The sequence below is a fragment of the Coregonus clupeaformis genome, unplaced genomic scaffold (genome assembly GCF_020615455.1).
Source record: "Coregonus clupeaformis isolate EN_2021a unplaced genomic scaffold, ASM2061545v1 scaf0012, whole genome shotgun sequence".
Taxonomy (NCBI): Eukaryota; Metazoa; Chordata; class Actinopteri; order Salmoniformes; family Salmonidae; genus Coregonus; species Coregonus clupeaformis.
The window spans coordinates 1,324,656-1,439,777 of NW_025533467.1; the positions used below are offsets into that span (position 1 = coordinate 1,324,656).

The 115,122-nt window shown below is 42.9% G+C and overlaps 5 protein-coding genes and 1 long non-coding RNA gene across 11 annotated transcripts; 3 read left to right on the forward strand and 3 right to left on the reverse strand.

Moving 5' to 3' along the window:
* Window positions 1–4,899: 4,899 nt before the first annotated feature.
* On the forward strand, window positions 4,900–36,141 carry LOC121545449 (collagen alpha-1(II) chain). Its single transcript, XM_041855985.2, has 53 exons — window positions 4,900–5,210; window positions 11,340–11,359; window positions 11,627–11,659; window positions 12,593–12,625; window positions 12,841–12,894; window positions 13,469–13,570; window positions 14,051–14,128; window positions 14,779–14,823; window positions 15,155–15,208; window positions 17,540–17,593; window positions 18,363–18,416; window positions 18,662–18,715; window positions 18,910–18,963; window positions 19,099–19,143; window positions 19,261–19,314; window positions 19,883–19,927; window positions 20,286–20,339; window positions 20,729–20,827; window positions 20,947–20,991; window positions 21,139–21,237; window positions 21,423–21,476; window positions 21,599–21,706; window positions 21,845–21,898; window positions 22,205–22,303; window positions 22,455–22,508; window positions 22,726–22,824; window positions 23,023–23,076; window positions 23,275–23,328; window positions 23,634–23,687; window positions 23,806–23,859; window positions 24,093–24,137; window positions 24,294–24,392; window positions 24,572–24,679; window positions 24,805–24,858; window positions 25,009–25,062; window positions 25,175–25,228; window positions 25,720–25,773; window positions 25,880–25,987; window positions 26,184–26,237; window positions 26,344–26,397; window positions 26,516–26,677; window positions 26,927–27,034; window positions 30,084–30,191; window positions 30,734–30,787; window positions 31,408–31,515; window positions 31,602–31,655; window positions 31,775–31,882; window positions 32,049–32,102; window positions 32,725–32,832; window positions 32,940–33,228; window positions 33,439–33,626; window positions 33,920–34,156; window positions 34,337–36,141. Exons 1-53 carry the CDS (start codon window positions 5,117–5,119, stop codon window positions 34,481–34,483), a joined length of 4,263 nt encoding a protein of 1,420 aa, XP_041711919.1. The 5' UTR covers window positions 4,900–5,116; the 3' UTR covers window positions 34,484–36,141.
* A 574-nt stretch (window positions 36,142–36,715) lies between these two features.
* On the reverse strand, window positions 36,716–46,504 carry LOC121545450 (aladin). The gene is made up of 17 exons (XM_041855986.2): window positions 46,396–46,504; window positions 46,066–46,180; window positions 45,634–45,761; window positions 45,484–45,539; window positions 45,266–45,357; window positions 45,125–45,171; window positions 39,827–39,925; window positions 39,075–39,218; window positions 38,842–38,962; window positions 38,585–38,709; window positions 38,256–38,316; window positions 38,079–38,169; window positions 37,853–37,946; window positions 37,701–37,768; window positions 37,522–37,600; window positions 37,322–37,406; window positions 36,716–36,987 (listed from the first exon to the last, which is right to left on the reverse strand). Exons 2-17 carry the CDS (start codon window positions 46,165–46,167, stop codon window positions 36,832–36,834), a joined length of 1,548 nt encoding a protein of 515 aa, XP_041711920.1. The 5' UTR covers window positions 46,168–46,180; window positions 46,396–46,504; the 3' UTR covers window positions 36,716–36,831.
* A 459-nt stretch (window positions 46,505–46,963) lies between these two features.
* Window positions 46,964–71,713, forward strand: LOC121545451 (mitogen-activated protein kinase kinase kinase 12-like). 2 transcript variants are annotated; one of them, XM_041855987.2, is made up of 14 exons: window positions 46,964–47,180; window positions 48,738–49,300; window positions 50,221–50,404; window positions 50,590–50,781; window positions 50,928–51,086; window positions 51,187–51,345; window positions 51,557–51,665; window positions 51,794–51,903; window positions 52,249–52,365; window positions 52,633–52,767; window positions 52,941–53,643; window positions 53,749–53,816; window positions 54,100–54,397; window positions 71,199–71,713. In XM_041855987.2, the coding sequence occupies exons 2-14, from the start codon at window positions 48,799–48,801 to the stop codon at window positions 71,364–71,366; spliced, it is 2,904 nt and encodes a 967-aa protein (XP_041711921.1). In that variant the 5' UTR covers window positions 46,964–47,180; window positions 48,738–48,798; the 3' UTR covers window positions 71,367–71,713. The 2 variants fall into 2 exon arrangements, with proteins under 2 accessions (XP_041711921.1, XP_041711922.1); XM_041855988.2 differs by having other exon boundaries at window positions 48,738–49,291.
* Window positions 71,714–72,622: 909 nt separating this feature from the next.
* Window positions 72,623–94,496, reverse strand: LOC121545454 (poly(rC)-binding protein 2-like). 5 transcript variants are annotated; one of them, XM_041855994.2, is made up of 13 exons: window positions 94,341–94,496; window positions 93,203–93,336; window positions 92,911–92,934; window positions 92,470–92,502; window positions 92,104–92,220; window positions 91,713–91,844; window positions 91,180–91,311; window positions 90,926–91,000; window positions 86,069–86,110; window positions 75,941–76,013; window positions 75,781–75,836; window positions 73,948–74,117; window positions 72,623–73,801 (listed from the first exon to the last, which is right to left on the reverse strand). In XM_041855994.2, exons 2-13 carry the CDS (start codon window positions 93,269–93,271, stop codon window positions 73,765–73,767), a joined length of 960 nt encoding a protein of 319 aa, XP_041711928.1. In that variant the 5' UTR covers window positions 93,272–93,336; window positions 94,341–94,496; the 3' UTR covers window positions 72,623–73,764. The 5 variants fall into 5 exon arrangements, with proteins under 5 accessions (XP_041711928.1, XP_041711924.1, XP_041711929.1 ...); XM_041855990.2 differs by having other exon boundaries at window positions 86,051–86,110; XM_041855995.2 differs by having other exon boundaries at window positions 91,183–91,311; window positions 94,341–94,495.
* A 125-nt stretch (window positions 94,497–94,621) lies between these two features.
* On the forward strand, window positions 94,622–104,798 carry LOC121545453 (protein FAM186A). Its single transcript, XM_041855989.2, has 7 exons — window positions 94,622–95,408; window positions 99,205–99,436; window positions 99,655–101,689; window positions 101,825–102,017; window positions 102,549–102,745; window positions 102,917–103,084; window positions 103,461–104,798. The coding sequence occupies exons 1-7, from the start codon at window positions 95,280–95,282 to the stop codon at window positions 103,501–103,503; spliced, it is 2,997 nt and encodes a 998-aa protein (XP_041711923.1). The 5' UTR covers window positions 94,622–95,279; the 3' UTR covers window positions 103,504–104,798.
* A 6,560-nt stretch (window positions 104,799–111,358) lies between these two features.
* On the reverse strand, window positions 111,359–112,441 carry LOC121545455. Its single transcript, XR_005996273.1, has 2 exons — window positions 112,265–112,441; window positions 111,359–111,548 (listed from the first exon to the last, which is right to left on the reverse strand). It is a non-coding gene; the product is annotated as an uncharacterized LOC121545455 (long non-coding RNA).
* Window positions 112,442–115,122: the final 2,681 nt, after the last annotated feature.

Here is a 115,122-nt window from a genome sequence, read left to right on the forward strand (position 1 = left end):
ACCTTGCGGGCGCTGCAGGATTTCAGTCCTTCACGGCGTAGTGTGTTACCAATTGTTTTCTTGGTGACCATGGTCCTAGCTGCCTTGAGATCATTGACAAGATCCTCCCGTGTAGTTCTGGGCTGATTCCTCACCGTTCTCATGATCATTGCAACTCCACGAGGTGAGATCTTGCATGGAGCCCCAGGCAGAGGGAGATTGACAGTTCTTTTGTGTTTCTTCCATTTGCGAATAATCGCACCAACTGTTGTCACCTTCTCACCAAGCTGCTTGGCGATGGTCTTGTAGCCCATTCCAGCCTTGTGTAGGTCTACAATCTTGTCCCTGACATCCTTGGAGAGCTCTTTGGTCTTGGCCATGGTGGAGAGTTTGGAATCTGATTGATTGATTGCTTCTGTGGACAGGTGTCTTTTATACAGGTAACAAGCTGAGATTAGGAGCACTCCCTTTAAGAGTGTGCTCCTAATCTCAGCTCGTTACCTGTATAAAAGACACCTGGGAGCCAGAAATCTTTCTGATTGAGAGGGGGTCAAATACTTATTTCCCTCATTAAAATGCAAATCAATTTATAACATTTTTGACATGCGTTTTTCTGGATTTTGTTGTTGTTATTCTGTCTCTCACTGTTCAAATAAACCTACCATTAAAATTATAGACTGATCATTTCTTTGTCAGTGGGCAAACATACAAAATCAGCAGGGGATCAAATACTTTTTTCCCTCACTGTACATATTACCTCGACTATATTTTACATAACAAATTTTTTCTTAAAACTGCATTGTTGGTTAAGGGCTTGTAAGTAAGCATTTCACTGTAAGGTCTACACCTGTTGTATTCGGCGCATGTGGCAAATAAAATTTGATTTGATTTGATTTCATATAATGAGATATATTGCAAGCAAAGGGAAATCCCATTATCTATTCAAGTAGAATAAATGTGCTTTGGGGCTATACACCTTTTTTTCTCTAAAGATTGGCCCTTAAATCAAGACACCTTCCCCTTAAACCAATGCTGACCCTCCATCTTCATTCATGTAACCAGGCCTTTGACCTGACTTGACCTGGTAAACTGGGAATGTGTTATGGAGAAGGAGAGTGTGCTGTGGTCTATTGTCTCAATAGAACATATTGTAGCAACCTTAACCCAACACCTAGTGACCTCGTCAAGATGTTCGGACCTCTTGGCGTAACGATTAAAGTGTTGGCTTGACAGTCACTGGACCCGGATTTGAGTCCCGGTTGGGACTACCCCCCAAATTCACTACAATATTATTGGTTCAGCTGGGACAGGCACTTTAAATTCCAGAGAGATTAATGTGAACTGGACTTTGCTGGGGTCATCGGCAAATTGGGCATCCTTGATGGTCATTTAAAACAAAGCTAATCTCTCTGACAGACATTCAGAGCTAGCTGCTCGCTATAGTTGCTTCAAGAATAGACAATAGCATGGTCAGAAATGAGGATGGTATTGGACAATATGCTTCCTATGCTCTTACATAACAACTGATTTCCGATCAACTCTCCCTTCCCCAATCCTAACCTTAACCAATATTCACTAAACAATAAAACTGTCCCTGGATCAGTTGTTACAGTAAGAGCAGAAAGTGACCCAGGGTGAGATGGATGGAGGGTTCAGGCTCTTTCTTCCCTGTATGAGTAATGAGGGGGCTCTCTATTAGGTCATGATCCTGGAAGGACTGTGCCTTTCGACTCAACAAAGACCCGCTTTCAGGCTCTCTCACCTGGCCCTATCTGCCACAGAGAGGTACATGATAAAGATCATACATACAGACATTTCATCCCCTTTCATCTCCATCCACCACTGCAGGGCTTCACAATGAAGAGAGTCTGACGTGTTATCTTGTCTCTATCAGGAATGTTATGGTTCTGGCGAAGAAGCGAACACTGCCATGGCCCATTCTGTTTGCCTGGAGGGGCTGTTGGGCATCTGAACACATTGTGGCAGGTTAGCACTACTATATCAGCAACAAGCTCCATGTATTAGTGGACATTACTGTCATGAAGGGCAATGTGGTCACAGGGCAATGACGCTGCCACCACCATGCTTCATTGTGGGGATGGTGTTCTAGGGTGATGAGAGGTGTTGGGTTTGCGCCAGACATAGCGTTTTCCTTGATGGCCAAAAAGCTCAATTTTAGTCTCATTTGACCAGAGTACCTTCTTCCATATGTTTGGGGAGTCTCCCACATGGCTTTTGGCGAACACCAAACGTGTTAGATTATTTTTCTCTTTAAGCAATGGCTTTTTTCTGGCCACTCTTCCATAAAGCCCAGCTCTGTGGAGTGTACGGCTTAAAGTGGTCCTATGGACAGATACTCCAATCTCCGCTGTGGAGCTTTGCATCTCCTTCAGGGTTATCTTTGGTCTCTTTGTTGCCTCTCTGATTAATGCCGTCCTTGTCTGTTCCGTGAGTTTTGGTGGGTGGCCCTCTCTTGGCAGGTTTGTTGTGGTGCCATATTCTTTCCATTTTTTAATAATGGATTTAATGGTGCTCTGTGGGATGTTCAAGGTTTCGGATATTTTTTTATAACCCAACCCTGATCTGTACTTCTCCACAACTTTGTCCCTGACCTGTTTGGAGAGCTCCTTGGTCTTCATGGTGCCGCTTGCTTGGTGGTGCCCCTTGCTTAGTGGTGTTGCAGACTCTGGGGCCTTTCAGAACAGGTGTATATATACTGAGATCATGTGACAGATCATGTGACACTTAGATTGCACACAAGTGGACTTTATTTAACTAATTATATGACTTCTGAAGGTTGCACCAGATCTTATTTAGGGGCTTCATAACAAAGAGGGTGAATACATATGCACGCACCACTTTTCCGTTATTAATTTATTTGTTATTTTTTTCATTCCACTTCACCAATTTGGACTATTTTGTGTATGTCCATTACATGAAATCCAAATAAAAATCCATTTAAATTACAGGTTGTAATGCAACAAAATAGGAAAAACGCCAAGGGGGATGAATACTTTTGCAAGGCACTGTACATGTAGTTCAACTAGTAATTTAACTACATTTTGCAGTAGCTTGGTGGTGGTTGAACTAAATAAAAATCTACATACTACTTTTTTTGCTAAAATAAAATATGGGTGACGTAGGCAATCATTTACTTTCTCAGCATCAGACCTGCCTGATTATCACTTGAAACATTGTTTGTTGTGTTTAATAGGATAAATTACACATTCTGTTTTACATGTGACCCCAAAGTGATCTATTCTTGCAATTTATAGTCTATGACATTTCAAATGTACATATGATAATTTTTCACGAAGTAGTTTGGATGAAGTGAACTACTTTTTCAAAGTAACTTTAGTAAAGTAAACTATTTTTCCTTGGGTAGCTTTAGTGTAGCTTAACTTCTTCCAGTGTGAAGTAATTGGTAGCTTGGTAAACAATATTTTCAGAGTAGATTCCCAACACTGTTGATGACTAGCTACAGCTCGTTATAGTTGGTTTATATATTTTGTTCACTGTTTAATTGTATTCAAGCCAACAGTATTACTGGATATTAACAACATTTACTGGAAATGCCGTCAACACGCCTACATTTTTCAGCCCTTAATATCCATTGCAAACAGTGGTGGAAGACATCTTCTTTTAACTGGTTCTCACAGCCTCATGTTAACTGGTCTTTGCCCAAAGAGGCCTCTTGTCGAAACTCTGACTGACCCTTAGTACATGGTCATTGACTGGAGTGCTCTACACACCCAGAGATTGCTTCAGGTCGTGCAATAATTAGATACCCATAAAGCCATAATCCAAGAATCTTTCTAGAATCTGACAGGTTAGATTTAGTTAATCCTCAGAGACACGCTGGCCGGTTCCAATGCCTTCAGCGCTCCCTACAGTAGTTCACACCATGGTCCACTTAATCTACCCTCAACTCCTATTGTTAGCAAAGTTTTTTTTTGTTTTTTTTACACATGTAGGTTTGTTTCAGGGCCAGAGGATGAACACCATGTTTAGTAACAAAGGTGTGTAAACAATTTTTATAATTCTTAGAGAAAGAGGCAGAGACAATTCTCTGTTCAAATGTTGAAATTTTAGGCCTACAACATTTGCCATGCACAACCAATGCTGAGTGTGAGGGCCTGTATAGGCAGACAGCTCAGCAGTTTAATTCACTTTCAGGTGTGAGTGACATGATTGACAGTCGGCTAGGCAAACCAAGTGAGGAGATCTGATTCCAACCTTCCTCTTGGGAGAATCCATGGACTTTCAAGCACTATTTCAGAGATGTGTGGGATTTAACCAGCTAACTTCAGCACAGGAGCTGATCTGTTTCTCACCTGTATGGGTCCTAGGGAGTTGACATAAATTGCAACTGTATGTGACATAATCAGAGCTACACTACCATTACCACATCAATAGTAAGTTATTCAGATCACATATTAGGTTATTGAGTTACAAATGTGTATTAATAGACCCATAAAATAGAGTTGGCTATTTTACATGCCAATAAAATGAAGCCAATGAATGAGTGTAGACCTACTCTTATCCAGTGAAGGCCTCAATGCACCTCGCCACCTGCAAACGGTAAAATCATAATTATGTTGTTGACGACTTTCTTAATAGGTCTAGGCCTACCTCAAATATTCTAATCTCCATATTGTGAAGCTGTCTATCGATATGAGTTTGGCAGGTGAGTGGCCATACACTCCATGCTATTGTAATGGGGTGTTGGGAGAGAACCAAAAAGTGTGACTTACAGGTAGCCTACCTCATCTCCACATGTCACAGGAGGAATGGGAGAGAGAGGTCCCTGGGAGAATAGAAGCTGATAGAGTGGAGGGGAGGGAGATGTGGGTTGAGTTTCAGCTCCACTGGGGGTCGGGGGGAGGACTGGTATTTTGGAATATACGAAGATTCGTAGAAGGCACAGTGGACATAAAACTGCGGTTCTTGCTCTGACGCGGTGGGTGTAAAGTGCCGTCTGGGGCCCCGCGTTGGATTCCACTTCGATTTTGGAAGGTTGACTGCATGGTTCCCTTGTAGTCTCTGGGAACACACAATTACACACCACTGAGAGAGCTGCGTCTGCTCTGTCCCATCTTTTTTCTCACCCAAGGTCCTGCATGTCTAATATTTAGACATGTTCAGCTTTGTGGATTCACGGACTGTTCTGCTACTCGTAGCATCCCAAGTTGTTTTACTATCCATTGTCAGATGTCAGGAAGAGGATGACCGTAAGTTGCATCTTTCTGTTGAATCTTCTTTTGCAAAAGTTTGGATTCTTCTGATGATCGCATTTTATCAACTCATCTTTTTCTTTTTGTACGTCTGTGGCACTACCTTGGCATTTCAACTTTACAGTTTCTGCACAATTCTCGCCTGCAAAATGAATAGGCAGAGTGTTGAATGTAAAACTGCTGCAAACAAGATATGATATACAAGATATATCAACATTGACATTGATGGAGGGGCACAAACTCAGAAAAGTATCTGTCTGTCATTGGTGGAATTGTACAATTATGAATTACAATTCTTGCAGATACAATTCAGAGATTAAATATGATTTATCTGGACTGTTATACAGTCCATGATATCAAATTAAGAAATTACTATTTAAATAATGGTATTGAATTGAACAGTATATCCTAATACTGGTTTGATTTTGACATAGTTAATAACAATATTTTAATTACATTGTAAGTGTCTGCAGATATACAGGGCCTATGCATTGAAAGAGTTGACATTCCTTTTGGGAGGATAGGTGAGGCTATCAAGGCACATCTGTGCGGGATGGAGGACTAGGTGAACAAGTGTCAGTTTGTTTCACTACTGGATATTCACTGTGGAACCCGTCGCTGCACAAGCGCTCTCTCTAGTTGTGGTGCCAGTATTTAACAGCACAAATCTATTTACATCAGACAGACACAGTGGCTCTCTTGAGATGCTTTGGCAGTTCCAGAGATTTTTATGCAATTTAGATAACTTTTACTGTTGTCCAGAGTGGCATTTACCCTCCTGAGAAAACAACATGATCAGTTCTGATTTCAAATGAATAGTTATATTGTTTAAGGTGACTATTTGTTAGAATAGAGTGATTGAAATTGCTTGAGTTTCTGGGTGGTGGCTGAAATACAGTAGATGACATAGTTCATAATTTAAAGAGACAGGGTCAGACACAGCTTGACCCCAGACTAGTAGGCTCAAAGGGTAGCAGGAAGTGAAAGGCAGTTGGTCACTTAATGAGAGAGGAGTGGGTGTTTTATGAAGAAACTATGGAACAGGATACTCTCTGTATGTTGCTAGAGAGATGGGCTATACTACATCATGCAATGTGTAATATATAATGTGCTGCTTTACAATCAACATATTCATGGCCCTGTGTTACATAGCCTCTCATTTTTCATCCATTTAGTACTTCAAATAACAGCATGTAGGGGCCACATGCCCAGTGTGCTGGTAGTTTTAAGCATTTAGTAATGAATTAGGGATCGTGTGTCCATATATATATATATCTCACCACAACTCAAAGAAAAGTTGTGGAACAACATGCCACCAACCAACCCCATCTTATGTGGGGAAAGCTTAAATGGACTACTCATGTTATATAGTATAGTTTGGTAGCAGGTACGTGCTAAGAACCACTTTCACACTAATGCAAGAAAAACAAATAGTTGTATTTAGCCTAGCAGGCCAATCCTTAGACCTTTTGCATGAAAGCTCCCCATTCTCAATTCTCCAATGTGTTTGAACTGGTGCTTGACCCAGCTATGAGATCCAGATGGAGAATTTTAGAAGGACCCCCTGTTTACTTAAGGCAGCAGCTTGTCAATTGGGCACAGTCTCCCAATGTGAGGGACTCATGCAGGTCCATTGGTCACCAGAGAGTGCAGCAGGCCTACAGGTTAAATATACTTACTCCACTGCGCGAAATACCTACTACTGGCTTTAAATGGCACTGCTAAATGTACTCTTTGTTGGTTGCATTGAAGCTGCTTCCTGCATATGATTACTGTAATCTGAATGGATGTTTTTGGTGCTTTGGCTTCTTTCTAAATCTAGCAGTTTGGGTGTAGGATAAATAAACCTGGGGGAGGCTTCCTGAGATGTGCTGCTTTATGAAAATAAACCACAGGCTGGTGGTTAGATCTTGTGAGACTGAGGCCCCCAGGTAAAACCAATGTCCCGAATCAGCACCCATCCAGACCAGTGCCTTGAAAGATCCTGTCTGCTCATGCTGCCAATCCATGTTGTAGCATTTTGAGATTAGTCTATTAGTGCTAATACCTGGATATGATGGACATATTGATGCCATACGTTTTTGATTAATTATGCTGATATGCTTCTGTCTTTAATGTGGTTGATAATTAATGATTTTGTGTGATGCTGGACATTGATGTGTGAAAACTGTTGATAGTCCCCCATTGGGGGTGGAGACTCCCTCAAGCGTTGTGTGAAGTCATGTGTGTGAGAGTGTTGTGATGCTGTGCATGTGGTGTGAATGAGGCCTCATGTTAAGCTGATAACTTGTGTCTCTCTCCCTCCTCCTCCCAACTGCCACCACTCACCTCCACCCCCGTCTCTCTGTGACCCCCACCCCTCTCCTCCACCCCATCTTGCCCGCAATGCCCATCCTGCTCGCCCTCTACCTTATCCTGCCAAAAAAAAGACCCATGGCCCCCCTCATGCTCCCTCCTCCTCACCTATCTACTATGATCACTGTTGTGCCCCCCCATCCTACCACCCACACATCCCTGTTTACCCCTTTCTTGACACTTCCCCCATCCACCACTACCCTCCACCCCATCTCTGCCCCATGCCCTCTGTACCACTCCCTGGTGATGGCCACAGAGGGGGCAGGGAGCTGCATCCAGGAAGAACATCGCTATAATGATAAGGATGTGTGGAAGTCAGAGTCCTGTCGTATCTGTGTGTGCGACAGCGGGTCAATGCTGTGTGATGAGATAATCTGCGTGGAGATAAAAGAGTGTGCCAACCCCATCATCCAACCCGGAGAGTGCTGCCCTATCTGCCCTGCTGACACCAGCGCCCCCACTGGTTGGAATTTATTTGGATTCATCAGACCAAAGGACAGATTTCCACCAGTCTAATGTGCATTGCTCATGTTTCTTGGCCCAAGCAAGTCTCTTCTTATTATTGGTGTCCTTTAGTAGTGGTTGCTTTGCAGCAATTCGACCAAGAAGGCCTGATTCACGCAATCTCCTCTGAACAGTTGATGATGAGATGTGTCTGTTACTTGAACTCTGTGAAGCATTTATTTGGGCTGCAATCTGAGATGCAGTTAACACTAATGAATGTATCCTCTGCAGCAGCGGTAACTCTGGGTCTTCCTTTCCTGTGGCAGTCCTCATGAGAGCCAGTTTCATGTAGCTCTGTAGCTCAGCTGGTAGAGCGCGGCGCTTGTAACGCCAAGGTAGTGGGTTCGATCCCCGGGACCACCCATACACAAAAAAAAAATGTATGCACGCATGACTGTAAGTCGCTTTGGATAAAAGCGTCTGCTAAATGGCTTATTATTATCATAGCGCTTGGTGATTTTTGCGACTGCACTTGAAGACAGTTCTTGACATTTTCCGGATTGACTGACCTTCATGTCTTAAAGTGATGATGGACTGTCATTTCTCTTTGCTTATTTGAGCTGTTCTTGCCATAATATGGACTTGGTCTTTTACCAAATAGGGCTATCTTCTGTATAGCACCCCTACCTTGTCACAACACAACTGATTCGCTCAAACACATTAAGAAGGAAAGAAATTCCACGAATTAACTTTTAACAAGGCACACCTGTTAATAGAAACGGATTCCAGGTGACTACCTCATGAAGCTGGTTGAGAGAATGCCAAGAGTGTGCAAAGGGTGGCTACTTTGAAGAATCTCAAATGTGCAGTATCTCACAAAAGTGAGTACACCCCTCACCTTTTTGTAAATATTTGAGTATATCTATAACCCTGAAGAAATGACACTTTGCTACAATGTAAAGTAGTGAGTGTACAGCTTGTATAACAGTGTAAATGTGCTGTCCCCTCAAAATAACTCAACACACAGCCATTAATGTCTAAACCGCTGGCAACAAAAGTGAGTACACCCCTAAGTGAAAATGTCCAAATTGGGCCCAATTAGCAATTTTTCCTCCCCGGTGTCATGTGACTCGTTAGTGTTACAAGGTCTCAGGTGTGAATGGGGAGCAGGTGTGTTAAATTTGGTGTCATCGCTCTCACACTCCCTCATACTGGTCACTGGAAGTTCAACATGGCACCTCATGGCAAAGAACTCTCTAAGGATCTGAAAAAAAGAATTGTTGCTCTACATAAAGATGGCCTGGGCTATAAGAAGATTGCCAAGACCCTGAAACTGAGCTGCAGCACGGTGGCCAAGACCATGCAGCGGTTTAACAGGACAGGTTCCACTCAGAACAGGCCTCGCCATGGTCGACCAAAGAAGTTGAGTGCACGTGCTCAGCGTCATATTCAGAGGTTATCTTTGGGAAATAGACGTATGAGTGCTGCCAGCATTGCTGCAGAGGTTGAAGGGGTGGGGGGTCAGCCTGTCAGTGCTCAGACCATACGCCGCACACTGCATCAAATTGGTCTGCATGACTGTCGTCCTAGAAGGAAGCCTCTTCTAAAGATGATGCACAAGAAAGCCCGCAAACAGTTTGCTGAAGACAAGCAGACTAAGGACATGGATTACTGGAACCATGTCCTGTGGTCTGATGAGACCAAGATAAACTTATTTGGTTCAGATGGTGTCAAGTGTGTGTGGCGGCAACCAGGTGAGGAGTACAAAGACAAGTGTGTCTTGCCTACAGTCAAGCATGGTGGTGGGAGTGTCATGGTCTGGGGCTGCATGAGTGCTGCCGGCACTGGGGAGCTACAGTTCATTGAGGGAACCATGAATGCCAACATGTACTGTGACATACTGAAGCAGAGCATGATCCCCTCCCTTCGGAAACTGGGCCACAGGGCAGTATTCCAACATGATAACGACCCCAAACACACCTCCAAGACGACCACTGCCTTGCTAAAGAAGCTGAGGGTAAAGGTTATGGACTGGCCAAGCATGTCTCCAGACCTAAACCCTATTGAGCATCTGTGGGGCATCCTCAAACGGAAGGTGGAGGAGAGCAAGGTCTCTAACATCCACCAGCTCTGTGATGTCATCATGGAGGAGTGGAAGAGGACTCCAGTGGCAACCTGTGAAGCTCTGGTGAACTCCATGCATGGGTTAAAGCAGTGCTGGAAAATGATGGTGGCCACACAAAATATTGACACTTTGGGCCCAATTTGGACATTTTCACTTAGGGGTGTACTCACTTTTGTTGCCAGCGGTTTAGACATTAATGGCTGTGTGTTGTGGTATTTTGAGGGGACAGCAAGCTGTACACTCACTACTTTACATTGTAGCAAAGTGTCATTTCTTCAGTGTTGTCACATGAAAAGATATACTCAAATATTTACAAAAATGTGAGGGGTGTACTCACTTTTGTGAGATACTGTAAATATATTATTTGTTTAACACTTTTTTGGTTACTACATGATTCCATATGTGTCATTTCATAGTTTTGATGTCTTCACTATTATTCTACAATGTAGAAAATAGTCAAAATAAAGAAAAACCCTGGAATGAGTAGGTGTGTCCAAACTTTTGACTGGTACTGTACATGTGAGAGTCATTATTGTACTTCACTTTACCAGACTTGACCCAACCTACTCCCAGGCTCAACACACAATATATAACATTAACAAAGAGAAGAAATGCAAAGATAATATTGAGTGCGAATGTACTTTTACTATTAAGATTCAAAGATTTATTCACTTTGAATGTAGAATAGTCATATTTGCTCATCAAACACCACAACTAAGCCAAAGCTGTTTTCACATTTCAGTCATTGTCTATGTGTTATGTCTTTCTTCTCTGAAACAATAATTTTCATGCATTTTGAAAGATTTAGAAGTCTCTTTAAAAACTAAACTGTAATGACTTTAAGTGCTTGAAGATATTTATCATCAGTCTATCATAATAACCATGTAATGTGCCATTTCATAACAGGATACTTTCCTCCTAAGGCCATTTATGCTTTTAACTTCATAGGCTGTGTCAATGTACTCAGTTGTAGGCTCCAAAATATGCTATAGAGACAAATATTTTTGGTATCCAATACACTCTGAGGATTTGATCCAAACATCTGTCCCACCCCTTGGCTTTGCTTGCTTCTGCACCATCTCCCTCAACATGGAACTACAGCTTACCCTCCAACACACTCTACAGCTATTGGCAGTCTCAAGTTCACCCTTTTTTAATGTTGTTTTCTCTCTCTTCCTCATCCCACCCATCTGCAACATCAGACGTGGCGATTGGTGCTAAGGTGAGACCATGGGCAACGATGATATGATAGCTACTCTGAAAGCTGTTATGGACAAATCACAATACAAGGGTATTTTCTGTTGTTGGATCAGCAATGTGTTATTTTAGACCGTGTTATCAGACTGTATCATATTACGTGATCATCTAAACACTGCATCCACACACTCAAACTAAACAACACTTTAGACGTACATGATTTTAGTATTTGTCTTAATACAGGTACGTTTAAATGATGACCACTGACTTTCTTGTTAATGTACTCTATTAGGGCCAGAAAGGGGAACCCGGCGAGATTGCAGATGTAAGTATGCACCCTCAGCCTTACAGTGTAGTAAAATGATTTAGCTGCTATTCTTGACACAGGGAACCTCTTGATTTTTATTATCTCACGCACTGATTTCTTCTCAGTATTGTTCATGTATACAGTAGCTTATGGGCTGCTGTATACAAGGTCATGCACTATAGCTCATGCTTACTCAGAAAGACATCCGAATATTTTTTTGTCAATCAAATCAAAGTGATAAAGGGATGTTTGGTAAGTGAAGGCACTGAAGGTTTGTTTTAAGTACCCATGCATGCCATTGCCAAGCATTCGCGAACAATGGCATATAACGTTTTTCAAGACTATGTGACTATGTTACAATAGCCTCACTTACAACTCACATACATGCAGTAAAGCTATCCAAGTCAGTTTTAAATCAGTATCTGGGTTGACTCTCCTCAGCATCTTGGATGGACAGTCAACATTCCATTGAGTGTTACAGATTACCAATTTGCCATTGGTTCTTCTTTTTTTTGGGAATCATGTGATTCCAAGAGAGCCAAAGCCTCCAGTTGATAAGTGATTAGCTACCATGCTTTGAACCTGGTGGTTTTAGACAAATATTTTTTTAGGGCCTTTTAAGCTTACATTCCTAGGACATAATGGATCCAAACCAATCATCATACGTCCATTTAGTTACTGGTATGCAAGGATTCTTAGAAAACGAACCCTGACAAGCAGAAGATGTTTTCAGCTAAACTAACTTGTCTGTCAACAGACTTCCTGGTAAAGTCTATTTTGTGTTATTTGGCCATGGCCACAGTGTCCTGGAATGTTCTTTCCCAACATCTTAGCTATTCAAATCAGTGCAACCCCACACTGTATCAAAAACATCAGGCCTTTGACAAGACTACTTTCATCCCAACAAGTATTGATATCTGAACAAGCTATCCTTTCTGTTCCTTTATCCAGGTTGTAGGAGCAAATGGACCAGCAGGCCCTATGGTAAACATACTCTCAAATATGTATTTGCTCATTTGTTTTATGAATTATAATGACGATTGTTTGAATATAATCCATGAAATATTATATGTGTTGTATCTTGCCTTGCAGAATATCTTTGATGAGTTCTGATGTGCATCTTGCCCCAGAACATTATCATTGATGAAGTACTCTGTGTGTTGAGCATATTGCCCATCCTAATATGTTTGTTTGCGCAGGGCCCCCCAGGCGAGCAGGGACCACGTGGAGCAGCCGGAGATAAGGGTGATAAGGTAAGACAGAATCCCTGTAACTTTAAGGGATCCGTCTGTGGTATGGACTGAAATCAGGGCTAACCATTCAACATCTGTAATTGCTGTGAGAGATCACTGCATAGTTTATTATGTATGAGACTTTGAATTTAGCTCCATGATAGTAAGATATATATGCTGCCTTATTTTGGAAAACCTCCCCAAATGGAGAAGATTCCCCTTTATAACGGCTAAAATAATACAATAAGATTCAAACAACATAGTGGCATGCATCCCTAAAGCACCTCAATATGTTCTCTGCAGTTATTCCACCACTGGCCAGGCTAGTAATGCAGCAAATTGAAAGGTTAATTTATGCATTACAGTTGATTGACTGGTTGATTGGTTGATTGGTTGGTTGGTTGATTGAGTGATTTGTTGATTGATTCCGAACAGAATAACATTCAGTAACAGTCTCCTAAGGCAGCCTCAACACCATCAAAGCCATGCAACAATATCGATCACTCACTTTTCCCAATTAAAGGTCATAATACTGAACATGTTTAGGTATTGAACCCATTGTTGATTGTGTTTGTCCCTCTCTCCTTTTCCCTAGGGAAATGTTGGCCCCAGAGGTAGAGATGGCGAGCCTGGCACCCCCGGGAACCCCGGACCCCCTGGCCCACCCGGACCTAACGGACCCCCAGGCCTTGGCGGGGTAAGTGGCATAAGACAGAGGAGAGGACAGTAGATCAGATGAGAGAGGACGTCACAGCCACAAATCTCTGTGCCTATGTCTTTGTCTGTGTGGTGCAGAGAAGCACTCTGCACTCCCTGTTGACAGACTGTAGCAGTAGAGTATCGGGAAAATTCTGCGTGTGTGTGTGTGTATGTGTGTGGGTGAAAGAGACTAAGCTCTATTTGTTAGTAGAATAAGGATAGAGAAAGAAAGATGGATGGATGACACATTACTAAGCTACTGTACCACAGTAAATCTCACCAATATTATCCCTCCTGGCAACTACTAAGTAAATCTGCCACCATATTTTTTGTTGCGCCAGAGAAGTGGTGAGGTCAAATATCATGTATGGCAAAAATACAGCCTGTGAAAGCTTTGGTAGATACCAGGGGGCAGTGAATCTACTGTAGACACTCAATTCAGTAACAATGTCTCTTTACCTTTGTTGTGTTTCTGCAGAACTTTGCTGCTCAGATGGCTGGTGGATTCGATGAGAAAGCTGGAGGCGCACAGATGGGAGTGATGCAAGGACCTATGGTAAGGGGACAGGAGACGTTACTCTACATGAATTTAACAGAATCCAGAGGGATTAAAAATACTTTAAAATTCATGAATGAAACACGTAAAATAATAGTGTTAAGCTAAAGAGATAGGTAGGCATATGATGAATGTAGGGTGGTAGTAGCATGCTGTATTACAGACTTGAAGACCGTATTGAAGCCAGACTGCCACCTTGTGGTAAAATTGAACTACTGTATGGAACATACTGTAGTATAGAGTGTGCTGTCCTATTGGTATAGAATATTCTATAGTGACAGCCAGTAATGAATATACAGAAATGATCATGAAGTATATCTTATTTATATTATCTATGGACTATGAATTTACGTATCTATGGATACGTACTGCAGCATTTGGAAGCATATGGCACCCCCCATCCCCCATAAGAGTCAACCTACAGTATATTATGCCATCCATCGACCCATTGACATATACTGTATAACCATAGCCTAAGAACTAACTAATTGTGCAACATCATAAGACACATACACCATGCTATTCGAATACAATGGCTTGCCTGACAATTCAAAGGGTTTTGTCATAAGACATGACTAATTAGCAAATATCCCAATAGTCTTTGAGCTATAAATTGTTATAAATATTATGTATTTCCTCTCCCTCTGTAGGGCCCTATGGGTCCCCGTGGTCCACCAGGCCCTTCTGGAGCCCCTGTAAGTATACACACCATCATTACTGTGGGCTGGACACCTCTCTAAGCCCTAGTAATAACCATAACAGAAGGAGAATGTTGTTTAATTGCTACAGTAAATTAATAGCTAATAGCTACAGACATTGTGTTAGATGTCTATGTACATACGACTCAGTGCTGTAGAATATTGCTTGACCCTTTAGAATTCTGTATTGAATGGTTAAGACATTATTTTATGGACTATCTGTATTCTAATATGCGGTATTGATCCCTATTGTGGACACCCTAAGCTAATAGCAATATGCAGACTATCAGGATGTCTTTGACTAAATGTTCCTTCTAATCAATTCCAGGGCCCACAAGGTTTCCAAGGTAACCCCGGAGAGACTGGAGAGCCAGGCCCAGCTGTGAGTATCCAAAACTATCCCAGGGTGCACCACAAATCTCTGTGTCACGATGCCAATATAGAAATAGAATGCGTAGATCTTGGCAGCAGCACCACCACATTCTAGTATTAGCTATCTAGGGAGCCATTTTCTATTTTACGCTATATGATTGCATACTTACCACATGAAACAGAGAAATGAGGGTTTATAGTGAAAGTGTCTAATAAACCCACTCAGATGGGCAATATAATGAATCAATTCTCACCCTCAGCACTGATAGTTGTTTTATGCATGTAGTTTCTATAAATGGCCCTTATCCGACCCAGTTTGACCTACAGTGGGGAAAAAAAGCATTTAGTCAGCCACCAATTGTGCAAGTTCTCCCACTTAAAAAGATGAGAGAGGCCTGTAATTTTCATCATAGGTACATGTCAACTATGACAGACAAATTGAGAAAAAAAATTCCAGAAAATCACATTGTAGGATTTTTAATGAATTTATTTGCAAATGATGGTGGAAAATAAGTATTTGGTCACCTACAAACAAGCAAGATTTCTGGCTCTCACAGACCTGTAACTTCTTTTTAAGAGGCTTCTCTGTCCTCCAATCGTTACCTGTATTAATGGCACCTGTTTGAACTTGTTATCAGTATAAAAGACACCTGTCCACAACCTCAAACAGTCACACTCCAAACTCCACTATGGCCAAGACGAAAGAGCTGTCAAAGGACACCAGAAACTAAATTGTAGACCTGCACCAGGCTGGGAAGACTGAATCTGCAATAGGTAAGCAGCTTGGTTTGAAGAAATCAACTGTGGGAGCAATTATTAGGAAATGGAAGACATACAAGACCACTGATAATCTCCCTCGATCTGGGGCTCCACGCAAGATCTCACCCCGTGGGGTCAAAATGATCACAAGAACGGTGAGCAAAAATCCCAGAACCACACGGGGGACCTAGTGAATGACCTGCAGAGAGCTGGGACCAAAGTAACAAAGCCTACCATCAGTAACACACTACGCCGCCAGGGACTCAAATCATGCAGTGCCAGACGTGTTCCCCTGCTTAAGCCAGTACATGTCCAGGCCCGTCTGAAGTTTGCTAGAGTGCATTTGGATGATCCAAAAGAGGATTGGGAGAATGTCATATGGTCAGATGAAACCAAAATATAACTTTTTGGTAAAAACCCAACTCGTCGTGTTTGGAGGGCAAAGAATGCTGAGTTGCATCCAAAGAACACCATACCTACTGTGAAGCATGGGGGTGGAAACATCATGCTTTGGGACTGTTTTTCTGCAAAGGGACCATGACGACTGATCCGTGTAAAGGAAAGAATGAATGGGGCCATGTATCGTGAGATTTTGAGTGAAAACCTCCTTCCAACAGCAAGGGCATTGAAGATGAAATGTGGCTGGGTCTTTCAGCATGACAATGATCCCAAACACACCGCCCAGGCAACGAAGGAGTGGCTTTGTAAGAAGCATTTCAAGGTCCTGGAGTGGCCTAGCCAGTCTCCAGATCTCAACCCCATAGAAAATCATTGGAGGGAGTTGAAAGTCCGTGTTGCCCAGCGACAGCCCCAAAACATCACTGCTCTAGAGGAGATCTGCATGGAGGAATGGGCCATAATACCAGCAACAGTGTGTGAAAACCTTGTGAAGACTTACAGAAAACGTTTGACCTGTGTCATTGCCAACAAAGGGTATATAACAAAGTATTGAGAAACTTTCGTTATTGACCAAATACTTATTTTCCACCATAATTTGCAAATAAATTCATAAAAAATCCTACAATGTGATTTTCTGGATTTTTTTCCCTCATTTTGTCTGTCATAGTTGACGTGTACCTATGATGAAAATTACAGGCCTCTCTCATCTTTTTAAGTGGGAGAACTTGCAGAATTGGTGGCTGACTAAATACTTTTTTTCCCCACTGTATAATCCCTGACCTGTAGAAGTGGATGGAATGTCTGCCCATGTGAGGATCACATGGACCTCCATCCCCAACAGAGCTCAAGTGAAAATCACCAACATCATTACCCTTCATTAAAATCAAACCACCAGCAACAAGAAAATGCCACCGTCCTGTACATGCTGTGAATGTCAGAAATAGACAGGGTTCCCTTTTTAACATAACTGCCTGCTACATAACAGTTTCATTAGAGTTGGCATTAAGACTTCGAAGTCAAGGTTGAAGGCACTTAAGTTATGATGTAAATGTGGAATGGCATTGTTTCATTTTAGTTAACTATAGGAAGGTAGCTTCTTACAGTAGTTTGTTCTTAGTCACAACAATTAAGCCTACAACCTCCAGCCTAAACAATAACAACCACCTCTCTCTCCTTATACTAGGGCCCACTGGGACCCCACGGACCCCCTGGACCTTCTGGCAAACCAGGAAGTGATGTAAGTATTGTCATCTACATCAACAAAACCAGAACCATGCCAGGCTTAAACCAGATCCATGGCTCAGGTCTGAGTTCTGTTGTCAAAGCCATGCTCAAGTAGAGCACAAGCACAGACCATGTTATTTTCACTCTGAGGACAACGAGGACAAAAAGCTTCACTATCAGATGTAGAGCTCTAAATATGCTGTGTTACTTCAACTTCCTCATATGTACATAGAGCACATTATCCTTTGGAAAACAAAGCTCTTACCACCTGCCCAAACTATCATAAACGTATTGACTTGCCATACTCCAGTAGCCTGAGTGACAGTCTGTTTCTGCTCTCTTGCCAACTTCTTATGGAATTGTCATGCTTGACAATGAGAATGGAGAAGGCAAAAGGACAAACAGATCTGGGACAGGCCATACTCCAGTGTCCCTTGTTCCATCATGAAGAGTGGACCTTGTTTCTTCCCCACTGTTTAAAACCACAAGCATGATTCTCTTTGACACAGTATCATGAAGCAGTTCACAAAGCACCACACTTGCCTACCATTGTCCCCCATTGAATATCTATAGTGCAAATAATCTTCTGCTCTATGTCCACAATCTGCAGTCCCATATTTACCTCCCCCCACCCCCATCACGTACACCTGTGCATTATCTTCCTCTAGCTGAATGAATCCGCTTGAAATATAAAATGTAAAAAGTTAAATTAGACATTTATTATTCAGTTGATAAACTCCTGATAATCATAATCAATCATTTCTCCCTCTCTTTATTTCTAGGGTGAGGCTGGCAAACCTGGAAAGGATGGTGAGCGTGGACCTGCAGGACCTCAGGTAAACAGAGAGACAGAGGATAGTCCCAAAAAGTATACAAATCCATATCCAAAACATTAGAGCACATTACCATGGATCATCGCTCTCTAGTTTTTTATCATCAATTGCCTTTGTTACATCTTAATATTTACAGATCAATTCAATTAAAAATTGAATATCTTAAGAAAGATAGAAGTTCCTTTAACAGATGAATCCCACACAGAATCCTTTAGTATCCAATTTCCTAATTTATCTCTTTATTTCAGGGAGCTCGTGGATTCCCCGGAACTCCTGGTCTTCCTGGAATCAAAGGACACAGAGTGGGTGTTTCATTATGCTTCATTTATAATCACTACTCCATCAGAAATGATATTATGATGTTACACGTCCAACATGATTAGCAAGATAATATATTAGCTAATTAGTGTTAATTAATCAGTCTAATGAGGCTGATGTAGATGATGTGACTCTTTGCTGTGTCTGTCTGTCTGTCTGTCTGTCTGTCTGTGTGTAGGGTCACCCTGGTCTGGATGGAGCTAAGGGAGAGGGCGGTGCTGCTGGAGCCAAGGTAAGACTGCTGCCTAGTCTTCTACTCATCAAATTGTTGAATTTCTATTCCTGTGTCTATTTGTGTCTGACTATCTGACTGACTGTCTGATTAGCAGTCTGATTGGCTGACAGATTGACTGTCTCGTCTCCATAGGGTGAGGGTGGTGCTCCCGGAGAGAACGGCGCACCTGGACCAATGGTAAGAGAGCGTTACACCTGTGCATTACCTGAAGTATGAGTAAAAGCTCTTATTCGCCTACTGTATCTCTTAACGTGACCAAGCTGAGTGTTCATCTCGTGTCTCTGTCTCCTGTAGGGACCACGTGGTCTGCCTGGCGAGAGAGGCCGTCCCGGACCTTCTGGAGCTGCTGTGAGTAACACAGACGTGACTTTAACTCTCTCTGATTTAAATACATTTACATTTTACATTTTAGTCATTTAGCAGACGCTCTTATCCAGAGCGACTTACAGTTAGTGAGTGCATACATTTTTTCATACTGGCCCCCCGTGGGAAACGAACCCACAACCCTGGCATTGCAAGCGCCATGCTCTACCAACTGAGCTACACGGGGCTAAAACACTCTTGAATAATACATGAACTCAACAATCCAGGTAATAATACACCAAATGATCCAAATCCCTGAATGATATGCCTAATAGCTTCGAGCATTTATGTCCCCAATCCCAATCAATCCTAACCAGACCCAGTGACATTCTGTACACTAGCCTACCAGACAATCCCAGCCCAGTGTTTAGGACTTTCTCTTTGGTTAATGTTGACACCTGATGACCTACTCAATATGTGCTGTGTAGCAAATCAATTAATCAAAATTACAATTATGTTTAGGTAAGCGTGCTCAATGGTGTAAATGTGTCCATCGATTATCACCCACAGTACTGTACCATCATAATGTCTCCCATGTCTGCTCTCTCCTCAGGGTGCCCGTGGTAATGATGGCTTGCCTGGCCCTGCTGGTCCTCCCGTACGTATGGCACTCTTCATGTTGCTTCCTCACTGTTTCAAAGACATATAGGTTTTATTATTATTGTACAACAGTGGTTTCCATCCAGGGGTACTCCGGGTAGAGCAAAATTAAGTTGGTGGTACAGTAACCGAAAAAGGTTGGGAACCACTGGTTGTACAAGATACCATCAATGCAATGCAGAAATCAATTATGCACTTCACGTATTACAACACAATCACAATTGTACCCATTTTCAAATACTTTTGAATAGATTTAGAATTGGTTGACTGTTTCTTCCAGTCAATGTTGTATTTTTGTGAAATAATAGCAAAACCAGGATGTAGTACGTTTGTGAACTGACCTCTGATCCCTACAGGGGCCTGTTGGACCTTCTGGAGCACCCGGTTTCCCTGGATCCCCAGGAGCAAAGGTTTGTACTATTTACAATTATGTGTCTATAGTGCATCATGTCAGTCATAACCTGATTGAACCCAATGGAAGCCTATTGATGTGACAAACGGTGTGTCTGTTGATTTCCCAATCATCATGGAGGTCAGACATTTAATTTCACTACAACGCTAGTGAAAGCTCTGATAAGATGATCAATAATGATAAGCTGCAATGAGATGAGATTCTCACAGAGTCACTCTACCTCAAGGACATATTGAACAGTCACTGTATATCTATCGATCACATCTCTGGGAGACAAACTCCAATCACCATACCATTTGACTTCATCACTGAGTACAGTTTGAATAACAGTTACACAGTAAAGCAACAGCAGTCCTAATGGTCATCTGAATCTCTTCCATCCTACAGGGAGAATCTGGCCCCACTGGTGCCCGTGGAGCTGAGGGCGCACAGGGACCCCGCGGAGAGGCTGGCACACCCGGATCTCCTGGACCCGCTGGCGCCTCTGTACGTAACATCCAGGCCATCTGTGATAGAGTCTGAAGTGGATAATCTCATACTGATGATCTCTCATCATTTAACTGATGCATTGTTTTCATCTCGTAACCTTGTCTCTGTTCCTTTAGGGCAACCCTGGTACTGATGGTATCCCCGGAGCTAAAGGATCTGCTGTAAGCATATTCTTACACTATATGGGTTTAGAATGTACTCTCTACACGCTTTATATACTCAGCATGAAATAAACACTGCTCTTAGTTCATTATCAGTCTACTACTCAGTCAGTAATACTCAATTACTTTCTCTCTCTCTTTCTGTAGGGCGCTTCTGGAATTGCTGGTGCACCTGGTTTCCCAGGACCCCGTGGCCCCCCCGGACCTCAGGGAGCAACAGGACCTCTTGGGCCCAAGGGACAGTCTGTAAGTTCCCTATATTCACTCCAAAACCTGGACACACCAATTATATGTTGGTGGTGCTGTAGGTTGGTTTACATTGGTTACTCTTGGAGGGTGTATGGGGAGGTGGGGTCATGACAGATAATGTGCTGTGGATCACATTGCTCCTATTTCAGCTGTTTTTGACTTTGCCCCTGTTTATGTTGTAGGGAGACCCCGGTATTCCTGGCTTCAAAGGAGAGGCTGGTCCCAAGGGAGAGCTTGTGAGTTCTGTTTTGATGGAACATATATCATTCATATCAAATCTGCACTTTTTCATTCTACTGAGATGGACCTGGAAGTATGTTTGGAATTAATCTGGTATCTTCTTGGTCACCCCCTGTAGGGCCCTGCTGGTCCCCAAGGTGCCCCTGGCCCTGCTGGAGAGGAGGGCAAGAGAGGAGCAAGAGGAGAGCCCGGTGCTGCTGGACCACTTGGACCTCCTGGCGAGAGAGTAAGGATCTGAACCATCACAGATCTCACCACAGATTTTGTTTTGTTTTTGTTCTTAGTCATTGGGTCATATCAGTTCTTCCCATATCCTATTCCTCATCTTGGAAATCTTCTCTCTTCTCTCTGTCCTTGTTTCTAGGGAGCTCCCGGTAACCGTGGTTTCCCAGGTCAGGATGGTCTTGCTGGTTCTAAGGTAGGTCTTACAATGCTGATTTGACACTTTTACAGTTCTCAATGCCACGTCTCACCTGATATGCAGGAATGGACTGGAGTAGTTGCAAAATCACAATAACAACAAATTCTAATTAATGAGTCCCTAACTGTAAGATGTTGTTGTAGACTGCTGAGTAGTTTCAAAACAACCAAACCTGTTATATTGTACTACTGTTATCCTGTTGTAGCAGCTATGATTAATACAATAGCCAGTCAGTTTATAAACCATGTAGTTTAAGCTTGAGTGATAAATGCATATAATACTAATACCTCTCTTCCTCCCCAGGGAGCCCCTGGTGACCGTGGTGTTCCCGGCGTGGGTGGGCCTAAGGGAGGCACTGGTGACCCTGGCCGCACAGGAGAGCCTGGTCTTCCTGGAGCCAGAGTGAGTAGTAGTACCCCTGGTCCCCACCACCGCCATCATCACAATCAGCCAGAACAGTCATACACAAGAGCTGTGGCTCATCATGGCTTTAAATTGGTGTCCGTCTTCATGTATTAGGTTGACACTCTCTCATTATGTGTGATGCTCACAGGGTCTCACTGGTCGCCCTGGAGATGCTGGTCCTCAAGGCAAAGTTGGTCCTGGTGTAAGTATGCATCTTTTACCGTCTAGACCACATACTGTATTCCACTCAAACCTTTTGCCATACAATTAACCAAGATTTGGTGCAGTAATACAGAGTTTTCCTTTCTAAACCCATGAGATGTACAAGATATCACTGGAGATCTTGTACATGTAATACCATGTACGAGATCTCGAGTGATGTTGACATGCTCCTCTCTCCTCGGTATGTGGTACTGTAGGGTGCTGCTGGTGAGGACGGTCGCCCCGGCCCACCTGGTCCTCAGGGAGCACGTGGCCAGCCTGGTGTGATGGGATTCCCCGGACCAAAGGGAGCCAATGTAAGTGTCACAGGGGTTTCCAATAAAGTTTTGATACCCAGAGGGAAGAAATTGCCTGTAGATCTGCCTCCAGCACCAGATACAGACAGTATCTGACAGTACAGGCACAGAACTATGTAAACGTCCCCTTTAAGTCCCCTTGCACTTGATGTCCATGCTTCTTCTCTGTGACTGACCAGTGTTTTTTTCCTTCGACAGGGTGAGCCTGGCAAGGCAGGAGAGAAGGGTCTTGTGGGTCGTCAAGGTCTGATAGTAAGTAGATTAACGTTTTAGATTATCTTCCTGTAACCCTTGGTCTTAGCAAAGTTGAGTTCATATCTGTGCAATTTTGGTGTGTAACCCCCACAAAGTTTGAAGAAATAAAACAGTGGAGGACCGGACATCAATCCATGTCTTTCCTTTGCAGTGGTGGTTCATGAAGAACTGATAAATGTTTCTCTCTCTGAAAAGGGTCTGGCTGGTAAAGATGGTGAGACTGGTGCTGCTGGACCTCTCGGCCCTCCTGTAAGTGTTCAACCTCTGACAGACATATTGTAAAATACAACACAGCAATATGAACTCTTTTAGACAGTTCTTAAGGAGACATCTATTTTAGACATGACAACTGCACCCCATAGTAATATAATCAATTTCTTTGGTGCACCCATAACAACATAAGTGTAGCCATAGTATCTGTAATAGCTAGCATCTCTCTTTGAGCACGAGAATGCAATGGCATTCCCAAACTTACACACAGCTCCACAAGGTGCTAATGCTGTGTGAATCACCTGATCACCAGTTTTGATCACCTGAGTTTGCTTCCATCCCAGGGACCTGCTGGAGAGAGAGGAGAGCAAGGAGCTGCTGGACCTTCAGGCTTCCAGGTGAGTTCACCTTACTTTTCTGGATCGGCTAGAACATAAATGATTATATTCGGAATAACTTGATGTCAATTTTTTATGATGTCATAGGAATCACTGATTGTCTTGTGTTGTTGTGCAGGGTCTGCCCGGACCTGCTGGCCCCCCAGGAGAGGGAGGCAAGCCTGGTGATGCGGTGAGTGTCCACACTGCCACAGCAACACACCAGGCCTGTCCAGGTCCCTGATTGATTGAACACATTAGGAACATCTAACCATGTTACTCACATCACATTTGTTATCAAACACCTCAGCACTTTATCCTGATCAAGTTATACTAGCAAACACAAGCACCTGCTGTATTCTAAATGTATTATTTATCTACTGTAAAAGTACGCAGCTACAATGTCTCTCTCCTCTCTCTCTGCAGGGTGTTCCTGGAGAGGCTGGTGCTGCTGGTGCTACTGGACCTAGAGTGAGTTTTCATTTTTACAATAAGTCTGATTTAGATGTTTTTCTCTCTTACTGTCATAATCATCTACTTAGCCACCGCCATCTACTTGTCAAACCTTTAAGTCTGTAGTCCTTCCTGTTTCTGCCTCTCACCTCCTGTCTCTCTGCTCCCTTATAGGGTGAGCGTGGCTTCCCTGGTGAGAGGGGCGGTGCTGGACCCCAGGGTCTGCAGGGACCTCGTGGACTTCCTGGAACTCCCGGAAGTGATGGACCGAAGGTTAGGAGCCACTCCTTTCAGCCAACCTTGTCTTCAATAAGAGTTTCCGCTGTTATTGGGCACTTGGAGAACTTCTGAATCCCTATAGTCTGGCAATCACAATGCCACTACTGAAGAGAGAAACATCAGAAACAGTGTGATCAGCCATCTTCTAAATCCATGTTCCTCCTCTCTGACAGGGAGCAATTGGGCCAGCTGGTGGTGCTGGAGCTCAGGGACCCCCAGGTCTGCAGGGTATGCCAGGAGAGAGGGGAGCTGGTGGAATCTCTGGAGCCAAGGGTGACAGAGTGAGTAACAACCCTAAAGAAGATACTCTAATCATAGTCGTTGAAAACTAGACGGTGGATTGCAAGGTTATATCATGGTGTCTGCTAGATACATACTAAGATGTCATGGTTTTCTGTGTCTACAGGGTGACAACGGAGAGAAAGGACCTGAGGGCGCTCCTGGAAAGGACGGTTCTAGAGTGAGTACTCAGCAGAAGCAGGGAATATAGCCACACTCTCCTGTGGCAACTCTGTCAGCATATCAAAATACAATGATCCAATGACCCCATGTGAGGTCGATAATAACCCCATCTCTCTCCTCTCCATCTTTCTTCTCTCCTCCCTCTCAGGGTTTGACTGGTCCCATTGGTCCTCCTGGCCCTGCTGGTCCCAACGGCATAAAGGTGAGAATTACCATAGGAATGACGAAATACACCTGTTATAATGTTTGTAATGTAGTAAATGTACAGTATGTGTACAGTATGGGTTTGTCACTCCTCTCTCCTTCCCTCTCAGGGTGAGGGTGGACCTTCTGGCCCAACTGGTGCTGCTGGTGCCCGTGGTGCTCCTGTAAGTTGGATCTCTCCGCCTCCAGTTTCATATAGTCCGTTTTTAGATTTGTATTAAATCAATCATGTTGTCAACATGCCCAGGTTTGAAATGTACAAAGTGAAACTACCTTAACTACAGTACAGAGAGCAGGAAGAAACTAGAGAACCAGTCCCTACCATGAAACAATGTAGAGCTCTACAGATCCAAATATTTAGTCAAAGTCACCAGACATTATGATTTCAAGATACTGTTCATATTGATTCTAAGAACACTCACTATCCAAGTTTCCCGGCATATACAGTTATGATTAGTAAAGGAATTTCCAAGTACACCATCTTGAATCCCTCAGAATGCATTTCATCCCAAACATTTTTACTTCTTGAGTATAGCCTCCTTCACGTTCAATCACAGCACCTGCAACTTGATGGTCAGGACCACATACATGTACAGTTAGATTGTCTTTCTCTGTGGACCTGTTTTGAGCCCGTCTTTCTTCTCTCTTCCTGTAGGGTGACCGTGGTGAGGGTGGTCCTCCCGGGCCTGCTGGCTTCGCTGGGCCTCCTGTGAGTAGAACCACAGCAAGCACATCAGTTTCAATGTAAACAATAATCGAATCCATATAAAACGTTGGATCTTTATTGACCTGCATTTCCATCCTCCAACCTCCAGGGTGCAGATGGTCAGCCTGGAGCCAAGGGAGAGTTGGGCGAGGCTGGACAGAAGGGAGATGGTGGTGCCCCTGGACCTCAAGGACCCTCTGGGGCACCTGGACCTGTGGTAGGTACCCCTTGAAATTCACTTTGAGATACCAAATACCTGTATGTCCCAGAGACAGATGTCTTATTGCCCAAGACATTACCATTCTATAAGTCTATAAGAAATGGAGAGTATTTGAGAACACAATTGATGCACTTCTTGTTTCTTTGTTCTTGTTTCTTTGTCTAATTGTGTTTCTGGTTGATTTTTATTCCAGGGTCCCACTGGTGTTTCTGGACCTAAAGGAGCTCGGGGTGCCCAGGGGGCTGCTGTAAGTCCACAGTTCCAATGATAAGAGATTATTACCCAATAGTAAGTGACAATATAAAATGCTATGTTCTGTAATTGCTTTTACTGAAATATTGTCTTGTTGGTAGGGTGCTACTGGTTTCCCTGGTGCTGCTGGAAGAGTTGGTTCTCCCGGTCCTAATGTGAGTATCACGTCATCACAAATATCAATAGACAATAGAAAGTCACCTTTTCATTCAGATTACCTGTGTATATCTGTGTGATTGAAATATGCTGCATCTCTCCATTTCCCTCCGTCAGGGTAACCCTGGTGCTGCTGGCCCCGCTGGTCCTGCTGGTAAAGACGGTCCTAAGGGAGTTCGAGGTGACGCTGGCACCCCAGGAAGACAGGGCGACGCTGGGCTGCGTGGAGCTGCTGGAGCCCCTGGCGAGAAGGGAGACGCTGGAGAGGATGGTCCCCCTGTGAGTCTTCCCCCTCCACTCTTATATGATATCTCATGGAGGAAATGCCACCCAGCCTTTTACCCCTTGTAGGCTTAGTAACACCAACTCAGCCACCTTGGTTATCTATCACTTCATTTCAATGTGCCTGACTTTCTAGAGCTGGAGTTGTGAAAATGAGCTAGCGCTGGAGTTGTGAAGTCAATGAGCAAGAGCTGGAGTTGTGAAGTCAATGTATTAAACTGATCTATTGTCTCCTCTATCTCTAAGGGTCCCGATGGTCCTTCAGGTCCCCAGGGTCTGGGTGGGTCACGTGGTATTGTTGGTCTGCCTGGGCAGCGTGGAGAGAGGGGCTTCCCTGGCCTTCCTGGTCCTTCTGTGAGTATCTCACCCCTGATAGTACTACTACACTTGCAGTAGGCTATGAACTTGAAAGCCAGGTCATCGTTACGGAACCATTGCTCTTACTGGTCCAGTTCTATGTTAAGCTCTCTTTATAAGCTATTGATTCAAAATGTTCATGACAATTGGCTTGAGAACCTTTAAATCCAGGTTCATATAACTCCCACTAGTCCTGCACCATTGAGTAGTAACTAAGCAACATATTTACTCTAATATCATATCTGGGATGACTGGAGTGATTGTCTGTGTAATATCATGGAGTCCTGATATCAACATACACTACCAGTCAAAAGTTTGGACACACCTACTCATTCAAGGATTTTTCTTTATTTTTACATTGTAGAATAATAGTGAAGACATCTAAACTATGGAATAACACATATGGAATCATGTAGTAAACAAAAAAGTGTTAAACAAATCAAAGTATATTTTATATTTGAGAATCTTCAAATAGCCACCCTTTGCCTTGATGACAGCTTTGCACACTCTTGGCATTCTCTCAACCAGCTTCACCTGGAATGCATTTCCAACAGTCTTGAAGGAGTTCCCACATATGTTGAGCACTTGTTGGCTGCTTTTCCTTCACTCTGCGGTCCAACTCATCCCAAACCATCTCAATTGGGTTGAGGTCAGGGGTTTGTGGAGGCCAGGTCATCTGATGCAGCAATCCATCACTCTCCTTCTTGGTAAAATAGCCCTTACACAGCCTGGAGGTGTGTTGGGTCATTGTCCTGTTGAAAAACAAATGATAGTCCCACTAAGCCCAAACCAGATGGGATGGCGTATAGCTGTAGAATGCTGTGGTAGCCATGCTGGTTAAGTGTGCCTTGAATTCTAAATAAATCACAGACAGTGTCACCAGCAAAGCACCCCCACACCGTAACACTTCCTCCTCCATGCTTTACGGTGGAAAATACACATGCGGAGATCATCCGTTCACCCACACCGCGTCTCACAAAGGCACGGCTAGTTGGAACCCAAAATCTCAAATTTGGACTCCAGACCAAAGGACAAATTTCCACCGGTCTAATGTCCATTGCTCGTGTTTCTTGGCCCAAGCAGGTCTCTTCTTCTTATTGGTGTCCTTTAGTAGTGGTGTCTTTGCAGCAATTCAACCATGAAGGCCTGATTCACACAGTCCCCTCTGAACGGTTGATGTTGAGATGTGTCTGTTACTTGAACTCTGTGAAGCATTTATTTGGGCTGCAATTTCTGAGGCTGGTAACTCTAATGAACGTATCCTCTGCAGCAGAGTTAACTCTGGGTCTTCCATTCCTGTTGCAGTCCTCATGAGAGCCAGTTTCATCATAGCCACTTGAAGAAACTTTCAAAGTTCTTGAAATTTTCCGAATTGACTGACCTTCATGTCTTAAAGTAATGATGGACTGTCGTTTCTCTTTGCTTATTTGAGCTGTTCTTGCCATAATATGGACTTGGTATTTTACCAAATAGGGCTATCTTCTGTATACCCCTGCTACTTTGTCACAACACCACTGATTAGCTCAAATGCATTAAGAAGGAAAGAAATTCCACAAATTAACTTTTAAGAAGGCACACCTGTTAATTGAAATGCATTCCAGGTGACTACCTCATGAAGCTGGTTGAGAGCATGCCAAGAGTGTGCAAAGCTGTCATCAAGGCAAAGGGTGGCTATTTGAAGAATCTCAAATATAAAATATACACTACCGTTCAAAAGATTGGGGTTAGTTGCAAAGTAAAAGCCATATCTCAGACTGGCCAATAAAAATAAAAGATTAAGATGGGCAGTCTGAGATGTGGCTTTTTCTTTGCAACTCTGCCTAGAAGGTCAGCATCCCGGAGTCGCCTCTTCACTGTTGACGTTGAGACTGGTGTTTTGCGAGTACTATTTAATGAAGCTGCCAGTTGAGGACGTGTGAGGCGCCTGTTTCTCAAACTAGACACTAATGTATTTGTCCTCTTGCTCAGTTGTGCACCGGGGCCTCCCACTCCTCTTTATATTCTGGTTAGAGCCAGTTTGCGCTGTTCTGTGAAGGGAGTAGTACACAGCGTTGTACGAGATCTTCAGTTTCTTGGCAATTTCTCGCATGGAATAGCCTTCATTTCTCAGAACAAGAATAGACTGACGAGTTTCAGAAGAAAGTTATTTGTTTCTGGCCATTTTGAGCCTGTAATCGAACCCACAATTGCTGATGCTCCAGATACTCAACTAGTCTCAAGAAGGCCAGTTTTATTACTTCTTTAATCAGCACAACAGTTTTCAGCTGTGCTAACATAATTGCAAAATTGTTTTTAATGATCAATTAGCCTTTTAAAATGATAAACTTGGATTAGCAAACACAACGTGCCAATTGGAACACAGGACTGATGTTTGCTGATAATGGGCCTCTGTACGCCTATGTAGATATTCCATTAAAAATCAGCTGTTTTCAGCAACAATAGCCATTTACAACATTAACAATGTCTACACTGTATTTCTGATCAATTTGATGTTATTTTAATGGACAAAAAAAAAAATAGTGACCCCAAACTTTTGAACGGTAGTGTATTTTGATTTGTTTAACACTTTTGTGGTTACTACATGATTCCATATGTGTTATTTCATAGTTTTGATGTCTTCACTATTATTCTATAATGTAGAAAATAGTAAAAAATAAAGAAAAACCCTTGAATGAGTAGGTGTGTCCAAACTTTTGACTGGTACTGTACATTCAATATGACAGATCTACATCAAGACTTCTTTCTCCTTAAAACTGTCACAAAGAAGTCAATCACTCAGTGACCCATTGGCTGTAACGGAGATGCATTCAAAACTTTAATTTCCATCATACTACGTCCTACAACAGACTTCTAATGGGGTTTTGCTGCTTTTCTTAGCACATAGGGGCTTTTAGCCAGTTGCTGAAGTCCTACTTTGCATGCAAATTAATAGTTAAGTCCATTAATCCATTGACTAGTCAAATGTTACATCCTTGCGGTTATAGTGATGACGTCTGACACTTACTCGCTGATGTTGAGTCTGATGTCCATGTTCTGTGTGTCCCAGGGAGAGCCCGGTAAGCAGGGAGCTCCTGGTGCTGGTGGTGACCGTGGACCTCCTGGGCCTGTGGGGCCTCCTGGACTGTCTGGACCTGCTGGTGAGCCCGGAAGAGAGGTCAGAACTAAACCACAACAACACAAGCCACAACAACAATATAAACCACAACAACAAATATAGGCCACTGTAGCTGCACGCAGCAATTACCAGAGTAAAGGCCATAGCTGCACTATAGTGCCACCAGCTGGCCAATATAATTACACCTCTAGGTTGAGCTACTGCAACAACCATAGCAACGATAACAGCAATATAAACAACAACAACAATACCCACAACAACATCAATAATCACCAGAACAGCAGCAACTTTCCAAAACAAGAACCCTCCCTCCACACACATATACAATAACCACAAAACAGAAATGTAAACAATGACCACAACAGTAACAATAACAACCAAAACAAACAACAATGACACAACAGAAAACAAAAAAACACAACCACAACTACCATAGTCAATCGCAAACACCAACAGCAACCATCTGTATTTCTACAGCACCATTAACCCATGGATCCCAAACGTGTTGCTTTGGCAGCTACTTCACGACTGGAAGCCAATACATTTCATTTATTGATTAAATCTCTGTCTCTACCTCACAGGGCAATGCTGGATCTGATGGGCCCCCTGGTAGAGATGGATCCACCGGAGTCAAGGTGAGACACTCCAAATCAAATTTTATAAAATGTTATTTGTCACATGCACCGAATATAACAGGTATAGGCTACAACTGTTGTATTCGGTGCATGTGACAAATAAAACACTGTGTAGTAGACCTTAGAGTGAAATCCCAGCAAACATTCCCAGAACATTAGCTAAGTTCTGGGAGGGTTTTATCTAACATTAGGATGATAATCACAAAAACATTCAAATAATATTTTTGATAACAAAATGTTTTTGTTTTCTTATGTTTTAAATGAAATATTCAAACATTCACAAAAATGTTGTGCATAACATCTGTAACAACCACCACAGACCATTCTCCAAACGTTCTCATTAGGTTTCCAGGTAATGTAACAACACAATGTACCAGTAAAGAATAATTAAATGTGTTCTGGGAACGTTCTTGCAATATCAGGCACACAACTGGACAATTTTTGTGTTATGAGAACATTTGCCGCATCCCAACAAATGTTCCAGGAACTTTCACATAACCAATTTTGGTTTGCTGAGATGCTTACTTTCCTGCATTATACACCAATCAGTCCAATTGATGGATAAGATATCAAATGTTCTGAGATGTCCTTATATCCTATGATCTTCTCTCCACCTGTAGGGTGAGCGTGGTAACACTGGTCCTGCAGGTGCACCTGGTGCCCCTGGCGCTCCCGGTGCCCCCGGCCCTGTTGGCCCCCTTGGCAAGCAGGGAGACAGAGGAGAGGGAGTGAGTACCCCTACAAAACTATACACAATATGAATTAGAGAAATGTTGGTGTTTTGTAATTGATAGTACCTCACTCTTGTTTTTAGGGTGCCCAAGGACCTGCCGGACCTGCTGGACCAGCTGGTGCTAGAGGAATGGCTGTGAGTGTCAACGTTCCTCATTGTGAAACGCATATACCATTCTCTAATAAACTATACCTACTGTAACTGTACCCGCTTTGGCACCCTGAGTTGTGACACTCTCTGCCTCTCTACATCAGGGACCCCAAGGACCACGTGGAGACAAGGGAGAGGCTGGCGAGACAGGAGAGAGGGGACAGAAGGGACACCGTGGCTTCACCGGTCTGCAGGGTCTTCCCGGACCTCCAGTAAGTCACCCAAATCCTCTGGCCACTCTGCACCAGTTATTATACCTCTCTATCCGCATAGAACTATATTGCCTGACTTTCAATGTAATTTGCCAGTCATTCAATACACTCCATGTGGAATAAATTATGTTCCCTGACTTCCTGACGTCATTGTCTTAACTAACAGGGCTCCGCTGGAGACCAGGGAGCTGCTGGACCTGCCGGACCTAGTGGCGCTAAGGTGAGTCCAGACGAAAGAGAAGAGGTGGTGGAGAGAAGGACAGAACACTTCTCTAATCCCTCCATATCTGATAAGACAAATAGAGACTACTCCTATACAGTAGTTATCCCATGCTATGATAATGAGGGGCACAGGCTAGTCATAATCCACCAACACCAATTATAATCTAGTTATAATCCTCCAACACCATAAGGTAGAGGATGGAAATAGCCACTGTGTTTTTAATTAGCCTTTTCTATGATAACAGGGAAGGCTAATGCTTTTGTGATTACCACATGTTATGGTAGAGTGGAAGACAGACAGGAGAGGCTACTACTTTAAAAATAATCCATAAAGATTAATTATATGATAAAGAGGAGGAAAGGGCTGGCCACTACAACGTGAATCATTTTGACCCAAAGTGAGATAAATGCTACATTTGTGATGTCCGATAAGCAGGTTGTTCTTGAATTAAAGAGTGTACTCTCACTCATAATCAACAACAATTGAACAAAAACGTTATATCAGGTAAAAGTTTAAAACAATGTGAAACTAAACACTAAAGGGAGACTTCCATGCATTCATGCTATGCTAGCATCCATGTGAATGAGCCATGACTGACCCACCCTATCTATCTCCTCAGGGACCCCCTGGCCCAGTTGGTCCCGCTGGTAAGGATGGATCTAACGGTCAGCCTGGACCCCTCGGACCCCCTGGACCTCGTGGTCGTTCTGGAGAAACTGGCCCTGCTGTGAGTAACGCTTGGCAACCTTAGACTTACCTGAATATACTATATATACTGTACATGTAGCAGCAAAGTCTTCATATTTTAAACATGTAATCTCCATCCTCCTTCAGGGTCCACCTGGTAACCCCGGACCACCTGGTCCTCCTGGTCCTCCCGGCCCTGGCATCGACATGTCTGCCTTTGCTGGCCTGTCTCAGCCTGAGAAGTCTCCGGATCCCCTGAGGTACATGAGGGCTGATGAGGCGTCCAGCTCCCTGAGGCAGCACGACGTGGAGGTGGACTCCACACTCAAGTCCCTCAACAACCAGATCGAGAACCTGCGCAGCCCCGATGGTAGCCAGAAGAACCCTGCCCGCACCTGCAGAGACCTCAAACTGTGCCACCCCGAGTGGAAGAGCGGTGAGTGGGGGAACGGGCAGAGGAGAGGGAAAAGATAGTGAATGGAAAGAGAAAAGAGAGAAATGGAATTATGGAATTTTGTTTTTCATTCATTGAGGAAGATTCCCCCAAAATATACAGTGTAGAAAGGTAAGAACACGTGTATAACATGATCAGTCCAAACAGTGCTAGGGTTTGAACCATTTGTCCTCTGATCCTCTCGTTCTCCAGGCGACTACTGGGTGGATCCTAACATTGGCAGCACAGCTGACGCCATCAAGGTCTTCTGCAACATGGAGACTGGCGAGACCTGTGTGTACCCCAGCATAGCCAACGTGCCACAAAAGAACTGGTGGACAAGCAAGAGCAAGGACCGCAAACACGTCTGGTTCGGAGAGACCATGAATGGAGGATTCCACGTGAGCCTCTTCTTTATATGAATAATAATTTCACTGGCACCTTTGAGTGAAACATAGCTACTCCTTTAGTAGGATAACTTCATTTCAAGGGTTACCCTGATCATCAGTCAAACCCTTCCTCAGTGTTTCCTTTTATGAATTACAGACTGAACTTATATTTCAGCCTTGCAGATAATTGATAGACATCACATAAAGTCCTACCATCCATAAAACTATGTATGACCTCCATTTTTGTGACTGCCCTCTTCCTTACCACGTCACATTTAACCCTCCCTCTCTGGCTCCCTCTATAGTTCAGCTACGCTGAGGACAGTACCAATGCTGCCAGTATCCAGCTGACATTCCTGAGGCTGCTGTCCACGGAAGCGTCTCAGAATCTCACCTACCACTGCAAGAACAGCGTGGCCTACATGGATGCATCCACCGGCAACCTGAAGAAGGGTCTGCTGCTCCAGGGCTCCAACGAAGTTGAGATCAGAGCCGAGGGCAACAGTCGCTTCACCTACAGCGTTGTGGAGGATGGCTGCAAGGTGAGAGGGATATGCACTGTAAAGTAAGGTCAGGGAAAATATGGACATAGTAAAGTAGGACCATGGGGGAAGGCACAGTGAAGTCACGGTCTAAAAAAACAGCATTTTTCTGTTATTGTAGTCTATGGGAATATATAGTGGTTTAATGTGCTTCAACACGTCTCTGTTGTCGTCCCACAGAAACACACAGGCCAGTGGGGCAAGACTGTCTTCGAGTACAAAACACAGAAGACCTCCCGTCTGCCCATCGTGGACATTGCTCCCATGGACATTGGAGGTGCGGACCAGGAGTTCGGTGTGGACGTGGGTGCAGTCTGCTTCTTGTAAAGTGAAATCAACACAACGGCAAAAAAACTAAAACATGAAAGAAATAACTCAACTATGAAACAATACACACACTCCACAAAAAAGAAGACAGTAACTTTTAAAAAAAGAACATTGATACTTTTTCTCTGACAAAGTGCTCTCCAAGTTGTACTCCGTGGATGTTAGCACTGAAGGGCACCGGCGTTCCAGCATTCCCTGTCAACCCACTTCCTGAGATCCAGTCATGTTTCCCATGGCCCACAGTTGACGGGAATGAGTTTGCGCCAGGAGGAAGAGGTACCAAGCCAAGGGAAGAGTGATGAAGAAACAGAAACATGACTCGATGTCACTTATTTATTACATGGGCAGAGGGGAGGTACAGTAGGACTGGGGGGCTTCACCATAAGAGCAACACAAGCCCCTCCCACTACAGAATACCTAAAACATCCCACTCCACCTCCCTCCCTCGTCCGCTCCCCGACCTAGCTACAAATACGCCATTTTGAATCAATGTAGACCAACAAATATTTTCAGTAATTATAAACAAGTCCAGGTGCTCCAAATGTTCTTTACCATCAAGACAAGGAGCAAAACTTTTACTGTGTATTATAAATCATTGGTTCTATTGTTGTAAAAGTCTGTGTTTATAAAAAACCAGATGGTTTTATATATATTTCCACATTGTGTGTACATGTGTCTAGCTATATGCACACCAACACTTTTTGGAAAGTGAGGTTTCATTTGGGATGTATTTTTCCATTGTCTTTTACCCCTTGACTGCCCATTAGAGGAAAATATCTTACTCAGTTCACAAACAACCTACATTTTCTAATAAAATTGGGGAAAGTTGTAGTCATCCTGATTGTTTAAAGCTACCTCACGCTGAAAAACAAAGTGAAAACGTTGACCTTAAATCTTGAGCTGACCAAAATTTGCTTTCGGGTGGAACTGGGGCTGAACAGCCATCTTTGCTTTGGGTTGCTCCGTCTTCAGAAGGTGCTATGAGTTCTAGAATTCAGTCACTGCCATTACCCCCCCCCAATTCCCACTAGCCTCACACCACACACACACAACCCACCCTGGAGGACAGGTGCAGCCGGCAAGGCAGAACTAAGGGGCTTCTGGGTAGCATCATATAGGATCCATGCCCCACAAATAGAATCATGGGACTCCAAGGAGAGCCGCCCAAAACAACCAGGGTGGGTTGTCTCTGTGTGTGTGAGAGTGTGTATATTTTTTTGTTACTATTAATTTTATTATGATCATGATAATTTGTTTTGTTTTTGTTTATTTTGTTACACTTTTAATTGATGTAAATTGGAAATAAAAAGGAAAAACCAAGTAACAATTAAGTTGATTTTTAATTGAGTTTATTTTAAATAAGTACAGAAATGGCATGGGGGTTGAATAGCTTTTTTTGGTAACTGAACCCAAGGTCTGTGTATTTTGTTTTTGTTATAGTTGTTGAGAGGTCAGTTACCCTTTTTGAATGTTTGTGAGTGCATTGGATGTGTGTGTAAGTATGCATGTGTGAGTGTGTTTTCCTATGAGAGAATGTCATAACACAGGAATGAAAGTACTGTATTCATTCACCGGTTTCAGGGTGGGGTTGGGCATGGTTGGCTTCTTTTTGTTTGAACTAATAGGCATAAATAAAGTAAAGAAAATGATGAGCTGAATGGAATTGTGAAGTATTTTGTACATTAACAGGAATGATGCTTCAAGACATGGTCACGTAGGTGTTTGTCAGCATTTGGTGACCCGCTTGTCTGTTTCCCTTATCCTCTACACTTCCGTTCTCCTCTCTGTCCCTCTCCATATCTTTCTGCTGAGCAATAAAAATTAGACTGAAAAGACTAAACAGTGATATATTCTTCTTTAAAGGGAAATTATTTTTGTTATTACAAACCTACATTGACATTATCACAAAATTACAAATGTCACATTTTAGTTTACCTAAATCTTTTAGATTATTCTTGACCGAAAGTGAAGGGCAAATCTGGAAGGTAAAAGACGAAACGATCCTATTAATGCCAGATTGTTTTAAGATAAGTATAGATTAAGGGAAGATACAGTATACTCCCTTACCTTAGAACATGGAGATTCTTTAAGAAACGTCATTAAAGACACAATGAAGCCTCCCGATCACCTCATTCACCTATTTTGCAAGAAGGAAAGCCGGCGATGGCTTGACCTCATCCCACCAGCCCCTTTGCCATGTCTTGGACTAGGCATAAAAAAATACAATAATCGTCCATTTGCGTAACACTTTGTACACGTTTATTTACCAAGTGTTAAAAAAATTATAAATTCCACTTACAAACGTGATTTGAAATATGGTTTCTGTATTAGTTTGTGTGTGTGTGTGGTCAGGAGATGAGTTCGGTGTAGAGTGTCTGGTTGGCGTAGTCGGCTGGCCTGCCCTGGGACAGGGGGAGATGGGGGCTGCCTCCCAGGCCGGGCTGGGGATTCCCAGCACTCATAAAGTAGAAAGGCACGTGGGTAATCTTCCCATTAGACCAACACTGTGGAGAGACAACATCACTACAGTCACTGGGATGAGTTTAGCACCACCTAGCTAGACCTGGTGCTCTATTCACTACAGCACATCAACAGCCATGTAAAATGGAATGATCAGTGTGTAGACCATCTAGAATTTCTAGTTGAAGTCTCATTGCCCATCTTTCCCATTCAAATGACATTAATGCATAAATTACTTTGAGTAAAACAAAAAACAAATAAACTTTAAATTGAGAGTAAACTATAGCTTTAAGATCAGTTTAAGCAGCACTGTGGGGCAACATCTAAATGCCTGGTGGTCCCCTAAATGTAAAGAGTAGAGTTTATAGAGAGACTGACCACAGTGAGCTGGGCTCCATGCTGGTAGTTGGGGTTGAATCGCATCAGTCTGGGTTCTGTCCCGGCCTCCCCCTGGACAAAACCACTGACACACATAGACAGACAGTTATTACCACTGACATACAGAGATACACAACACTGATCACCACCGAGATACACTGAGACACCCTCCTGGCAATGTAATATACTAGAGCACATACCATGGCAGAAGCTTAAAAGCGGGGTTGATTTGAGTCTTGAACACTGCGATCATGGCAGGGCGGCCTGCTTCAGCATCTCCTGATGGAACAGGTAAGAGGGAGGAAGTGAGTGAAGGAGAGAAGATGACAAAACACACTTTCCAACTTGGAGAAAGAGGAGAGGAGGGAAAGAGCCTGACCTTTGAGAAGCACAGCTAGTCTTTCTCCTGTCGGGTCCCATGCTAGCGACTGGATCTCTCCTCCGACCCTGACACACACACAATAAGCCAATCTGTAAGGTTAATCAACAACTAGTTTAGTGAATGACTAGTTAACTCAGGCCTTTCCTTACGCCATATCTCCGTCTGGTGTATTTAAGGTGGTCTCAGACAGGTCAGCCACCACTGTTGCTGCCTTCGGCCCCCCTGACATCCCTAAGGGCATCCCTAGTGGAGAAAGAGGAAAACTTACACATCAAAACAAACAATGCAAGCACACAGCACACAGTGTAAGACAACTAAGAGGTTGGACTGCATCATATTGTACATGGAATTGTGTGTGTGTGTTTGTGTGTGTACCTGGGGTGTCAGTGAAAGTCAGGGCATAGATGACAGTCTCTCCTTGCACACTGAAGAGCAGTTGACTCCCATCAGGACTCCAACTGCCAGACTAGACAGTTACAGAGAGACAGTTAGCCAAACACACAAACACACAGACACAGACACAGACACAGACACACAGACCAGGTGTCTCACCTGACAGCGTCCCTTCAGACAAGGCCACCGCTCGCAAGTCCACATCCTGGTTTCCCAAACCCTGCAGCAACACACACATAAGACATATATAATACACATGTGGTCCTCTGTAGCTCAGCTGGTAGAGCACGGCGCTTGTAACGCCAAGGTAGTGGGTTCGATCACCGGGACCACCCATACACAAAAATGTATGCACGCATGACTGTAAGTCGCTTTGGATAAAAGCGTCTGCTAAATGGCATATTATTATTATTATTATTATTATTATTATTGCAGTAATACAGAAACATCAACACTACATTAAACTCTCCTGCACTACCGTCTCTGACCTGAAGAGGGAGGAGGGTGTAGCTGCCAGCACGCGACTGCCATCGGGGGACCAGGACAGGTACGTGACTCCTCCCCCTCCCACACGGTGGAGAGGCACACAGCTCTCAACAGCTACATCCCACACCTGACAGAGATAGACAGAAACAGAGACAAAGAGAGAGAGAGCACGAGAGTCACAAGGATGTTCCAACATCACAGTAAAACACTTTCACAGCTGAGTAGCAGTAGAGTAGAGGCTGAGGCTGCTGGTTCCTACCAGCATGGCAGTGTCCCTGGGAGAGGCCGACACCAGGAGTGATCCATTAGGTGACCATGCGATGGAAGTGACGGGGGAGTGGCCTGGGTGGGACAGGACCTGGGCACAGCCAGAAGAGGGCCTGTGGGAGGGAAGGAGAGATAGAAAGAGATTGAATGAGAAATAGGAAGGGCGGAGAAAGAAAGCTCAAGAGTATAATAATGACTAATGTACTGTACATAAAGCGTGTGTACCTGGTAGAGAGCGAGGTGGGGTCCACGTGCCAGATCAGCAGGCAGTTGTGACAGGCGACGGCCAGGGCAGACGCACACAGAGGCTTCCACTGCAGGGCTGCCACACTCCGCTGCAGACGGTGCTTTAGGGTAGGAGTAGTAGCACTGAGGGAGAGAGAGAGACAGAAGAAGTTTAACACCGCACTAGGTTGGTCTGACTGAATATGATTTTGAGGACATGGAAAGGACAGGAAACCGGCCCATAGGGAGATTCTCAATTGGTTTTGCTTGGCTCCTCGCGTCCTCTCCTCGCCTTTTGAAAAAGGTCAAAAATAAATTGAGGATAAGCGGCAAGGAGAGGAAACAATTGCGCTTATATGGAATACCAAAATAAATGTGTTAAGTAGTAAAAATGTAGTTGTGCTAGATATTTTATAGATAAAAGGATAAGTAGCATTTTGATTTTAAATATGTGCATTATTTTCTTCTCCAAGAACACAACAGCTGTTTCAAAGGGGCCGTGACTGGTTTCAAAACTTGTCCGCGATAGCCGCCCGTAGGATACTCTTGTGAATCCTCTGCCGAAGGATGTAATCGAGGAGGTGAGCATACTCCTCCGTTCGCCTACTAACGAAATGACACTCCTCGAACACTTATCAATTTTTGGGTCACAGAACCTTTTGCCCAATTGAGAATCTCCCATAGAGTTTAATAGTCAATGATACAGCACAATGGCAACAGACTGACAGCGGGGCCATGAGTCTGCTACTTACCTCTTGGGGTTGTAGATCTTGATGGAGTCGTCTAGCAGGGCCACAGCACACTTCTGTGTGTGTGGGTGCCAGGCAAAGCTCCGCACTGCACAGTCCGACCTGAAACACAGGGAGCATGAACAGGGTCTGGTTGCACCAGTTGGGCGTAAAAAACGTTGGTCTTTAATAGGGCTGTTGCGGTGACGGTATTACTGCCACACCAGCAGTCAAATTCCACGTGACCGTTGAGTAACAGTAATCTCCTCCTATGCACTCTGGACATGCGTTGGTTGTACCCAACTCTCTAATGACCGTCAGGTCACTAATGGCCTGGTCCTGAGGGCTCTATTGTCCCTCTAACAACTCTTACAACAATGCAAACGCAATCGAAAATCACATAAAAGACTTATCATCAAAATAGTATCATGCTTTTAAAACTTACTTCACTGTGATCGATCAATTTGAAGAAAGAAGTTCAACAGCAGGTTGAAACTGAATGGAAAACATGGTCATTGTGGATGTTGTTTCAAAGTCAAAAACGGAAATGGACAGCGCTTTCTAAGGTGATGATTAATTAAAAACCACCCATATGCAGAGCTTATGCATACATATAGGCCTATATATGAGCCCAAGCCAAAAAAATAAGAAATTAAAATAAAGATTGTGCCGTTATACACTGAGTGTACAAAACATTAGGAACACCTGCTCTTTCCATGACATGGACTGACCAGGTGAATCCAGGTGAAAGCTATGATCCCTTATTTATGTCACCTGTTAAATCCACTTAAATCAGCGTAGATGAAGGGGAGGAGACCAGTTAAAGAAGGATTTTTAAGCCTCGAGACAATTGAGACATGGATTGTGTGTGTGCGCCATTCGGAGGGTGAATGGGCAAGACAAAATATGAAAGTGCCTTTGAACGGGGTATGGTTCCAGGTGCCAGGCACACCGGTTTGAGTGTGTCAAGAACTGCACGCTGCTGGGTTTTTCACGGTCAACAGTTTCCTGTGTGTATCAAGAATGGTCCACCACCCAAAGGACATCCAGCCAACTTGACACAACTGTGAGAAGCATTGGAGTCAACATGGGCCAGCATCCCTGTGGAACGCGTTCGACAAAAGGGGGTGCAACTCAATATTAGGAAGGTGTTCCTAATGTTTTGTACACTAAGTGTACAATACATAGCCTAATAGCCTACTGCATTGGCCTACTACACATAGCAGAAAAACATATAAAATAAAATGTGTATTTGGAACATAATTGGTCTAGCTTATACTCCAAAAATGTAACAAATTCTAGTAATCACCTTTGAGTGTGGACTGTATTATTATGCATACTGGCTGGACTGGTTAACTTATGCGACACTCCAAACTTTCTATCCATGAGTCTGAGAGAGAATGTATAGGCCTAGGCGATGCTATTGGTTCATTGATTGTGCAGGGCGGCACAAAGGGTTTGCCTACAACTACCGTGAATTTGTATTTGATGCATCAAAACAGACCTGATCTACCTGCGAGAAATTGTAATGGATGGCAACTTTAAGCCAAGTATGATTGGTGATAGATTTAAATTATGGGCTGAAAATGGACTGACCAAGTATTATCAGATGTTTACAGACAAGGGGCTAGATACATTTTAGAATCTATCAATAATGTACAACCTCCAGAACTCTCAGTTTTACAATTATTTACAAGCAAGAAGCTACCTTACTAAAGCAGTGGGACCTAATAAAACACTTAGTGATATACATCTCTTAATTACACTGAACAAAAATATAAACACAACATGTAAAGTGTTGGTCCCATATTTCATGAGCTGAAATAAAAAAGATCCCAGAAATGTTCCATATGCACAAAAAGCATATTTCTCCCAGATTTTGTGAACAAATTTGTTTACATCTCTGTTAGTGAGCATTTCTCCTTTGCCAAGATAATCCATCCACCTGACAGGTGTGGCATACCAAGAAGCTGATTAAACAGCATGATAATTACACAGGTGCACCTTGTGCTGGGGACAATAAAAGGCCACTCTAAAATGTGAAGTTTTGTCACACAACACAATGCCACAGATGTCTCAAGTTGAGGGAGCGTGCAATTGGCATGCTGACTGCAGGAATGTCCATCAGAGCCGTTACCAGAGAATTTAATGTTAATTTCTCTACCATAAGCCGCCTCCAACGTCGTTTTAGAGAATTTGGCAGTATGTCCAACCAGCCTCACAACGTGTATAGCATCGTGTGGGTGAGCAGTTTGCTGATGTCAACGTTAGTGCCCCATGGTGGCGGTGGGATTATGGTATGGGCAGGCATAAGATACGGACAACGAACACAATTACATTTTATCGATGGCAATTTGAATGCATAGAGATACCGTGACGAGATCTTGAGGCCTACTGTCGTGCCATTCATCCGCAGCCATCAACTCATGTTTCAGCATGATAATGCACAGCCCTATGTCGCAAGGACCTGTACACAATTCCTGGAAGCTGAAAATGTCCCAGTTCTTCCATGGCCTGCATGCTCACCAGACATGTCACCCATTGAGCATGTTTGGGAGGCTCTGGATCGATGTGTACGACAGTTTGTTCCAGTTCCCGACAATATCCAGCAACTTCGCACAGTCATTGAAGAGGAGTGGGATAACGTTCCACAATCAACAGTCTGATCAACTCTATGCGAAAGAGATGTGTCGCGCTACATGAGGCAAATGGTGGTCACACCAGATACTGACTGGTTTTCTGATCCGCGCCCCTACTTTTCTTTTAAAGGTACAGTATTTGTAACCAACAGATGCATATCTGTATTCCCAGTCACGTGGAAAAACATAGATTAGGGCCTAATTTATTTATTTAAATTGACTGATTTCCTTATATGAACTTTAACTCAGTAAAATCATAGAAAATGTTGCATGTTGTGTTTATATTTTTCATCAGTACAGTAATAACCCAAGAGGACTGGGAGGACATATCTAGAAACACATCCAAGACAACCACCTCTCTACTCTGGAGGGAATACTCTTGAAAATTCAGTCAAGATTTTTTATAACTCCTATAACACAATCAAAATACAACCGTGACATCACACCAACTTACTGGCGTAACTGTGGGGAGAGCAGAGCTAACCACACTCACATATTTTATTCCTGCCCAGTCCTCAATCATTTCTGGATCGAAGTATACAAAGTATTGGATGATATGTTCAAATGTTTACTTTCTCTAAATCCAGAACACATACTCCTGGGGAGGACAACTCATGCACTGGTCCTCGACTCTGATAAGCCAGTATGAAAAAATTTAAAAATAATAATGTATGCACTCACTAACTGTAAGTCGCTCTGGATAAGAGCGTCTGCTAAATGACTAAAATGTAAATAAGTACCTCTTCAGAATTCTGAGAATAACAGCAGTTAAACAGTTAACTAGAAACTGGCTGAAACCGCTGGCACCCCAAATAAGCAATTGGAAAGAAACCGTTAACGAAATATGTAGTATGGAAATGACAAATCATAGAATAAGAAACAAAATTACTATTTGATATAAAGATAGGGAAAAAATTAAAATAGATGCTAAACGTGTTTATGTTAATTTAACGGTTAATTACCATGAGACCAGCAGTCATTTGCTTGACAATAACAGGCTGACAAAATGTCATGACCGCCACAGCCCTAGTCTTAAATGCTAGGTCGGGTGTAGCTATGTTCCGACTTAGGGATCAGAATTTACACCTTTTTCACCAACCAAAAATAAGACTAGTTGTAGCTATGTCCGGTGTAAACAATGCGCATTCCTGAGATTTGATACTTCATAATGATGGTTGCTAGGCAGCGCCCGTTACCAGGCTGTTACCATCCTCGTGGCAGTTCTAAACTTTGTGAGGCATGTCACTTCGCAAAGCCCACCACTATGCGTTCTTAACCACAACTGGTTGGATCAATAAATATTTACTGTGGGAATGAATACCAATAAATATTTACTGTGGGAATGAATACCAATAAATGTTTACTGTGGGAATGAATACCAATAAATGACAAAAATATTGGAATAAAGTAGGCTAATGTCACTGAAGGAATGTTTTAATTTGTTGCTTACTCAAACTCCCAAAGTTAACAGTTTTAAATCATTTAAAACAATAGCCAAGTGTGGTCAACTATAATTTCAGCACCGTTTTGATAGGGACAGCACCATCGTGCTGTTTTGAGACAAGCGTGGGGACTTGTCTTGATAAATCAATCAATGTCAGATTTTTGTTTTAACTGAATCGTCAGTGATCTTCTGGTCGGAAAATTGGAGCTCTAGAAAGATACCCAAGTTTGCGACTTGGAATTCCGAGTTGAATGACTGTTCAAAACCATTTTTCCCAGTCGTATCTCTTGCTTTTTTTTTTTTTAAGTTCCTAGTTGTCTTGAACACACTGAAGTCGGAAATTTCAGAGTTCCCAGTTGTTTTGAACACAGCATTAGTCTCAGCGGAGGGAGGGAGAGAGCAGCAGAGGGTCCGCCTCTCATGGTCCCTGCTCTCTCCTTTCTTTCCTCCGGTGAGACTGACCAGAGAGAGGGGACATCGTCTTCCACCTGATGGCGAAACTCGAGTTGTACCTCTGCCTCATGCACAACAAATTCATGTTGTTCCTATGACCAGAGAATGTGAAATATTCCTCATTATTAAAATAGACAACGAGCTGCTAATAATAATGAAAACACAGGGCTATCGATACACTTGGCTACTCATTCATCATTCATTGCAGTGCCAGTGGAAGCAGGGAGAAGTAAGTTTTATGTTTTGTAATAGTGTTGAATAAAAACAGTGTTGACAGTGCTGAATAAAATCTTAGACATAAACTCACTCATAAAAACAGCTGCTCTTTGCTGTATTCTTTGACAGTCTCTCTTTCTCTGGTCAAGGTTTTAAATGTTATGTATCTCAGGAAGGCTAGTATCAAATTTTGCTGTGGCCAGGGTTGTGGAAACTGTAGGCACGGTGATTTGAGCTATCCGATTGGCCAGCGCAGCAGGCACACTCGATTTAGCCAGAGATCTCCTGGTCCGCCGGGTAGGCAGAGTTTGTATTTTCAGACAAATGAAATGGTTGAAAATGGGAACCCTTTGACTACCCGCTGCACAGGGCTTCTGAATCAAGTGTACCCACCGCAAACAGCGGCGCACTAATACAAATAAAAAAAGGAGCGCAAGTTCGTGATCGACCAGTGGGTGACCACTGCCCTAAAGTTAAGAAATAACTAATATTTGACAAGGCCATACAGGACATAAGAGAGGGTATATTTAAGGATCTAATTCGGAACTGAAACTAAAGAGGTGGTCTTACCAGCCGAGCACCTGGGAGAACTCGGCGGTCATGTCCTCGCTGCTTAACTGAAGACAAAGGGCAGACAATGACAGTCAGTTAGAGAAGCCTGCAGATTTCTATGTTAGCCATGTGAACTGACTGTGAGACTAGGCCACTTACTGTGAGATGAGGAAACAGAGAGCCGTGGAAGGAGGAGACCCACCGTAGCAAAGCCAGGGCACAGCTAGAGCTAACCCCTAGCCACTTGGGCACTGTGAACACACACACATTAAAGAGTTACACAAACTATTGCATTATTGAACACTTTCTTATCAGAAGCGCAGTCTGCATGTAATACTTTCATGACCGTGAAATAATTAAGATAACATGGCACTCACCCTCTGCACTGGAGTTAGCTATTTCATTTAGGAGTCCAGAGAGGCCTGCATCACGCCTAGCATACAGACACAGAGGTGGGGATTAGTGAACAGGGCTTTAGAATTGACTGTGTGTGTCTCTGTCTGTCTATGTCTGTGTGTCACACACACCAAGCCCCTGCACTCCTTGTGTACAGTGTCTCACAGTGGTCCCGAAAGGCTGCCTTGCTGCTGCTCTCTTGGCGGCTGTGAGGCTTCAGTGACTCTCGCGGGAAGTACAGATTCAGAGCATGTGAATCCTACAGCAAAAGGAAATAGATTAGACACATATCTCTCTCTCTCTCTCTCACACACACACACACACACACACACACACACACACACACACACACACACACACACACACACACACACACACACACACACACATACACACATATACACACATATACACACATATACACACATATACACACATATACACACATATACACACACGTTCCTAATATCAGGTGATAAGAGTAAACATCTAAATATTAGTGACAGTTTTTGGTAACTAGTCCTAGGATTGGCATTGATATGATAGCCTGCCTGCCCACCCACCCCAAACCAGACTGATGCTGGATCTGTGTTGGACTCGTCGTATTGAGAAGTCTCTCCATAGTCGGGCAGCGGAGGCGGGAACAGAGCCAAGGAACACATCATAACCACATTCCTCCTGAAATATACATCACATTTAGTAGCTCAACATTCAACTATCACATGCAGATGCTAGCTAAATTAGCTAACTAGTCACAAACGTTAGCTAACTAGCTATCGTTAGCTATCTAGCAAGCTTAGCTAGCTAGATTGGATTGACACTTTAGCCTTGCTAGCTAGACTGATAATTACAAAATACAACTACTCAGTCAGTTATCCATGTAATGGTGTTACCTTTCTTTTCCTGTAAAATGTAGCTAGGTTTACAGCAGCTTCAAACCGGTCAGTCAGTAAATCCCGCTGTCCTAGATTCATAAACTACGGAGGCTGTAGAAGGCATACAATACGGAGAATTTCCACAACGCGGACATACTTAGCCCAGAGGTGCTTACGCTGCTGTCATCTATCGGATAAATAGCAGCATTACAGCCTTCTGTTCACAGTTCACATTGGTGCTGTTTGTTACAAGACATGGATGAACCCAGCAAACTGTAAAAACGCGCTGGTTGTTTGCAATTCAAATGTCGTTTTGATGAGTGCATTCATGGTGTGTAGACCTTGGTGGATAAATTATAAGCTATACTGCATTTGAACCATTAATTGTGTCTGTAACTTAGAGATTTCCAAAGACAGAACTAAGTAGTCAGTGGAACAGACATGACACGAAGACATTAAACTTTGCTGAAAAGATGGAAACAACTGTATCATTTTGTGGGGGCGATATTCACGCCCCCTTGTGGGTTTGCAACTCTGTGACGTCAATTCAGCACTGGGAAGGAGACAGCTCCCTCCCTCCCCCAATCCAGCGCGCGCCTCACGTTCCATGGGTCCCCGGTTATTGATAACACAATTTGCCCGCTGGGATTCGTTCTGATAACGTGAACTCATGGGAAGCGACTTTCATGCAATAAAACGACAGACAGTCCGGAGAGGAAAAAACGACGATTGTTCTTCATTATTTCATGTAGGAAGCTGAACCCACCCCTTACTTGACAACGCGACAGCAACCAGGCAGAAAGGTAACGGAATGTCATACTATCAATTATATTAGATCAAATATTATTATGAGATATTCAGGTGCGTTGCCTTTGCTTCATGCAGTGTACTCTGTTCACATTAGCATAGGCTACCACCAGGTCAATCTGGCAGAAAATGCATAATCGTCGATTAATATGAGAAATCATATTTCTGCAGCAGCATGATAGTCTATTACGAAATATTTTGTGTTGGTGCCAACATTCAGTAAATCTACAGACGCTGCTGCAGTTAGACTTGGCATGGACTCGTATGGTCGGGCATTAATTCACGCACGTCGACTGTGATGCTAGTGAGTGTCATCATCACATCCTTGGTTATTTAAAGATTGATCTTCCTGCACTTGTGTGCGAAAGTGCTCTTTCCCACAGGCCCAGTATTTATCCCATTTCACGCTCTCTATTCGCTCGAGCGTCGCGGTTCTCATGCGGTGGTGCAGTACAGAGTACTGGGCTGCCGTATAATGTGAATTGGGTACATGTGGCAATTTTCTCTACCGCTCTCTCTCTCTCTCTCTCTCTCTTACACACACACACACACACACACACACACACACACACACACACACACACACACACACACACGCACCTCAATGGGTTAGGGTTGCAATTTCGTCATATTCTGCAGAACTAAAATGGCAGGACTGAAACACATACTGTATTGTATATGTATAGTTTGCAGAATAAAACTGTCAAGCCAAGCATGTATCAGGACCTAAGTGTCATGCAATACATACAGTACCAGAAGAAGCATAGTACTCATCCTTATTGATTCCAGCAGTGCACCATCCATATCCATCATAGAGTAAAACAAGATATAGGCTATCCTGACCTGTGGTGACACTCCTAAGGGAATCACCCTGGGGATAAAGCTCAGGTCTATTCTGTAGTCAGTGCTATCTACTTGGTTCATTCATAAAACTATTCCCCATTCCAGGTGATTTGGCCCTGTTTGACTAGCCTCGTAATTACCAGACTGATTACCACTGTAGTGAACATTCATGTAAGCTCGCAAGATCGGGCGGCTTGAGAGGCTACTGTTTGACTGCCTTAATCCAATTCATAAATATTAAGATGTGGTCTACTGAATAATTGAGGCTTTTGTCTTTATTGAGGAGAAACTGTATGTAATGGTTGACTTGCTCTCACAGGATTTTTTTTTTAAAGAAAGGCAGAGTAAGATTTCTTAATTCCATGTAGTAAAAATAAATGTATCTCCCTCTCCTCTCCTGCAAATTAAGGCCCATCTGTTTGATGTTTCGTCTGTTACAGACAGTCTTTCTGCATAGGTGAACAACACCTATGTAGTTGACTTGATAACAATAATGTATAATTTACTTCAACTAGAACAACTATGTACCATACTGACAAGGCCAAACACACATCACACACTGTTTTAGAATGAGAAGTCAAGATACAGGTCTATTTCAGCAATGGACAGCTCTGAAACAGCCAAAAGTCTAGGCATCAATGAATTATACTGATTTATAATGACTCATTGCATTTTCCCTCTCCTCTTCATCTTTGTGTTACTCCATCCAGGCCTCCCCTTCTCCCTCTCTACTCCCGTCCATCCTTGGTTACTGTGTTGTGGGACCCCCTGATGAGTGGGATCTGCCTCCATGAGCCCCACGCCCCCTCCCCCTCCCTCTCAGGCTTCAGCACCCCCATATCAGAACCTACCTTCCGCAGGCTGGATACAGACACCCCCGCCTGCACCCCAGAGACCGACCTGACCCCCACCCAGTGTGTCCTCCGCAACGTGCTGTCCATCGACACAGGTGGGACACCGGTTGTGCCAGGTGGAGGTGAGGGTTGCCCCCACACCTGTGGCAGCAGCCCGACTCCTAGCGACGGGCCCCCGGCCCACTTTGACAACAGCGTGCTGAAGTTGCACGAGTATGAAGCCTGCCAGTGTGGGGGCGGGGCGGAGGCGGGGCTTAGCTCAGAGGCTGGGGCCATCCGCAGCCAATCAGACAACATCCGGCTGCAGCAAGGAAGTGGAGGGTTCCTGGAGGGGCTGTTTGGCTGCCTGAAACCCGTCTGGACCATGATCGGGAAAGCCTACTCCACCGAACACAAGCATAACCAGGAAGGTGCGTGGAGTGAGTATAACAGCCAATTCTATGTCACTTCACTATTTGCACAAGGTCTTCTGTGTTTAACAAAGACATGTGTATACTTTTAGGATACTGAATACTTAACCAATACAGAAATACATGAGAGACACTTCAGGATATTTCACTCAGCGTAGGATATGTAATGTACGACAGCAAATCTTTTGTCACTTGAAATGTTAGTCATTCACTGTCAAGATGTTGAGGTAAATCTGTAACCATGGTGATGCATTATATATAAAGGTTAAACTTGACATCATTTCATTATGGAGGTACTTCACTAAAATGGTTTACATTTCCCTCTCTGTTTATCTCTCACTCCTGCCATCATGCCCCATTCTCTCTTTACACACTCCCTACAATGCTGCTGATGTTACCTGTGCGCTAGATTTACAGCTGGTTAGCGGATTTACAGCTGGTTAGCGAGACGACACGAGCAGCTGCCTCTACAGCAGCAGGTCCCTGGAGACGACAACACTTCTCATGAAGTATTCATCTGCTTGTTTCTCCGCCTACTGGCTTCTCTTTCCTCACAGTGACCAAACTCTCAGTCATTCATCTATCTAATGTACTCTCATGACGGATAATGGAGGGAGGAGAGATTAGATTTGGGGAGATGTGCAGCTGTTTGCCTCTACATCTCTCCCCAACTGCAATCGTACTGTACACTGAACATATTGATCCAATTGTGAGCTATGATGGTACCACAGGGGGAAAACACCTACTAATGTGTCAATGTAAAGTACTTTTTTCCTCAGGAATGCCTCACAATTGTAGACTAAAATACAACAGATGATGCCGTTTATATGATACATTTCAGCTGGTTTGCTGACTGGACTGGAGTCCGCTCCATCTGCCGCCCACGGCCTGTGACTGACTGTTTCCTTGTGTTGATGTTGTGTTCTTAGAATCCTGGGAGGTTCCGTTTGAAGAGATCTCAGACCTGCAGTGGGTGGGCAGCGGGGCCCAGGGTGCCGTCTTCTTGGGAAAGTTCCATGGAGAGGACGTGGCTGTCAAGAAAGTCCGGGACATCAAGGAGACGGAGATCAAGCACCTACGCAAACTCAAGCACCCCAACATAATCACCTTCAAGTGAGAAAAACTCCCTGACCCCAAGAAAACAGTAGAGATTTATATGAACATATCAACTGTCCGAGCTATTGTAGCCTATATCAGCAGTACCTAGCACACCAAGACTATTACATCATCAGACACTCACTTCTTCCATTTTGCTCTTCTTTATACTTGTCCCTCTGCCTCCTCCCTCCCTCCCCCAGGGGTATCTGCACCCAGGCTCCCTGCTACTGTATCCTGATGGAGTACTGTGCCCAGGGCCAGCTGTACGAGGTACTGAGGGCGGGCAGGAACATCACCCCCTCCCTACTTATCGATTGGACCATGGGCATTGCCGGGGGCATGAACTACCTACACCTCCACAAGATCATCCACAGAGACCTCAAGTCCCCCAAGTGAGTAACTGTGCTGGATATTATCAAAACCATCCGCCTAGAGACCAGAAGTCCCCAAAGTAAATAAATTAGCTCTTTCTTAAAAAATTGCTTTTCTGGCTTAAGAACAACTAAAATAATAGTGTTTTTCTCTCTATCCATGGCAGTATGCTGATTACCCATGATGACCTGGTGAAGATCTCTGACTTTGGCACCTCCAAGGAGCTCATTGATAAGAGCATGAAGATGTCTTTCGCTGGTACGGTGGCCTGGATGGCCCCAGAGGTCATTCGGAATGAACCCGTATCAGAGAAGGTGGACATCTGGTAAGTGAAGGAATTCAACTTCTTGACCTTAGAAAAGAGGACCAATGCAATCCCATCTCTGATCAGTGATCACTAATATAAGGAGTGTTGTGAACTGCAGGTCGTTTGGGGTGGTGTTGTGGGAGATGCTGACCGGGGAGGTCCCCTATAAAGATGTGGACTCCTCCGCCATCATCTGGGGGGTGGGCAACAACAGCCTGAACCTCCCTATCCCTGAGAGCTGCCCCGATGGATTCAAAATCCTCCTGAGGCAGTGCTGGTGAGTGGAGATGGAGGGAGGGATGGTGGAAGGGAGGGAAGGAGGGGGAGAAAGAGAGGGATGGCAGAAAAGAGGAGAGAGGGGGTAGTGGAAATAGATAGAGGGAAATTCTTTCCTTTTAAATCTTTCCTAGGTAGACTTGGCCCACGTAGATCCATATTGATTATACAGTAGATATACCAAACTTGTCTCTGGCTCCTTGGCTTTGCAGGAACTGTAAACCCAGAAATAGACCCTCTTTCCGTCAGATCCTCCTCCATCTGGATATAGCCTCAGCTGATGTACTCTCCACCCCACAGGAGACATACTTCAAGTCTCAGGTAGCCTACTGTACACTATGTCACACACACACAACCTAATGACCTTATACACAAACAAACACATTCACAGAAGTGCACAGTCACACACACAGTGTCTAAGTGTGTGTATGTGTGTGTGTGTTGAGCAGGCTGAGTGGCGGGAGGAGGTGAAGCAGCATTTTGAAAAGATTAAGTCTGATGGGACCTGTCTGCACCGACTGGACGAGGAACTGATCAACCGACGCAGAGAGGAGCTCAGGTCTGTACCACAACACTCTGACAGACAGAGTAACTCTTCTCTTTTACCTGCTGGAAGTGATGCAATGCCAGGATAGTATAACAGAAAGCCACCAGTGCCTTGTTATGAGCTGGTCAACTACAGTACAGCAGTCCAGGGTCATGTAGAGAGGCAGTTTCACTAACATCAAAGGGCTCCAGTTCCTTTGCCCTTCCTTTATCTACCTTTGGGTGATATAAAAAAGAAAGAAAGAGATGTGGGGAAAAAATTAAGAAAATAGGCTCAGGGCGCATTTCTGTTAAACAGCATTTGGATCCTTTCATGCGTAAACATGATGTCACTTCTTGTGCACTGTTTTTTATTCAGGCACGCTCTGGACATCCGTGAGCACTATGAGAGGAAGCTGGAGAGGGCCAACAACCTCTACATGGAGCTCAATGCTGTCATGCTGCAGCTGGAGCTCAAAGACAAAGAGCTGCAGAAGTAGGTGGATCCTCCAGTCAAAGCACTTCAATGCATGTGGAGTTGTTCAGCAAATTCTAATTTAGCATATCAATCATATCAGCTAGTATGGTATATAGACATACTGAACATGCAGTGTTTGAAAATAACTTGCTAATAAGTCTTTGGTAATTGGGGTTATAGAGGATACAAAAAACAAAAAAAAATTCATAGAAGTAGAATATGTAGAACAGACTAGTTTCTCGATTTCGCATGCAATCACCTTTAATCGTATTGATGTGTACCTAGGAGAGAGCAGTCTTTAGATAAGAAGTTTCCAGGACTGTTCAAGCACCACAGCTCAAGACAGACTAGCTCCTCCAACTCCATGGACAAACTCATCAAGAAGAGAAACGTCCCACAGAAATTGCCCTCTGGAAAGAGGTGAGTTAATTCCGAGAGCCAAAAGCATAGGAGGCAAGGGTAGTTCTAATGTGAACCCCATGCAGAATTAACTTACTCATGTAACCCAATTGAAAGCACTTTAAATAAATGTGTAATCAGATTATATCACAATGTATCTGACCATTGTTTCCTATTCTATCCTGTTCTCACAGGCCAGACATCCTCAAGTCGGAGGTGATCATTCCCAAGATGGATTCCTCCGTGATGCAGGTCACCATCCCCTCCTGCCCCAACAGGGGCTCTACGTCTCCTAGCCGCTCACGGAGGGTCAAGACCCGCCACCGCAAGCCTGGCAAGGGCAGCAGCGGGTACCTGGCTGGCCTGAAGGCCACTCAACCCTCCCCTGGTGGGGACAACCCTGCTCAGGCCAACAGCTTCAGCACGGACCCCTCCAAGCAGCTCCTGGACCCCAGCGCAGCCTTGCAGGCCCTGGGCCACGAGAGGCAGCTGTCCTCCTCCAGCCCAGACCTCATATGCACCACGCTGGCGGCTGAGGATCAGGGGAAAGGAGAGACCACCGTCGGGGGACTGGAGAAGGGTGGCAGCCTGAGTGCCTCCGCGGGTCTTGGGGGATCCGAGCACGGCACGGCGGGTCTGGATGACCTCACGGAGACGCCCCCGCGCAGCGACACGCCCAGTGAGGACGCAGCCTCATTCCCCTTCTCTAGCAGCCCAGACTCGCCATGTGGGAGAGGGGCGGCCGCCGGGAGGGGGTCTGTACTGCGTGCCCCACGCCTTCCCCATGATGGGGACGATAAGGAGGAGGGAGTGAGTGGTGTGAGGTTACCCCGGGTGGCTTCAGGGCACCTCACCCCCTCAGCTATCCTGTACAGGGCAGCCATCACACGCAAACAGGTACAGTCCCAATGAAAAGCTAGTCATGTTCAGTATGTACTCTCTCCTTTCATCTCTGTGAATGTGTTTAGCTAGCTCCCTCTGTTCTCTGGGCTGTGTCCACAGAGGCGTGGCGTTTCTTCAGAGGAGGAGGAGGGGGAGGTTGACAGCGAAGTGGAGTTGCCACGGAGACGGTATGTTTCTGTACTCCAGTACCCAAAAAACTGCCACTAATTTACCTTTATCTTATCTTTGATATCTACACTAAATGGTTCTGTGGTATGATTTTAGGAGTCACAGGGTTTGAAAACATTATGAAAATGGCATTTATAATTCCAATCAGAGATGTTTTGTGTTGCTAGTATGAGTGAATCTGCAAGTGACAAGCAGTATGATGACTATTAAATATGAATCGAATTAATCAAAACTGAAACAAAAGTGGATTCCTCTCTTCTTTTACCTCCCTCTTCTCCCCAGACGTCCGACCAGCATCACCAAGTGCCAGTCGGTGTCCACCTTCAGCTCGGAGAACCTCTCTGTGTCAGATGGCGAGGAGGGTCACACCACTGACCACTCCCACAGCGGCACGCCGGATGTGGTCAGCACCAACACGGACGACCGTCTGGACGACCGCAGCGATGACCTCCTGTCGCAGGGGTCAGAGTTCCCGGCAGACAACACGGACCCGGCGCAGGCCTCTGGCGGGCTGTCTGAGAGGAAAAGAGCTCTGGGCCAGGTCAAAGCCCTGCTAGATGCTGCACAGAATCCTAATGAGGTAACACAATCTGATACTGGCACTTGCGTAGCGCACACTCGTGGGCCCCCTCGGAGGTCGGGCCCCCCAAATAGCATATGAACACATCATAAAATTAGCTTTAAATCTACAACATTTTCTCTTAGCCTCGTGGCGAAATGTGTAGAATAGCAGAGAATTAGCTCAGGGATTCTTGAAAGTCAGGACAATCCTTGTCCGGCAGGGTAACTTTCTTTTTATAGTTAAATGTTTTTTATTTTGTTCCATTATTTGAGCTTAAAATGTACATTTACGGGAATTTTATAAGGGAAAGGTTTTTGTTTTAGAATTGTTTTTAATACTTTCAATATTATAGATTTCCATGCTTGGAAATGCCGTTGTCCGGAGCAAACTCCATCTGCCTGAATAGATTAAGATATAATATGAATTTTGGTTCAAATATGTTATATTTAATTAGGAGTCATAAAGCATCTGAGGAAAAAACGAAATTCCTACTGTGTATATACCACTTGAATGAAGAAGAGAAATTCTGTAAAACACCAAATCTGTCAGATTTTTGTCTAACGTCAACTCAACTCCGTCAGAGTGCTGAAAGATCTGATAGAAGGGATATGTTTTTATTGGGGATTTTCAAATGAATCATTTTCCATATTTGACAAATGTTGAGGCAAAAATATGTCTGTTTTGAGTATCTGTTGTCAACTCCGTCAGTGGCTTGTCAACCCTGATGGCTAACCCCCTTAAGATAGATTTTTTGGTCAATATTCTGAAAAAAATATTTGTATTACTAGCTAGGTTTTCCATCCAATTGGCGACAGATTTTCATGCGAATATTCCATAATCCGCATAAAGAAAACATGCGCATTTTCCCACCAGTGGTATGTTTCCACTAAATGGGCTTGTTGGGAATAAAAGGGCAGGTATACAAGATGGCGTATTGAATACACAGCGGTACAAATCACCTCAAGATAAAACATAATATTCAATATCAGTAAGTTAGACTAAATATTAACATTTCATATAATCGATGGTAATAACATTCAATCTGGTTAATAACACAAATCAAATTATAAGGCTAGAGAAATGTATCTACAAATATTACAACACCCAAACATGACGGAAGATAAACGAGGAGAATCAATCTCCAAGAGAAAACGCGACTCCTCGACTGATACAGATGATTTATGCTTTTCACCACTGGGACTGGTAAGTGTGGAAAGCGACCTGTTGAAGTCGATAAATGACAAACTGGGCATACTAGAGTTGGTCATTAATGATGTAAAAGAGTTGAAGGCGAGTCTTGAAATGAGTGACGGAAAAGCTGCGATAATGGAGAGCGATACAAAAAACAAAAAGGGACAGTCACTAGGATGGAAACGGACGTTAAGGAACTTAAAAAGGAGAACAACTTTCTGAGAGAAGCCTTACTAGACATACAAACTAGATCGATGAGAGAAAATCTAGTACTTACGGGTATCCAGAAAAAAAGAGAGAGATTACAGAAAAAATAGTGAAGGACTTCTTTCTTACAGCGCTTCAAATTCCACTCGAGGCTGTCGACAAAATCCAACTCGAACGTGTACACCGTTTTGGACAAAGAGGACAGAGATATGAGCGTCCAATTGTTGCCAAATGTGCCTTTTTTAAGGATAAAGTAATGGTTAAAAGCCTAGGTAAAAGACTTGCTGGCACAAAAATAGGCATGAATTATCAGTTCCCGAGGGAGATTGCAGAACGGCGCAAAGTTCTGTACCCAATCTTCAAGGAAAATAGATTAAAAGGGAAGCGTGTTGCTCTTGTTGTCGATAAACTGTATATTGACAACCAAATGTTCCGCGACACAAAGACTACTCCGTGGCTATTCTGAAAGTTCTAATAGAGGAGTCGAATAATACAACACCCAATACTAGCCATGGTAGGGATTGTAATAATAAAGCACATTTATAGTATGTATAGTATTTTATAAAGGGATAAGACGGTATTACAAGAAAAGATAACAAGCAAAATAATACATCTTCAAATACAACTAAATTAGAACACAAGTACTCAATCAACATAGTGGAGATAAAAACATAGCAAACAGAAGACATAGAAGGCACAGTATGTGGGTATGTGTGGATGAATTGTGATGGAAGGTGTGGTGTGCGTTTTTGTGTTTGAATAAGTGTGGCGTTAAGTGAGTGAGAAAGGAAATGGTTGCATATCCCAGAACCAACGTGTGTCTGTGAGCAGGGGTTGTGAGAGAGAGCTTTCAATTTTGTGCAGATGAGGGATATACATTGTAAAATATCTAATCTAATCTAATATATTTTTTTATTGTCCTATTATGATGGAACGATCCCCAACCCTATATCCTAGACACCCACCTGAGCGACCCATAGAGAAGTCCCCATCTGTTTTATGGACCTGCTGTGAGTTGCCTATATGCAGCCAAAACAGAAAAATAAATGCAGTCAGAGACCTACTTGAGCAGCACCGCCCCCTCAAGATTCTGAGCCTGCCTGGCAGGGTTGGTCCTACAAAGCCAGAGCCCCCTGATGGGAGAGCATAATATACAAGGAAATTCTCAAAGCTGCTAATGAGAACCTTGATGACCTTGTACCTAGCCGGTGGGGATTCCGGTGGGGTACCCCCACCCAGGTAGTGGCAGTGCTGGCAACACTGGCTGCAGTAACCTATGGGGAGGGGGTCACACTCTGACAATCAGAGAGGGGGCTTATCATTGTGGCCCAGGTGGCACAAAATAATCAAAGGTCTGACTGCACGGAGATGCTTGGGAAAAATGGTTACAACGGGGGACCAGAGTGTTTGTGTCTCAGGTGAAGAGGGTGGATCTGATCTCCATCACCTAGGACTTGACATAGATTAAATAGATTAATCAAATCTCACATTGTTGTCAATTTTTGCTCAATCTTGCATGCTTTCTCAAACAGCTGTAACTGTATATGCATTCGTAAATCAGGTCCTTTCTTGAGTTGGGCTCTGGGATGTAACAACCGTTGAGCATCTGATTTTATGGTTGATTGTGGAGGAAAGGGGTTGAGTGTGTTAGAGTATGTGCGTGTGTGTTTATCCCACATCTGTTGCAAGGGGGTAAGGATGTTAGGGAGAATATAGGATGAACCACAATAATTGTTTGCTAAAATAATAATTGCTTGTCAAAAATGTAATGTAATACAATGGCAATCCGGGTTATAGGTTAAAATCCTACGCATGAACTGCCAACATTATTACGCATATTAATTGATAATGATGGAAAATAAGATATGCAAGATATTTGAATAGATATATATTTTTAAATAGCTATATATATATATATTGAGGTGAGAGCATTGGAAATGCTTTTGGCGGTTGACCTGCTTCTGTTTTGTGGGTGGCACTGTGTGCTGTTTTCGATGGATGGGTCCTGGCCTCTCGGGGCCCTAGGGATCCGGAGGGACGGGGGTGGTATGCCGATCACTGGGATGACGGCCCAACTTGAGATGGGGAGGGGCTTTAGTGGGGGAATTAGTGGAGAACAATTGGAGGGTTACTTAGTAGCAATGCAAATATCATGGTACAGCTATATAGACACTCAATCACTATGGTATTTTTTATTGGTAAATTTACAAACATATATAATGATAAATAGATTTGAAACTTGTATCTCATTATGGTATATGGTGAAATAAGTATAGCCAGTTATAATTGTAATGGCTTAGCAGATAATAACAAAAGAAGAACAATATTTACATGACTCAAAGAGAAGGAATATAATATATATTGTTTACAGGAATCTCATTAAAAATAATAATATGCCATTTAGCGACTTACAGTCTTGTGTGCATACATCTTTACGTATGGGTGGTCCCAGGGATCGAACCCACTACCCTGGCGTTACAAGCGCCATGCTCTACCAATTGAGCTACAGAGGACTACAACAATTCTAGATGAAGTTGCGTGGAAAAAGGAATGGGGGGGGGAGAAATATACTTCTCCCATGGGCAAAGAAACTCAAAAGGGGTGATGATATTAATTAACAGTAATTTCGATCCGAATGTGCAAATTATCCAAACAGATAAGCAAGGTAGATGGATTATTTTAAATATGTTATTGGACCATAAACAGACATGGCTCATTAACCTTTATGGACCAAATAATGATGATCCACACTTCTTTAACAATATATACACTGCTCAAAAAAATAAAAGGAACACTTAAATAACACAATGTAACTCCAAGTCAATCACACTTCTGTGAAATCAAACTGTCCACTTAGGAAGCAACACTGATTGACAATACATTTCACATGCTGTTGTGCAAATGGAATAGACAACAGGTGGAAATTATAGGCAATTAGCAAGACACCCCCAATAAAGGACTGGTTTTGCAGTTGGTGACCACAGACCACTTCTCAGTTCCTATGCTTCCTGGCTGATGTTTTGGTCACTTTTGAATGCTGGCGGTGCTTTCACTCTAGTGGTAGCATGAGACGGAGTCTACAACCCACACAAGTGGCTCAGGTAGTGCAGCTCATCCAGGATGGCACATCAATGCGAGCTGTGGGAAGAAGGTTTGCTGTGTCTGTCAGCGTAGTGTCCAGAGCATGGAGGCGCTACCAGGAGACAGGCCAGTACATCAGGAGACGTGGAGGAGGCCGTAGGAGGGCAACAACCCAGCAGCAGGACTGCTACCTCCGCCTTTGTGCAAGGAGGAGCAGGAGGAGCACTGCCAGAGCCCTGCAAAATGACCTCCAGCAGGCCACAAATGTGCATGTGTCTGCTCAAACGGTCAGAAACAGACTCCATGAGGGTGGTATGAGGGCCCGACGTCCACAGGTGGGGGTTGTGCTTACAGCCCAACACCGTGCAGGACGTTTGGCATTTGCCAGAGAACACCAAGATTGGCAAATTCGCCACTGGCGCCCTGTGCCCTTCACAGATGAAAGCAGGTTCACACTGAGCACGTGACAGACGTGACAGAGTCTGGAGACGCCGTGGAGAACATTCTGCTGCCTGCAACATCCTCCAGCATGACCGGTTTGGCGGTGGGTCAGTCATGGTGTGGGGTGGCATTTCTTTGGGGGGCCGCACAGCCCTCCATGTGCTCGCCAGAGGAAGCCTGACTGCCATTAGGCAATGAGATGAGATCCTCAGACCCCTTGTGAGACCATATGCTGATGCGGTTGGCCCTGGGTTCCTCCTAATGCAAGACAATGCTAGACCTCATGTGGCTGGAGTGTGTCAGCAGTTCCTGCAAGAGGAAGGCATTGATGCTATGGACTGGCCCGCCCGTTCCCCAGACCTGAATCCAATTGAGCACATCTGGGACATCATGTCTCGCTCCATCCACCAACGCCACGTTGCACCACAGACTGTCCAGGAGTTGGCGGATGCTTTAGTCCAGGTCTGGGAGGAGATCCCTCAGGAGACCATCCGCCACCTCATCAGGAGCATGCCCATGCGTTGTAGGGAGGTCATACAGGCACGTGGACGACTGAGCCTCATTTTGACTTGTTTTAAGGACATTACATCAAAGTTGGATCAGCCTGTAGTGTGGTTTTCCACTTTAATTTTGAGGGTGACTCCAAATCCAGACCTCCATGGGTTGATAAATTTGATTTCCATTGATAATTTTTGTGTGATTTTGTTGTCAGCACATTCAACTATGTAAATAAAAAAGTATTTAATACGATTATTTCATTCATTCAGATCTAGGATGTGTTATTTTAGTGTTCCCTTTATTTTTTTGAGCAGTGTATAATAAATTATCAACCCTGCAAGCAATTCAAGACTATATTATTATGGTGGGAGATTATAATACAGTTTTAAATACAGTGGGGGAAAAAAGTATTTAGTCAGCCACCAATTGTGCAAGTTCTCCCACTTAAAAAGATGAGAGAGGCCTGTAATTTTCATCATAGGTACACGTCAACTATGAAAGACAAATTGAGATTTTTTTTCTCCAGAAAATCACATTGTAGGATTTTTTATGAATTTATTTGCAAATTATGGTGGAAAATAAGTATTTGGTCAACTACAAACAAGCAAGAATTCTGGCTCTCACAGACCTGTAACTTCTTCTTTAAGAGGCTCCTCTGTCCTCCACTCGTTACCTGTATTAATGGCACCTGTTTGAACTTGTTATCAGTATAAAAGACACCTGTCCACAACCTCAAACAGTCACACTCCAAACTCCACTATGGCCAAGACCAAAGAGCTGTCAAAGGACACCAGAAACAAAATTGTAGACCTGCACCAGGCTGGGAAGACTGAATCTGCAATAGATAAGCAGCTTGGTTTGAAGAAATCAACTGTGGGAGCAATTATTAGGAAATGGAAGACATACAAGACCACTGATAATCTCCCCTCGATCTGGGGCTCCACACAAGATCTCACCCCGTGGGGTCAAAATGATCACAAGAACGGTGAGCAAAAATCCCAGAACCACACGGGGGGGACCTAGTGAATGACCTGCAGAGAGCTGGGACCAAAGTAACAAAGCCTACCATCAGTAACACACTACGCCGCCAGGGACTCAAATCCTGCAGTGCCAGACGTGTCCCCTTGCTTAAGCCAGTACATGTCCAGGCCCGTCTGAAGTTTGCTAGAGTGCATTTGGATGATCCAGAAGAGGATTGGGAGAATGTCATATGGTCAGATGAAACCAAAATAGAACTTTTTGGTTAAAACTCAACTCGTCGTGTTTGGAGGACAAAGAATGCTGAGTTGCATCCAAAGAACACCATACCTACTGTGAAGCATGGGGGTGGAAATATCATGCTTTGGAGCTGTTTTTCTGCAAAGGGACCAGGACGACTGATCCGTGTAAAGGAAAGAATGAATGGGGTCATGTATCGTGAGATTTTGAGTGAAAACCTCCTTCCATCAGCAAGGGCATTGAAGATGAAACGTAGCTGGGTCTTTCAGCATGACAATGATCCCAAACACACCGCCCGGGCAAGGAAGGAGTGGCTTCGTAAGAAGCATTTCAAGGTCCTGGAGTGGCCTAGCCAGTCTCCAGATCTCAACCCCATAGAAAATCTTTGGAGGGAGTTGAAAGTCCGTGTTGCCCAGCGACAGCCCCCAAAACATCACTGCTCTAGAGGAGATCTGCATGGAGGAATGGGCCAAAATACCAGCAACAGTGTGTGAAAACCTTGTGAAGACTTACAGAAAACGTTTGACCTGTGTCATTGCCAACAAAGGGTATATAACAAAGTATTGAGAAACTTTTGTTATTGACCAAATACTTATTTTCCACCATAATTTGCAAATAAATTCAATAAAAATCCTACAATGTGATTTTCTGGATTTTTTTTTCTCATTTTGTCTGTCATAGTTGACGTGTACCTATGATGAAAATTACAGGCCTCTCTCATCTTTTTAAGTGGGAGAACTTGCACAATTGGTGGCTGACTAAATACTTTTTCCCCCCACTGTAGCTCAATGGACCGTAATGGAAATCACACTACAAACAATCACCCTCATGCTCTTAAGGAAATCGTGAATGTCATGGATACAGTAGAACTAGTAGATATATGGAGGCTTAAATATCCTGATCTAGTGAGATATACAGTGGGGAGAACAAGTATTTGATACACTGCCGATTTTGCAGGTTTTCCTACTTACAAAGCATGTAGAGGTCTGTAATTTTTATCATAGGTACACTTCAACTGTGAGAGACGGAATCTAAAACAAAAATCCAGAAAATCACATTGTATGATTTTTAAGTAATTAATTTGCTTTTTATTGCATGCAATAAGTATTTGATCACCTACCAACCAGTAAGAATTCCGGCTCTCACAGACCTGTTAGTTTTTCTTTAAGAAGCCCTCCTGTTCTCCACTCATTACCTGTATTAACTGCACCTGTTACCTGTATTAACTGCACCTGTTTGAACTCGTTACCTGTATAAAAGACACCTGTCCACACACTCAATCAAACAGACTCCAACCTCTCCACAATGGCCAAGACCAGAGAGCTGTGTAAGGACATCAGGGATAAAATTGTAGACATGCACAAGGCTGGGATGGGCTACAGGACAATAGGCAAGCAGCTTGGTGAGAAGGCAACAACTGTTGGTGCAATTATTAGAAAATGGAAGAAGTTCAAGATGACGGTCAATCACCCTCGGTCTGGGGCTCCATGCAAGATCTCACCTCGTGGGGCATCAATGATCATGAGGAAGATGAGGGATCAGCCCAGAACTACACAGCAGGACCTGGTCAATGACCTGAAGAGAGCTGGGACCACAGTCTCAAAGAAAACCATTAGTAACACACTACGCCATCATGGATTAAAATCCTGCAGCGCACGCAAGGTCCCCCTGCTCAAGCCAGCGCATGTCCAGGCCTGTCTGAAGTTGGCCAATGACCATCTGGATGATCAAGGGGAGGAATGGGAGAAGGTCATGTGGTCTGATGAGACATAAATAGAGCTTTTTGGTCTAAACTCCACTCGCCGTGTTTGGAGGAAGAAGGATGAGTACAACCCCAAGAACACCATCCCAACCGTGAAGCATGGAGGTAGAAACATCATTCTTTGGGGATGCTTTTCTGCAAAGGGGACAGGACGACTGCACCGTATTGAGGGGAGGATGGATGGGGCCATGTACCGCGAGATCTTGACCTTCCCTCAGTAAGAGCATTGAAAATGGGTCGTGGCTGGGTCTTCCAGCATGACAACGACCCGAAACACACAGCCAGGGCAACTAAGGAGTGGCTCCGTAAGAAGCATCTCAAGGTCCTGGAGTGGCCTAGCCAGTCTCCAGACCTGAACCCAATAGAAAATCTTTGGAGGGAGCTGAAAGTCCGTATTGCCCAGCGACAGCCCCGAAAACCTGAAGGATCTGGAGAAGGTCTGTATGGTGGAGTGGGCCAAAATCCCTGCTGCAGTGTGTGCAAACCTGGTCAAGACCTACAGGAAATGTATGATCTCTGTAATTGCAAACAAAGGTTTCTGTACCAAATATTAAGTTCTGCTTTTCTGATGTATCAAATACTTATGTCATGCAATAAAATGCAAATTAATTACTTAAAAATCATACAATGTGATTTTCTGGATATTTTGTTTTAGATTCCGTCTCTCACAGTTGAAGTGTACCTATGATAAAAATTACAGACCTCTGAATGCTTTGTAAGTAGGAATACCTGCAAAATCGGCAGTGTATCAAATACTTGTTCTCCCCACTGTACATGGCGGAGACTCAATCAAGCTAGTCGTCTTGACTTCTTTCTTATGTCATTCTCGTTGGCAACCAAAAGTTTAAAAAGTGTTGATAGGGGACAGAATACAGTCGGACCATCATATAATTGGTATATACATTACTCTTACTGAATTTCAGAGTGGGCGAGGATATTGGAAATGTAATCAAAGCCTATTGGATGAGGAATTTATAACTGATTTTGTCCGACATAACATAGGTACAGCAAATCCCCTTATTGTATGGGACACCTTTAAATGTGCCTTTAGAGGCCATGCAATTCAGTACTCATCTCGAAAACAAAAGCAATTTAGGTCAAAAGAGTCCATACTAACAAAGGAAATAGAAGGTCTAACAGAACAGATAGATAGCAATACAAACTGTAACATAGAGGCTCAGAATAAATTAGAGGAAAAACAAAAAGAAATGGAGAAACTTATTCAAGAAAGATCAAGTGTAATATATTATAAAAAAGAAAGCAAACTGGATGGAATATGGGGAAAAATGCAACAAATTCTTTTTAAATCTTCAACATAGGAATGCTACCAAGAATAATTTACTGAAACTGCTTACAAATGACGGAGTCACCCATGATTCACCAAATTATATTTTGAAGGAGGAAACAAAGTACTTTAAGCATATGTTTTCATTTCAGTCGCCTCCATCTCCTCTTAACTGAAGCTAATTGTATAGACTTTTTTCTACTGATAATGTAAAATTAACAGCCATACAGAAAGACTCATGTGAAGGTGAAATTACAGAGGAGTAACTTCTGGATGCAATTAAAGACCTTAAGTCCAGGAAAACTCCAAGGTTGGATGGCATACCAGTCGAGGTATACCAAACCTTTTTTGATATACTCAGAGGACCGTTATTAGCATGTTTTAACCACTCCTATGTAAATGGTAGATTATCAGACACTCAAGAAGAAGGTCTGATTTCATTATTACTGAAACAGGATACAAGTGGAAAATATAAAGATCCAGTCCATTAAAAAAATTGGAGGCCCCTTACACTTCAGTGTTGTGATGCAAAAATTCTAGCAAAATGTATAGCGCATAGAATTAAAAAGGTACTGTTGGACATTATTCATTCTAATCAGACAGGTTTTTTTACATGGAAGATACATTGGAGATAATATAAGGCAAGTACTGGAAACGATAGAACACTATGAAAAATCTGGGAAACCAGGCCTGCTATTCATAGCAGACTTCGAAAAGGCATTTGATAAAGTACGACTGGGGTTTATATATAAATGCCTGGAGCATTTCAATTTTGGAGAATCTCTTATGAAAGGGGTCAAAATCATGTATAGTAACCCTAGGTGTAAAATAGTAAATAATGGCTATTTCTCAGAAAGTTTTAAACTGTCAAGAGGAGTGAAACAAGGTTGTCCACTATCGGCATTTCTATTTATTGTGGCCATCGAGATGTTAGCTATTAAAATCAGATCCAACAATAATATCAGGGGATTAGAAATCCAGGGCTTAAAGACAAAGGTGTCATTGTACGCTGATGATTCATGTTTTCTTTTAAATCCACAACTAGAATCACTCCACAGCCTCATAGAGGATCTAGATACATTTTCTAACCTCTCTGGATTACAACCAAATTATGACAAATGTACTATATTACGTATTGGATCAATAAAAAATAAAAATTTTACATTACCATGTAGTTTACCAATAAAATGGTCTGATGGTGATGTGGATATACTCGGAATACATATCCCAAATGAAATAAATGATCTCACTCCAATACATTTGAATAGAAAGTTAGCAAAAATAGATAAGATCTTGCTACCATGGAAAGGTAAATACCTGTCAATTTGTGGAAAAATCACCCTGATTAACTCTTTAGTATTATCCCAGTTTACCTATTTGCTTATGGTCTTGCCTATGCCTAGCGAACAGTTTTTGAAATTATATGAGAAAAACATATTCCATTTTATTTGGAACGGCAAGCCAGACAAAATTAAACGGGCCTATTTATATAATGAATATGAATTCGGAGGACAGAAATTATTAAATATTAAAGCATTAGACCTATCACTAAAAGCTTCAGTCATACAAAAGTTATACTTAAACCCGACTGGTTCTCTAGCAAATTAGTAAGATTGTCTCACCCAATGTTCAAGAATGGCCTTTTTCCCTTTATTCAGATTACAACCTCTCACTTTCAGTTATTTGAAAAGGAAATCATCTCCCAAATATCACAATTTCTAAAACAAGCCATAGAAAGTTGGTTGCAATTTCAATTTAATCCTCCAGAAATTACAGAACAAATAATGCAACAAATATTGTGGTTAAACTAAAATTGATTTGATAAAAAAACGTTTGGATTTTTGACGTACTGATCCCATGGCATAGTGTTTATGAACTGATACACAAAATGACGCCGGATTCAAAACTTAGAATTTTTCAATTTAAATTATTATATAAAATTCTTGCTACCAATAGAATGTTATTTATATGGGGGATACAATCTTCCCAGCTCTGCAGATTTTGCTGCGAAGAGACAGAATCATTAGATCATTTGTTTTGGTACTGTCCATTTGTAGCTTGTTTTTGGACACAGGTCCAGGAATGGCTAAAGGATTGCAAAATTTGCCTGGAGCTAACCCTGCAGATAGCATTACTGGGAGATCTGAAAAGTCATAGTCAGTCAATCAATAATATAATAATACTTTTAGCTAAAATGTTTATTTTCAATTTACAATCTGTAGAAACAATGAGAATAGAAAGGTTCAGAACTTTTGTAAAACATCCCAGTACAGTTCAAAAATATATGGCAAATAGAAATCCAATATGGATGGTGTTAACAGATAGATGGATGGTGTTGAATGGAGTTGAAGGATGGGACTAATAACAACTAACAACAACTAATAACAACAAGATAAATAATAATGTAAGCATACTGTGTCCATAATAAGTATATAGGTTATAGGTTGAGAGCTTTTGTGAAAGAGCACAGTTAGAAAGATATGGCATATAGAAGCAAACCGGATGGACATCATGAAAATGATCGGAGAGGTTGAGGGTAGAGGAAGTTCAGGAGTAAAAACAAACAAAATAGAATTATTGTAAAATTGACTGTGTCCATAAAATGTATATAGTATGTATAAGCTGGAAGTAGAGGCCTAAGCATTGTTGTTCACTTGTTTACTCCAATTAGGGAAGGGGTGGTGGGGTTGGAAAGTAATAAAGGGAAATATATGTATGTGTAAATATGTATGTATGTATATATGTACTGTTGAAGTCGGAAATTTACATACACTTAGGTTGGAGTCATTAAAACTTGTTTTTCAACCACTCCACACATTTCTTGTTAACAAACTATAGTTTTAGTAAGTCGGTAAGGATATCTACTTTCTGCATGACACAAGTCATTTTTCCAACAATTGTTTACAGACAGATTATTTCACTTATAATTCACTGTATCACAATTCCAGTGGGTCAGAAGTTTACATACACTAAGTTGACGGTGCCTTTAAACAGCTTGTAAAATTCCAGAAAATGATGTCATGGCTTTAGAAGCTTCTGATTAGGCTTATTGACATAATTTGAGTCAATTGGAGGTGTACCTGTGGATGTATTTCAAGGCCTACCTTCAAACTCAGTGCCTCTTTGCTTGACATCATGAGAAAATCAAAAGAAATCAGAACTGTAGACCTCCACAAGTCTGGTTCATCCTTGGGAGCAATTTCCAAACGCCTGAAGGTACCACGTTGTTCATCTGTACAAACAATAGTACGCAAGTATAAACACCATGGGACCACGCAGCCGTCATACCGCTCAGGAAGGAGACGCGTTCTGTCTCCTAGAGATGAACGTACTTTGGTGCGAAAAGTGCAAATCAATCCCAGAACAACAGCAAAGGACCTTGTGAAGATGCTGGGGAAACAGGTACAAAAGTATCTATATCCACAGTAAAACGAGTCCTATATCGACATTACCTGAAAGGCCGCTCAGCAAGGAAGAAGCCACTGCTCCAAAACCACCATAAAAAAGCCAGACTACGGTTTGCAACTGCACATGGGGACAAACATCGTCCTTTTTGGAGAAATGTCCTCTGGTCTGATGAAACAAAAATAGAACTGTTTGGCCATAATGACCATCGCTATGTTTGGAGGAAAAAGGGGAAGGCTTGCAAGCCGAAGAACACCATCCCAACCGTGAAGCACGGGGGTGGCAGCATCATGCTGTGGGGGTGCTTTGCTGCAGGAGGGACTGGTGCACTTCACAAAATAGATGGCATCATGAGGAAGGAAAATGATGTGGATATATTGAAGCAACATCTCAAGACAACAGTCAGGAAGTTAAAGCTTGGTCGTAAATGGGTCTTCCAAATGGACAATGACCCCAAGCATACTTCCAAAGTTGTGGCAAAATGGCTTAAGGACAACAAAGTCAAGGCATTGGAGTGGCCATCACAAAGCCCTGACCTCAATCCTATAGAAAATGTGTGGGCAGAACTGAAAAAGCGTGTTCGAGCAAGGATGCCTACAAACCTGACTCAGTTACACCAGCTCTGTCAGGAGGAATGGGCCAACATTCACCCAACTTATTGTGGGAAGCTTGTGGAAGGCTACCCGAAACGTTTGACCCAAGTTAAACAATTTAAAGGCCGTGTTACCAAATACTAATTGAGTGTATGTAAACTTCTGATCCACTGGGAATGTGATGAAAGAAATAAAAGCTGAAATAAGTAATTCTCTCTACTATTATTCTGAAATTTCAGAATTTTTTACTAGGATTAAATGTCAGGAATTGTGAAAAACAGAGTTTAAATGTATTTGGCTAAGGTGTATGTAAACTTCTGACTTCAACTGTATGTGTATGTATGTATGTATGTATGTTTATATATATATATATATATATATATATATATATATATATATATATTTGCGAGAAAAAACAAACATATGGGGGATTGGAAGTGATGCAGACAATTACATTGATGGAAGTTACAATCTATCTGCATTATTAATCTACCCCCTAATAAAAAAATAGAAAAGCGGTGCAAAATGTACTTTGTCGCGATAGTTTTGTCACAAAAACTATTGCGTTAAATAGCAAATGTGCCTACATTGGTCTTGGCACCTGTGCTCTAGCCAACAGCTCGCAGATACCGTGCGAGTAGGTTGTGCGGGTTGTCTAGTCTACATGATGAGATTCTTATGGATAAGAGCGAGAATATTTTTATTTGTCAAACGGCAGTCAAGCATCGATCATCATATCACCAGAATAAGACCCTCAATATTTATTGGAAAGCAGCATCAAGCTCATCACCGTGTACTTTCAACACCCTGTGAAGTTCATCATAATTTATCTGTAGCGAATTAACTGCATGGTTTCCTGAGTCGTAGTGGGAGGACCACACACCACATCATCGCGACTCCAAATTTACTTCGATATGATGGTTATTTTATCAATGTTTCCACCGACGTTTCCCACATACAGTGAGGGAAAAAAGTATTTGATCCCCTGCTGATTTTGTACGTTTTCCCACTGACAAAGACATGATCAGTCTATCATTTTAATGGTAGGTTTATTTGAACAGTGAGAGACAGAAAAACACATGTCAAAAATTGATTTGCATTTTAATGAGGGAAATAAGTTAACTATACAGAACGGGTCTAGTTGTCCTGGGGTCTGTTTGGAACGGGTCTCTGTAATATTATTTATTTATTTATGTACAGTGAGGGAAAAAAGTATTTGATCCCCTGCTGATTTTGTACGTTTGCCCACTGACAAAGACATGATCAGTCTATAATTTTAATGGTAGGTTTATTTGAACAGTGAGAGACAGAATAACAACAAAAAAATCCAGAAAAACACATGTCAAAAATGTTATAAATTGATTTGCATTTTAATGAGGGAAATAAGTATTTGACCCCTCTGCAAAACATGACTTAGTACTTGGTGGCAAAACCCTTGTTGGCAATCACAGAGGTCAGACGTTTCTTGTAGTTGGCCACCAGGTTTGCACACATCTCAGGAGGGATTTTGTCCCACTCCTCTTTGCAGATCTTCTCCAAGTCATTAAGGTTTCAAGGCTGACATTTGGCAACTCGAACCTTCAGCTCCCTCCACAGATTTTCTATGGGATTAAGGTCTGGAGACTGGCTAGGCCACTCCAGGACCTTAATGTGCTTCTTCTTGAGCCACTCCTTTGTTGCCTTGGCCATGTGTTTTGGGTCATTGTCATGCTGGAATACCCATCCACGACCCATTTTCAATGCCCTGGCTGAGGGAAGGAGGTTCTCACCCAAGATTTGACGGTACATGGCCCCGTCCATCGTCCCTTTGATGCGGTGAAGTTGTGCTGTCCCCTTAGCAGAAAAACACCCCCAAAGCATAATGTTTCCACCTCCATGTTTGATGGTGGGGATGGTGTTCTTGGAGTCATAGGCAGCATTCCTCCTCCTCCAAACACGGCGAGTTGAGTTGATGCCAAAGAGCTCGATTTTGGTCTCATCTGACCACAACACTTTCACCCAGTTCTCCTCTGAATCATTCAGATGTTCATTGGCAAACTTCAGACGGGCCTGTATATGTGCTTTCTTGAGCAGGGGGACCTTGAGGGCGCTGCAGGATTTCAGTCCTTCACGACGTAGTGTGTTACCAATTGTTTTCTTGGTGACTATGGCCCAGATGACTTGAGATCATTGACAAGATCCTCCCGTGTAGTTCTGGGCTGATTCCTCACCATTCTCATGATCATTGCAACTCCATGAGGTGAGATCTTGCATGGAGCCCCAGGCCGAGGGAGATTGACAGTTCTTTTGTGTTTCTTCCATTTGCGAATTAATCACACCAACTGTTGTCACCTTCTCACCAAGCTGCTTGGCGATGGTCTTGTAGCCCATTCCAGCCTTGTGTAGGTCTACAATCTTGTCCCTGACATCCTTGGAGAGCTCTTTGGTCTTGGCCATGGTGGAGAGTTTGGAATCTGATTGATTGATTGCTTCTGTGGACAAGTGTCTTTTATACAGGTAACAAACTGAGATTATGAGCACTCCCTTTAAGAGTGTGCTCCTAATCTCAGCTTGTTACCTGTATAAAAGACACCTGGGAGCCAGAAATCTTTCTGATTGAGAGGGGGTCAAATACTTATTTCCCTTATTAAAATGCAAATCAATTAATAACATTTTTGACGTGTTTTTCTGGATTTTTTTTTGTTGTTATTCTGTCTCTCACTGTTCAAATAAACCTACCATTAAAATTATAGACTGATCATTTCTTTGTCAGTGGGCAAACGTACAAAATCAGCAGGGGATCAAATACTTTCTTCCCTCACTGTATATCGGGTCTGGGTGGGAAAGCCCCAGGTCCATTTCGGAATGGGTCCAACTTCACAGCTTTATTTAATTCAGGCTGTAACACAACAAAATAAGTCAAGGGGTATGAATACTTTCTGAAGGCACTGTACATGTACCTCTAATTTATCTATTCCCTACCACTAGTTTCTAATCTACAACTTCTAGTGTGACGTTTTTTTCTTATACCTCAATCTCTTCTTCGATAGTGATGTCAGACTAGGAACATTTACGCTTCCCATAACTCTTGAGGTTTCAGTTGATTCTGTCATCTACCTCTAGCATAATGTTTCTCTCTCCTCCATCTTTACCCCTCAGAGTCAGGCCCAGTGCGATGACTCAGACTGCGACAGCGCTGAGCTTGACCAGTCAGGAAGCGGGGAGCCCAGTCGTCCACCCAGCGCTGGGGCCTGGGCACCTCCATCAGGGTCCCATTCTGGGCACCAACGAAGGTCTCCACAGGGGCCCCAGACAGGGCCTTTATAGAGCAAACACACTGGACACTATAGAACTACAGCTACCTTATAGTAAACGACCATCACAGAGCCTACATACGCCAGTCTCTAAAGCAGGACTTCACTGAATGTGATGAGGGGTCACATCAACTTAGCTCAGGCTATGACAAGTTATCTATCAGTGTCTTGTGCAGCAATATGGGTTTGTTAGTTAGCAAGCCTTCATAAGACAATGCAGGTGATTTGTTATAACTGGATAGCAGTTATGACAGTTTGTAATATCTGATATTTCATTTTTTTTTATAGACTTTAGGTAAAGTGTTAATACAAGTACCTTTAGCCACTGCTCCAGTTCAGAAAAAAAAAAAAAACCTGACAGAAATAAACACTGTCCCCTTTGGTGACTTGCCAACTGGTACTTTACCATCACTGCTCTTGGAGGAGCCTAATGTCCAATTCACTCATTTCTCCCATGCAAATGAATATTGTAGATATCCACATATCACGACAAAAATCAAAATGTATTTTACGTGTAAGATAAGAACTGATGTAAGAAAAAGCAGTATGCAGCTCAATGAACAAATGCATGACTACACATGCTTATAATTTTAAGTTTTGGATGTGTCTGTTTAATATTTTGTGAGAAGGTTTACACTTTTTTACCCTGTATTATTTCCATATCATTTTTTGTTTTTATTATTGATGTTGGAAATTAAGAAAAGGTTATGATGTCAAAGGGGAATGAAAATCTCACCGAAATGTTCTTTCATGGATAGGTCCCTCAGCTGGTAATGTTAAAGTCATACTTTTATCTTAACTCTCCTACCACTGAGTTTTGAATACACATCCCTTTAAGATCACACAGGAATTAGCCAAAACAGAGAAAGAATACTGCTTTCTGGTGGTAGTAGTGGAATAGTAAGCATCCTTTGAATTTCAATAGAGGTTTTCACATTGTAACTGGAAAATAGGAATGATATCAAAATCCAAATATTATGAGCAACAATTTAAAAAAAATACTGTATTGGTAAATCTTCCGAGGTGTGAAGTTTGGGAACATGTAAGCTTGTTGAAGACCCTAGGACTAGGTGATGCCCCTGTATGACAAGAAAGTAAAATCCAATAAAAATCTAATCAAACATAATAACTGAACTACATTGTACCATTCCTTTTCAGTGGGCTCAGGCAGTTTATCACATTTTATTTTTTTACATTAGTAGTAGAAAAGTTACTCATTTTTACCACAGGAAAGTTTTAAATAAAAAAAAGACTGCTTACAGCCAGAGGTAGTTTTAGCATTTCACATTTTTATTTATTTTAAGTTCAACAATTCAGTTGCACCCAAATCTACAATAGTTTGAAAACATGCACAAAAACATGTTTCTTCATCCTGCAAAGAATAATACAAAATAAAATCTGACCAGGCAAAGGAGGAAAACTAGTGTTAGTTCTATAATCTTCCTTCTAGTTATTTTAAATGAATACCTCAAGTCGGATCATATAAAGACCCACAAGTCATTTTGGGGAGTTTTGCCCCTTGCAGCAACCCCCAACCCCCCAGCAGTTAAAAAAAATATTTTCTCTATTTAAAACAAATATTCAAATGTTATTATAATTATTATTTTAGTAATTTCTGAGAAAAGAAATCCATTCCTCTGGCCCGTTGTCTCCGGGTTACCATGCCCCACCCACCCAACCCTATCAGAATCCAGTACACAACAACACTCAAATGTCCTTAAAAAAAAAAAAAGGATGGAAACAGGAATGACAAAATAATTATACAGCAAATAAGAGGTGACACAGAATTCAGTTAAAAATACTCCTCATAGTCCCACTTTAGAGAGCGACGTTTCAATTCATTTCTGACATCGTCTTTCATTACATTTTTTTTTAAAGAATACATCATTTACACCCCACGTATACCCATTGCCCCGTTCTGGAAGTTCAGCTTTAAAGAATGTCAAATATCAGAGAATTCTAACACGAGGACTGGTGTGTATTAAATAAAAATAAATACAGATAAAAATTCATCAAATGCAGGGAAAGAACAGTCCATCTAGTATGTCATTATTGGGTCTTTTTTTCTTCAAATTTTTTTGTACAATATTTTGTAAGAAAAACCTGACCAAAAAAATATGCCTTTTCAGATTTTCCCCAAACTTTTTTCAGATTTTAAGGTCAAAACAGAAAAAAAACAAAAGATTACCAACGAAATATCTTTCAAAATAACTATTTGCAAAGGGAATTTAAAAACATAATAAATAAATAAAATACATTGATGTAATTACAGCTGAGTATATAGGTGTTTAACCAAAGGAAAAGAGAAAACAGTAAGTTGAGAATACTTGGTTTTTGCATTAACTTCAGTGAGGGACTCTCTGTAAAAAGTAGGGGGGGGTTACGTCAGGTGCTGATGAAGATCCTCCGTGTCAGTTGGCTGCCAGTCCAGTAGCTTCAGAGGACAGCCTACAGCAACACAACAAACAAGAGGTGAATCAAAACAAACTAACCTTTGAATACAAGCTGCTTTGATTTCCCAGTCATACAAGTCTAGTCCTCTTATTCTGAACCATGACTTGGCATATCAGTAGTTCCAGCATGTTGTCCCTTACCTGGCGTTGATCAGGTACTCAGCCAGGCTGATGCCGGCAGGGGAGCCGGTGATGGTCACCTGCCTGTCAGAGGAGCCCTCCACTTGGTTGGCGATCTTGATCTGAGCCCCAGACATCTGACGGATCTCATTGATCTTAGCCCCCTGACGGCCAATGATGCAGCCAATCAACTGAGGCAAGGCGGGGAAGAGAGAGAGAGAGTGAGTCAGAGAATAGAAGACAGTTCAACCACTCTTCTCAAGAGATACAGTGCATTCAGTAAGTATTCAGACCACTTCACTTTTTCCACATTTTGTTAAGTTACAGCCTTATTCTAAAATGTATTAAATAAAAAATGTTGCTCAATCTACACACAATACCCCATAATGACAAAGCAAAAACAGGTTTGTAGAAATTGTTGCAAATGTATAAAAAATTAAACACGGAATTATCACATTTACATAAGTATTTAGTTCCTTTACTCAGTACTTTGTTGAAGCACCTTTGGCAGCGATTACAGCCTTGGGTCTTCTTGGGTATGACGCTACAAGCTTGGAACACCTGTATTTGGGGAGTTTCTCCCATTCTTCTCTGCAGATCCTCTCAAGCCGTCAGGTTGGATGGGGAGTGTCGCTGCACAGCTATTTTCAGGTCTCTCCAGAGATGTTCGATCGGGTTCACGTCTGGGCTCTGGCTGAGCCACACAAGGACATTCAGAGACTTGTCCCGAAGCCACTCCTGCGTTGTTTTTGCTGTGTGCTTAGGGTCGTTGTCCTGTTGGAAGGTGAACCTTCGCCCCAGTCTGAGGTCCTGTGCGCTCTGGAGCAGGTTTTCATCATGTATCGCTCTGTACTTTGCTCCGTTCATCTTTCCCTCGATCCTGACTAGTCTCCCAGTCCCTGCCGCTGAAAAAAATACCCACAGCATGATGCTGCCACCACCATGCTTCACCGTAGGGATGGTGCCAGGTTTCCTCCAGATGTGACACTTGGCAATCAAGCCAAAGAGTTCAATCTTGGTTTCATCAGACCAGAGAATCTTGTTTCTCATGGTCTGAGACTCCTTTAGGTGCCTTTTGGCAAACTCCAAGCGGGCGCTCATGTGCCTTTTACTAAAGAGTGGCTTCCGTCTGGCCACTCTACCATAAAGGCCTGATTGGTGGAGTGCTGCAGAGATGGTTGTCCTTCTGGAAGGTTCTCCCATCTCCACAGAGGAACTCTGGAGCTCTGTCAGAGTGACCATCGGATGTCAAATAAATTAACTGATGTTTATGGTTTTTTTTTGTATGACTTGTGTAATACTTTCATCATAGAAAAATTTGACTTAATTTGTTTCACAAGTCACATCCCTGACCAAGGCCCTTCTCCCCTGATTGCTCAGTTTGGTGGGGCGACCAGCTCTAGGAAGAGTCTTGGTGGTTCCAAACTTCTTCCATTTAAGAATGATGGAGACCAGTGTGTTCTTGGGGACCTTCAATGCTGTAGACATTTTCTGGTACCTTTCCCCAGATCTGTGCCTCGACACAATCCTGTCTCGGAGTTCTACGGACAATTCCTTCGACCTCATGGCTTGGTTTTTGCTCTGACATGCACTGTCAACTGTGGGACCTTATATAGACAGGTGTGTGGGTTTCCAAATCATGTCCAATCAATTTAATTTACCACATAGCAATGGGTCTGAATACTTTCCGAATGCACTGTAAAATGGAAGTTTGATTTAAAACATGTTTCTGCTAGAAACACAGATCAGACAAGTATATTAGAAAAATAAAAAATGGCAGAATTAATTACATGAAACTTCAGCTGAAGTATCGAGAACAGGTAAGAGAATTCAAGGGTGGACGGGGACACTTACATCGTTTGGAATGGTCAGCTCATGGGAGCCAGTTTGTGCAGAAGCATCCATGCCAGCTAAAGAGAGAAAAACACTCAGTGCCTACAAAGCAAACAATGCACCGTACAAACTAACATGTCAATGAAATGCTTCACGTCTCCATCCTTCCTCTGTGACCTACCCTGGAAACCCTGGTTGTTGGGAGCGATGGGGAAAGGGCTCTGCTGCATGGCCAGCTGGTGGAGTTTGGTAAGCTGTGGAGAGAAAGATGGATAGAGAGAGATGGAAAGGTGGAGCGGAAGAGTGAGAGATGGACAGAGAGGGCGAGGTGGAGAGAGAGAGGGGAGAATGAAAGGAGAGACAGCAACCATAAGCCAGGAGATACACAGGGCTATGATCAGCACAATTTTATATATATATATATATATATATATATATATATATATATATATACACACACACACACACATACTACCAGTGAAAAGTTTGGACACACCTACTCATTCAAGGGTTTTTCTTTATTTTTACATTGTAGAATAATAGTGAAGACATCCAAACTATGAAATAACACACAGGGAATCATGTAGTCATCAAGGCAAAGGGTGGCTATTTGAAGAATCTCAAATATAAAATGTATTTTGATTTGTTTAACACTTCTTTGGTCACTACATGATTCCCTGTGTTATTTCATAGTTTTGATGTCTTCACTATTATTCTACAATGTAAAAAAAAAAGTAAAAAAAAAGAAAAACCTTTGAATGAGTAGGTGTGTCCAAACATTTGACTGGTAGTGTGTGTATATATATATATATATATATATATATATATATATATATATATATATATATATATATATATATATATATATATATATATATATATATATATATATATATACATATACATATATATATATACACATATATATATATATATATATATATACATACATACATACATAAACACATACAGTGGGGGGAAAAAAGTATTTAGTCAGCCACCAATTGTGCAAGTTCTCCCACTTAAAAAGATGAGAGGTCTGTAATTTTCATCATAGGTACACGTCGACTATGACAGACAAATTGAGAAAAAAATCCAGAAAATCACATTGTAGGATTTTTTATGAATTTATTAGCAAATTATGGTGGAAAATAAGTATTTGGTCACCTACAAACAAGCAAGATTTCTGGCTCTCACAGACCTGTAACTTCTTCTTTAAGAGGCTCCTCTATCCTCCACTCGTTACCTGTATTAATGGCACCTGTTTGAACTTGTTATCAGTATAAAAGACACCTGTCCACAACCTCAAACAGTCACACTCCAAACTCCACTATGGCCAAGACCAAAGAGCTGTCAAAGGACACCAGAAACAAAATTGTAGACCTGCACCAGGTTGGGAAGACTGAATCTGCAATAGGTAAGCAGCTTGGTTTGAAGAAATCAACTGTGGGAGCAATTATTAGGAAATGGAAGACATACAAGACCACTGATAATCTCCCTCGATCTGGGGCTCCACGCAAGATCTCACCCCGTGGGGTCAAAATGATCACAAGAAGAAAAAAAAAATCCCAGAACCACACGGGGGGACCTAGTGAATGACCTGCAGAGAGCTAGGACCAAAGTAACAAAGCCTATCATCAGTAACACACTACGCCGCCAGGGACTCAAATCCTGCAGTGCCAGACGTGTCCCCCTGCTTAAGCCAGTACATGTCCAGGCCCGTCTGAAGTTTGCTAGAGTGCATTTGGATGATCCAGAAGAGGATTGGGAGAATGTCATATGGTCAGATGAAACCAAAATAGAACCTTTTGGTAAAAACTCAACTCGTCGTGTTTGGAGGACAAAGAATGCTGAGTTGCATCCAAATAACACCATACCTACTGTGAAGCATGGGGGTGGAAACATCATGCTTTGGGGCTGTTTTTCTGCAAAGGGACCAGGACGACTGATCCGTGTAAAGGAAAGAATGAATGGGGCCATGTATCGTGAGATTTTGAGTGAAAATCTCCTTCCATCAGCAAGGGCATTGAAGATGAAACGTGGCTGGGTCTTTCAGCATGACAATGATCCCAAACACACCGCCCGGGCAACGAAGGAGTGGCTTCGTAAGAAGCATTTCAAGGTCCTGGAGTGGCCTAGCCAGTCTCCAGATCTCAACCCCATAGAAAATCTTTGGATGGAGTTGAAAGTCTGTGTTGCCTAGCGACAGCCCCAAAACATCACTGCTCTAGAGGAGATCTGCATGGAGGAATGGGCCAAAATACCAGCAACAGTGTGTGAAATCCTTGTAAAGACTTACAGAAAATGTTTGACCTGGGTCATTGCCAACAAAGGGTATATAACAAAGTATTGAGAAACTTTTGTTATTGACCAAATACTTATTTTCCACCATAATTTGCAAATAAATTCATTAAAAATCCTACAATGTGATTTTCTGGATTTTCTTTTCTCTTTTTGTCTGTCATAGTTGACGTGTACCTATGATGAAAATTACAGGCCTCTCTCATCTTTTTAAGTGGGAGAACTTGCACAATTGGTGGCTGACTAAATACTTTTTCCCCCCCACTGTACACACACAGATACACTACCAGTCGAAAGTTTGGACACACCTACTCATTCAAGGGTTTTTCTTTATTTTTACACACACACACACACACACACACACACACACACACACACACAGAGTTCACAAATATGTATCGCTCCTACAGACAGTGAATCACATGGCTTTTCACGCACGACAATGTCTAGGGTTTACGGAGAATGGTGCGACAAACATCCAGTCAGCATCAGTCCTCCGGGCGAAAACAGCTTGTTGATGAGACAGGTCGAAGGAGAATGGCAAGAACCCTGCAAGCTAATAGGCAGGCTACAAACAAACAAATAACGGCGCAGCACAAGTGGTGTGCAGAAATGCATCTCGGAATGCTTAACTAGTCTATCCTTGTCACGGACGGGCTATTGCAGCAGACGACCACACTGGGTTCCAATCCTATCAGCTAAAAACAAGAAGAAGCGGCTCCAGTGGGCACGCGATCACCAACAACGGACAACTGAGGAGTGGAAAACTGTCGCCTGGAACATGAAAGTGAGTTCAGTTTACTTGAGTGGCCTGCGCAGTCCCCAGACCTGAACCCAATAGAGCATCTTGGAAAATACTGTATATACACACACAACATCCCTGTGGAACATGTCCGACACCTTGTAGAATGCCCCAAAGAATTCCAGCTGTTCTGAGGGCAAAGGGGGGACCGACCCAGTACTAGATGGGTGTACCTAATAAACTTGCCGGTGAGTGAGCACACACACACACACACACACACACACACACACACACACACACACACACACACACGCAGGGATGCACATACAGTGCATTCGGAAAGTATTTAGATCCCTTGACCTTTTCCTCATTGTTACGTTACAGACTTATTCTAAAATGGATTAAATACATTTCCCCCCCTCAATCTACACACAATACCCCATAATGACAAAGCAAAAACAGGTTTTTAGAAATTATTACAAATAAAATAAAAAATATTCGGAGCCTTTGCTATGAGACTCGAAATTGAGCTCAGGTGCATCCTGTTTCCATTGATCATCCTCGAGATGTTTCTACAACTTGGAGTCCACCTGTGGTAAATTCAATTGATTGGACATGATTTGAAAAGGCACCACAGTTGACAGTGCATGTCAGAGCAAAAACCAAGTCATGAGGTCAAAGGAAATGTCCGTAAAGCTCTGAGACAGGATTATGTCGAGGCACAGATCTGAGGAAGGGTACTAAAAAATGTCTGCAGCATTGAAGATCCCCAAGAACACGGTGGCCTCAATCATTCTTAAATGGATGAAGTTTGGAACCACCAAGACTTCCTAGAGCTGGCCGCCCAGCCAAACTGAGCAATCAGGGGAGAAGGGCCTTGGTCAGGGAGGTGACCAAGAACCCAATGGTCACTCTGACAGAGCTCCAGAGTTCCTCTGTGGAGATGGGAGAACCTTCCAGAAGGACAACCATCTCTGCAGCACTCCACCAATAAGGCCTTTATGGTAACAAGATTCTCTGGTCTGATGAAACCCAGATTGAACTCTTTGGCCTGAATGCCAACTGTCACATCTAGAGGAAACCTGGCACAATCCCTATGGAGAAGCATGGTGGTGGCAGCATCATGCTTTTGGGGATGTTTATCAATAGCAGGGACTGGGAGACTAGTCAGGATCAAGTGAAAGATGAACAGAGCAAAGTACAGAGCGATCCTTGATGAAAACCTGCTCTAGAGCACTCAGGACCTCAGACTGGGGCGAAGGTTCTCCTTCCAACAGGACAACGACCCTAGGCACACAGCCAAGACAACTCAGGAGTGGCTTTGGGGGAAGTCTCTGAATGTCCTTAGTGGCCCAGCCAGAGCCCGGACTTGAACCCGATCGAACATCTCTGGAGAGACCTGAAAATAGCTGTGCAGCGACGCTCCCCATCCAACCTGACAGAGCTTGAGAGGATCTGCAGAGAAGAATGGGAGAAACTCCCCACATACAGGTGTGCCAAGCTTGTAGTGTCATACCCAAGAAGACTCAAGGCTGTAATTGCTGCCAAAGGTGCTTCAACAAAGTACTGAGTAAAGGGTTTGAATACTTATGTAAATATGATATTTCATCATTTATATATTTTTATAAAATTTGCAAACATTTCTAAAAACCTGTTTTTTCTGTATCATTATGGGGTAGCGTTTAGATTACTGAGGGGAATTTATTTTCTCACCCACTTTAGAATAAGGCTGTAACAAAAATGTGGAAAAAGTCAAGGGGTCTGAATACTTTCCGACTGCTCTTTTCCATATTATATCTGTCTGATAAGCTACCCAGGAAAAGGCAGAAAATAGCTCATTAAAATATGTAGCCTTAGAAATAAGGTTCAAGAAATCAATAACTTGCTAACGTCAGATAACCTTCATATATCCCCTGTAGCTTAGTTGGTAGAGCATGGCGCTTGCAATGCCAGGGTTGTGGGTTCGTTTCTCACGGGGGGCCAGTATGAAAATGTATGCACTCACTAACTGTAAGTCGCTCTGGATAAGAGCGTCTGCTAAATGACTAAAATGTAAATATATTAGCCATTTCTGAGACTCACTTAGATAATTCATTTGATGATACAGCAGTAGCAATACAAGGATATAACATCTATAGAAGAGACAGAAATGCTTAAGGGACATGTGTTGCTGGATATATTCAGAGCCATATCCCTGTAATGCTTAAAGAAGATCTTATGTCAAGTGATATTAAAGTGTTGTGGTTGCAGGTTCACTTGGCACATCTAAAGCCTTTTCTTTTGGGGTGTTGCTATAGGCCACCAAGTGCTAACAGTCAGTATCTAAATAATATGTATGAAATGCTTGATAGTGTATGTGATGTAAACAGAGCAGTCTACTTTCTTCGTGACCTGAATATTGACTGGTTTTCATCAAGCTGTCAAACCAGTGCCTATAATCTGGTTCAGGTTATTAAAAATCAACCTACCAGGGTGTTTACAAACACTACAGGAACAAGCTCATCCACATGTATTGATCACATTTTTACTAATACTGTAGAACTTTGTTCTAAAGCTGTGTCTGTGCCAATTGGATGCAGTGATCACAATACAGTGGCTATATCCAGGAAAGCCAAAGTTCCAAAAGCTGGGCCTAAAATAGTGTATAAGAGATCATACAAAATATTTTGCTGTGACTTATGTGGATGATGTTAAAAATATTTGTTGGTCTTATGTGATTAATAAGAAGCATCCAGACACTGCACTTGATTAATTTATGAAAATGCTTCTTCCAATTATTGATAAAAATGCACCTGTTAAGAAACTGACTGTTAGAACTGTTAAGGCTCCATGGATTGATGAGGAATTGAATAACTGTACGGTTGAAAGAGACGGGGCAAAAGGAGTGGCTGATAAGTCTGGCTGCACATCTGATTGGCTGACTTACTGCAAATTGAGAGATGTGACTAAACTCAACAAAAAGAAGAAACCAGATTATGAAGCCAAGATCAATGATATAAAGAATGATGGAAAAATACATTGGTGTACTTTAAATGAAATTATCGGCAGAAAGACAAATTCAACTCCATCTTTCATTGAATCAGATGGCTTATTCATCACAAAACCATCTGATGTTTACCAATGATTTTAATGATTACTTCATTGGCAGTGTGGGCAAACTTTGGCAGGAAATGCCAACAACGAACAGTGAGCCATCGTACTCATGCAGAAAAAATACAAAATGAAAGAAAAGCATTGCAAGTTTGAATTTTGTAAAGTTAGTATGGGAGAGGTGGAAGAATTGTTATTGATCAATAATGTCAAACCTCCTGGCATTGACAACTTAGATATGGAAAGCTACTGAGGATGGTCGCTGACTCTATAGCCACTCCTATCTGTCATATCTTTAATTTGAGCCTAGAGGAAAGTCTTTGTCCTCAGGCCTGGAGGGAAGCCAAAGGAATTCCGGTACCCAAGAGTGGTAAAGGGCCTTTACTGGTTCTAACAGCAGACCTATCAGTTTGCTGCCAGCTCTAAGCAAACTGTTGGGGAAAATGGTGTTCGACCAAATACAATGATATTTCTCTGTAAACAAATGAACAGATTTTCAGCATGCTTATAGAGAAGGGCACTTAACATGTACTGCACTGACACAAATGACTCATGATTGGTTGAAAGAAATTGATAAGATTGTGGGGGCTGTACTGTTAGATTTCAGTGCAGCCTTTGATATTATTGACCATAACTGTTGTGTTATGGCTTTTCAACCTACGCGCTGAATCCACAATATAGCAAACTAATGGAACTCAGAGGGTGTTCGTTAATGAAAGCTTCTCTAATGTCAAACATGTAAAGTGTGGCATACCACAGAACAGCGCTCTAGGCCCTGTACTGTTTTCTATTTTTTACCAATGACATGCCACCAGCATTAAACAAAGCATGTGTGTCCATGTATGCTGATGATTCAACCATCTACACATTAGCAACCACAGCTAATGAAGTCACTGAAACCCTTAACAAAGAGTTAGTCTGTTTTGGAATGGGTGGCCAGTAATAAACTGGTCCTGAACTTTTCTAAAACTAAGAGCATTGTATTTTGTACAAATCATTCCCTAAGTTCTAGACCTCAGCTGACTCTGGTAATGGATGGTGTGGCTGATGAACAACTTGAGGAGACTAAATTACTTGGTGTTATCTTAGATGGTAAACTGTCATGGTAAACTGTCAAAACATATAGATTCAATGACGGTAAAGATGGGGAGAGGTCTGTCCGTAATAAAGAAATGCTCTGCTTTTTTGACACCACACTCCAAAAAGAAAGTCCTGCAGGCTCTAGTTCTCTCTTATCTTTATTATTTGTCCAGTCGAGTGCTGCAAGGAAAGACCTAGTTAAGCTGAGCTGGCCCAGAACAGAGCGGCACGTCTTGCTCTTCATTGTAATCAGAGGGTTGATATAAATAAATACTATGGCTAAGAGTTGAGAGACTGACTGCATCACTTCTTTTTATAAAGAAACATTCATGTGTTGAAAATCCCAAATTGATTGCATAGTCAACATACCCACATCTCTGACACACACACACACACACACACACACACACCCCACCAGACATGCCACCAGGGGTCTTTTCACAGTCCCCAAATCCAGAACAAATTCAAGAAAGCGTATAGTATTATATAGAGCCATTATTGCATGGAACTCCATTCCACCTCATATTGCTCAAATGAACAGCAAACCTGGTTTCAAAAAAACATCATGCAACACCTCACGGCGCAACGCCTCTCCTCTATTTGACCGAGATAGTTTGTGTGTATGTATTGACATGTAGGCTACTTGTACCTTTTTTAAATGTATGTAGTTCTGTCCTTGAGCTGTTTTTGTCTATTAATGTTCTGTATTATGTCATGTTTCGTGTGTACCTCAGGGAGAGTAGCTGCTGCTTTTGCAACAGCTAATGGGGATCCTAATAAAATACCAAAGAAAATATGAATATTGCGCCATTCGGGAGGACAGTGCCTTGCAAAAGTATTCACCCCCCTTGGCGTTTTTCCCCCCATTTTGTTGCATTACAACCTGTAATTTAAATGTATTTTTATTTGGTTTCCTTGTAATGGACATACACAAAATAGTCAAAATTGGTGAAGTGAAATTAAAATAAATAACGGAAAAGTGGGGCGTGCATATGTATTCACCCCCTTTGCTATGAAGCCCCTAAATAATATCTGGTACAATCAATTACCTTCAGAAATCACATAATTAGTTAAATAAAGTCCACCTGTGTGCAATCTAAGTGTCACATGATATCGCTGTGTGTGTGTGTGTGTGTGTGTGTGTGTATATATATATATATACACACACACACACACACACACACACACAGGTGGTCCTCTGTAGCTCAGCTGGTAGAGCACGGCGCTTGTAACGCCAAGGTAGTGGGTTCGATCCCCGGGACCACCCATACACAAAAAAAAATTATGCACGCATGACTGTAAGTCGCTTTGGATAAAAGCGTCTGCTAAATGGCATATTATTATTATTATTATAATAATACACACACACACACACACACCTGTTCTGAAAGGCCCCAGAGTCTGCAACACCACTAAGCAAGGGGCACCACCAAGCAAGTGGCACCATGAAGACCAAGGAGCTCTCCAAACAGGTCAGGGTCAAAGTTGTGGAGAAGTCAAATGTAAAAATGTAAGTACAGATCAGGGTTATAAAAAAATATCAGAAACTTTGAACATCCCACGGAGCACCATTAAATCCATTATTAAAAATGGAAAGAATATGGCACCACAACAAACCTGCCAAGAGAGGGCCGCCCACCAAAACTCACGGACCAGGCAAGGAGGGCATTAATCAGAGAGGCAACAAAGAGACCAAAGATAACCCTGAATGAGCTGCAAAGCTCCACAGTGGAGATTGGAGTATCTGTCCATAGGACCACTTTAAGCCGTACACTCCACAGAGCTGGGCTTTATGGAAGAGTGGCCAGAAAAAGCATTGCTTAAAGAAAAAAATAAGCAAACACGTTTGGTGTTCGCCAAAAGGCATGTGGGAGACTCCCCAAACATATGGAAGAAGGTACTCTGGTCAGATGAGACTAAAATTGAGCTTTTTGGCCATCAAGGAAAACGCTATGTCTGGCGCAAACCCAACATCTCTCATCACCCCGAGAACACCATCCCCACAGTGAAGCATGGTGGTGGCAGCATCATGCTGTGGGGATGTTTTTCCATTGGCAGGGACTGGGAAACTGGTCAGAATTGAAGGAATGATGGATGGCGCTAAATACAGGGAAATTCTTGAGGGAAACCTGTTTAAGTCTTCCAGAGATTTGAGACTGGGACGAAGGTTCACCTTCCAGCAGGACAATGGCCCTAAGCATACTGCTAAAGCAAGACTTGAGTGGTTTAAGAGGAAACATTTAAATATCTTGGAATGGCCTAGTCAAAACCCAGACCTCAATCCAATTGAGAATCTGTGGTATGACTTAAAGGTTGCTGTACACCAGCGGAACCCATCCAACTTGAAGGAGCTGGAGCAGTTTTGCCTTGAAGAATGGGCAAAAATCCCAGTGGCTAGATGTGCCAAGCTTATAGAGACATACCCCAAGAGACTTGCAGCTGTAATTGCTGCAAAAGGTGGCTCTACAAAGTAGGGGGGGGGGTGAATAGTTATGCACGCTCAAGTTCAGTTTTTTTGTATTATTTCACAACATTTTTTATTTTGCATCTTTAAAAGTGGTAGCCATGTTATGTAAATCAAATGATACAAACCTCCCAAAAATCTATTTTAATTCCAGGTTGTAAGGCAACAAAATAGGTAAAATGCCAAGGGGGGGGTGAATACTTTCGCAAGCCACTGTTTGTGCGGTCAAATAATTTTGCTGATTACCATACATGCAGCAACTCAACACAAAACAATGGATTGATTGAAAGTAGAAGGCTAGCATAGGATCACATCAACAATCAAATCAATGACTCAAAGCCTAATTTCAGAATTTCTATCAAACATAATTGATGTACAGAGAAACTAAACAAAACACATGGTAACAACTAATCATTGAAACAACCAACTGTGTTTAAAACTACCAGTAGGCCTTAGCGATGCATCACTGCAGTGCATGAATTGATTGAAACTCAAAATGGAACTTGGGTGGTTTGGGGGGAGGGACAAAAAGTACAGCGTGTAATAGAGAGAGGGTGGGTGCCATGGCTACCCAGGAGGGTTGACTGTATGTGTAGATATATGGGCTCACTTACAGAATGACCTTCACTTACGTCAGGCTGTGGAATGGCGTGCTGTCCTTGGACAGCGTATGCCTGCAATGAGAGAACAGTACTTAGGAGGGTGCGAGGGAAACGAAAACAAAGAGCATGCACGTGCATACACACACCAAGTGAATGTGCGTGCACAGACAAATACGCAAACACACACAGGCTGTAGTATACTGGGGACCTATGTCCTTGGATGACTGGAATGAGAAAAATGCTATGGGGTAATTCATACATCAACACGCTGTATGTAGGTATCATAAGTAGTCACCTCCTTGGATTTGTTTTTCTGCGTTTTGTTGCGTTACAAAGTGGGATTAAAATTGTTTTCATTGTGATTGCCATTGATCTACATAAAATATTCCATAATGTTAAAGTGAAAAGACAATTCTACACATTTGTACTAATAAAAATATAATAACTAAAATAGTAATTTAGGCATTCCTAAATTATACTGAACAAAAATATGAACAAAACATGTAAAGTGTTGGTCCCATGTTTCATAAAATGTAATAAAAGATCCCAGAAATGTTCCATACACACAAAAAGCGTATTTCTCGCAAATGGTGTGCACAAATCTGTTTACATCCCTGTTAGTGAGCATTTCTCCATTGCCAAGATAATCCATCCACCTGACAGGTGTGGCATATCAAGACACTGATTAAACAACATGATCATTACACAGGTGCACCTTGTGCTTGGGTCAATGAAAGGCCACTATAATGTGCAGTCACACAATGCCACAGATGTCTCAAGTTCTGAGGGATCGTGCAATTGGCATGCTAACTGCAGGAATGTCCACCAGAGCTGCTGCCAGATAATTAAATGTTAATTTCTTTACCATAAGCAGCCTCAAACGTCGTTTTAGAGAATTTGGCAGTACGTCCAACCGGCCTCACAACTGCAGACCACGTGTATGGCGTCTTGTGGGCGAGCGGTTTGCTGATGTCAACGTTGTGAACAGAGTGCCACATGGTGGCGGTGGGGTTAGGGTATGGGCAGGAATAAGCTACGGACAACAACCACAATTGCATTTTGTTGATTGCAATTTGAATGCACACAGATACCGTAACGAGATCCTGAGGGTCATTGTCATGCCATTCTTCCGCCACCATCACCTCATGTTTCAGCATTATAATGCATGGCCCCATGTCGCAAGGATCTGTACACAATTCCTGGAAGCTGAAAATGTCCCAGTTCTTTCATGACCTGCATACTCACCAGACATGTCACCCATTGAGCATGTTTGGGATGCTCTGGATCAACATGTACGACAGCATGTTCCAGTTCCGGCCAATATCCAGCAACTTTGCACAGCCATTGAAAAGGAGTGGGACAACATTCAACAGGCCACAATCAACAGCCTGATCAACTTTATGCGAAGGAGATGTGTCGTGCTGCATGAGGCAAATGGTGGTCACACCAGATACTGACTGGTTTTCTGATCCACAACTCTACCTTTTTATTAAGGCATCTGTGACCAACAGATGTATATCTGTATTCCCAGTCATGTGAAATCCATAGATTAGGGCCCAATTAATTAATTTCAATTGACTGATTTCCTTATATGAACTGTAACGCAGTAAACATTTTGAAATTGTTGCATATTGCGTTTATATTTTTGTTCAGTATAGTTCAAGAGTAAAATTTGGCTTAACAAATCACATCAATTACATGGACTCACTCTGTGTGAAATAATAGGAGTTGAATGACTACCCCTTCCTCTGTCCCCCATACATACATACATACATACATACATACATACATACATACATACATACATACATACATACATACATACATGTGCATTCGGAAAGTATTCAGACCCCTTGATTTTTTCCATATTGTTACTTTTTCTAAAATTGATTAAATTATATTTTTCCCTCAGCAATCTACACACAATACCCCATAATGACAAAGCAAAAACAGGGTTTTAGAAATGTTTGCAAATAAATAATAACAAATACCTTATTTACCTAAGTTGAATGCACCAATTTGTAAGTCGCTCTGGATAAGAGTGTCTGCTAAATGACTTAAATGTAAAATGTAAGTATTCAGACCCATTGCTATGTGGTAAATTCAATTGATTGGACATAATTTGGAAAGGCACACACCTGTCTATATAAGGTCCCACAGTTGACAGTGATTGTCAGAGCAAAAACCAAGCCATGAGGTCGAAGGAATTGTCCGTAGACCTCCGAGACTGGAATGTGTCGAGGCACAGATCTGGGGAAGGGTAACAAAACATTTCTGCAGCATTGAAGGTCCCCAAGAACAGTTGCCTCCATCATTCTTAAATGGAAGAAGTTTGGAAACACCTAGACTCTTCCTAGAGCTGGCTGCCTGGCCAAACTGAGCAATCGGGGGAGAAGGGCCTTGGTCAGGGATGTGACCAAGAACCCGATGGTCACTCTGACAGAGCTCCAGAGTTCCTCTGTGGAGATGGGAGAACCTTCCAGAAGGACAACCATCTCTGCTGCACTCCACCAATCAGGCCTTTATGGTAGTGCCCAGACGGAAGCCACATGACAGCCCGTTTGGAGTTTGCCAAAAGGCACCTAAAGGATTCTCAGACCATGAGAAACAAGATTCTCTGGTCTGATGAAACCAAGACGGAACTCCTTGGCCTGAATGCCAAGCGTCACGTCTGGAGGAAACCTGGCACCATCCCTACGGTAAAGCATGGTGGTGGCAGCATCATGCTGTCGGGACGTTTTTCAGTGGCAGGGACTGCTCCCAATCCAATCTGACAGAGCTTGAGAGGATCTGCAGAGAAGAATGGGAGAAACTCCCCAAATACAGGTGTGCCAAGCTTGTAGCATCATACCCAAGAAGATTCAAGGCTGTAATCGCTGCCAAAGGTGCTTCAACAAAGTACTGAGTAAAGGGTCTAAATACTTATGTAAATGTGATATTTCAGTTAATTTTTAAAAAATAAATTTGCAAACATTTCTATAAACCTGTTTTTGCTTTGTCATTATGGGGTATTGTGTGTAGATTGATGGAAAAAAATCAATTTAATCAATTTTAGAATAAGGCTGTAACGTTACAAAATGTGGAAAAGGTTAAAGGGTCTGAATACTTTCCGAATGCACTTTGAGGCATTGAATTTCAAGCACAGATTAAACTACAAAGAACTGAGTTTTTCCCCGAAAACCCCATAAAGGGCAGTGATTGGTAGATGGGTAAAAATAACAAATTATACATTTAATATATCTTTAAGCATGGTCAAGTTGATAATTATGCTGTGGATTATGTAATTAAACCACCCAGATACATCAAAGATACAGTCGTCCTTCTGTACTGAGCTGCAGGACAAGAAGGAACCTGTTCAATGGCTGTGATGGGAGAAAACTGAGGATGGATCAACAACATTGTACAATAGAAAATAATACAAATATACATAATATTTCAAAACATGCATCCTGTATGCAACAAGGCACTAAAGTAATACTGAGAAGAAAAAACAACAAAGGAATACACTCTTTGGCCTAAATGCAAAGCCTAATGTTTGGGGCAAATTTACATTAAGGCTACATTTTAATCATTTAGCAATTACGGTTAAGTGCCTTGCTCATGGGCACAAATTTTTGTCGGCTCGGGATTCGAACCAGCGACCTTTCAGTAACTGGCCCAACGCTCTAACCGCTAGCCTACCTGCCTCCCAAATCCAACACATCACTGCCATGTTGGGGGTATGCTTGACATCGGCAAAGAACCGGGAAGGAGCTAAGCACAGCCAACATCCTAGAGGAAAACATGCTTCAGTCTGCTTTACACCAGACACTGGGAAAATAATTCCCCTTTCAGCAGGACAATAACCTACAACACAAGGTCAAATCTACACTTGAGTTGCTTATCAAGAAGTCATCAAATGTTCCTGAGTTGCCAGGTTACGGTTGACTTAAATCTACTTGAAAATCTATGACTAGACTTAAATTGCTGTCTAGCCATGATCCCCCCAACAACTTGACAGAGCTTTTGAAAATAATAATAGGCAAATATTGCACAATCCGGGTGTGCAAAGCGCTTAAGGGGCGGCAGGTAGCTTAGTGGGTAAGAGCGTTGTGCCAGTAACCGAAAGGTCGCTGGTTCTAATCCCCGAGCCGACTAGGTGAAAAATCTGTCGATGTGCCCTTAAGCAAGGCACTTAACCCTAATTGCTCCTGTAAGTCGCTCTGGATAAGAGCGTCTGCTAAATAACTAATATGTAAAAAGTGTTAAAATGTTAAGAGATTTATTCAAGAAGAGTCACAGCTGTAATCGCTGCCAATGGTGTTTCTAACATGCATTGTTGACTTAGGGGGTGAATACTTATCTAATCAAGGTAAAAAAAAATTATATATATATATATATATATTCTTCCACTGACAAGAGTATCTTGTGTAGATCGTTGACAAAACATGACAATGAAATCAATTTTAATCCCACTTTGTAACAATAAAATGTGAATGAATAATGAACCCAAATGGGGTGAATACTTATGACAGGCACTATATATACACTAAACACACGAACACCTACCCACACAAAGAACACATACACACAAAACAACAATATAGACGTGGGTAACGCACACGCGCCCTCCAGCTGACATTCAACCCATCTGTCAGCTCAGCTACTCTACAATTACTGGAGGGGATTTCTAACCCCTAACATAGAAATCCTGGCCAATCGGCAATGGTGCTGACATCTGCACAGTGCAGAATAATACTCTACTGAAATGTAGAAACACAGACTTAAAAATACAGTGGTATTCAACTTCCCTAAAACAACTGACAATGCTATCATTTTAGAAGGGAAACTTAATTAGAAAACAACTTACATAAATTACAGACCAATTAATTAGGTTGGTTTATTTACCTGACCACCTGCAAAGATCACAGGAGAGCCTGAGGGTTTGGGCCTGTAAGGGATGGTTACACCCTTAGGCGGAGACTGAGGAGAGAGAGAGAGAAACAAATCAACTATTAGGAACTGGAAACTATACATACACAGTTATTTTGCAGACATGTAGAAAAACAATGGATATAAATTAGGAAGCTAAGTAACATTCTTGACAATCCTGATGAAATAGAAAATTCAAGAAAAATTGTGCGCCATTGTTCCCATACTACTACCTCAAGCATGACGACACAGATCTGCTTGACACACTCAATGATGGGCTGGGGGGTCCCTGCAATGGTGATGGCACGCTCCGTGGAGTTAGGCAGCATGTCCCCTGCCACCTGTACCTGAGCTCCTGTCGACTACAAAGAGACAGACAGAAGGGTCAACAGTGTTCAGTTAGTGTTCCCGAGTTCTCTTTAAAATATCGTCAGACAATAATAATAATACAGCTAGTTCTTTGAATAAACATATTATTAAAATTTCATGTGGTGACCCAGTGACAAAGATGCATTATTCTTAGGTGAAAAGAACCATGGTGTCTCAGTACAGGTTGGATCATTGGGTTCAACGATAGGTGTTGAAGAATCTGGGCAAGAATCCTCCAATCATAACTTGACTGGCCAAATGGGCAAAAAAGGTTTTTGGAATAATTTCCTAAGGGTTTTTCAAATTCCATTGCCAATACTTCTCTTTAGAATACATCTCATGAAACCCACAGCTGTGATGATGACTGCCTCCTGTATGGCTGTACTGTACTTACCTCTCGGATTTCCTTGATCTTGCAGCCGCCCTTGCCGATGAGGGAGCCACACTGGCTGGCAGGCACAACGATGCGCAGGGTGACTGGTGGTTTGCTGGTGGCCGTGCTGTTAGTCATTGAGCTGCTGATGTCCTGTGGGGAATAGAGCAGGAGACAAGAGACACTGGTCAGGATGACATCAGTCCAAAGACCTAGAATCTAGGTCCTATAGATGTTATAGGATCTTTACTATGCAAAATCAGAAATTGCTACAAGTAGTTTTACTCCAAAATGGTGTGTTTATGGGTGCATAAAAAATATTTTCTTTACAATTTCATAGTAATACATTTCCAGTCTGATTGAAACGTTATACATTGACTGTTTGAAATCTGTAGTTAGGAGTCATTCGAACCTCCTCCAGCTTCTCGATGATCATGGAGAAGGCTTTAAAGATGGCGGTGGTGGGGCCTGCCAGGGTGATGATCCTCTCTGGGCAGTTCCCCTCTGAGATGTTGATACGAGCACCACTCTGCACAAGACAGTCACTTGTTTTGTTATTACAATGCTAAAATATTAAGACTCCATATATTTAATTGCATTTAGGAATTCAGTCATTAAAGCTCTGTCAGTGCTGGCCTGATTTTGGTTCTAAAATCACAATCTGTCAACCCTGAAGCATGAGTCAGAATCAGACATGGAAAATGTTTAGAATTGTCTACTTCTCTCAAACTCCTTTCAACAGTTCCATATGGCCTCAATGCAATGACAGACAACTCACCTCCTCTCTCATCTTCTTCACAGACTCTCCTTTCTGCAGATAAAGCACAGGATCCACAATATTTACTAGCCGCATTTACATACACTACCGTTGCTCCCGATTGTATTGGGTTGCACAAAAACAGTCCAAATTACTGGGCCGTTGGGCAGGATGGTTGGTGATATGACGTGGGGGAATTTGAGACAATATCTAAAGGAATGCATTATTAAACTGACTTTCCAAACTTGGGTCTGTTGTAGACCCAATTCCTCTCTGTAAGTTGAAATGAAATTTTATTTAAACTTCTGGCTTCCCACAGACTGTTTTAGTGCAACCCATACAGTGTATGGAAATATACCTACACTGCTAAAAGCTGCTAGATGTTTACACAACAGTCACAGCCATGATTGAACAGTGCAAAGCCGAACACAGTGAGAAACATCAGGAAAACGGCACACTCACCTTGCCAATAATGCTTCCAACCTCCTGCAGATAAGAAAAGCAATAACACAATCACTAATCCATCCGTTTTTCATATTCACTTAACAATAGCTTTACCCAAGACTGAAAGAAACCTGTCTGTAGTAGTTTTGCCCATTATATCTAAGTTATGCTAGTCCCTGGTGCCCGACTAAAGACAGTGGTAAGAGATTAGGTTTATGCTGACTATTCACAGTAATGAATGAGGTTTGTGAATGGGACAACCACGGTGTAATGGTCATAACTCTATCGTCCATCTCCTGTTCACACTCACCTTTCCATGCATAAGTAGCCTAATGGTAAGGGTGACATTGAGCCCTCCTTCAACCACACTGGTGTCCATAGCTGTTGTAGTGTCTGAAGTCTAGACTGGCCAAGAAGTCGAGTCGTTGTTCAAAAGTATCAGGTCTGCAAGACAAGAGGGACCAGAGAGATAAATGAACAAGTGTTAAGTTACAGAGGGCAACCAACAAACAGTACTAGCTACTGTTCTACAGAGGATTAAGCTGAAAAGAATGAAACTAGCTGCTGAGTGTGCTGACCAGATTGATACCAGTCTGATGATGCCATCTCGTCAGTGAATCACGTCGATTAACTTGACTCATTAACTACACCCAAGATTCACTAACTCCGTTCATATTGCAGTGTACCGGTTCAGAGACAGATAGTAGCTAGCTAGTTAACGGCCTATTGATTAGCTAACGTAAAACAACTTGGAACGAAAAAGCCTTGTGTAGCGACGCTAACTAGCCTTAGTTGCTAACATTAGCTAGCTAGCTAACTACATTTATTGGCACCTTGGAAAATACAAAACACTTATTTTAAACAAAGTTACTGTAGTAGCTAGCTAGTAACGTTTATATATATATAGCTAGCAAACGTTACTAGCTAGCTACTACAGTAACTTTGTTTAAAATAAGTGTGTATTTCTTGGTCATGCATATAAACCAGAATGCTTGCTATAGTGGAAATAAAATACCAAAGAAGCCAAGCTATCCAGCAAGCATCAATTGCCTGCTTGAAATGGCGAGTAAGCTAGCCAACAGTATGGCTAGTAGTGACATTGGCTAGCTAAACTAGTTTAAGTTGAAAAACCTAAAGTTGATGAATCAATGAATGAGAAACGGTCCATACCTTTGGTACAGTAGAGTGAGGATACATCAATATTATGCAAGCTGCATATTTTCTAGTTGGGTTGTTTTTAAAACCAAGAACTAGCTTGGTTAAAAAGGAAGGTAGCTAACGTTAACTGGCTAACTTATCAAATCAGAATGAGCACAATGTTAGCAAACTAGCATGAGTGACGATAATCCGCAATTTTGAATGCTGCGGCCTAGGTCCTGAGACTCATTCAGGCGCCGTTAACCCTGTCCTTCACTCCAAAGAAAATGCAGTAGTTAGGGCAGCCTTACCTGAACCGTACCGTGAGATGTGTTTAGGGGGAGGGTAGGGTGTTAAGGGTAGAAGGGAAGAGGTTCGGGAGGGAATTTTAAAAGGATTCGGGGAAAAGGGAAGAGACGCTGCTGCTCGATCGGGTTCCACTCTTCTGCTTAACACAAAAGACAACAAAAGGAAAACATTTCAACTTTCACCTTTACCCCGATCCTCCCCCACGAGTTAACCCCACCCATTAAAAACCCTGGCTGTCGTCACAATTTTATTTTTCCAGTTACAAAACCCACACATATTGATGCTGGTAAATAAATATATTTTTAGTAAGCTGTGCTTACTCTATGGCGGCCATATGAACAACAAGACAAACGCATGTAGCTAGCTAAGCAATCTGTTTTATTTTTCTTGAATAACATGTTGTGGTATTTGTTGGTCTTTTTCTGTAAATTGACAGTAGAATGGTCTTGTATCTGTGTTAAAAGATAGCAGGGAGTATAATAGAGGTTTGTTGCATTATGCAGCAAAGCCACTGATGTGAGAGTAATTTGACCATATGGCCATGCACTGTTAGCTCATTCCTGTGAAAATAGCAGAGTATGTCAGGGCAAAAGCTGTTATTCAGAATGGTGATGGAGAAATCCACATAGGCCTACAATAATTATAGGTTTCCCTTGTAAAATCAAATTTCCTTCCCCAAAACTGAAAGGAGTCTATGATGTAACAAAGTATATGACGTCATATATTATTATTTTATTAGTGGGTTTCAAAGTTCTCAGTTCTGAAAGAATGAGACTTCGCCTCTGCTTCATCAAAAATGTTATTTTTTTGGTACTTCAAGTGTATTTATTTAAAGAGCCCATGAGATAAATAGGATATTATATCATATCTATTTTTCTTTCAAAAGTATATCTATTTGTATTAATTTTTTTCTGAGAAATAGTTATTTATCATAGGGGAAAATGGAGGAGAAACTAACTATGAGTGATATAGATTTGGATAAGATCCTTTCTACACCTCAAGAAGTACCACATTCCGTTGAGGTGGTACTGAGGAAATTGGAGATTGCTGAAATGGGTCGAGCGAAACGAGTGAGTCACATTCCAAAAAGGGTTCCTCTTGTAACGCCCATGATCATATGCAATTATTGCTGTGAAGAATTGTCATAAAAATATGTATTTAACAAGAGCATATGAGCCCAGCTAGCATATTTGGTTCCTTGGAAGTTGTGGGAACATATGTTTTTGGTTTCACTGACTGGTAAAATTTAACGTTTTTTAAACGTTCTCAGAACAGAAGTAAACATTTTGCCTGTGCTGGGAACGTTTATTTTTAGGTTGCAGGGAGGTTCTGAGAACGTTTTACTCTGGTTCCTTGAAAGTTTTCCTGAGAGGTTTTATTAATGCTCTGAGAACAGAAATGATATGTTATTTGGAGATTTTTTAATAACTTTGTTAAAACTTTCTGAATGTGTCAATGAGAATTTTAATAACACTGCTAGCTTATTTTGGGGTAACTTTTTGTTAAACTCCAAGCACATATGAAAGTACGTTTTTTTTGTCCAATTCCTTAAATGTGCTGAGAATGTTCCAAAGCCAAGCAACTATCCTGCAACATTCCCAGAAAGTTGTGGGAAGGTTGTATGCAAAATAACCATAGGACAACCACGATCTCACCAAGCTCTAAGAAACATATGAGCTAGCTGGAATGAGATATGAGCATAGATACCAATATTTTTTATTTATTTTTATTTTACCTTTATTTAACCAGGTAAACCAGTTGAGAACAAGTTCTCATTTACAACTGCGACCTGGCCAAGATAAAGCAAAGCAGTGCGATAAAAACAACAACACAGAGTTACATATGGGGTAAAAAAACATAAAGTCAAAAAAATACAACAGAAAAAATATATACAGTGTGTGCAAATGTAGCAAGTTATGGAGGTAAGGCAATAAATAGGCTATAGTGCAAAATAATTACAATTAGTATTAACACTGGAATGCTAGATGTGCAAGAGATTATGTGCAAATAGAGATACTGGGGTGCAAAAGAGCAAAATAAATAACAACATAAGGATGAGGTAGTTGGGTGGGCTAATTTCAGATGGGCTGTGTACAGGTGCAGTGATCGGTAATATCCCCTCACTACCTGTAGGTCATATGGCAGAGAAGCACTTTTTCATAATGCCACGTGTTCTACTTCTTCATCTAATCACGTCATAGTAGTGTGGCATCCCTGTTTTTACGGCACAGGTGGTAGTGCACTCGCCCTACTGTAACCTCAGAGTCAGGTTCAAGTCCGTCTCCTGCTGTTCCCCTTCCATCGTTACACAATAGTCTTTGTAGTAGTATTCCATGTAGGCCTATACAGTATCTCCTAGCCTCATACAAACCATCCGATGCGAGATCAGGACGGTTTGTACGAGGCTAAGTCTCTCCCCTCCAGTAACCCTGGATTGTAAACTGTCAGGGTCAAAATATGTTGATACAACAGTAGCTAAGATGAGGAGAAATCTGTCCACAATACAGCGCTGATCTGCCTTTTTAACAACACTATCAACAAGGCAGGTCCTACAGGCCCTAATTTTGTCTCACCTGGACTACTGATCAGTCGTGTGGTCAGGTGCCACAAAGAGGGACCTTGGAAAATTACAATTGGCTCAGAATAGGGCAGCACGGCTGGCCCTTAAATGTACACGGAGAGCTAACATTAATAATATGCATGTAAATCTCTCATGGCTCAAAGTGGAGGAGAGATTGACTTCATCACTACTTGTTTTTGTAAGAAGTGTGCACCGAGGTGTCTGTTTAAACTACTAGCACACAGCTCGGACACCCATGCATACCCCACAAGACATGCCACCAGAGGTCTCTTCACAATCCCCAAGTCAAGAACAGACTATGGGAGGCGCACAGTACTAAGTAGAGCCATGGCTACATAGAACTCTATTCCACATCAGGTAACTGATGCAAGCAGTAGAATCAGATTTAAAAAACAGATACAAATACACCTTATAGAACAGCGGGAACTGTGAAGAGACACACACAGGCACAGACACATGCTTACACATACACATGATAAGACACGCACTCTACAGTCGTGGTCAAAAGTTTTGAGAATGACACAAATATTAATTTTCACAAAGTTTTCTGCTTCAGTGTTTTTAGATATTTTTGTCAGATGTTACTATGGTATACTGAAGTATAATTACAAGCATTCCATAAGTGTCAAAGGCTTTTATTGACAATTACATGAAGTTTATGCAAAGAGTCAATATTTGCAGTGTTGACCCTTCTTTTTCAAGACCTCTGCAATCCGCCCTGGCATGCTGTCAATTAATTTCTGGGCCACATCCTGACTGATGGCAGCCCATTCTTGCATAATCAATGCTTGGAGTTTGTCAGAATTTGTGTGTTTTTGTTTGTCCACCTGCCTCTTGAGGATTGACCACAAGTTCTCCATGGGATTAAGGTCTGGGGAGTTTCCTGGCCATGGACCCAAAATGTCGATGTTTTGTTCCCCGAGCCACTTAGTTATCACTTTTGCCTTATGGCAAGGTGCTCCATCATGCTGGAAAAGGCATTGTTCGTCACCAAACTGTTCTTGGGTGGTTGGGAGAAGTTGCTCTCGGAGGATGTGTTGGTACCATTCTTTATTCATGGTTGTGTTCTTAGGCAAAATTGTGAGTGAGCCCACTCCCTTGGCTGAGAAGCAACCCCACACATGAATGGTCTCAGGATGCTTCTTTGTTGGCATGACACAGGACTGATGGTAGCACTCACCTTGTCTTCTCCGGACAAGCTTTTTTCCAGATGCCCCAAACAATCGGAAAGGGGATTCCTCAGAGAAAATGACTTTACCCCAGTCCTCAGCAGTCCAATCCCTGTACCTTTTGCAGAATATCAGTCTGTCCTAGATGTTTTTCCTGGGGAGAAGTGGCTTCCTCGCTGCCCTTCTTGACACCAGGCCATCCTCCAAAAGTCTTCGCCTCACTGTACGTGCAGATGCACTCACACCTGCCTGCTGCCATTCCTGAGCAAGCTCTGCACTGGTGGTGCCCTGATCCCACAGCTGAATCAACTTTAGGAGATGGTCCTGGCGCTTGCTGGACTTTCTTGGGCGCCCTGAAGCCTTTTTCACAACAATTGAACCTCTCTCCTTGAAGTTCTTGATGATCCGATAAATGGTTGATTTTGGTGCAATCTTACTAGCAGCAATATCCTTGCCTGTGAAGCCCTTTTTGTGCAAAGCAATGATGACGGCACGTGTTTCCTTGCAGGTAACCATGGTTAACAGAGGAAGAACAATGATTTCAAGCACCACCCTTCTTTTAAAGCTTCCAGTCTGTTATTCTAACTCAATCAGCATGACAGAGTGATCTCCAGCCTTGTCCTCGTCAACACTCTCACCTGTGTTAACGAGAGAATCACTGACATGATGTCAGCTGGTCCTTTTGTGGCAGGGCTGAAATGCAGTGGAAATGTTTTTTGGGGGATTAAGTTCATTTTCATGGCAAAGAGGGACTTTGCAATTAATTGCAATTCATCTGACCACACTTCATAACATTCTGGAGTATATGCAAATTGCTATCATAAAAACTGAGGCAGCAGACTTTGTGAAAATTAATTTTTGTGTCATTCTCAAAACCTTTGACCATGACTGTACACACACGTACACATGGATTTTGTATTGTAGATATGTGGTAGTAGAGTAGTGGCCTGAGGGAACACACTTAATATGTGTTGTGAAAAGTGTTATGAAATGTAATGTGTAATATTTTAAATTGTCTATAACTGCCTTAATGTTGCTGGACCCCAGGAAGAGTAGCTGCTGCCTTGGCAGCAGCTAATAGGGATCCTTAATAAATACAAATACAAATATCTACAGGACATAGCAGAGAGACTGCACGTGATCCTGAACAGTGTGAACAAGGCGCTGTACCGCACGCGCTTGGCCTCGGCTGTAGAGGAGGAGGATGATGACCTGCTAACACAATCACAGCATCTGGAGGAGAAGCGGAGGCGTGGCCAGCAGCTCGTCACTATCCAAGCATTCCTACAGTCCAACCTGGACAAGGAAAATGAGCTCAGCGTGGTCCTCCAGTGGCTCAGAGACATGAGTGAGTGGCACAGTGCAAAAAGCAGTTCAAAGTGCTTTAGAATTGGACCAAAGCACTTCAGCAATTGATGCTACCATGGTTGTGATATCTGTTCTGTACAATGTATTTTTATACACTGCTTGCTCTTTAGGGGTTTAGGCCAGGATACTGTAAAAAAACGTTGTGACATTTGTTAGGGCTTTATTAATAACATTTTATTAATTGGTTGATCGCTATAGACCAGGAACTGGTGGAGGTGGATGAGGACTTCCGGGAGGTGGATGGCATCACTGAGGAGTGGGTTGAGGAGATGCAACACAAGATCCAGAGGTTCATGTCGGACATCCAAGCTTGCATTGTACGTCTTCACGAGCTTTGTGGATTCCTCTTCGAACTCGACACCAGGAAAACCAAGAAGATAGAAGCAGAACATAAGAAGGGAGGTGTGTGGCACTGGTGGCTGGAGTCAAAAGTTGACGCCAGGACCATACTGAAGATCCAGGAGCTGCAGCCGCCCACAGTGGACCGCATGATGGCGGACCCCAGCCTGGCCACCAAGTCTTCCACAGATCTCTCCTTCATGCTGGGTGACATCGCCAAGTCCATGTCCTGCAACAAGGCCATGAGCATGGCCTTTAAGTTCATTCAGACGGGGCTCCACAACCTAAATGAGGCTCTGCAGGAGCGCACTGGTGAGGCCCACAAAGCCCAGGCCCAGCTGGATGAGATGAAGGCTGATGACTGCCATGCCAACCTGGCCCGTGCCAAAGCAGAGCTGGAAGGGGGCAAGAGGATGATCACCGAACTTGAGAGAGATAACTATAACCTTCAGGAGGAGATCGCAGCGCACAAGTTCCAGATCCACAAGCTGGAGGGGATGGTCAGGTCAGGTCAACAGGGTCCTGTGATTAAAGTGATTGAGCAGGTGATGGAATTCCCCATGACTCAGAGCCAAACCCAGCCAGAGAGCACCTCAGCCCCATTCAAGCCAAAATATCCCAGACGGCCCCCTCCGTCCAAGAAGGAGCAGAAGCCAAAGATAGCCCCATCAGTGGTGGAACCACAGCTACCCAAGAGCCCACCCAAAACTACGGACGGGACGGAGCCAGAGCCCGAGCCCATTGAGGAGGAGTATGTCGAAGAGGAGACGTATGAAGAGGAGATACCTCCCACACCTTCCCCTGTGTCTGAAGAGGAGATCGAGGCCGAGCCATCACCTGATGAATTGGACCTCTTTGAGGCCATAGAGAAGAACAGCACCAGCCTCTTGGATGGCTTCCAGTCATCTGTGTTCAACATAATTGAAAAGTCCCTCAGTGTTCAGGGGATGGGCCTAGAGGCAGACAAGGCCAACGAAGCCATCAAACTCTACATCATCCTTCAGAAAACCATCCGAGACTCCTTCAACAATATCACCTCAAAACTCCACGGGTTATTTACAGACAGCATCCTGGGCTTGCCGTTTGAGGAGGACAAAGTGGCCCGGGCGGGGTTCTGGGACGACACCACCAAGTCACCAGGGGACATGCTCAAAGAGATCAACTCTATGTTCGTCAGGCATGACCAGAACATTGAGAGTTTGGGCGCCAATGTGCACATGCTCATGAAAGAAGACAAGAACGCCAAGTCTGCTTCCAAGAAAGGACTCCGCCAAGAATGCCGTCACTCTGTGTCTGAGGTCCTGATCCAGTTGAAGAACATTAACAACATGAGCAAGCAGCAGGCCTGTAAGATGCGCCTGGCCCTGGAAAGACTCATAGACATGTACAACAAGTTGGATAGGGAGCCCAAGACTGAGGAGGAACAGCCATCCACCAGCCATTTCTCCATCTCGTCCTCTGACAGCTTCGTAGAGGAAGAGGAGATCAGAGTGGAGAAGAAACGCCACCACCACATCGAGAAACCTGTCAAAGTACTGGTAGAGAAGCGAATCAGGAGGAGCCCTACCCCACCTCAGACAATGAGACAGGTACTGAAACCTAGACTTATAGAGACAGCCGACCAGGAGGACCTGGAGCGGTATAAGATGGAGATTGTGGAGGAGGGGAGGAAGATAGAGAAGACGGTGATGGTGGGGGCGACCTACCAGGTGAACGTGGAGTCTCAGAGGACCAACCTGAAGCTGCTCAGGCAGGCGGTGATCAGCGGGGAGATCTCCACTGAGCTGTACAGCATGGCCAAGGACCTCATCACACACATTCTGGGCATGGATGAGATGAGACTGGCCTGCCTGCTCCGCAAGTTCATGGCCTACAGATCAGTGCAGCAAGTCAGGTATGATAAGAATTTATGCTCATACTCTTTTTTGGTATAATTATTTTGTTCATATGATTCACGTGCCCATTTATTGAACAGAACTTGTATTTTTGGAATTCAACTTATTTTTCAACCTCTATTTTTCATTTTCAGGTACAATCTGAATATGCAGTTACTTGCTGCTCGGGAGCTAAAGGATGGGCAGTCGGTAAAAGAAATATACTCCTTCCTGACGAAACTGGATGTGTACCAGAAACGGATGTTACGTCGGTGGAGTGCTAAACAAGCTGCTATTGAACACAGCCGCAAGACCTGCCTTGCTCGCATGCTCTATCTATTCAGTGAGGTGAGGAGGAATAGTAGACACAAACCTTAATATAGTGCTACATTCAAATTAATTTCACTGCCTTTGAATCGTTCTCCTACAGACGTATGGCTTTACATGTGGCTTTATCATTGGCTATCTTTAATGATGTTGTGGTCATTTAAAATGTTAAAGGTGCTCAATGGAACATTTGAAACCCAATGGGCTCAGAGCCTTTCCTCAAACACATACGTTTTAGAATGGTCATTCCCATGGAAAGCAAACTCTGTTGATCTATATCCATTCTATGTGAAGCTGCGATCCTGCTTCAGGAAGTGGGCGGTACAGTTTTCCTACTTTTGTTTTCTCCGTTGGGTATTTCAACAGAAAATATACAAGAGTAATGGCTGTTCAGAAGGTACTTCACAGCGTATTATTTGGACTGTACAACCATACTTTATGTTATACTTTGACATTTAGATGGTTAGATTAGTAAACGATGGCACAAGACTTACTACACAGCACCTTTAAAATAAATAAATAAATCAACCACAATTCCTAAAATGTCCTCAGATAAGACAAGACTACAACGTGCACCTGCTCACCCCGTTCCTGTGCCCCAGCCACTCCCGTCAACACCTGACCATCAAGTCCCACAAGCTGACGTGGTCCCTGAACCCTGGCTGCCAGCGCCGCCTCCTGCCCTCTCCAGCCCAGACCCCCCACCTGGTGATGCCCGCCTCAGAGGCCGGACCCCTGAGCGGAGTCAGGTACAGGGACCCCCACTGTGAACCCCCACATTATTGTGAACTCATTAAATAGCCTTTATGTTGCTGAAGTAAATTATTATTCATGTACCCATACTGCAATGTTTAGCCTCAGCTCTCCCTTCCCTTCCTAATTGGTACAGATACAGTAACTCAGTGCTCTGTCTCTCTCAGGCAGCTGTTGAGGGGCCAGCTACCCACACTTTGGCATTGTAATCTGACCATGAACAACATGCAGCTGGCCAGGAAGATGGCCGCTCCCCCCTGCAACCTCTCCTCCATCCCCCTGCTGATGGAGATTGACCTCAGCCGAGCCACCGCACTGCGCTCCGCACAGGGCAGGTAAGACCTCACACACTGCATCAACTGGCATATCCATGATATCAATGGACATAGTGTGGTGCTGTTAGGAGCTTAGAGAGCAATACAAGGCAATATCTTAGTATTTTAGGATTATGTCCTTCCCCCTGGTGAAAGGTATAGGCTGCTTCTAAATTCTCATTGGCTTGTGATGTGTGAATGGGAAGCCACTGCACTTCTTGAGTGCTGGAGGGGCAAATTGGCCTCCGTGTTTTATTACAGTGATATTGGATATTAAGAGAGCAAGGCACAGGAAACTGACTTTTGTCCTCTGTGTGTAGTGTACCCAGCACAAAAATTTAAAGACAAGCTAAACTAAAGTTTGAGTTACTATGTTCTCTTCTCTTCTCTGTCTCAGGATGGTTGGGGGACAGCTGCTGCTTGCTAGAGGAGACGTGTAGACGCATAGGGAGATGATCTACTGAAGGGATCCAGTCTGTCACTAATCTCAACCGCCATCCAATAAAGAATACTTTCACTCCAGCCCCGTGCTCCAAGCCTCATTTACTCCCACACTATCGTTTTCAGTGGCGTTACAGTGCAGCCGAACAAGCATATGCGCAGAAGGTACAGTTGTTGAGCTGTCGGGAAGAGGCATCCAAAGAATCCAGTCACATAGCCACATAATTTTAAAAACCTTGATTAGAGGGGTTTCCTCTCCCCTTCTATAAGACTTTCCCTCTCTGTTTGCTTTGGTATCAGGACTGGACATGGGTTGATTCCTACAGTGAGTTAATCCATGCAGAAGTCTATTAGGGGTCTTTAACTGATTCCTGAAGACCTCTGGCTTATCTGGCTTTCCAGAGCAGTTCTGAGAATGTACTTTTTTTCTGTTTGAGCACCAGCAGGTGAAGACAGCTTTGTTAGATTCTAGCTTGAAATGTACTTATTCATGTTACCATACTAGAACTCATTAATTACTTTACATGTATAAGGAATGTATAGGTTGGGGTTAATGAAGGGTAGATGGGAACTAGGTATATGGAAAGTTACTGTTCCATGTTTCTAAGGAGGGAGGCGAAAGGCAATTGTTAGTCTCTGATAAGGCAGGCCAGCTGCGGAACTAGGGAGGAGTGAGGAATGCGTCTCGAGGTCAAATCAACAGATGAAGTGAGAAGAAACCTCTAGGAGGGGGGCCAGAGAGGCCCACCACAACGACTCTCTTACTACAGTCCTATCTCACACATACACTTCCACGCCCACAAAGGTTTTAGTAACAGGCAGGGCTGTGACTACACCAGTGAGAGGAACCAATTAAATTCCTGCCTAGCAACAGAGATGTATCGGTTGTCTAGATGTGTAAGGAGTTGACCACGCCTATTAAAAGGTTATAAATATATGTGCTTGTGTAATCATGCCTTGTCTTTGCAGCTGTTTGACACAGTGGGTGAATAAACTTGGTTTGAGCTTTTTCTAGTTGTCCGTTTGAGTTTTTACTCAGTTTGTTCAGAACATAACAGCTTGTAGAACAATTGTAGCAGCAGTAGCACAATGACTACAACAAATAATTCACTCACAGTCTCACACAATATCCACCATATACATTTGCACAACAAAAGGGGTATGTAAACTCACACTATACATTTACATTTTAGTAATATAGCAGACCCTCTTATCCAGAGCGACTTACAATTAGTGAATTCATCTTAAGCTAGGTAGATGGGACAACCACATATCACAGGCATAGAAAGTACACTTTTCCTCAATAATGTAGCTATCAGTAGAGTCAGAGCTAGAGGAAGGGGGGGTCAAGTGAAAGTGCTGGATAAATTGCAGGGGTTTGATGGCACAAGCGGGGAGCCCAGCCAACAGTGAGTTGCAGTAGTCCAGACAGGAGAGGACAAGTGCCTGGATTAGGACCTGCGCCGCTTCCTGTGTGAGGTGTTAAATATAATATGCCATTTTTGTAGAGCAGGAACCTGCAGGAGCGGGTCACTGCTTTGATGTTTACAAAGAACGACAGGGTGTTGTCCAGGGTCACAGCAAGGTTCTTTGCACTCTGGAAGGGCGACACTGTGGAGTTGTCAACCGTGATGGAGAGGTCTTTGAGCGTGCAGGCCTTCACCCGGAGGAAGAGCAGTTCCATCTTGTCAAGGTTTAGCTTGAGGTGGTGGGCCGACATCCAAGTTGAGATATCTGCCAGGCACGCAGAGATGCGTGTCGTCACCTGGGTGTCAGAAGGGGGGAAGGAGAAAAGTAGTTGAGTGTCATCCGCATAGCAATGATAGGAGAGACCATGTGAGGATATGACGGAGCCGAGTGACTTGGTGTATAGAGAGAAGAGGAGAGGGCCTAGAACCGAGCCCTGGGGGACACCAGTAGTGAGAGTACGTGGTGCAAACACAGATCCTCTCCACGTCACCTGGTAGGAGCGACCTGTCAGGTAGGATGCAATCCAAGAGTGTGCAGCGCCTGAGACACCCAGCCCTGAGAGGGTGGAGAGGAGGATCTGATGGTTCACGATGTCGAAGACAGCGGATAGATCTAGGAGGATGAGAACAGAGGAGAGAGTTAGCTTTGGCAGTGCGGAGAGCCTCCGTAACACAGAGAAGAGCAGTCTCGGTTGAATGACCCGTCTTGAAGCCTGACTGTTTAGGGTCAAGAAGATTGTTCTGAGAGAGATAACGAGAAAGTTGATCAGAGGCAGCGCGCTCAAGTGTTTCGGAAAGAAAAGAAAGAAGGGATACAGGTCTATAGTTTTTGACGTCAGATGAGTTGAGTGTTGGTTTCTTGAGGAGGGGAGCAACTCGGCCATTTTGAAGTCAGAGGGGACACAGCCAGTGGTCAGTGATGAGTTGATGAGGGAAGTGAGGAATGGGAGAAGGTCTCCAGAAAAGGGAGGAGGGGATGGGGTCGAGCGGGCAGGTTGTCGGGCGGCCAGACCTCACTAGTAACAGGATGTCATCTGGAGAGAGAGGGGAGAAAGTGTTCAAGGCTTAAGGTAGTTATGTGTGAGTGAAACCAGTGGACTCAATAGGCTGAGTGAATGAGTAGTGAATTTCGTCAACCTTTTTTTCAAAGTGGTTGACAAAGTCGTCCACAGAGGGAGAGGAGGGAGGGGGAGGGGGTGGTGGATTAAGAATGGAGGAGAAGGTGGAAAAGAGTTTCCTTGGGTTAGAGTGGTAGAAAGTGACTATAGCAGCGGATACAGAGGAAGAGAAGATTGAATTAATGGCGCTGGAATGGCTGCCGTTTTACAGCCCTCTAACCAATTCTACTATTATGTGTGTTTTTTTGGTGTTATTTGTAATTTATTCTGTACATAATGTTTCTGCCACCGTCTGTTATGACCAAAAATAGCTTCTGGATATCAGGACAGCGATTACTCCCCTCGTATTGGACGAAGATTTTTTCTTCAACGAGTCGGACGCAAAGGATATCCTACAGACACCCGACAAGGCCCAAATCCCCGTCATTTGCATGAGAAAGAGACAGAGATATTGTGGACGTAGGTCGGTGTGCCTTGTAAGGATCCGACGGCGAGCGAGTAAACTGCCTCTTCCATCAATCCTATTAGCCAATGTTCAATCATTTGAAAATAAAGGTAGACGACCTAAGATTACGGTTATCCTACCAACGGGACATAAAAAACTGTAATATCTTATGTTTCACCGAGTCGTGGCTGAACGACGACATTGATAACATACAGCTGGCGGGATATACACTACATCGTCAGGATAGAATGGCTGACTCCGGTAAGACAAGGGATGGCGGTCTGTGTATATTTGTAAACAACAGCTGGTGCAAAAAATCTAATACTAAGGAAGTCTCAAGGTTTTGCTCACCGGAGGTAGAGTATCTCATGATAAGCTGTAGACCACACTATTTACCAAGAGAGTTTTAATCTATATTTTTCGTAGCTGTCTATTTACCACCACAAACCAATGCTGGCACTAATAATAATAATAATAATATAATAATAATATGCCATTTAGCAGACGCTTTTATCCAAAGCGACTTACAGTCATGCGTGCATACATTTTTTTTGTGTATGGGTGGTCCCGGGGATCGAACCCACTACCTTGGCGTTACAAGCGCCGTGCTCTACCAGCTGAGATACAGAGGACCACTAAGACTGCACTCAATGAGCTGTATAAGGCCATAAGTAAACAGGAAAACGCTTATCCAGAGGCAGCGCTCCTAGTGGCCGGGGACATTAATGCAGGGAAACTTAAATCCGTTCTACCTAATTTCTACCAGCATGTTCAATGTGCAACCGGAGGAAAAAAAACTCTAGACCACCTTTACTCCACACACAGAGACGCACGCATACAAAGCTCTCCCTCGCCCTCCATTTGGCAAATCTGACCATAACTTTATCCTCCTGATTCCTGCTTATAAGCAAAAACTAAAGCAGGAAGCACCAGTGACTCGGTTAGTAAAAAAGTGGTCAGATGACGCAGATGCTAAGCTACAGGACTGTTTTGCTAGCACAGACTGGAATATGTTCCGGGATTCTTCAGATAGCATTGAGGAGTACGCCACATCAGTCACTGGCTTCATCAATAAGTGCATCGATGATGTCGTCCCCACAGTGACCGTACGTACATACCCCAACCACAAGCCATGGATTACAGGCAACATCCGCACTGAGCCAAAGGCTAGAGCTGCCGCTTTCAAGGAGCGGGACTCTAACCCAGACGCTTATAAGAAATCCCGCTATGCCCTCCGACGAACCATCAAAGAGGCAAAGAGTCAATACAGGACTAAGATTGAATCGTACTACACCGGCTCTGACGCTCGTCGTATGTGGCAGGGCTTGAAAACTATTACAGACTACAAAGGGAAGCACAGCCGCGAGCTGCCCAGTGACACAAGCCTACCAGACGAGCTAAATCACTTCTATGCTCGCTTCGAGGCAAGCAACACTGAAGCATGCATGAGAGCACCAGCTGTTCCGGATGACTATGTGATCACGCTCTCCGTAGCCGATGTGAGTAAGACTTTTAAGCAGGTCAACATTCACAAGGCCGCAGGGCCAGACGGATTACCAGGACGTGTACTCCGAGCATGTGCTGACCAACTGGCAAGTGTCTTCACTGACATTTTCAACATGTCCCTGACTGAGTCTGTAATACCAACATGTTTCAAGCAGACCACCATAGTCCCTGTGCCCAAGGACACTAAGATAACCTGCCTAAATGACTACCGACCCATAGCACTTACGTCTGTAGCCATGAAGTGCTTTGAAAGGCTGGTCATGGCTCACATCAACACCATTATCCCAGAAACCCTAGACCCACTCCAATTTGCATACCGCCCCAACAGATCCACAGATGATGCAATCTCTATTTCACTCCACACTGCCCTTTCCCACCTGGAAAAGAGGAACTCCTACGTGAGAATACTATTCATTGACTACAGCTCAGCGTTCAACACCATAGTGCCCTCAAAGCTCATCACTAAGCTAAGGATCCTGGGACTAAACACCTCCCTCTGCAACTGGATCCTGGACTTCCTGACGGGCCGCCCCCAGGTGGTAAGGGTAGGTAACAACACATCTGCCACGCTGATCCTCAACACGGGGGCCCCTCAGGGGTGCATGCTCAGTCCCCTCCTGTACTCCCTGTTCACCCATGACTGCATTGCCAGGCACGACTCTAACTCCTTCATTAAGTTTGCCGACTACACAACAGTGGTAGGCCTTATCACCAACAACGATGAGACAACCTATAGGATAACAACCTCTCCCTCAACGTGATCAAGACAAAGGAGATGATTGTGGACTACAGGAAAAAAAATAGGCCTGAGCACGCCCCCATTCTCATCGACGGGGCTGTAGTGGAACAGGTTGAGAGCTTCAAGTTCCTTGGTGTCCACATCACCAACGAACTATCATGGTCCAAACACACCAAGACAGTTGTGAAGAGGGCACGACAAAGCCTATTCCCCCTCAGGAGACTGAAAACATTTGGCATGGATCCTCAGATCCTCAAAACGTTCTACAGCTGCACCATCGAGAGCATCCTGACTGGTTGCATCACCGCCTGGTATGGCAACTGCTCGGCCTCCGACCGCAAGGCACTACAGAGGGTAGTGCGTACGGCCCAATACATCACTGGGGCCAAGCTTCCTGCCATCCAGGACTTCTATACCAGGCGGTGTCAGAGGGAGGCCCTCAAAATTGTTAAAGACTCCAGCCACCCTAGTCATAGACTGTTCTCTCTGCTACCGCACGGCAAGCGGTACCGGAGCGCCAAGTCTAGGTCCAAAATGATTCTCAACAGCTTCTACCCCCAAGCCATAAGACTCCTGAACAGCTAATCATGGCTACCCGGGACAATTTGCACTGCCCCCCCACCCCCACCCCGTCCCCCTTTTTTCCTCTGCTGCTACTCTGTTTATTATTTATGCAGTCACTTTAACTCTACCCACATGTACATATTACCTCAATTACCTCGACTAGCCGGTGCCCCCGCACATTGACTCTGCACTGGTACCCCACTGTATATAGCCTTCCTACTGTTATTTTATTTTACTGCTGCTCTTTAGTTATTTGCTTAATTTCTTTTTGCTTAACACTTTTTTTATTTGTTTTACTTTGCATTGTTGGTTAAGGGCTTGTAAGTAAGCATTTCACTGTAATGTCTACACCTGTTGTATTCGGCGCATGTGGCAAATAAAATTTGATTTGATTAGAGAGGAGGGAGTGAAAGGATGATAGGTCCTCCGGATGTTTAGTTTTCCTCCATTTTTGCTCAGCTGCCCACTTCAATCAGTGTAGAGGAGGAAACTGGTTAAAGGATTTTTGGTCCCGCTTTAAATTACGTTCAGCTTATAAAGGCTTCATAAAGCCTTCATAATGCCTTCATAAGCACAACATAAATGTGTTACAAAGCATCTACAACCATATGTCATGCTTTATAAAGGGTTCATAAATGTGGCTTAACTGTGTAACATAATCACCAATGTCAAATGTGACATTACCCACTTTGTCGAATATGATATAAACGTGTGCTTTATAATGGGTGACATGTTGTGCTGAAGGAAGGATAAGCTATAAAGTGATGTCATGTTAGTCACATTACACCTAATCTCATTCCCAGACACTAGTGGTGGACCAACGCATCAAACTTGGCCTTCATTAGTTAGGGTTAGGTTTCAAATACAATTCTAAGAAGATCAATTGTGGAAATGGGCAGGGTTTAGCAATAATTATTACTTTTTGACTGTGTTAAGTATTGACGATGACAAACACTACCCTACATATCCCAGGCTTATACTGTATGTGCTGTGTGTGCAATAGCCTGGAGACAACGTTACACCAAGAAATACTTACCATGATGACAGCCCCCAACCTAAAGAAATTGAAAATGTATTTGATCTGGAACCAAGTTACATGTTCCTCAGTACACAAACACGCACACAACAAAAACTAGCCATACCGCGTGCTGCTGGGCCCAGTCAGTCCTTTGACACATTCACCCACTCCCCCGCTGAAAGATCAGCCACAAAACGTTGGCATCATTGTAACAGGTTGTAATCAAGCTCTGGTCTCCAGCATGTGAAAAGATGAGGAATACCTGGTGCGGTAGTCTCAGCTTGGACTACTCCAAATCATCTTGGTTCTGACACACACACACACACACACAAACACAAATGCAAGCTTTGCAGGTCCATTAAACTATTTAAATACCTCTCCCACCCTACAGTAAACTGTGGATCATCAGAAAACCTTCATAAATCATCAGAACGTTAATAACCTATTTATTTAAACTTTATGTAGTGTCCTGTAATACTTAGTTTGAAGTGAGACACCTTCGGTCATTCATAACACATCCATAAAGACTATATTGCATGACGCTGTACTTAGTATGAAGTCAGACCCATTTGGTCATTTATAACACATACATAAATGCCTTGTATCATATGACACTGTACTTACTATAAGGTCAGACACCTTTGGTCATTCATAACACATACGTAAATGCCTTGTATCATATGACGCTGTACTTACTACAAAGTCAGCCACTTTTGGTCATTCACAGCACATACATAAAGGCTTATGTAAACACAAATGTATTAACATTTAGGGCAGGGTTCTTCAATTCCGGTCCTGGAGGGCTGAAACACTTCTGTTTTTTATTTCTACCTGGTAGTTAATTGCACTCACCTGGTGTCCCAGGTCTGAATTAGCCCCTGATTAGAAGGAGAGGATGAAAAACAGAGGTGTTTCGGCCCTCCAGGACCGGACTTGAAGAACCCTGACTTAGGGAATTATCGCTAACAGCTAAAGCAAATAAACATTAAAACATGTTTAAACCATACATTTCTTTTTATCTGTAAAAAATTTTAACAATACAAATACATTAAGTTTCAAAAGGTCCAGCAATGTAATTACATTGAACATTAAACAGGGCTGTGAATAGTGTAGCTTGTCCCTGAGCTGGCGGATGAATGGTTCTTGCTTCTCTTCCTGCTGGAGGTAATGCAAGTTGGTTCCACCCTTAAAAGTAACATCAAAGAAAGTTGGCAGGTCTGTTAGGAAATGCCTTTGTTACACCATCTGGATAAGGGCATTTCTGTGCTGCACCATAAACTCTAAATGGAAAGATGGGAAACTCCATTCAATTCATATTATTATATTCCTCTTTCATTTACAAATCTCATGATGTGACTCTGAGACATGGTTGTATCTAGGGGGATTTGTATTTAGCTGAGCCTGCTAGCTAGCTGTCACGTTCGTTCATAGACAGGACGGACCAAGGCGCAGCGTGATATGCATACATGTTTATTTAAACTTAATAAACGTAACACTCGACAAAACAATAAACGAAACGTGACGTCGGAAGGCTATACACACAAGCCAAACTCACCGAGCACAAAACAAGATCCCACAACACAGGCAGGAAAACTGGCTGCCTAAGTATGATCCCCAAGCAGAGACAACGAGCGACAGCTGCCTCTGATTGGGACCCACACCCGGCCAAACGTAGAAATACAAACATAGAATCAACACACACGATATTCACACCCTGACCAAACTAACTAGAGTTCTATAGGTCAGGGCGTGACACTAGCTACATTATCGGCTAGCTAGCAATTGCTGTGAAGTCACCAAAACTATTTGAAATAACGATTGAGTAGCTACAGTATGTAATCTAACTGAACACTTAACTACTACAAACTAATTTGAATTACAATAAATAAAGGTTAACTTACTTGTTTTGCTGTCCAGTGGCAGCACACGCGGGGCATTTGATTTGCGAACTCATCACATGATCAGTGTCTCGTCAGCAACACAAAAAAAAATATTGTGGGTCACGGAATTTCGGAAAATGTCAGAGTAAAAGTCCCCCACGTAATAGTAGAAAAGTGTCAATAGCCATTGATGCTATGAAAAATAATTGTCTAAACATTAACAATGATTCATATTTGTTCATATTTAAGTGACATTTGCATTATATTTTGGTTTTAAAACATGTTCCAAGGTTAAATAAATGCCCCCAATGCGAATCACTGTATATGGAATATAAATTGGCTTAGATCAATAACTAGTAAGTATTGTAGGGAATACTCAGTAGGGTCTGTAGAATGTAAATATGGTGTCATTTCATGGGGCTCTGAATAATAGGGAGTGTTGCTGGCCCTTTACTCCACCCATTCCATTGGTTGCCGAATCACATCACGTGGGCTTACTGCACTACAGAAAAACCCGCTAACCGAACAACAGTGCAGGGCACACTCACTGAATGAATGAGCAACTACACTAAAAAATCAAAGTATCTTAGATTTTTCCCAGACCTCAGAAGGCATCCTCTGATGTGGTTTAAGCATTGTTGTGAACACAAAAAATTACATGTTGTTGTTTTTCTATTAAAAAGTGTGAAGAAAATGAGGTAAACCAGAACAAATGGGAGAAATCCGAAACCTGGAAAAACACAACCAAGAACACTGACTTTGGGAATAAACAAAAGTAAGCAAAAAATAAAACGGATTTTAAACGGCCCTACCAACATTTTTTGCTGTACTTTAGAGTGTGTGTCATTCTGTAGCACAGCACCCAAGAGGGAAAGAGGTTGGGCCATCCTAGAAATGTCTTAGTGAAATATAATATAATATATAACATTTAGCAGACACTTTTATCCAACGTGACTTACATTCATGCGTGAATACATTTTTACGTATGGGTGATCCCGGGAATTGAACTCAATATCCTGGCCTTGCAATGCTCTACCAAGATACATGACAGGGTTATAAATGCTTTGTGAACCTCAATTTAATATGATTTATAAGGCCTTTATTAAGCGGTGCTTATGCCACCCTTTATAAAGCACATGTTTATGTCATATTTGACATAGTCAGTTATCTCACATTTGACATTGGTGGTTATGTCAAACAGTTATGCCACATTTATGAACCCTTTATAAAGGATGACATAAGGTTATAGATGATTTGTAACACATTTATGTAGTGTTTATGAAGGCTTTATGAAGCCTTTATAAGCGGAACGTCATTTAAAGCGGGACTGTATTTTTAAGCTTTGAGACAATTGAGACATGGATTGTGCATGTGTGCCATTCAGCGGGTGAATGGGCAAGACAAAATATTTAAGTGCCTTTGAACGGGGTATGGTTGTAGGTGCCAGGCGCACCGGTTTGTGTCAAGAACTGCAGCACTGATGTGTTTTTCACACTCAACAGTTTCCTGTGTGTATCAAGAATGGTCCACCAACCAAAGGACATCTAGCCAACTTGACACAACTGTGGGAAGCATTGGAGTCAGCATAGGCCAGCATCCCTGTGGAACGCTTTTTACACCTTGTAGAGTCCATGCACCGACGATTTGAGGCTGTTCTGAGGTCAAAAGGCGCACCTCAATATTAGGAAGGTGTCTTTAATGTTTTGTACACTCAGTGTACATGCCCAGCACATACATTGCATTCGGAAAGTATTCAAACCCCTTGACTTTTTCCACATTTTGTTACGTTACAGCCTTATTCTAAAATGTATTAAATTCATTTTTTTCCTCATCAATCTACACACAATACCCCATAATGACAAAGCAAAACATATTAAAAATAAAAACAGAAATACCTTATTAAAGTATTCAGACCCTTTGCTATGAGACTTGAAATTGAGCTCAGGTGCATCCTGTTTCCATTGATCATCCTTCAGATGTTTCTACAACTGGATTGGTAACCTGTGGTAAATTCAATTGTTTGGACATGATTTGGAAAGGCACACACCTGTCTATATAAGGTCCCACAGTTGACAGTGCATGTCAGAGCAAAAACCAAGATAATGAGGTCGTAGGAATTGTCAGTAGAGCTCCAAGACAGGATTGTGTCGAGGCACAGATCTGGGGAAAGGTACCACAAAATGTCTGCAGCATTGAAGGTCCCCAAGAACACAGTGGCCTCCATCGTTCTTAAATGGAAGAAGTTTGGAACCACCAAGACTCTTCCTAGAGCTGGCCGCCCAGCCAAACTGAGCAATCAGGGGAGAAGGGCCTTGGTCAGGGAGGTGACCAAGAACCCAATGGTCACTCTGACAGAGCTCCAGAGTTCCTCTGTGGAGATGGGAGAACCTTCCAGAAGGACAACCATCTCTGCAGCACTCCACCAATCAGGCCGTTATGGTAGAGAGAGTAGCAAAGTACAGAGAGCTCTTTGATGAAAACCTGCTCCATAGCGCTCAGGACCTCAGACTGGGGCAAAGGTTCACCTTCCAACAGGACAACGACCCTAAGCACATAGCCAAGACAACGCAGAGTGGCTTCGGGACAAGTTTCTGAATGTCCTTGAGTGGCCCAGCCAGAGGCCGGACTTGAAACCGATCGAACATCTCTGGAGAGACCTGAAAATAGCTGTGCAGCGACACTCCCCATCCAAGAGCTTGAGAGGATCTGCAGAGAAGAATGGAAGAAACTCCCCAAATACAGGTGTGTCAAGATTCTAGCATCATACCCAAGAAGACTCTAGGCTGTAATTGCTGCCAAAGGTGCTTCAACAAAGTACTTAGGAAAGGGTCTGAATACTTGTAAATGTGATATTTCAGTTTGTAGATTTTATATATATT

Bases quoted from the DNA above. Each gene is read 5' to 3' on its own strand.
- LOC121545449 (XM_041855985.2), top strand. From the start codon at position 5,117: ATGTTCAGCTTTGTGGATTCACGGACTGTTCTGCTACTCGTAGCATCC. The intron at 21,707-21,844 runs GTAAGGATCTGA...CCTTGTTTCTAG, and splicing joins TTGGACCTCCTGGCGAGAGA to GGAGCTCCCGGTAACCGTGG. The intron at 23,688-23,805 runs GTGAGTTCACCT...GTTGTTGTGCAG, and splicing joins CTGGACCTTCAGGCTTCCAG to GGTCTGCCCGGACCTGCTGG.
- LOC121545450 (XM_041855986.2), bottom strand. From the start codon at position 46,167: ATGATGTGTTCCTTGGCTCTGTTCCCGCCTCCGCTGCCCGACTATGGA. The intron at 45,358-45,483 runs GTGAGTGCCATG...GTGTGTTCACAG, and splicing joins AGCTAACTCCAGTGCAGAGG to TGCCCAAGTGGCTAGGGGTT. The intron at 37,601-37,700 runs GTCAGGCTCTTT...CTGTTCCATCAG, and splicing joins ACTAGCTGTGCTTCTCAAAG to GAGATGCTGAAGCAGGCCGC.
- LOC121545451 (XM_041855987.2), top strand. From the start codon at position 48,799: ATGAGTGGGATCTGCCTCCATGAGCCCCACGCCCCCTCCCCCTCCCTC. The intron at 51,904-52,248 runs GTCTGTACCACA...TTTTTTATTCAG, and splicing joins CGACGCAGAGAGGAGCTCAG to GCACGCTCTGGACATCCGTG. The intron at 53,817-54,099 runs GTATGTTTCTGT...TCTTCTCCCCAG, and splicing joins GTGGAGTTGCCACGGAGACG to ACGTCCGACCAGCATCACCA.
- LOC121545454 (XM_041855990.2), bottom strand. From the start codon at position 93,271: ATGGACACCAGTGTGGTTGAAGGAGGGCTCAATGTCACCCTTACCATT. The intron at 86,111-90,925 runs GTAAATAAACCA...CTCTCATTGCAG, and splicing joins TGATCTTTGCAGGTGGTCAG to GCATACGCTGTCCAAGGACA. The intron at 73,802-73,947 runs GTAAGGGACAAC...GTGTTGCTGTAG, and splicing joins GAGTACCTGATCAACGCCAG to GCTGTCCTCTGAAGCTACTG.
- LOC121545453 (XM_041855989.2), top strand. From the start codon at position 95,280: ATGGAGGAGAAACTAACTATGAGTGATATAGATTTGGATAAGATCCTT. The intron at 102,018-102,548 runs GTGAGGAGGAAT...AAATGTCCTCAG, and splicing joins TGCTCTATCTATTCAGTGAG to ATAAGACAAGACTACAACGT. The intron at 102,746-102,916 runs GTACAGGGACCC...TGTCTCTCTCAG, and splicing joins GGACCCCTGAGCGGAGTCAG to GCAGCTGTTGAGGGGCCAGC.